This window comes from Atractosteus spatula, chromosome 16, assembly GCF_055471065.1.
Source record: "Atractosteus spatula isolate fAtrSpa1 chromosome 16, fAtrSpa1.hap1, whole genome shotgun sequence".
Lineage (NCBI taxonomy): Eukaryota > Metazoa > Chordata > Actinopteri > Semionotiformes > Lepisosteidae > Atractosteus > Atractosteus spatula.
In genome coordinates, this window is record NC_142721.1 from 4,676,884 (window position 1) to 4,821,062 (window position 144,179).

General features: G+C 39.2%; 6 protein-coding genes across 11 annotated transcripts in view; 1 reads left to right on the plus strand and 5 right to left on the minus strand.

Moving 5' to 3' along the window:
- Positions 1–18,881: 18,881 nt before the first annotated feature.
- On the minus strand, positions 18,882–47,074 carry mrpl23 (mitochondrial ribosomal protein L23). Its single transcript, XM_088934748.1, has 5 exons — positions 46,962–47,074; positions 46,010–46,132; positions 37,194–37,276; positions 34,497–34,570; positions 18,882–21,068 (listed from the first exon to the last, which is right to left on the minus strand). The coding sequence occupies exons 1-5, from the start codon at positions 46,976–46,978 to the stop codon at positions 20,904–20,906; spliced, it is 462 nt and encodes a 153-aa protein (XP_088790874.1). The 5' UTR covers positions 46,979–47,074; the 3' UTR covers positions 18,882–20,903.
- A 2,733-nt stretch (positions 47,075–49,807) lies between these two features.
- On the minus strand, positions 49,808–59,185 carry th (tyrosine hydroxylase). The gene is made up of 13 exons (XM_088934726.1): positions 59,096–59,185; positions 58,130–58,336; positions 56,281–56,455; positions 55,576–55,664; positions 55,298–55,365; positions 54,686–54,736; positions 54,287–54,432; positions 53,125–53,260; positions 52,539–52,608; positions 52,231–52,287; positions 51,641–51,736; positions 50,906–51,039; positions 49,808–50,696 (listed from the first exon to the last, which is right to left on the minus strand). Exons 1-13 carry the CDS (start codon positions 59,183–59,185, stop codon positions 50,537–50,539), a joined length of 1,479 nt encoding a protein of 492 aa, XP_088790852.1. The 3' UTR covers positions 49,808–50,536.
- A 15,092-nt stretch (positions 59,186–74,277) lies between these two features.
- LOC148819400 (uncharacterized) lies at positions 74,278–77,343 on the minus strand. The gene has a single exon (XM_088934685.1). It carries the CDS (start codon positions 77,341–77,343, stop codon positions 74,278–74,280), a length of 3,066 nt encoding a protein of 1,021 aa, XP_088790811.1.
- Positions 77,344–79,935: 2,592 nt separating this feature from the next.
- On the plus strand, positions 79,936–125,979 carry LOC148819401 (uncharacterized). Of its 2 annotated transcripts, XM_088934727.1 has the most exons (15): positions 80,035–80,070; positions 105,318–105,391; positions 106,075–106,138; positions 110,017–110,102; positions 110,887–110,926; positions 111,929–112,009; positions 112,154–112,261; positions 113,713–113,822; positions 116,806–116,854; positions 117,808–117,928; positions 118,169–118,263; positions 118,519–118,584; positions 121,150–121,249; positions 121,421–121,573; positions 121,894–125,979. In XM_088934727.1, exons 2-15 carry the CDS (start codon positions 105,384–105,386, stop codon positions 123,444–123,446), a joined length of 2,634 nt encoding a protein of 877 aa, XP_088790853.1. In that variant the 5' UTR covers positions 80,035–80,070; positions 105,318–105,383; the 3' UTR covers positions 123,447–125,979. The 2 variants fall into 2 exon arrangements, with proteins under 2 accessions (XP_088790854.1, XP_088790853.1); XM_088934728.1 differs by lacking the exon at positions 106,075–106,138 and having other exon boundaries at positions 79,936–80,070.
- uevld (UEV and lactate/malate dehyrogenase domains) lies at positions 122,674–137,823 on the minus strand. 2 transcript variants are annotated; one of them, XM_088934731.1, is made up of 12 exons: positions 137,666–137,823; positions 137,160–137,244; positions 136,838–136,903; positions 135,673–135,836; positions 134,632–134,767; positions 134,262–134,392; positions 133,608–133,713; positions 132,771–132,941; positions 130,765–130,938; positions 130,410–130,497; positions 129,670–129,793; positions 122,674–122,782 (listed from the first exon to the last, which is right to left on the minus strand). In XM_088934731.1, exons 1-12 carry the CDS (start codon positions 137,705–137,707, stop codon positions 122,747–122,749), a joined length of 1,323 nt encoding a protein of 440 aa, XP_088790857.1. In that variant the 5' UTR covers positions 137,708–137,823; the 3' UTR covers positions 122,674–122,746. The 2 variants fall into 2 exon arrangements, with proteins under 2 accessions (XP_088790857.1, XP_088790855.1); XM_088934729.1 differs by lacking the exon at positions 122,674–122,782 and adding an exon at positions 127,116–128,487.
- Positions 137,824–140,422: 2,599 nt separating this feature from the next.
- Positions 140,423–144,179, minus strand: part of spty2d1 (SPT2 chromatin protein domain containing 1) — an 8,178-nt gene continuing 4,421 nt past the window's right edge. For 2 of the 4 annotated variants that reach the window (XM_088934999.1, XM_088934998.1), the window contains exons 3-6: positions 143,547–144,179; positions 142,375–142,543; positions 141,530–141,607; positions 140,423–140,872 (exon numbers count right to left, since the gene is read on the minus strand). The exon at positions 143,547–144,179 is cut by the window's right edge and continues 759 nt beyond it. In XM_088934999.1, coding sequence (XP_088791125.1) covers positions 140,773–140,872; positions 141,530–141,607; positions 142,375–142,543; positions 143,547–144,179 — 980 coding nt within the window. In that variant the 3' untranslated portion in view covers positions 140,423–140,772. Of the gene's footprint in view, positions 141,082–141,529; positions 141,608–142,374; positions 142,544–143,546 lie in introns of all 4 variants that reach the window. The other 2 variants (XM_088935001.1, XM_088935000.1) reach the window with 1 other exon arrangement.

Here is a 144,179-nt window from a genome sequence, read left to right on the forward strand (position 1 = left end):
AGACATTAGTACATAAATGTTAGCATTATTGCTAGTGATTTTTAAAATCAATTAAAATAATTTTTAAAAATTAATTACCAGGCAAGAACTGTATTTAAACAAATAGTTCAGGGAAAAAAATGCAATGTTCTAAGTGTTAATTTTTAAAAAAAAAAAGGAATTTTACATTAAAGCTGTATGCCAGAATGGAAGAAGAAAGGAAGAAGAAAAAACAAGTTTCTGTGAATTTCTAGGAAACCCACATTGTACAGTAACTCAGAAATACAGATTCCAAAAAAGGGAATAATACATAATCTATTAAGTACTTACTATTAAAATGCATAAGTAACATACTGTATGTCTAACAACTACGCCAAAGCCTACATCATGCTCTCTTAGGTAAAAGCTCTGGAATGTTACAGACTGCTACCTCAGGTACTGCACTTTCACAAATAGATTGGATTTCGTGTTTTACAGAGCTTGGCTGACTTTTCCACCATTATATTCTCCCTGCCAAATAATACAACTCCATTCACCTCTGCCCATTGAAATGGCTTCACTTTTTTACTTCAGAATAGGCAGATTATGATAACATTTATTTTTTTTTCCTTTTTCCAACAATTTAACTGACTCTGTTTATTTTCTCTGGGCCCTGTTGACATTCAGCAGGCAACTTCTAAAACATCCTGCCCACTCTTCAGAATGAAGTCAGTTCTTCACATCGTTTTTCCTCGCCCAAGTTCTTGAAGAGAATGAGCTTTGTGAAAGAGAAATGTGAGAATGTCTTACTCTTTCTAGACACACTTCTCAATATTCTGGGTGTGAATAAGGCCACTTTTATAACCCAACAGGAGTGTCTGTTTGTTTCAATATAAAATACATATTAGTTTATAAATATGACTCCATCATTACTCTTATTATGGATATGATAAATATTTTTTTCATGTACAGCAAATAATCATCCACAACAATAAAACTGAGCTTGAAGAAATGTTTAAACACACGCAGAAAGACGGAGACAAGCTAGAGAGAAAATGTATGTTAGAGAGGAAGTTCCAGGTTTGAACTTTTAAAGCAGTACTCAAAACTACATCTGGTACACTGTTTCTGCTGAAGTGACACCTAAACATCTGAAGTTTGACTTAGTGTGTTATAGATTATAACTAAATGACTGTCGGGAAGATGACAATACCTATGACTTGGATCAAAGCACATTGCCAGCTTTAAAAGGTTTATACTGTATAGTCACTCATTACCCAAGGGACACGATTCCTTCATCTTTTTACGTCTGGTGCATGTATATGTAAACTCTTGGGCTGGCCACAACATTGCTCAAAATTAAAGTGTTTGTAACTGTGCTTTTGTTTTGCAATAAATTGTTGGTTCCCATCAAAGGATCGCAGCAAAAAAAGCTTTTCAATAACAAATCTATTTCATAAACACAAAACACCTTCAGCCAGTTGAAGATGACAAGATAATAGCAAAAGGTAGATATGCATGTATGTTTAGTTCATATGGCTGTTATTTCTTATTCTGCTGACAAATGTTCCCTGAGTTTTTAACATCAACATTGTCTGTATGTTTTGTTTAAGCCCAAAGCATTTGCAGGAAATGATCTCTGACATACTCAAAAAACAATACAAGTTAAAAAATGCACCCAAACAGTGGTCAGGAGCAGAGAAAGAACTGCAGTAATAACTGTGTACCTTCTTCTTAATCATGAGTGTATTACTTACTGTTACATTGTTGTGTGGTCTTTTTTAATCTCCCAGATTTGTTTTGAAACTACATAGCACTGCTTTCTTTGTTATGTTTCCAATAAACTGTTGTGTTTTGTTCTGAAACTAGGCTGATGTTTGGATGGAGATATGAGCTATAGACCTGGAATGACCAGAAAGAGACAGTTGGTGACATTGTCTGATTTTCTACACTGATGTTATTTTGCACATGTCTATGAAATTAGTAGATTTTTTTAAATTTTAAAATAATTCTTTACCTATTTAGCCAAAGTTACAATGGCATGTAGTGTTAGAAGGTGGAAGGTGAGAAACAAACCAATTAATGAATTTGAGCTTACGGTCTACATTTCTTCTAATCCATGAAGCAAATTAGCTTATTGTATGTGTCAAGATTCAGTTCCATGTAAAACGCACCTTCAGTTTGAAAATATAACACAAGTCACACAACTACACAACTACAGTTTAGCTAAGCTGGACCATCAATTATAGATGCAGTCAAAGGTGGCTGCATGCATTTCTACTACATTTCTCACAAGTTTTGTGTTTTCTGACAGTTTAGGGATTTAGTGATAATTTTATACACTGATGTTACACAATGAATCAAGCAAATGTTGTGTAATACAAGCTGTTTAGCCAATACATGATCTCTTCACCCTGTATTAACAGACATTACATTATTGTTTCAATGCCAGCCGGTTACAAAAAAAGGAAAAGAAAAAACATTAAAGATATTTGGCAAAAACACAAAAGTGAATTAAATAGCAGCTGAAGTAGTCAACACCTGAAGAACATCCTACAGCCAAAATGTAGTGTTTATTTTCTTTACCTATCAAGTATGGAATGAACCTTCACAGTTCCCTTCCAGTTAAGGTAGGCCTACCAAGAGGTCAAAAGCAGTTTTGCACAGAGAGCAGGCCATTCAATCCATCTAGCTCATCTAGCTCTGATGTAGCATACTTTAAGCATATTAACAGCATGAAGCTGAGGTGTGACTCATGAAACTCCACTAACTCTGGCCAGTTTGCTACACATTCAGATATGCTTCCAGTTCCAGCTGAGGCACGAATGAACTGGCCTCGACTAGTGGACATGAGATACTGTACAACTTGCTCGGGATAGTGCATGGTCAGGGTTTTGACCTTTGCCCTTTTAACAAACCTGGCTCCTGCCTCCTGCACAAAAAAGTGTAAAGGAGTAAAATATCACTTAATAGAAACAGACGAGTGACAAAATATATGTGCATGCCAGACAGGAGTATGTATTAAATCCAAATTAGATAAATAGACGAGAAACATGATAAATAAATTGGCAATATAGTATGACATGACCTGAGCAAAAATGTTCTTCTCAATAAGAAATGTCAGTCACTGACGTTTAAATGGCTCCAACAGACAGAAAAAAGTAAAGGAATGGTGGTCTAGGTCTTTACCACCTAGACATTTTATACAGTATATTTCCCCATTTACTGACAGTGTCCTTGCCTGTGAATGTAACAGCATTTAAGGGGAAAATGGGATGTTGTTTTTTCTAGCCAAAAATATAGGCCCACATTTCATAGGAAAATGATTCTATTTATTTTGTTATATAACATTAATGGAGAGAATTGGTCTACATCGATTTTTCCATGGAAACATGCGGTTCAATCCTTGTTGTAATAATACTGTAGCTCCTGAACTAGCTGCTCACATATACACCTTAAACAAGAATGTTTTCAGATACTGACATTGGCTCCCTGAAGATTTTCCCAAAAGAAACAGAAACCAACAAAGGTGTCTATTACCAGAAATAAAAACATGACTTTTTCAATGCAATCTGTTAATTTTCTCAACAGAAACACTATTTTCCTCAAACTGCACTGTAACCACAGGTTCAGCTTAAGCCATTAGTATTAGCTAGGTTTCCACAATCATTAAAACATAAAGGACATTGAAAATTGAAATAACTATTTTTTTTTCATTTTCAATGGACTTTATGTTCTTTAAATTCTAAAGGAACAGAGAGCAATGCTTTAAAGAATGTCAAAGTGTTGTTAAATAGCATGCTTGTAATACACATTAGAAAAAAAGATTGATAAGCACACTAAAGTGACCCAATAAATCCAAAAGCAAAAATGAATTAAATTCTAGTCTAAAAGATAAAGTGAAACAAAAGGATTTTAAGCAACAGTTGCAGAATCAGTGAAGGATTTGAGCAGTGAGTCCCACAGATGGGGTGCAGTACGAAAGAATGCTCTATTGCCCATAGCAAGGAGCCTGGTATTCAGACTGTGAAGGTGTGAATTGGCAGATCTCAGGTTAAATGTAACCTGGAAATAGAGTATTCAGGCCATTTCTTACATGTACAGTATGAGAAGAAGAATCTTAAAGCACAGAATGGAAGTTATATGCTAATTTAGAGTCATTTTAGTTACAGAATTCTGGACATACTGAAGCCTACTTAGTACCTAACTGGGTACTACAGTAATTAAGGCTTTACAGCAGTACAAGCCTGATTAAATAATACCATTTATCAAAGTCTTTCTACCAGATAGACAGAGCATGGGCCATAACCAAGCAATGTTACACAGATGAAAAAAATGTACTCTCCTGTGACATTCTTAACATGAGCTTCAAAACACAGCACGGTGTCAGAAGTAAATTCCAAGATTGCATCTAGGGTTTAATTTCAACACTGCAAGAAGAACACTTAAGTATCCAACTTTGTTGCTTTAAAAGCAAAGCTAATGTTATGGTAATTTAGCAGCATCTGTAGGACTTGAAGCCACAACCTGTCACTCATGAGTCCAAAGAATTACCCACTATGGTACAGTCCATGCATCCTTCCCCCAAGACATCACAGCTCATGTATTCCAAATTCATATGAGACTATCCTTTGAATTACAAAGCTTTTGGGGAGGTTAAGAAAATAGTTCTGGCTATGAGAAAAGTTCTGGAGATGAGAAACAAGGTTGTTGACAGGTAGTGCCCCTTCAATACAGCGCTGGGCTAGACAATACTACACTTATGATCACAGCCCTGGATCTGCCCCTGAATTATTAATGCATGGTCATCTTTCAGAATGGTGAGTCATGCATTTGGATGCATTCAGATTTGGATTCTACCAACCTAAACTAAATGCAAAACAGCTAAGAGCTTAGTTTTGATTGAAGAAGAGTTCTAGATATACTGGCAGTATACATTTATAATGATGATTGGTTGAGTGTATCTGTAATGTACTGGCTAAAGATGCTATTTTATTGCTTTCTAATGACTTTCAGTTTCCATTTTGTTTTCTCCAAGTGTAAATGAGCAAAAATAATTACAAAGTACAAGGGCTTAATCCTTTTAAATGGCAGTTTAGCAAAGTGGTTTAGATGGCAGCAAGCAACTCAGAAGGCGACCAGTTTGATTCCAAGACAGACCATTGCTTTGTTTTTATGCCAGCAGCTCTATCAATGCACAACTCACAGCTGGCAGCCCACTGAAGTTCAGCAGGTGGGAGCCTGGTCAGTACCTGGATGAGAGACCTAGGAAAAATTAATGTTGGTGCTGGAAGAGGTGTTAGTGGTGCCAGTAGGGGGCGCTCACCCAGCGGTCTGTGTGGGTCCTAATGCTCCAGTATAATGATGGGTACACTATGCTATAAAAAGGCGCCGTCCTTGGGATGAAAAGTAAAACCGAGGCCCTGATTCTCTGTGGTCATTAAAAATCCCAGGGCATTTCTCAAAAAAGAAATCATGGCCTCATAATAATCCCCATCTATGAACTGGTTTCCTCACTCTGTTCTCCTCCCCACCGATAGCTGGTGTGTGGGGAGTGTACTGGTGCACTATGGCTGCTGTTGCATCATCCAGGTGGGTGTTGCACATCGTTCGAGGCGAGTCCCCATTACATGTGTAATGAGTGGAGTGTCCAGAAAAGCACTATATGAGTGTAATCTTGCTTAAGATGGGAGGTTATTTTTTATCTTTTAAGATTGTTTATTTACACAACTAAGGAACCCAGATTCACAGCAATAATCATAGCACTGCAGTAAAATGAATTTAGTTTTTAGGATACATTTCTATTGCATATTAGAAGATTGCACTACCTCACACTTGAAATTGTAAAGAAAGATTATAGAATCTGTCACTTTGTCAGAAAAGTGGTGTCATAAACCACTTTGAGAACAGTGGAAGTGAAACAAAGACTTTAGAAGGAATAATCTGTCAAGATGTGAAGTAAATTTGGGTGATCTCAAGTGTGCAGCTTCTGCCAAAGACTAATTGCTTGAAGGCAAAAAGAAATCATTCTTAAAAAGACCACTTTTCTTCTCTGCCGACATTTCAGTGACTATTGGGTAAGAGGAAATGAAAGCGTGCTCGATTCCCCTCTCTTGAGTATTGCTAACCCCTTAAAGCGCAAATCAAAAACACAAACAACGTCAGAGGAAACCATTTTGAAGCCTAAAACCTCCCAATGGGAGATTCATTAAAGTTCTGTGGTTATGTGGAGCTCTGCTTAGCATAGCTCCTCCTCTCTTGCAAGACTTCACCAAAAACCTAAGCTAAACCATCCTGCTGAAAGGGGTGCACAGCTTTCCTCTCTTTGCGGTAGGTTTATTGAGAGTGCCGACTGTATTTATAACAATGGGTAATTATACGCATGCTTGTGAACTACAAAGTGGAGGAGAGAAGCCTGTGATTAAAGAAACCAATTAAAGGCGAAACTTGTTTATTCACCTACCCCTCCCTCCTGCTTCCCATCCTTTATTAGTGTTTGTAATGACTCATCATGTATCTCATTGTGCCTAATTGAGTAGCCGGACAGTAACCGAAACCCTTGTCAACAATTGCTTGTTTCTTTATTCAACAAAGAAGCTTATGTATCTTTTCCCACCTCAAAGATGACAAATTCTTGTAGTCTATGTGTGCGCTTGTCAGATTCCAGCCCTAGAGATTGTCACATTGTCTCCCTGTGAAACAAAAACCCATTTCAAACCATTTTAGGGGGTGTTGAATGGCATCACATGTGCGGGCAATTCTGTTGCTGCTGAAAAAGTTTCAAGGCTCCCACTAAAGTCATGCAGCATAAGCCTAAGTGTGATATTTACAACATAAATTGTTAGACATTAAAAAAGGTTTTTAACTACATTACCTGGATTTGGAATTTATCTCTTGTACTTTCACTATGTTTCACAAATCACGCTGAATAAAGCAGTCAACATGATAACAGTTGGCTTCCAAAAACCCCTGTAGGCTCCTTTGTGTTTGCAGTTTTGTGGTCGTGTCAGCGAAGGCTGCTTCTCTCCAACAATTGGTGCTGAACGTCCTGTACAGAGGTTTGTGACATGCGAAAGAGATGAGATGCTTGAAATGAGAGGAGTCTTCCTACACTTCCTCATCTCCCTGGTGTGCAGTTGCTTTGTTCATAGCCCTGCACCGCACAAACACACAACTGGAGATTCCGAAATGTTTTGGGTTAGCAAAAAATAATTGGTGAGTCTAAATGTAAAAAACAAATCCTTATAACATTATATCATGGAATTCATGGTTGGATAAAGGACCTAAATGTTTTACACATGAGGAAATGCAACAATCATTTTACTTGTCCTGTGATACATTTAAATCAGTTTTCAGCTGCACGTTGCTGACCAAAATGTCACTGGAGGACATAGAGTCCCTTACAAACATCATCCGTGCTAAGCCAAATTCAACCACAGCATTGCACTCTCACTTCCAAGCCAATTAACTCTTGAACAAAATATCCTTCACATTTCCATAAGAGCCACGCTCTTGCCTGAAGCAGAAAATGTTTACGTGTATTTATTTGGCTAAGGCTTTTCAACAAAGTGACTTACAATGGTTATGCAGATGGATATTTTACTGGAATGACCTGGGTGAAGGGGGCAGCAAGGCAGTGCAGTGTTAGCATGGCTAACACTGAATTGGATAAAGCAGTGAGGAAACAGATGGATCTGGGTGAAGGGACTTGGTCAAGGTTACAATAGTAGTGCCGTAACTGGGATTTGAACCCACAGCCTTTTAGTTACAAGGCCAGAGCCCTAGTCACTGCTGCCCTTATTTGTTTCCCCACTATATTCTCTGCTATCACTTCCAGAGAACTTGGGACCAGTATACCCACATCTGTGTATCCACACGTGATCTTTGGCTTCTGCTTAGATGGCCTGCTGTAAAATTCTGCTTTTTGCCATTTTCCCACATGTAGTGGATATGTTCTGACCTGATTTGGTGATCAGACATTCAGTTTCAGACATCGTCCTGTCATTACGCTGTTCACCATGCCTGATCTGTCGTACTATTTGGCCTTTTTTATCCTGAGCTCCCCTGTGTTGCATCCCATGTCTTTTATCACTGACAAGGACTCTGCAATAGTGAAGAGAGCCGTATATGGAACATGGTTTTCAACTACTATTCCTCCTTGGTAGTGGCACTATTTACACCTTGTGTTTGGTAATATAGTATTTTAATTGAATGTACCATATGTTGTTTATACACATGTAAGCACATAATATTAAATAAGAAACAAGAGCATTCATCAATAATTTCTATTCACATATACAGTAAATAATATTGGCTGTTTCATTTTAAATAGTGGATATTGAAATATTGTTCTTAATGTTCTGAACAGTATTCCAAAATGTACCAATGGTCGTAGACCTTCTTTTGTGCTCATGTAGCCCTGGGTTGTTTTTTATTGGATGGAGATTTAGATCCTTAAATCTCAAGCATGATTTTTCATAGCCCAACATTTCTTTACTACTACAGCAATAATCACCATAATGATAATTGTTACTGTCATGATGATAATCTTTATTTTATATTGTGCGTTCCTTGACACAACATCTCTAGTTTACAACAAAACAAGACAAAGGCAAAAATAATAGAGACTGGAATACATAAATGAATACAGTAAAATTAAACCAAACTAAAAACAAGTACGTAAGAGGGAGCTTTCAGACAGATTGTGAAAGTGCTGACAGAGCTGCAAGACCCAATCTGGGCTGGGAGATCTTTCCACAGTCTTGGAGCGCAAGAAGAGAAAACAGTCTCCCAGGGTTTGGAGTTCATTTGAGAGCTGAAGGATTGCCAGCGTCCAAAAAGCGCAAATGATGTGTAGATGTATAGGGATTTAACATTTCACTAATGCAGTCAGGAGCCAAAACATTCAAGTCCTAAAAGGTGAGCAGTAGTATTTTGAGTCTTATTCTGAAATCCAAAGGAAGCTAGTGCAAGGAAGCTACAACAAGACAGAGAGGGATCCTCATGCATTTTAGCTGTGGCAATGAGTTTTGGATCCCTGTTAAGCTAACACATGAAGTTATTACCTGCTACTTTCTTTCTGGACAATATTGCAGAGTGTTGGAAAACCTATTTATATTGTCTCTCGGCAAGGATAAGTTGCCTTCTTATTCATTTTCCAATACGTTTGAAAGATATGACTCTCCCAACACTTTGAATCCGTCCTGCTTTTAGGCTCTCTTTAAAATAAATTCCACCCATTAAATTAATCCCTCTAGAGAAAAATTAAACCTTGTACATAATGAGTATGATGATTTAGAATTCTTGATCTAAAATTGTGATATAAAGTGGGAGAAGATAATAAAGGGATTAGAATTGGCTTTTCTCTTAAGATGCAGAAATCTAGTCTTAAAGAAAAAATTTAGTTGTAACAAAATATAAACATGAGTGGTAGCATTATAATTAAAAGGCATTTCTTGTGGTCAAGAACATATATTACCAATTTAGGCTTATCCGACTAAAGGAATAAAAAATCCTATTCAGGTGGATTTCAGTGTACAGTATATGTTATATTGCAAATTTGAAATTGCTTTGCCCAATTTGCAGGTCTCAAAATTGGTTAATTTGAAGAAGCCATACACTGCAGTCCAGACTGTTAAGCCTAAAATGAATTGGAACTGTTAATGCTATAAAAGTGTAATTTTTACCTTGAAGAGTTAATGCATCTGCATTATTATTAAATTCAAATACTGTGACTGAGGAACTAAGACAAGCAAATATTTTGTATTTGTGATCATAAGATTAATATGACTGATATGTACAATATGTGTTATATAATATAATGGATAATTCCACATATATATTTGATAATATTAGAAAAAAACTGACTAAATCACTCAAATTCATTTTTAAAAGTATTGGGAATCATTTACTAAATTAATTAAATTTCAGTGTAAATGTCAGGATTTGGTTTCATATCCTTTTGAGGTAATAACTGCATGAAGTCTGAGACACATGTATTAATCATTTGAGTTCATACCTATTATTGAGGTGTTCTGATTTTAATTGTTTCTTCAGTTTGTGAAATGCATGCTTATTTGGATTTAAATCTGGAGATTGACTTGAGCAGTCTAAGGATGGCACTGCCAGGACATTAAAGATGGCTCGCTCGTCTTTAATAATGATATAATGAATGAAGGCTGCAGTTGACAGAATCATTTTACTTGCCTGTATGAAAGAAAATACTTTCATACCTATTGGGAAGCACTTCACCTTGCAGCATGACAATGACCCAAAACTTGTGCTTAATACCACTGAGAAGTGCATTAGGAAACAAAATTTGTTTAAAAACTTAAACTGACCAAGACAATATCAAGATTTAAAGCAGCATTTTACTTGCTGAATAAACAACTGAAGTCGGAACACCCAAAGAATAGGCAAGAACTCAAAGTGGCTGTAGCAAAGGCTTGGCAAAGCAGTTCTGAAGATTATGCACAAAGTTTGGTGAGCTCAATAGGTCCCAGACGTCATGTAGTTATTGCTTGAAAGGAACATGCAACCAAATGCTGACTTTTATACACACATTTAAGTCAGTGTGTTCCAGTACTTATGGTCACTTGAAATCACTGGTTTGAACACAAATTGTCTTTGTTCAAATATGATCAAATGTATGCATGGAATTAACCAAACATAAAATGTATATTATATTGATTGTACTTACTCATTTTAATCTCATTTTCACAAATACAAATTGTCTGACATAAAAGGAAAAATAAGTTTCTACTTTACTGTCTCAATATTTTAGTGTTAAACATTAAGCTGAAATGTACTGAAATCATATATTTTTATTAATGTTGGTGTCACTTTGTTAGTTTATGGTATAATTAGCTGCTGTTTTCAAATATATGAACAATAATTTTTCTATATATAAAAAGGCAATGGATAAATGTGGAGTAGTGTTATTCCATGTCAAACATTTAAACCTTTGATTTAATACAGTATATTAACAGTCCAAATCTTTTATTATTATTTTAAGTAAAAAGTGTGTGTTATAAGTTTTGCCACAGAATTACTATATTATGAAGCAGACAGAGGAGAAAGCATAGCATGATTTTGAATGTATGTCACAAATTAAAATCCCCAGATGAGTCAGCTAAACATTCCTACAGTATCTCTGCACCGTTTTGAACATTACTGAAAAATCCAAAGTTTCTCCTTCAATCATCATGTAAAAAAACTACTCTCAAACCTCACACCCTGACGTAATAGAATTGTTAACCCTTGGAAACAAGCCTGAATAATTCTACACTTATTCACTGCTGCACTTTGAATCTTTCAGATCCAGGACTGCATCCTAACATTAACTTACAAAGCTAACCTTTTTTTACCCTCAACACTAATACCTGAATGTAGAAGCTGAATGTAAGCTGTGTGCAATACCAGAAAGAGTTGGGAGAAACACAGTTTCAGAGCTCTCTCTGGTCTCAGTTTGATTTGGCCAGAGGGGCATCAGATATTCATTAAATTGAAACCACAGCATTCTCAGACGTTTAAAAACCCCTATCGTAATCTTGAAGCATTTTAAAGCACTGTAGGTCCCACTGGACAAATTGTAATCTGGCCTACTTCTTTACAGTCCTGCTATTCAGTTAACCTTTAGATTTCCTGACGCTCAGGGAATTACTGTGATTGTACTGTAGGTACAGTGCATTAGCTTACAAATGCATCATGCAAACCTCACTATCCAAGCTTTGAAATGTGAAACACCTTAAATGTGATACAGATAACAATATTCTGTACGGCTTTATGCATCTTTTCAAACTCTAAAAAGCTTTCTAAAAATAAGAAAATTAGCAACAATGATTACATACAGTAACATGGCTATTAGGTTGGCAAACACAGATAATAATGATAATTTAAGAGTTTTGATTTTGTAGGTCGGTGGGTTTACACATCTTGTCACTGAAACTGTTATGCAGTTAATCAAAGAGATGGAGCAATATTTATCACAACATATGCCATTACTCAAATCATTTCTGCCTGTCCTCAAATATGCAACATGATTTCCAGCGCATACAGTACTTTTAAAGACATCTTTTCACTATTATTCATGTCTCCTTACACATTTCTGTCTTCTGAGCATCTTCTGGATGTGCTCACAGGATCATAAACCAGCTCGAAGTCTGACTCTGCTCCCTTCCTCGTATTCCTCCTGTGAAGATCTATCCATCTACCTTCCTCTTGCCTCCAACAGCGTCTTCTCCTCTCTCCTTCTGTCACGGACCTCATAAGCACTCCTTCCTCACCAACTATTCAACACTCTGGCTAAGGATCTGCGCCTGTGGCTGGAAGGTTGCCGGTTTGTATCCCGCGGCCGGCAAAGTAATCCTATTCCATTGGGCCCCTGAGCAAGGCCCTTAACCCCAACTGCTCCAGGGGTGCTGTACAATGGCTGACCCTGCGCTCTGACCCCCAGCTTCTCTCCCTGTCTGTGTGTCTAATGGAGAGCGACTTGGGGTCTGTGAAAAGTCAAATTCCTAATACAAGAAAGTGTATATTGCCAATAAAGTGATCTTATTTCATCTCTCTCTTATAAATTGATAATTGCACTGTAATCATTTCTTCACTGCTTTGGATTCACGCTATTTATACAGCTTGTGTAAGGTGTATCCATCCATTTTCTAACCTCTTTTTCCAGTAGAGTGTCATGGGGGACAACAGAGCCTAACCTGGCGCAAGATTGGGTACAACCTAGATGGGACACCAGTCTATCGCAGGGCACACACAGACCCCCTCTCACATACTTACAACAGGGTCAATTTGACAGAAACCAATTTACCTACCAGTGTGTCACTGGACTGTGGGAGGAAACCCTCCTGCACCCAAGGTATTGTGCTGGCACGATACCCCCCCTCCCCCAGCCCTTTTCAGAATTGTGTTAATTTATTTTTATACATGTATTTTTCACCTTATTTTACATACTTAAAGTTAATGTAAATGTTCTCACACAGTAAGGGTGTCAAACACATATAATAATAATTATAAGAAGAAGAAGCACAATTCTCCGACTGCACTCTCCTCCTTTCTTTCATTATTATTATTTACATGTTTAATTAGTTCACATTGCACACAAATGAGGCAGGGGCTGAAAGTAATACAGTTAGTACCTTAATTGCACCCAGTCTGTGTATTGAGTGTGTTCACAAATGGAGTATGTGTTTAACTTTCTAACTTCCTCTCCAGATGCTCAGGTTACAAACAGAAACTGCAAGAATTACTCGGAGGCTTAAATAGGCATTCTTTTCCAGGCCAGTCTTTTCAGAAACCCAGTTTCACATTTTTGCTCTCCCTGACATTTAACCCAGTTTTAAATGCTCGTATTTATAATAGATGAAACTGAAGAGCAATGCAGCTCCAAATTCTTTGCATTTTCCCTTACAGTGTTTAATGCAATCTTATCAAACTACAAGAAAGTAAAAACCAAACCTGTGCTTAAGTGGGCAGATGCTGCAGAAATACTGTATATTTTAAGAAGATGTCAAATCACCAGAAGGCAGCCATTCACCTAACATGACAGCAATTGCAGTAGAGTTGTTCTGTTTTAAAATCACCAGGTCTTAAGTTATCATGAATTCCAGCACTACAGTATATCCCAATACCAGGTAGTCTGGTAATTCTTGGTCTTTGTCCAGTTTTACTAGAACTTTGAATGACACATTATCCTGAGGTAGAATATCCTGGGTGGAATAAGATTTAGACCTGGTGCTGGGATGTGGCATGTACTGACAGTACTGTTTTGTTGAAATACATTGGTTCGATGAAAAAAATAAAGGAACTTCAAAGCTTTTGTTTTAAAGGTCATTTGTGATCATATTGGGTGGCCGGACTCAATAACTAATTTGTGTTATGACAATCAGACTCATTTAGAAATTAGGCTTTTGTCCGCACATGAAAACAATTCCTGTCTCTCGTGTTTTCCCCCTCTTTTTTATTATTATTAGCCAGCTTGAAATGCAAATTTGTTTCTTGGAAGGATGCTTGAAACAAAAGACCACCCAGCAGGAGTAAACAAGAGAAATGGTTGTTTGATTGTAGATAAACAATAATAGAGTGTCAAGGGGAATTCCTTCATATCATGGGGGAATAGATGCATTTGTGGGGCACAAGCTTACACAAAGCAAATAACAAGCTGGTGTTTCTGTCTGAAGACCTCGGAAAAGAAGTCAGAGGCTGCATACAAAGTTCTGGGTTCTTGCCACTGACCTATTTTTTTCCCAAAAACAGCTCTCTAGCATTTGTTCTGAACAGCTGGCAAACATTGGCACCAGCACTAAAAAAATGGCACCCCAGGAAAGTCCAGTGAAAGTGCTCAAATATCTGAGGGACACATCATAGCCTCCCACAGTGGTGTAGGCTGTGTGTCGGAGCTGCTGTCAGCTCCCAGGCACAGCAACAGATGCACATGGCCAGCTGAAGGAGTGCTTCCCCCATCTCTCCCTGGGACAAGCCTGCTGACTCTCACATATAACTGTTACTCCCAGCGTGTACACGGAGTGGGGAGGTTGTTGTAGGGGAATGTAGGGTGGAACAGACAAGAGGGGATATTTTGTCTTTGCAAGAGTCGAAGCATTTTATTTTTGTAAGGCGGTGCTCAAAGAACAACACCCCCTAGTTCTGTCAAGAATCTTTCACAGCATGGGCAGACTCTCCCGGGATTGGCTGAAGTCCTTGACTTGATGGGGAATCTGGGAGCGACAGTATGGGCTGTGGACTTTAAAGGTTACAGTTTACATAAGGATGACGAGCTGTCTTTGTGAATCTAGAACACTTCCAACTTTAAGCGCCTGAACTTCTTGATGAATTCACAGCTATTTATAGCATATTCACCCTCTTCCTATTGCTGTGGCCATCTCTGAGACAGGCGGTGTTATGATAGGCAAGGCAACAGCAGCTGAGAGCTTCCTTGCAGCTGTTGGTGCCAAGGCCTTCTTCTCCTCCTCATGTACTGCATGTTGGACATGCTGCTGCGCGATACAGCTGAGCAGTCAGGAGCTGTTTAGTTTCAGTGTGGTACAGAATAATAAAGTGCACCAGGATAGACAGGAGAGCAGTACGTCCTGAAATAAGAGAAATTCAGGTTGGCAGTTTACTTTGACCCTTTCAATACAATTCAAGAAACACCTCAAAGCATAAACACGAGAAGAGGAGTTCAAGTTCACATTAATAATAAGTGCAGATAAAGTCAGATCAATTTGAGCAGATATAGTCTGTTTCACCAAGATCCTCTTTATATTTAACAGGTGGAGAGATTATTCTTCTGGCGATTATGAAAATGCAAGACTCCATGGTGTATAAATTAAGTTAATACATGTTGCATGAAGCTATTGTTTATAGAAAATGGATAGAAAAAATGTATTTTTAATATTGGCAATTGCACCAGCTGCTATTTGAAATAATTATATATATAATTATAAATCATTACTGTATTAGAAAGTTTTAGAATTAAAAAAATTGAAGAGCACTTTTCTTCACATAATTTCTGACACTTGAGGTCTTTCAAGCAGGTTTCCTAAGAACTGGCTTGGCCACCCTTGTCACCTGATTGGAACCAATGTGAGTTTTTAGCTGTGGCAACACCCAAAAAGCAAGTGCTCCTATTTAACTTTCAACCAACCATCATGCTATTCTGAATTTAAAGGCAACAAAAGCAAACTTCGCAGAGAATACCAATTGCATTTTGAAAAAGGCTGGTCAACATATATTATAATCAGGAAGTCGAAAGGGTTTCAGGTCAAAATGAGGGTTTACAGAAGATTGTTAGAAAGCATCTTTACTTTTGGTATAGCAGTGTGGGATGGTATCCTTAGTATTAAGAGTAAGGGCAAATTGGGCAGAATTCTTAATATTGCTAATAATATAATTGGTTTACCACAGAAACAGCTTAAAGAGCTCTATTATATTGCAGTTGAAAGGAAAGCTCAATTTATCATTGATGACCCCTCCCACCATCTTCAATCCCATTGTCAACTGGGAGGCATTCTGGAATGCCTATGACCAAGACAAATGTACAGTATATAAGAAACGATTTGTTCCCCGTGCAATCCGTGAAGTTATTGACTTTGCATAATGATGGTGTAACATGGGCAAAACAAGATGTGTGTGCAGCCTATGTATTGTTGCATGTCTAGGACTATTGTTTGTTTTCGACTTGTGTTTATTTTATGTTGAGTGTTATTTGTTTTTGTAGGTTTTTTTTTATACGGATGCCAAAGTTATGTAAAGAGATCACAGTGCCAAGGAGTGCTAGCCAGAGAACCTGTGTACAAATTCAGCTTTCGCTGACAGCACTACAAGCCCCCCGGCGCCTGGTAAACCGCAGGGGCAGCTGTCACACCCAACCCTGGAGGAACTCGGCCATGTCGGCGCCACTGGGGAATCCCCCTCACCATCGGCTAGTGACACTGGACTCAAACCAGCAATCCCTGAATCGTGGTGCTCGGCCAGTGCTGTGCACAGGTGCCTCTACAAATTGAGAAACAATTTCAAATTAGCCTCCCGCAATCATGATGCCAGAACTCTGCAACTCAGTTTGCTGCCTCCTCTAGCTTTTTGCTTTTATCTGGTCCGGGAGTGCCTGCTGCACTCACCCCTGCCTGGAGCTCACCACTGGCCTGGTTCATCGGCTACTGCCACGCTCGTCTGGCCACAAGCCCCGAACATAAACCTGCAATCACGTTTAGCATTGTAACACTTTGATAAATTGGTATTTTGAACATTTCTGAATAAAAAAATAAAATAAAACTTTTCGTTGGTACAGCAGGCAGTAGGTGGGCAGCTGGGTCAGCATGAACAGGCTGCAAAGGAACAAGTAAAGGCTCATTCCATGCTAGAAAGCAACAAAAAGAAACACTTTTCTTTCCAATATTTAAGTATATTTTATACATTTTAAAATATTATACTGTTTTCGGCCAGAAACACACAACGAAGTATACACTAAGTAAACAACCGTTGCCCAGTGCAGTTTCACTTTACTCTCTGCTGCATCCCTGGCCATTTAACTGGTACACCTTTAATCACTGTCTCTCCCCTCATGCGCCACAGAAAGGTCTAATCTCATCCCTGACAGGCTGGATGGTAAAGGGCTTCTTAAAAATACTAAACACACAAAAGAAGCTTTGAAATGGGACAAAGGATAGAAGGGTTTGTTAAAATATTCAGTCTTCTTCCACTAAAACATCACTTGTACATTTCAAAGAAGGAGTAGCAGGCATGTCAGTCTTATTTTAATCATCTCATCCTCCTCAGTCCTGTGCTCAGAGGCCAGCATGGCCCATTCTTTATAGATGCCATATATCCATGCCATGAGTGCAGCTTTCATGGTGTCTTGATCCTGTCCTGTGGCCTTTGTCTATTAAAGAACTTTAGCTTGTGCCATCTATCTGGCTTCAGGGTAAACATGCACCTCTGAAGGGCTGACATTTTGGACAGGATCTAAGCCACCTTAGCATTCCAGTTGAAAAGGTCGGCATAGTCTCTGATAGGGTGGGAGAACATTCTGTTAACAAACAAGGAAATCTTTGCCAGCTGTTTAGCCAAAGAAGACTGAACACATTGTGCTTAAAGGTTTTTTATTGGTATTGGGGGAGGTTTGTTGCTTGGCAAACACTGCCCAAGATTTCCCAACTTTCATGGGGGGTCCGTGAGGAACAATTTAACTTGGTTTCCTTTCTTTCTCCAGGCTTTCTTATAAGACAGGTTTACATTTTAAATCAAATTGGTTTATAGCAATCCAGGGGTCCAGGGTTCCTGGCAAGGAACAATGAACAGTGATATCAATATTTGCTTACTTCTGTACTGCCCTGTAAAACCAAAAACCAGTTGAGTTGCCAGATGACAAGGACTTAAACCATTATTAGTTTTGAAGTCAGCTTGAACACAAGAATGTTTAATTTTGGCTTCTTTTTTCTCCAAAGGTAATAAAGCTTTTCGCACTCCAGCCCTTATGATCCAGCCTACCCCTGAACGAAAAACAGAAACCTGCAATGCTCCCAGTTCAATTATGCTACATGTTAAGAGTGTTAAGCAACAAGATTGACAGTAAGTGTCCATCATAATGAAAACATTCAACATAATTGAACAGAACTGCCAGCACATTCAAACTACATATATTTCAAATTATTTAGCCTTTCAAAAGGAAATTGTTTTTTGGATCTTTTAAGATTACCTTATCCCTGATGACTTCCAGAGAAACCCAGCATCTCAGTCGGAAAAGCAACGTACTGTTATAAAAAAAAACAAACAGCTGTCCACAATCCACTACACTTGGCACAAGTACAAGATGGAGGATTGAGGCCAGGTTAGAAACCATTTATTACTGATGACGAGGAGACCAGGTTCTTCTCATATGGCTTTGTGTACTATTAGTAACCTTCCATTACAGCTGCCAAGTTTACCCTCTGCTGCTGGGACATCCCAAAATCTTGGATGCTTCCAGAGACTAAATTTGACATCCCTGAGGTCCAGGAGGAAAGACATGTCAGGACATGTGCTCTGGGGTTCACCATCTACAGATCTTGACCCAACGCAATGCTCAATCAGCCTGCCTGCACCCCACCAGTCACGTGTTTAAAGGCTTGTAGACCACAGATTGACTTCATAGTGATGACTACAGATCTTTGGCTACACTGAAGATGGTAATGACATGAGTTAAGTATCAATAACTGTGAGGGGTATCAGCTCATTTCATAACTTAGAAGAATGCCAATTCAAAATTGACTATTTCAGAAGTGCATATTTATATTAAGATGAACATTTCACCACATTATGCTAACATATTGCTGTATTTTCCAAATAGACTTACAGCACTTTCTATAGTCAAGAAATGAACTTTGTAAAGTGTGAATGATATTAAAGTTATGCCATTATATACACAAATACACAGGATAACAACACTCCGCATTTTATTGGTGTGACTTGTAACTTTGAAAGAAATGTCTTATATATGATGTTTTTTTTCTCCCCAAACAAACTAATTTCTGTGTATTACTCTTTTGACACTTTCAGCTGAGAAAAATCTGCACATCCAAATCTTAACAATGAAGCAGAAAATGAGCAATGAGTACTCTGTAATGAGGAGTTAACACGACAATATTTCACAAAGCTGTTTCACAATCTCAAACAAGGGCAGTTTATGGACTACACAAGTGAAAACACACACATTCTCAAAACATTCCAAAATATGAAATGATTCCACAATGATACTTTGAACTGAGGTCACAGCACGAGAGATTACAATCTTTATTATACACTCAACTACAAAAGCAACAAAATACCAGACAGGAACCAGAAGGGAACAAATAAAAATAATGTCTGATAAAATGTGTTTACTTAAAAATCTTTTTAAGCAGTTTATCAAAACAACCAATTTTTATCTGTATCAAGATTATTATAAAATTAATCACACTGACACTGCCATGATTGTGAGACCTTTACAGAAATACCAAGTATCATCAACATTAAGAAGAATATTGAAGGATTTTGCTTTAAGTGACTCACAAAGGTCACTAGATAGCATTAATGTAGTTTCTCATTCACTTTCTAGTTTTGGTTAAATTGGTCTCCTTCACGTCATGTATGCATGTAGAGAAACTGGTTAAGGAGTAAAACATGGCAGTACAAAAAAAAAAGACTAAATGACAAGATATGGTATGGTTATAACGAACGTATTGGTATTGCATTAAATGAGGAAAAATAAGGTCTTTCATGTGGTGTTCTTTTGCAGTTATGCTCTTGGTAGTAAAATCATGTTTTGGTATGATACAGACCAGAACGTCAGTACACAAGTTTCTCTCTTTGTTATTCTAATGGTAGCTATCTTCTAAGCACCTGTAAGAAGTTTAATCTAGAGCATAGATGTGTCAATTTACTAGGAAAGGCCCATCTATGAATACAAATGAATTTATATTTCGAATTAAATTATATAATGGGTTCTATTAAAAAAATATCAATGAAGATATATTCATCTCATGTGTAATAGGCCCCTTTGATTAAATTTGATTAAATTACATATCATTTCTCTCCTGAGCAAAGAAAAACTCGTACTTTCACTTTTTGCAATTTGAAATCTGCGATTACCACAGATAATCCAAGGTCACAAGTAGATTTAATTCTATAATTTTTAAAGTTTTTCACTAACATTCTGTTCACCGTCGCTAACCCAGCTTGGTTTCATAACTCATGTGAACTGTGTATCAGGCCACAGTACATAATACCCCCCTAAACCGTCAGTGCTTCCATTTCAAACCCCAACAACTGCACAACTACCAAACAGGAAGAATTCAGGGTTCATACAGCTGAAGAACCACTGCAGTACAAAAAATATCTCTTAGTGTTGTACCTTAGAGGGCTGGAGTGAACAAAAAAGGAACCTGAGATGGCCTTATTACCGATTTCATAAACATAATGGGCTTTCACAGTCAGAAGGCACAAGCCGTCCTCTGCAGAGATAAAAATGGTACTACTGTATAATGGCATTCAGTGCTCAACATTTCCATTGAACTTTTTAATTGCTGACCTTATTGTGTGAGAAGGTGTCTAATTACCTAAACAGAGCTCAGTGGAAAATAAAAAAGATGACCTTAGATCATCTGTAGCCTGACCTCAGCTTATGTTTCTCACACATGTACACAAATAAAAAGGGAGTGGCTTTATAAACACTCAGGGGCTGTCTGCTGCAAAGATGGAGCTGTTGATATGCTGACTGCGGGTGACAACGCAGAGTCCAGTTCCTATGTGGGGCAGCTGAGGTGAATCAGTGGTTTGTGAAGGTAAATTAACAGGCAGCTGTTTCATGTCGCAGGGGCCTAGACATCAGAAAAGAGCTGTTGAGTTTAACAATAAGAAATGTCCTCCTGACGCGGGTAAGACTCGAGTCACAGTCTGTACTGCAGAAAAGGGGTTACCCATCCTTAAAGGCCAAACCACTCTGTCACCCCCCCTCGCCTGGGGTCTGTCTTCTGTCTCTGCTTCTCGTCCTCCATAAACTTGTCCTGAAAATCCTCCACAGAACCCGGCTCAGCCGTCTTGTCCTTCTCAGGGAAGATATCTGGGAACTGGAATGTCTGCTGCTGAGCCTTAAAATATAAAAAAACGAACTTCAGTAACCACCATCAAATAACAAGTTGGGCCAACGTGAATATCAAGTACAGTGTGACACTGAGAGCCTAGTCACCTGACAGGAGGTCCCTAATGTTATAGTCGGTGTTGTTTAATGCCCTAATCACCACCTGGTACCTGCCCTTCTTGAGATGCACCCCTGCACTCCAGCTGGTAAACCTTCTGAAAGGGCTTCATATGAAGTCCGTAAAAAATAAACTCAAAACCATACATGATATGCTCAATGAAATCAAATCTAAATCCTGAATTTCCCACATAGCTACATTAAATAAAGTTGTAAAAGGGGACTTTCTTAGAATTCTAGCTCAATATGAATGATTCACTCACAATAAACAGAGCATACAAGAAAATGAGCTGAACATGTACTCATAATCAAATATTTTGCTTTTAAAATAGTTTGCAAACTCTGACAAAGCTGATTTTAATGCCCACAGCCATGTTCTGAGAGAGTGTTCAGTGTTACTTAAGACACTACATATATTTTATTTATGCAAACTCAAAATGCAATTTAGACTGCTGAATAGACAAAGCTACACTGGTACGTGGCAGATAGATGTTAGATACAAATTCAGATAGAAACTCTCAAATTACAGGACAAAGGGGCCCTGAATTTTGTTCACTCTGTATCTCCGAACACTGACCAAAAGCCTGTAAGCAGTAGTAAGATTGAGTGGGAACGGCTGCAACAGATGGACTGCAGCCAAACGCTATTAACAACAACATCATGTCCAGACCTGCTGTGTGCTTCAATTTAGAAAGGTCTTGTGTATAAGCCAAGGCACGCAAACAGTCATGATAATGGAGTACTATCCTTGGTTCTAATAGTTTTAAAGGATACTCGTCTGTTTCAGAAGGAGGGATATAAAATTCCTCAATCCTGTGAAGGTTTTGTGATAACTGCTCATTTTTTTAAGAGTGTAGCCAATGGTTAGGCCTTTATTTATTCAAAGGCTGAAGGCGGTACCTATTATTTAGTCCCCAACATCACCAAGCTGCCTCAGCGTAACACTGAGGCAGGTTCAGTAAGTTCAGTATTGACACTGTTCCTTTTGGCTCTGCAGGTACAGTACAGGGCATTTTTTGACCCAGTGGACACAAGAAGAAAAAGAGGGAAGGAAAGACCCCTCCAAGGATCCTTCAAGAATGCCAGTGTTAAATGGAAACACCAATAAACTGCCTCCAATATCTACTAGTCGCACTAAAACACTATGGAAAAACAACACTCTGAGAAATGTCAAGCTCACAAAAGCTCGTTTTTCCTTCTTCTAAGAGAACCTACTTTGATTGGAACCAAAAAACTGTATTCAAGGAAAGCGAAGGAAAACACACAGAACGTTTTGCCAGAAGATATTCCCAAGATTTTGGACACTGCTGTTTCTGTTTTCCATGATATTGCAAACACACTGATACATTAAAAGCAGTGGTAATGCTTCAGTTTAGAGATCGCAGGCAACACTCAAGAAATGCGTAACACTTATAAATGACCAAATTTAACTCACTCTAACGCTCAAAATGGATAAATATGGGAATCTGAATATTGTTAGTAAATATTCAATCATTATTACAGGTCAGTTGCTGACACTGGATTAATTCTCCTTTGTTATGATATAACATAGATGACAAAGCAGCTTCTACAGTTTTCACAATTCACCTGCTAGGAAGTGTACAGGGGGAAGCTGATTAATGTTGCACAAAGTACCAAAGCCAGGGGGTGACAATGGAAATCTGTGTGGCTAGTTTCAACATTGACACGTGAGGAAAAAAATACATTTTAATGTCCGATTTTCTGATTGTGAACTGCTTTCCTTTATACACCCCCCAGCTAGTCAGACCACGATAAACACAGGGCCGAACACTGCCTGGAAATTCTGCCGCTGCACAGGGCGAGCGAGCGAGCACTTGCACTTTTCTTTCTGGGGCCTTTGTTTTCTAGAAACAACAATGAAGATTTCACTCCGAATCTCCATTAATGAAAAGCAGCGTCCCCCCCAGCCACAGAAGATTTCCAGGAATTCCTGTGGCTGGCCTTGCGAATGGCCCCGTCTTGCTGTTCCCTATATGCTGCTGAAAGAAGCGCCTAGAACAACACAAGTACCTCTGAGACCTACAAGTGTTGCTTTAACTCCAGTTCTCGGAACACGAAACCTCACACTTTAAACAAAGAGCCGAGCCAAGTGCGCGGACACAGAGAAGTGACTACTAAAACCGGCGTCTTGATAGTGAAGCTTTACAACAGCGGAGAACAGGGCCTGGCTCTGCCCCGCAATAAACTTGTTCAGTGTTCCCCCCAGCCCCAAGCAAAAAAACAAGCAGAAATCTACAATGAACTGCAGCAAATTCTTTCATGTTAAAATCTGCAATAATATGTTTTTGCGCAGTCTATAAACACAAGAGAGAGATTAGTATATGATGCAGATCATATGGTTCATAGTTAAGATTAAGGCACTGTGTCAACATTAAAAGTCAAAATAACATTTCGATGCATCAACAAATTCTCTTGGCGTTAACAAAAACAAGAGCAGAATTCTAATTCATGTGGAAAGGACTTGTCTTATTATATTTGTGTACTGAATTTGCACAGTTTTACAGAATGCTTATGTGAATATTAACCTGTCATTTTGTGGCATGAGGAAAAAATATTTATTTCTTTCGACGCACAGAACATGATTTCAGCAGTGTGCTCTTAATATCTAGTAATTTCTGTATCGTTGTAGATTTGTAGAAGCTCCCCCCTTTGCTTTAAAGCCAAGCAGAGGGGTTGTATTTCACACAGTCCTGTTCCTTGTTTTTCTGGCATGAGGTTCTGCCGTAACAGTCAGGGTTTCTTCAACAATACTAGTACTTGTGTTAGTCCACCGGTTCCTTACGCATAGGTACGTCTCATTAAATGCGATGATATTTTCTTCTCAGCAAGCGCAAAAGCTAGAAAGAAGAGTAAATATGAAGTGGAAATGTTATTATTGAGTGAATCCCAGCCTCTTTCCCCCTCTCTGCTTTGGAAACCTGGATTCGGACTCAGTTTTATTGCAAGTGCAGTAACTTTGGTGGTCACAGTATATTCCAGTAACATAGTTCTACACGAAATATAGTGTGCAAAAACCAGCAGTCTTACTCGGACCCAGGAATAAAGTGGCAGATGTCTGCCTTTACAGGGCTCATTTGTTCTGAACATTAAGAGAACTGAAAACAATACTATTGAACTAGTAGTAATGAGTACTGAAGGCATTCTTAACAATATGATAAAAAGAGTTTTGTTCGGACAATACTGTATCTCAAATAAAATAAAAGAAGAAACTGTCAGTCTGGTCTGGAGCATTCAGGTTTGTGGTAATACATCATACCTAGGTCTAGAGAGAACCGTTGCTGCACATCAGTCTGGGAAGGGTTATAAACCTTTTTTAAACAATATGAACTCCATCATTCCACAGTGAGAAAGATAATGGAAAAAGTTCAGGATGGTTGCCAATCTACCCCGGAGTGGGCATCCCAGCAAATTCGCCCCAAGATCAGACTACAGTATATGATTCTCCTAGAGTTTGCAAAGAACACCAAAGCTTCATCCAGGGATCTACAGGCCTATGTTAATATGCTAAATGTTAAAGATCATGATTCTACCATTAGGGAGGGTAGAAAGCTTTTGTGGAATGGTAGCCAGGAGGAAACCCTCTCGCTCCAAAACGAACATTGCTTCATGGCTCAGGTTTGCAAAACAGCAGTTGAATGAACCACAAGACTTCTGGAACAATGTTCTCTGGACAGATGAGTCCAAAGTGGAGTTGTCTGTCCGTAATGCAAAAGGACATGTTTAGTGCAGGCCAAACACTGTGTTTTACCACAAGACCTTCATACCAACTGTCAAGCATGATGGTGGAGGGGTGGTGATTTGAGCCTGCTTCGCAGCTGGAGGACCCAACATCTCACAGTCATTGAGCACACCATGAATTCCTCTCTATTCCAGCACATTCTAGAGGAAAACGTGAGAACATCTGTCCAACAGCTAAAGCGCAGCCAAAAGTTGATCATGCAACAGGACAATGATCCAAAACACACCACTAAATCTACGACTGAATGCCTGAAGAAGACAAGGATCAGGATTTTTGAATGGCCAAGATAAATTCCAGGCCTCAACTCAATTGAGATACTGTGGCAGAACCTAAAGAGAGATCTGTATAACAAAAGCCCTCAAACATCACCAAGTTGAAGCAGTTACGTAAGAAGGAATGGGCCAAAATTCCTCCCAGGAGATGTGAGAGACCGATAAACTCTTACAGGAAACATTTACCTCAAGTTATTGCTGTTAAAGAGGGTTCCACACGTTACTGAATCAAAGGTGCACTTACTTTTTCAAACAAGGCTTCTGAATGTTGGCTGATTTTTTTGTTTAATAAATACTGGCGAGAAAAATGTGTTATGTTATTTGTCACACGATTTGTCATATACAGTGAGGATTTGATGAGGACAGGTGATGTCTTAATATGTAAAACCATGGAATCTTAAGAGGGCGTACATACCTTTTCACATCATTGTATATATACAACAAAGTGCTGAACACAAAATGGAGCAGAAACAAACAGCATGTCACACGTGTAATGTATGCAGTGACTGAAGGAGTCTTATCTGCATTACTGGCATGGAAAGACAACAGAAAAGCCCAACGAATCCACTAGTTTCACTAGTTTTGAGGGTGTTTCTTTTCCTACAGCAAAGCTCTTTATTTTTTCATTTTATTCAAAACGAAAGGGAGATGCCAAGCTGCATAAATCTGGAGGAGTTCCATTTAAAAAAAAAACCATGTGACAGTAAGTGAATACTCAAAAGCTGCCATCTGAGAGAAGAAAGTAATTAAATTCTGGTACATCAGCTGTCACTTATGCAGCCATTAGTGATTTCAGGTCTAACCATAACATTACTATGTAACCTTTTTAAAAGCAGCTGTACAGATTACCAAAGGCGTTCTTTCTTCTGTTTATATTCCCTGGCAGTAGCAGATGGATGGCACAGTGGCGATGCTGCCTCACAGCTCCTGGGCCCTGGGCAGACCTCCAGACTGGGGTGCGCTCTGGGTGGAGTTCACGTGGGTTTCCTCCAGCTTCCAGGGACATGCTGGCAAAGGGGGCAGCTTTGGCCCGGACTACTAGGAACGAAACGAAATCTTATTCACCTGAAATGTTTCCTCATTTGAACTGCGGATTTCTGTTCAGAACGTCGCAGGGTGAACGGGTTCAAGAACTGCCAGGAGTGACTTCGGGTCATTTGTTTGATCCCCCACATACGTCGACACGGCTTAACGCACCCAAGTCAGGGAAAAGAATCAATTGCAGAATGGCATCCAATAGGAGGGAGGTGTTTAAACAGCAAAAGAAACAACCTGACAACTTGAGGAGTGGCTGGCACTGGATGAGAAGGAAACTGCTGCTCTGGATTAAAACAATTAGGATCAGGGCAAATTCCACTTTGACAACCAACACCGCCCTAATGCAGCCACAGGATAGTTCAACCTTGGGCTGCTGGCAACACTTTCGATTGACATAGAGATGACTTCTTCAGCTGTATACTGTAGCTATTAAGACGTATACAGCCAAGGCCAAAGGATATGCACGCTGTAACCATCGTTCTACTGCAGCGGCCTAATTGAGAGGTGCAAGATTCCTCTAAAGAACGGCACTGGTATTCGTTTTCTCTTTTAAGCACAAAAAGACAGCTGTTCTTAATACATGATCTGGATTTTTAAACTTGGAACATCAAACTGATACAGTGGATCCTTTAAAAGCTGAGAGCAGGCCCAATAGCAGAAAGTGCTGTTGGAATTTTTTTTTTTGCGTCATGTTTGCACACTATTACCAGTTTAATTACTGAACAAAGAAAGAGGAAATGCAGAAACATGCCTGTGAACAGCAGTCCCTGCCAGCCACACTGGGAGGCCCTTGCCTTTTCTCCTCGAGATCCAAACTTGTGCTGACTATTGATGTACGAAAAACCACAGTTATTTGGCCAGCATCAAATGCTTCATATCTCCCAACCCTACCCACTCCATTCCAGCAATTATACTTAATCAAGTGCGAAGAAATTTATTTTTTTGTAAGCGCCTTCCATTTAAAGGGACAGAGATCACAATTTAATTTCTCCCTTAATGTGAACAAACTGCATTACCCAGAACATAAAAGCATGATCCTCCTTTATAAAGCTATTGAAAGCATACTGATATTTTAACCCTAGATGTTGATTATACTATTACAAATAGGCTCCTCGCAAAACCTTTTAAAATATTTTGTTTGCTATATAACCACATACTTCATTAACAGACTGTTATTACAATGTTCCATTGCTGTTTAGCAGAGGTCTAAATAATACAGTCCACAGAGTACTTGCACCCCTTATTTGACTAAACTGTGACCTCTTTGGTTTCTCTATTAAGTACAGAATTACTTGAGTTGAGTTCTCATTTTATACATCTAAAATTTGCAAATAAAACTGAAGTGCGTGCATGCTACGTGTCTCCATACAGAATGTTTTGAGATTTATTCAGCAACATCTGTGATGTTAAAGTATAAAACAAAATGAGTCATTTTTAAAACGTCCAAAGGACCCGAGGCTCTTTCAAGATCCACTACTTCCTTAAGTGCGTTTTGCAGTGGAAAAAAAGGCCCCTCTGTCACAACAGCACAGTATCTTGCCTGCTTGAACTGATTTGAGCCAATGCCCTTGTCTTTCCGAGCTGGCCAGCTGAGTGCAACAACACATTTCCTTTGTGCTAATATGTGACCCAGCTGTCATAACCAACTGCCCAAGACACGTTAGGACATGATTCACCAGTCACTCTCCCTGGCTGGGCTCTTAAAAATCATATTTTTTGGGAGGAGGGGATTTCTCTTTTATTCCCGGAACCACTCTAATGAATCCCAATGCCAAGGAAAAAGCGGTTTGTTGAGGGGAAAAATGAAATAAAATAAAACAGTTTCACATTACCTCTGTGGGGCCAGCCTCAGGCCAGTCTCTTTGCTCCCAAAAGCAGGAGTCATTTCCATAAGGATAGACAAAGTTTCGGCTTTTCTAAAACACTGGCTGGCACTGAATCACACTTGTTAAAAGAAAAACAGAGGAGTCAATGAACTAGCCAGAAGGAGAGGGGTGTAATGTTACAAACATGTATCAAAATCAGTCATGTAACATTTTAAGAAGCTGACTATAATGCTTTGGGCTTTGCTGGCTCATGACCCATATACTTGCTTTGACTAATCTATCATTTTTAGTTGTTGTGGTTCTGTTTTGTTGGATCACATGGACATATTGGACCTACCACAAATATCACTGTCAAAACAAAAATTGTTTAAAATAAAAAAGCAGGATTCACTGTTCTGTGTTAACCTTGAAGGAAACGGGACACTGAATAGCAGCCTTTGTCGAGGTCCACGAAGCATCGTATCCTGTAGCAGAATGCAGCGCACTGCTGAAATCTTTACAGCACCTTTTATTTTGAGAACCTGGAAGTTTCTCTTATGCAGGCAAAAAAAGAAACACAAGAAAGAACCCAATGGTTACGTTTACAGAAAATGTCAAACCAAACTTGCATATTGCAGTGCAATAAATGCCATGAGTAATTCATCTCTTCTTAATACAGGATTGGCAACACTGCCATAAGTCTCAGCAGCAGTCTAATTGAGTCCCAATGCTGTCTATTGCTTCGTGTATCATGGGAGTGCAAGCAGACTCAACTCCCTACTGCAACTGCAGTCCTCCACACACTGCACTACTGTTGGGTCTCAGCACTACATAATGATACTGTTTCCTAAAACTATGGAACTATGTTTTTGAAATCGTATTGTGAAATTAATATGCCTGCTGTTAAAAAAAAAAGCACATTACTCAAACCTGAAAAATGAAAGCATTATTTAAAACGTGGGTTTAAACACCAGCTGTTCCTCACGTCTGTTGGCATGACCAGGAATTACAGTGTCACAGGGGATGAGTGCCTCTGTTTGTTAAATGTAAACAGGATGCCAGAAGCACAGATCTATTTTATTTTATTTATGTTCTGTTCAGAGCTCTTTCCTTTCTTTCGTGCTTCAGTTGAGCTCTAAAACCAATCCTTGCGTACTGTGAAAAGATCAAACATTAAGGAGGAATTACTTCCTGTTATTGCTGTTAAAATCATACTTCAAGTATGAAACTGTACTACAACGAAATTACAACCTGTCTTTAAAAGGTAATGAACTGCCTGGCCGATCAACAATAGCTGCTGCTTTATGATTGAGATAAACATGTTTTTCAGCCCCTCCTTTCATGAAAGTAGGCCAGCTAAGCATTTCAATCTGTGATGGATGTTAGAAAGGAGCTCCGTGTTTTTGACAGAAGCAAATGTAACTGCTTTAAGGCATCTAAACAGTGATGCCCTGATGCACTGCAGCAACCTGCGGTCCTGGTCTTTCACTGTAACGCTTGCCATGATGGAGCGAAGCCGATTGGCTGATGACTTCCTACAGTACAAATGTAATAACTAGAATGGGCCAGCGAGCAAGACTGTCTCGACGGGCTTTTAGGAGGCTTTTGAGACGTCACATCCTCCTGGAGCTTTCGCACAGCTGGTCACTGGCCTGAGAGATGACAATAGTGTATAAATCAAAATAAGAGAAAACCAGACAGCCTGGAGACTCAGGGGTCACTGTGACTGGCCGACCCTGCTACATCATACTGGTGGGTGAAAACGCTTTGCTGTTTGCCTAATTACCCAGGAAGTGATTCTCATTCAAATCAGAAAGTCAAAAAATTAAAACTTGATTAACAAAACAACGTATACTGTATATATAACAGAGTTAACTGTAAGTGTACAACTGTAGGTACACTAACTCATGGGCCGCTGAACTCTACATTTCAGCTTCAATATTAAAAACCATTTGATTTTTTTTTACTCTTTGACAGCAGTGAAACTGAGTGCACTGACTCAAAGAGATGTTTAATGCAGGAAAAGAAGAACTGTACATTGATATACCTACTATGGAATATGTCCAAAGAAGTGCAACCTGAAATATACCTAGCTTAAGCAAAAAAAAGTCCTACACTGACAGGTTGAAGGAATAGTTTTGGAAAACAAGACTATGAGGGGACCTGATACAAATCATCAAAATCCCCCGAACCACTGACAACGCCACCCCATCCGTTTTCTCCTGAATGTGTGGCGAAACACACACCCGAGGGCAAACCTGGGGACTACACAGAAGCGGAGAACAGGTGGCACCTCTTCACATAAAGGGCTACGGGAGTATGAAACGAGCTTTCCAGCCACGCTGCTGACTGGATGAGATCCTTGGATCAATTAACAGCTAACTACCAAACAGATTACCAGCACCCAAACAAACAGACTCCTCTCGTCTTTTCTGTTCTAGCATAACAATACCCTGTCAAAAGTTAAATTCATTCCAACTTAGACCACAGTAAGAGACCATGACTGAAACTGCAACAAAAGCAGTTACATATCGCCAGTCTATGGCTGTACATAAAACAAAAGAAGGCTTGTACACAGATCAATATCTAACTTTAGTGTATTCTATGAACATGGGGGATGACTGAAAGGTCATTTTGAAAAGGTAAGACCACAAAGTCACAGGAAGGGTATTTTTTTCAAGTTTACTGAATTATGTAAAAAACTACCACTTTCAAAAATAAAAAAATACTTGGGACAGTAGAGATTAACTCCCCTTTTCCATAAAAACAAGAAAGAGCCAGTTAACGTTCTAAAGAATGAGAAGAACACAATTAATTGTTCAATACTGTACAGCTTTGTATGAAAAATGATGAGAGCAATAATAAAATAGAAAACTCCGTATAAATAAGCACGTGTTTACTCAGATGGAAGCTACTGATTTGGCAGGTTTCACTTTAATATGTTTGTTATATGACTTATAGACCAGGATGCACTGTGAAAAGTGCTACTTCTACAGAGGACAGGGACAATATGCTGTCCTTTTGTTTGTTGAGAAGCTCAATTCATGCAAAACAAACCAAAAAGAAGATCCAGAGGCCAAGGTGAAAAGCAAGAAGCCAACAAAGAAAAATGTTGCCATCTAGTGGCAAGCACGTCCGGAACTGAATCGGCACAGTTGCACTCCCCTGAGTGAGGTTACCAAAGTGTTAATTTGCCTAAGGGCACATGGGATAAAGGGAAAGGAAGCAATTAAAGAAAAATAACATTAATTCCAACTAATGATATTTTATTGATCCTTGTTTCCTTCTAATTGAGCACTGTAACACATTCAACTTCAGGCATAACACCTTGCCCTAACCTCAGAAGAGACTTAAATAGGCCTAGTTAGGGAGAACCACATGAGGACACCTATAAGACAACTGACTTCAGAAAGTTAGCAACGACAGTTAACAGAAACCTCTTACAGAATGGTTACACGTCTGCCAAGTCTTAAACACTTGTTTTCCTGGACCTGTTAAGGCACTGTGTTGTGGTCTCGAGCTAAACTAAATGATAAGAAGGCCTCGTTCACTGTTCTACACCACTCTTTAGGAAATGGAGATCTGGCGCAGCGGACACATGACAACCTTTTCATGGCCACAACTCTTCGGAAGCAGCTGAATAATTGGTCTCAGATGATGACGAGACCTCTAGTACCCCCTGCAGAAAAGCCTATCCTGTCCAACGACCAACTGGAAGTGCGGCACTGACTTCAGTTTTCCCACAGATTACGGGGAGAGAGGCAGTAAAATCACTGTGGGTCTCACAGGCCTGTAACACTGTAATCAATGCACACTCAAGTGCTTGTGCGATTTGGCCAGATGCTGAAAGCAGGGGAAATCATTTGCTTTCCTATCACTTAACTTCATCATACACTCTGGCTACCTCTTTGTTGTCAGACTAGATGTCATGATGTTGATATTGTTTTAAACCTTATATCTTCACATCTGAAAGCATTCATCTTGTGTCTGGCATTTTTTTAAATTAAGTAGAGAAACAATTTTCTTTTTCCAATTTACTCAGAAATCCAAATCCATTCTAAAATGAAAATGTTTAGACTTCCGTTTGCCTTTGCAGTCAGTCCTTCCACCAGCTTTATTTGGTGCCTGCTGTGAAACAAATATAAAACAAAATCCAAACTTTCTAAAAGTGTGGAAGATCATTTTTGCAGTTAAAAGTTTATTATATGACATCTTTCATAAACTGAAATATCATTCGGTAGGTACTCAGAGAAAAGAAACTAAAGATATGGACTCCTCTATGAAATATAAACTTTTATTATGGAAACAAAGGGCACCATTCTTCATTTTCTCTCATTTCTCTTCTGCTTCTAGATCCAGCAGAATTATGCAAATAGTGAGGCAGGGACATCCACTCTCTATTGCATTACTGAAATATCTCTATCAGTAAATAACACCAGTTACACCCTACATAATGCATATGGTCAAAAACATAACATAAAAAGACAAAAACATAACTACCTTCTCCAGTTTTTGTCTTTTTCCTCCATATTTGTTTATCTTATCATTCTCCTTTTCAGCATCCATTCTAAATGTGATGTGCATGCATTCAAGTGAGCAAAAGTAAATTAGTAAAAAAAAACACACCAATGAAAACACTGCCCTTTGATAAATAAAACTGGAAGTAGATCTCAGAGATTAGACTGATTATCATTTTTGAGAAAAAAAAAATCAGAGAGAGAATCCAGGTCTCTAAAAGAAAGGTTGGAAATTACAGAAGCACTGAAGAATCACTTCAAAACAAAAAACAGAGGCGGCTGTGGTGGCAAGAAACCTCATCAGTCGGATTAGAGGGGAGGAGGTGGGGGGGCACCTTGAGGGGAACGGTGTTCTCTGCTCCGAGACCGAACCCGAGCAGCAAGCCCCCCACCCATAGCAGCTGAGGACATCCCCAGCAACCTCTCTGTTCAAACATGCTAACCACGGGCACCGCCCCCCCGCCTCACGGCATGCTTCCACACGCTGCATCACATGTGTGGAGCGCTGTCCTTGACGAGCGCGAGTACGTGCAGCCTGCCCCACCGCACTCCTGTAATTTGTAAAAAGCTCTGTGGTGCCGCTGGAATATTAGTTGACAGAGGTACAGAGGGCAGCTGCCATCGCCATCAAACCACAGAACACTCTGCTGCATGTGGTCTCAATTAGGAACAATCTTGTTTTCCCTGCCGTACGAAAGAGAAAAAGAATAAGGAAGGTTTTCAAGAGCTGCGGAGCCCGGAAATTCAATTTTACATCAAGTTTATTGAACCAGGGTTCCAACCAAACCACTTCTCCTGCTGCTCTCTCACACTTAAGTAAGCGTGACATCAAAAGGAAAGACAAGGGGGTTTAAATAAGGAATGCAGATGTTTAGGGCTGATAATTCCTTTATTTGAATGCAGGATTGGTTGGCTCCAAAAGAAATATCTCACTGTGAAGAGCAGAACTATTAAGAGGATAATGATGTTTTAAAGCAGGTATTGAAAGGTATTTAAATCTCTTTAGTTAAAAATGAATATATTTCTGATAGGGAACATATTTTGTCTCATAAGGAAAGACTCACCCTCCAGTTTTGATTTGTGAACGTCTATGAGGTATTTCTCCAAATATCAAGTCAGAAACGGTAGATGGATTTTGTATTCATAACTACATGTAACTGATCAGTTATTTGCTTGCGTTTTTGAAAACCTCAAAAGTATTTATATAAATAAAGAATACCTGAACAAATCTAATAAGATCAAAGGATTTCATTACATTCTCATAAAAAAGGAAAACCTTTCACAGAGACAGCTTCTATTATCAGGGGAAAAGTCTTTACATAGAACCAAGTTGACAACAGGCTGGCAAAAAAACACATTGATCACTAATGTTTTGGTATCCTACAATGTGGAAATTTTTACAGCTGCCCCTGAACACAGCCATACATCTTCAAACAGCACACAATATTTCCTGTAATAAGTCTGGTATGTAATTAGATCTGACCTATTGCCCTTGGTCTCCACTGAAAACCAGACTTCAGTCTCAGTAGGGTAGCAAGAGTGTGTGGGAGAGACAGAAGATAAACAAACACCACGGCGGCATGGGGAATAAATGACAATAAGGTGGGGCCTTACATCAACCATACCTGCCCCTCTGGGGAACAGCTTGACAGTCTTCTGAAAACCAAAAGGAAAGTTCCTCTGCTCAATTGATGATACACTCGTTTTGTTTCATGACCACAGTTCATACAATCCCATTGTGTGGTGTGGAAAATAAGCCATGAGTAGAGGCTATTTAGGCAGTACACTTCTCCCACCTTGCATTGTTTGAGCTTTGTCACTGTGAGAAGTAACTGGGGACTAATTCATATCTCTGAATGCAAAAATGCCTTGTAACCTTCAGAGGTTGAAGGCTAACATGACATGGGACTTGTTCTATTCAACACTTACCAGCTGGACATAGGCCACTTTGTAATCAGGACGTTTCACCCTCTGGTTTAAGTGATTTCTCTTCTTATTCGTACCTGTGAAAGAATTCAAATTCACCGGTCAATATTTATGCCAAAAAAATGTAAGCTAATGTCTGTGCAAATGATAGGAGTTTGACAATCTCTTTTAAAGTCCTTTACAAGAAATATAAACCATTTTCCATCTGGGTGCCAACAACAGTTGAAACCGAACCCTTAGGAAGCTGCGAGCTTCCTGCAATAAAAAACCCATCTGCACCCCCAGTAAGCAACATCAAGCATTGTGTCAGGGATGTGAAGGAATGTTTTTACAACACAAAGAATTCGATTGTGCTGGCAGGTCAGAGTGTTATTAATACAATCTTTATCCTTGCTGGTGTATACGGTTCTGCTGGATATCCTTTCACCCATTCTTGTTTTACCTGCATTTTGTTTCAGTGCTCAGCATGGCATCAAAGAGTAACTTCACAAATGCCTGATCATCAGCTCCTTTTCACTCTTCAGAAAAGGACCTGCATTTGGAACGCTGCTGTGTTCCGCAATCAAAAAAACAAAAGTGTTTTGCCTGAGCAGACCTTTTCAACTGATATCCACCCTGAGGGCTCTCATCCAGAGAATAAATAAAGCAAATTTTCCCCCCGAAACACCTGTGGAGACGTTTGGCCAACTGTGTCACTGGGGTGAGAGAAAACAAGAGCAGCAGAACTGGCACCAAAGAATGACAAACCAAATTGGACACTTCTGTTGTCGGGCAGCCTCTCCCTTCTCTCCACTAAGAAGTAAAAAGGGCCCAACTGGTAAATCTTGTGTGTGTTTGTGAGGGTTAAACAAAAAGTTTTCCGGCCAGCCTGGCATAATTATAGTGTGATGTCTTTTTCATGGTTTGCCTTTGGAAAACAAAACACATTGACAGGTTGACAGAGGATGCAGTCCACAGAATGCAAAGGTAAAAGTGATCATTTTCGCAGCCATGAAGATTATCATTTCACAGAGGACTGCTGGGCAACACAGCCAGGATCTGAAATGTTTTACAACCCATGGAAAAGGAAGTGGGGTCTGCAAGAAATGACCACCAGCCCTTTATGATCTGATGATTCACCTATTTAACAAATTAGACTTACATTTTATTACCTTTTAATATGGGCAAATGTTGAAAAAAAGACTTCAGCTGCCTTTTCAAAGAGCAAGCTTCAGTTGACATATGCAACAATGTACACGATGCATGCAGAAAGAACGTTTAATAATTAAAAGCATTTCACAAGTGCTCACTTATTTTATTTTAGATTTTTGGTTTGCACAAGAGCTTTGTCAATTGTGAACATCTGTACAACTTAGATTTTGAAAGTGTACAAGCTGTAAACTGTAAACATAAAATATAGCTTATATGTTAAGAAACGGCTAGGAAATTATTTAACCGATCAGAAGTTAAAAAAATACAAAGGTAAACTAAAAGTGTCCTATGGGATATTGCAAGCAGCTTTCTCAGCAAAAAAAAGACAGGCAAGCAGGTCAAATACTGGAAAACCATAAGACTGCACAGATGTCCACACAGGGCATATCTTGTTTTTGAAAGCAAGGGTTTGTGTTTTTGTTAAGAAGTTCTACTAACTCTGTTCCTTCAGAACAGTCACTGTTGGGTAACACATTGCAGACCACATGGAAACTTGCTCCAAAAATACAGACATTTGTGAATAATAGGGCTCCTCTGTGCCGGGATGCTGTTTCCACACAGGCGTGCTTCACCCTCACTCCTTTCTTTATACTTTCAATCGAGTGGAACGCGTGACGTAACGGGTACCAACCCAACACACCGATGAATCAGTCCATCCACAGTTTATAACTTGACTTGTAAGCTCTCTGCTCATGCCAATGAGTTTCTTTTAGTATTACTGAAGGCGTGAATCAGACAGCGCAGATACCATTTAACAGCTACCAAAGTGGGCTTCCAGTGGCTCCAACCCAGCTAAACACAGTCATTATGTCTGAGTAAGAACCTCTCTATCCCTTTTCTCCAGAAAGCAACTACCTCCTGTGCAGGAAAAACTGGGAGTTCACCGGTTCCCCTCGTGAAAACAAAAAAAAAAGGTTTTGATGATCATAAACGAAACGATGATAATGTTCTTTCAATGACATGGTGAGTCACCTGAGTCACTGGCTTTCAAACATTGTGGTTCGTGTGGGTGAAACCTGGAAGTGCTGCGAAAACAACAAAAAAAGGGGGCAGAACCTCAAAGGGAATGCACTGGCAGAAGGAAAATATATCCCTATCAGTTCAGCAGTCAAAATAAAGGAGTATTATGTGCAGTACACAATGAAGCTACTGCCTGCTGGGGAACCTTCAGCCATTTTGAATTTGTTCTCATTATGCCAGCAGGAGAGATGCTAGAGGAAAAAAAAACATCTTCTTACAACGTGGGTGGGGGTTGGGGGGTGGGGGGTGGGGTCTTTACTTTGACTAAACATACTTGGACCTCAAATCCTACGCCCAACCCCCTCCTTTTCTGACTTTGATTAATTGATTCAGCAAAGCACAACAGAACCACCACAGAGAGGGCTCACGGTCGGGCCTACATACCCTTCTGAAGGAAAGGGTGGACAAACAAGGAGGAAAAGGTGAACAAGTCAAGTAGCACATCTGTTTACGGCCTGCAGGGAAAGAGAATGATGAAGCTGTACTCACAGTACTGGATCCTCGTTCTCACAGCTCCTACAGGTACACTGTAGATTTTTTCGAGGTAGTTCTTCACATCACACTTGGTCATTCTGGGTAACAAAGAGGGGAAAAAATGAATGAGCCAGTCCAATACAGAATAGACCCTTTGTTTGCTATTAATTAAAATGCAAATTTATCTTAAATTTAGATTTGAAACACAGAAATTTGAAAACTGAAAACAAAATATTGTCCTATACAAAATACCTATACATATTATTCTTGTTCATACATGTTAAGTATTACTTTTACTCAATGAAAACTATGTGCCTCTAATAAATATGCTTTACTTGAAATCTTACTTTAATATCTCTGCGAAAACAAACAGATAGCCTTGAATTTTGAATATTGTCAGCCTGGAAGAATTAAATAGTATACCAAGCACTGTAAAATGGCCACCAAGTGCACTCCTCCTCACCCTGTGTTTATGCCAACTTGAATTGTGCATAGCTCTCTTCCCACAATGAACTAATTTTCATCTATTTTTTTATTTGAACAAAAAGGGACAAAACTGAGCACAGCGCGGCTGTTCAGCTGAGCAACCTTTTCCGATTCTAATCCATAATTACTTGAAGGCCGAAGCTTCCTAATCAAGTAACGGAAACTTCTGAGGAAAAAAGAAAAACCTTCTGGAAGCAAGCGGGAGGAAAAAATCATGGAATCACTTAATCCAGTAAACAGAATCCATCAAAATGTTCTGTGCGCATAAGCTTCTAAAGCACAGTCTCCTTAGAGATGGACAAACAAAACGCAACGCCAAGCTTCCTTCGTCAGAACCCGGAGCGTTTGTGGTGGGCCGAGATCGTGATGGAGCTCGGCAGCAAGCACGCCATTAGATGTCTGTGTTTTTGTTTAGACAGCGAGTCCTAGAAAGCAGAAATTTAGTCTGGCAGTGGGGAGGATGGGTTACACAATGGAATGCTTTCCAAGTCATTAGAAAGGAAGGCCTGAAGGTGATTAAAGACTAGAGCACTTTTTCAGGAGGCCTGCTCACGTTGGCTGTTTGGATTCCTCTCCGTAACCAGTTTGTAAGGGACTGACGCATTTCTGAGGTTTATTTCTGTAACACCTGGCATTATGCAAAGGAAACTGGAGGTGGAAAATGATACAGTATATAGCCAAAAAAAAAAACTCATGCAGGGAACTTAAAAAATGAATGCATATGTATATTTATGTATAATTCACAAACACACAGTACTGTACACACATACACACTTAAATTTCATATAGATTTGTATACCCTATGTGTACACAAACTTGTAGACTGAGAGGCATTAAAAACACCGCAACTGTGACCAGTCCCAATTTGTTTCGTTTCAATGCCTTTTTTGTCTTGTGACACATGGTTTGTAAACCATGAAAAAAAATCTAAAAAACTTCGTTTTTACAATCTTTTATTTTGCTGCAGGAAACCTTGAGACTTTCCCTCAAACCCTATACATATGCACATGGGTTTTCCGTACTCCATTCCTTATGATGCAGTTCCCAAAGCCAGCGTGTTTTATAGATCAGCCTAAATAGTTTCTAAAGATGGGAATATGTGCAAGTTATTGATCAAACAGGCAAGTTGTGGGCACAATCTACTTGGTCTATATTAGCTGACAGTTTCTGTTCCAAATGATTTCTGATAACTTTAACAGATCTACAATTACCTTTAAAGTCTTCAGACACAAGTGATTTAATGGTTACCTATAACTCCTGCAGGAGTAAGGCAGGAAAAGCCCGTGTTACTCCATAATCAAATAATGGTATTTATTTTTAAAAAATGTATGTAAAAACGAGAATGAAAAATAAGATGAAAACAGACAGCCTAATAATATGGCAATGTATTAATTTTCAGGTCATGTTAAGCCATATACTGGTTGACAGGTTTGGGGTCTGTTGGAAAAGCACTTATAAGCTTATACACAAATAATTTAATTGTTTCTGGCACAAAAACCTGTGCAACCTGTGTTTGTAATGGGTGTTTTTTTTATTTCAAAGCTTCATTTTATAGTTTCTGAATGAAAATCTAAATAAAGAGACTTGTTATACACAAAAAGAACAGCAACTGTATTCTGGGGTTAATATTCTGCAGTGTCTTAAGAAATTTTACAGATGCTCTGTGTCTTATGCAGGATAGCAATAAGCTTACAGTACATTTTGGGGACCAGTGCATTGTGTTACACAGGCAGATTGTGTTAGCCTACCATCCTCCATAAAAATACTACCTTCTTTGGTAGTACTACAATAGACAGCTGGGATAAACAGGCAGGTGAAGAATATTTGTATTTAGCAGACAGACATTACACTTAATTTCACAAAACACCAGCTGTGGCTCTAAAGCAGCCCAAATAGCACCGCGCACCAGAGGGACTGATCAACAGGGCTCAGCCATGGCCTGACTGTGCACGACCTCTGATGTGCACATGTAGGCTGTGCTTGACTGTGCCTTGTACAGGTGTCCTAGTAGACTGTTTCCATACACATTACATGTCAAGAAGGAACTAGAAATACAGATCTTCCCCACATAATGTAGAATCAGTACCCATGAAACAAACAACGCAAGCTTCTAATATCTGTCAGAATGTCAGTGTCAATTTCAGGCTTGTCAAGTTTCATTGCATGTTCCAGGATTGTTACCACAGGACATGCAGTGTTTGCAATAAGCTGATTAAAACTCACAGAGAATGGGCAGTCACTTAAAACTTTTATTTTTTAATGGTAATTCCGTAAACCCATTTACTACATGCACAAAAATAACACTTTTATGCAATATAAACTCTGCAGTGACTAATTCTTTTTCCTTTCCCAGTGACAGGATAAATAAGAAATAAATGGCACTTTTCCAGTTTCCATGTATCAGTCTCAGCAATCAAAAATCTGATTTCTAAAACAAAAATGTCAGGCTTTCAAGTCCCCTGTTTAATGCCATATACAGTGAACCCCTGGCCTTTGGCCCAGGCTTTGAATTATCACTGCGATTCATCAACAACTCCTAAGATGGGCAGGGCCTGGTCACGATGGGAGATGGTTTGTTGCTGAAAGTGGTGCTGGTGGACTAGTAGGAGGCACTCTCTCATCTTGAGCAGAATTTCCAAACCAGCACCTTCGTGTGATGATCATGGACACTGTGCAGTAGGATTAGCCATTCTTTGGATGACATTTTAACAGAGGTCCCACCCAAACTTACTTTTGCTAAAAGCAGGGTTGTTAACCCTAATGTCCAGGCTAAAGTCTATTCTGGGCTTGCACAATATGACCTACCTAATTTTCCTCTTTAATTTAACTGATAAAGCAATTCTTCACCACTATACACGATCTTTCGTCTAGTGGGGCTCCTGGTGTGTAACGCCTATGGCACATCACCAAGGTGTGCACATCCAGCATGGTAGATGAAGTTCACACTCTGCCATATGTAAAGCTGGGTTCCTTTGGGATACAAATGTGATATAAAATGCCATTAGTTATTACATACAGTTTATACTCCTGTTGCCTTGGAGGAAATGTTAAATTACTGAAACAAACTCCTCAGGCACACGGTTTCCAGGCAATGGCAAGGGCAGAGTAAGCAGATATACTTAATACGGTTCTAAGGGCTCCAAAAGCCCTGGCAAATTCTTGTACAATTTGGCAAAGAACTTGCCATTATATCACCCCTAAGCAGCAGTGAGCGCACACACACACACAAAACAAAACATTGTGCAACTTAATCGCACCTGTGTTGGCAACGGCTCTCCTGCACAGGATACAGCTCCACAAGAGGCCTGGAACAGCGCATACTTACGGCTTCAGGGAACACGAACAAAAGCCTGAGTGAATGGACAAAGACTCCCAAGCTGAAAATCAACTTTATATTGCAGTCATGTACTATAGGAGGTAACAAGCTCTTCTAGCACAACCCATACACAAGTGGGCTACATCTGCGTTTCCGTTTCTCCGCGGTCGATCCCCTCTCTTAATTCCTCTTCATTTCAAGCTCTACTCCCGCATCACAGCTCTTACTAACGAATCCAAGTACTACACAACTGCAAGTGATTTTAAGAAAGCTGTCGTTATGGAAATTGCCAATTAGGAAAAGAGACCCGTCACCAACCCTATCACCTCCACTGGCAGTAAAACCAATAATAGTGTTCATATACGAACAACAACAACCACGAAATGATAAAAAACTTGTTTTGGGAATGCTTCCATTGAATTTGGCTTTACATAACCTGAGTAATACTGATGTTCTTAAGGGGGCTACATAACACTGTATCACACTGTATAATTCCTGACCATTCTTCTAGAAGACAGACATTCAAGTTTTCATAATAACACAAATTCTAATGCTAACACTAACCATATTATAAGATGCACTTTGACCAATGCTGTGCTCACTCGTGCATCTGTTAATGTCTGTTAGGCCTTTGGAACAATAGTTGGAGGGTTATGAATGTTAGAAAATATTATGAACACCTAAAACCGGATTATGCTGGCCATGTGAATCTCAATTCAAAGAAAGAGAGCAGTGCCTCTGGCCAGCTTTAAAACTAGACATAATACATATCTCTGCACTCTACTTCACTGCATCTTGAAAACTGCCTTCTTAATCAAAGACATCCAATTCCTGCACCGGAGTGATATATCATATAACATTTAGGATATATCCTACAACATGTAGGATTTGTTTGTTGTATCTGATAGAGCACATACATTTTGTTTTCAAAGCTAACTGATGTGTTTGTCGGGAAAACACCTGAAGACTTGAATTTGGAAAGTAACTGTGCAACCAAATGTCTCTTCAAGAACTAAAACATTGGATTGGACTCCACACTGCTCCTCCGAATCAGTGTGCAACAGGAGTCGTGGTAGCCAGAGCCTGACTGCACTGCGGATCACAGTCAGTAACAGGAGAACACACTCTTTTTAAGGTCACTTATATACCGAGTCACAAACTATTTGTTAGCCTGGTATAAGCATCACAACATGTGCTTTATTACATATTCAAAACACCTGACTAATTAAAGAGGCTATGAAGAAAAAAGGAAAGACATACACAATCTGTTTTGAGACACCTCCCACTTGGTCTTAACCAGAAAATGCCACTGAAATTCCATACAGTTAGCAGGAACTGAGGACAGGCTGCAGCTGTCATTAGATGTCTGTGTTTTCGTTTAAGGAAATCCTCCTAGAAAGCACAAATTTAGTCCAGTGATGGCAGGGTTTGGATTCTTGGAAGATAAAAAAGTCATTTTCAAAAACCATTACTTTGGAGAATACCCACACCATGTCTAGCATGATTACAGTGCCTGCAGGAGATCCATCCAGTCAGGAGGTTTGGAAACAAACTCAAAGGGCATGCCGTTTATAAACAGCAGTTCAGTTCTAGGAATTCTGCAGCGGACGGCTTTCGCATTTGCTGTTTCTGGGTTTAACAGAAACGTAAGCCTTGAAAATGTGAGAACACACTCGTTAATAAATACAAGTGTCGTGTCAGTATAAAACAATAAGTTAGCACTACACACGTCATACACAGGGGGATACCAGACTAATGCCTAGCTTAAATCTAAACTTCATCCTACTTGCCACTCATAAATTCTCAGTGCAGACCTTGATTCTACTGGGAAGGTGAATGAAGAGTCTGGTAAACAGAATTAAAACATGAACTGATATTTGGAGCTTGTGAAAAGTTGGTTTTGATTCTATCTGGTCCTAAGATGTGGCACAGTGGTTAGTAGTGCTGCCTCACAGTGCTGGGGTCCTGGGTTCCATTCCTGAGCGCTATCTGGGTGGAGTTTGTATGTTCTACCCACGTTTGCATGAGTTTTCTGCAGGTGCTCTGGTTTCCTCTCAGAGTCGAAGGACATCCTGGTAGGTTATTTGGCTTCAGGGGAAACTGGCCATAGGTGTGAGTGTGTGTAAGTATGTGCGTGTCTGTGCTTGTGCCTGTCGGCCCTCTGATGGACTGGCATCCTGTCCAGGGTATACCACGTTGTTTGCCAGGATAAGTTCCAGCTCCCCGTGAACTGGAAGAACAAGACCGTGAACTGGAAGAAGTTAGAAAATGGATAAATAGATAGCCGTAAGATTCCTATTTTTAACCAAGTTGCAATGGGAGTGCACACAAAAAATTAAAGTAGAGGCCCCATGTTTTAAAACATGTCTCAATGTTGTCCTAAATCAAACGTAATTAATAACTACTGCAATATCCGTGTCTGTGCACACCTTTCTACACAATACAAGACCCTTCAAGATTAAAAGAAATAACAGATACAAAAGATCTAATTAACTTTAACATATTAAAGGACACAGCAAATTATAATGTGGCACTTCACTTAATCTAAACCTGCTCAACAATATCTGTCAATCAGGGTCTGTTTAGGCTAAATGTGAACAAAACAAGGAGGGAGGCTGTTCTACAGGGTAATCCCATCAGTGAGAGGCTTGTCAAGAGGCTGCTATACACATTCTGCACTGTTAAACTTTGGTTTACAAGTGAGGTGCCAACTGAAGATGTTGAACATCCTTGAGAAAAGACAGAAGAGCAATTATTATGGATTGAATGAGGTGCTTCCCTGTATTGGCCTCACATACAGAACTAAAGTCTAAGTCAATCTAAATCAATAGAGTTTACAGGTGTGGCCAATCTTTAGAAACAGGTGACTTATAATTAATTGGATTGGGTCTCTCCCATGCCAAGGCTGGTGAACCCTGCTTTACTAACAAAACTGTCAGACATGAAATATTAACATTATAAAGCAACTTTTGAGTCAGAAGAACAAACAACCGATATGGGAGACCAAACATTAAGAAAGTAAGTTAAAGTACTGATTTAAAAACTGTCTGTTTTTTTTAGCAAAATGATGATGAACAGTATGGAGTGGTGTAAGAATTACAGCTCAAGTGCTGCTTACTTTTCACAACTTATAACAAATATGATACTGAGTTCAACTGTCTATGGTTCTGTTTTATGCCCTGAGGAGTGATTGTAAACAAAGCAAACCTTGTATTCTTCCCATGTGAAAACTTCTATTAAAACGCTCATTAACAGCTGAACTGCCTGTTTCGCATTAAATCGTCACATTACATTACTTTACAATCAAGGCTTTCTTTTTGTGTCGAGTGAAAAGTCATCAATTATGAAAAACAACACAGGGAGGGGAAAATAAAGAGGTGTAAACATTTTTTTTATCAATCACGCCTGCCATACTAGTGCTGTCTGGCCCTGTTTGGCCCTGTCTCTCTCACACCTGAAGAAGGCTCCACGGCCAAAACGTTGTGTTCTCTTTCTTCTTTTTTTCAGCATGGAATAAACCTGTTACTTGTTCCTTTGCATACTAGTGCTATTGTCTCCCAGTGCGCCACAGCCGGTAGGACAGGCACACGCTGCACAATCAGAAAAGACACTTGCCGAGTAAACAAAACACAATGAAGAAACGCAGGCAATCAAACTTACTAAGAACAGCAAAACATGAACATGGATCTGACTTACATTTGTTTTAGGTACTAATGAATGAAAAACAGGGCCATGTGTATGACCGTTACAGCTTCTGAGGCTTAAGAAAAAGTTTAGGTTGCAGGACCCAACATTATTCATTGTCCTTATCTCCGCATGCAATGTACACAGGCACATTCCTGCAAATAGATGTGAAAAGCAAAAGCACAGGAGGAGGGCAGATTCCTGAGCTGCTCAACAAGCAGAGGCATTTGTTCAGAACATCAGCTGAGACCTATATTCTAGACCTACAATATTCACTCCTTGGACTGGAGGTCAGCAATTCTCTAGGTTTTATATGCAATTTAAAATCCCCAATGAATAACAACTTCACAAAAATGGTAACATACACCCCTACATACTGTACATGAGCAAATATTATGTGCCCCTATTTTGGGCTGAAACAAAGGCAGAACAAATAAAAATCATAAAAATGTAGAATTAATCACTCAAATCATCTGGTCTCAGCCATTAGATGGTGTTTGTATTCCGCCTAGTGGTTATGAGATGTAATTACATCTTTAAGCAGTCAAAAAGGGCATCTAATAAACGCCCTCTTCAAATGTTAGAATAAATTTCTAACAAATTAGAAAATTGTAATATCTAAATATATTCTGATATCTTATTTAGTACTGATAAAGTTTTGACATTTAATGTGTTGCTTATACATTCTCAACCTTATTAGCCTTGAACAGAGAAGATTACAAGGGGACCTGATTTAAGTATTTTGGAGAAATACTTCCTCCGAATCAGCAATGAGACATGAACCAAGGGACAGGGAGAAACTGTGTGGAAGTGAAGTTAAAACTGAGAACAGGAGGCACATTGTTTTACGTAAAGTGTTCTGGGAGTTTGGAGCAAGCTACCCAGACATGTTGCTGAAGCAGACTGATCCTTGGATCAGTTAGCTACTAACTCACAAACAGGTTAGATGGCTAAAACAGCCCCCTTTCACTAGTAAGCCGTATGCTCTCGTCACAAAAACCAGTTACCACTATTAACTTCAACCTAAAGCAGGCACAGTGGTTAGCATTGCTGCCTTTCAGCGCTGAGACCCTAGGTTCAATTTGTGTGTTCTCCCCATGTTTGGATGGGTTTCCCTCCACAGTCCAGACATACTGGTAGGTTAGCTGGCTTTGGAGAAAGTTGGCCCTGGTGTGAGTGTGTGTTTCCCTCTTTGCCTGGGTGTGCCCTGCGATGGACTGGCGTCCCATCCGGGATGTACCCTTCCCTGCGCCCGCTGCTGGCCGGGCAAAGCTCCAGGTTCCCCACAACCCTGTACTGGATAAAGCGGACAGCAGATGGATGGATGGATGAAGAGAGCACTTACTCCATGGGGATTCTGAACTGCACGGTATCAGGCGGCTGTTCTTTGCCAGGCCTCACCAGGGTCATGAAGAAATTGGTTCGAAATATCCTCAGCTGAGGGTTCCCGATCTGGTAGAGGGGATAGCTGCAAATAAAGAAAACAACCTCCAGCTCACCCCACACTTAGGACACCACTGTGGGCACACTCCCTGCTCCAGGGCAAAGGAGTGCATGTGGCATGTGAACAGACACCTGGGACACCCTTAAACGCAAACACTGACGGGGAGTGTTTCGTTCATATTTAGCTCAATTTCAATACTGATCATGTCCAAAGTAATGTAACTAAGATGTTTCGGGCCAGGTGCGTCTGCTTGTTTTTGTACCACTTTAAATCTTAAACAACCCAACTCACTTTACAGGCTTAACTGTCAATTTCAACTGTCAGTTAGTCAGCTTTCCCAGCTCCTCAGGTGTCTAATATCAAAAGTTGGGATCCCCGTTCTTTATTTTACAAGCTCTCTATCCTTTGTATTTCAATTCTATCTTCCTAAAGACTAAACTCCACCAGAAAAGTCTTAAATGAGCGATTTTCCATGATAACCCGAAACATCACCCTGCATCTTTCGGCTCGAATCGGTTTCAAGTAAATCAGCTGCACCGTTTTTGAACGTTTAAGTAGCACCATCCCAAGCTGTGACCTTAATAGCCATGATTTAAGAATATCCATATAAAACCGTTTAAAATCTAACTCAATAGTAGCCATTATCTTCCAGTATATTACAGAACGTCTCTGCACTATACTATTATTCGGACGTTTATCATGCCGAAGATTGTGCACTATATATTTTCGCTAAACGCAATGATAAAGTGAAATATCTCAAGGAAGAACATTCAACGCATCACAACACGGAATCAGGGTAACGTCGTCGCCTATTTTTACAAATAGCTTCTACAAAAATTAAACAAAAACTTACATAACTCTCCTCGCCATGTTCAACTTATAAACACTCCAATTCAGAAAGTCCTGTTTATTTCTCCTTCTCACATGGGGGAATGTCACTATTTCCGGTTCCTCCACTTCGCTTGAAGGTCAAGAAGAAGCGAGAGAACAGAGGAAATCAGTGGCGCACAATATCGAAGAGACTATATTACAGCGCCCCCTGGTGCCTAGCAAACATTTAAAAACGAAATGTCGAAGCGAAGATAATGTGTTTAAGACATCGTATCTACAGTATATTTCAATTTTAGAATGTAATTAAGTGTTGTTAAAGAACAGTGCATACAGTCCTAATTAAAATATTCTTTAAGATCATAAAGTCTCTTGATCAAATACCTCACGCGGTTAGGTTTTTCAGTACGGTACAATTAATCAGAATTAAATCAGAAATTATTTGACAATAACAGTTAAGAACATTAGGGAGATTTATGAAAACTAACCAGATTTTACTGCAACAGGTTTAACTTTGAAAGATTCCACAGAGCCAAGCTTCACTTTGTGGCTTGGTTAGTTAATATTAATGATAATTTTCCATGTAATAATCATTTTCTCGGTCCAATGCAAAAGATTTTTGACAAGTTTTCAGGTCCATGCGTTCTGCCTACTTGAACGTAATGTGAAGTTATTATTGAATACCTTTAAATTTTTGAAAGTTTCCTCCGAGTATAGAAATAATAATTTTCTAAAATTTGTCCTAATAACTCATCTGTTTAAGCCCTGGAACAAGTCTTTTCATTTAGGTCAGGGGAGATAAACCCTCTAATCAAATTACTCTTACAATCCACCTTAAATCACCTGCTAGTTAAAGATTAGGAGCACTTGTTTAAGCAATTAAGCATTTAAAGATTTAATGAAGGAAACACTGGTCTTTGAGGGCAGACATACTGTATTTTGATTTATGTTCCAAATGAGTTAAGGTGTTCCAGAAATGATTGACTTCAAGGCTGCTTATAAAACCTTCTAGACTGGGACTCTCAAAGACCAGGATAGGACATCCTGGAAAGCCATTAATTCGCACATTATTACAATCGCACGTTATTAAATTGAGATTGCTGTGCATTGTATATTCTGTCAAAGACTTCCTTAAAACCCATCACAATACATATGGAAGATTAAAACATGACTCAGAAGCACCTGTATCACCCTCTTCTGTGGAAGAAGGCTTGTACTGTATGTCACTGTAACTCATTAGCTTTGAACTCTTGGAAGATGTTTTCAACCTGTCTACTATACTTCCCAGGATCAGAGAAAGAACTTGGTGTTGCTCCATATTTTGCCAAAATGTTGGCAGAATAAAAATAATCGTAAGCATAACAACAGGATTCCAACAACTCTGTTGTACTGTACAGTATGTGTCACGGATGTTAGAAAGGCATGCCGTGGAATGGCCAGGAGAGCAATAAAGACCCTATGCATAGCGGCAAAACGGGGGCTTGCCCAAGCTCAGGAGGTCAGACGATGTTGGGTAGAACCCGATGCCCTCAGGCCGCGGAGGAGACAACCTGGTGCTAGGCAGGTCTCAAGACATCTGAACCCTCAATGCTGAGCGAGCAGGAAAGGGTGACCCGGAAATATACAGGCACACACAAAGACAAACCGGAAGGACAAGCAAAGCACAGTGAAACTAGGAACAGGACAGAGTAGGAGCACCCTCTAGCTTTAGAGGGCGTTACAGTACCCCCCCCCACGTGCAGCTCCTGACGCCCCAAAAAACAAATGAGCTGCACAGCACTGGGGGGGAGGAGAAACCTCATTTAACTGAAAGGAAACCTCCTCCAGGGTAAAAACCTTTATGGAGTAGAGGAAGGGGGAGCCGGGCAGGGCTCCAGGGGAGCGAGACAAAAAAAACAGACAAAACCTGTAAAAAAGCACGCACAACAAAAATAAACCTGGGAGACCAGGGCAACAGACCACACGAAAAAGACTCACAACAGATAGGAACCAAGAGTCCAGGGAAACAGGGGTCACGTAGACCAGGGAAGAGGGAAACCAGAAAGTGAGAAAATCAAACACCAACAGTAAAAAAAGTAACAACAAAAAACCTGGGAACAAAAAAATAGAAAAACACTGCACATGGCAAAAAAAAAAAGTTCAACATTCTGTCACGAATGCCGGGAGCCACTTCCCGTGGAAAGCCAGGTATTCGAACATGGATGTCGGGAAGGCATACCACTGTATGACCTGCTCACAGGCATGGATGTCGGGAGTGGCATCCTGTAATTAGAATAGAATAGGAGCCATGGACTCCCAGAGGTTTCCTTTCAGTTAAATGAGGTTTTTCCTCCCCCCAGTGCTGTGCAGCTCATTTGTTTTTTGGGTGTGAGGAGCCAATCGTGAAGGAGGGGGGGGAGGGGTACTGTCATTAGAATTCATAAGAATCCTAATTTGATTAGAGTAATGAAAAAAGGCCCAAAGCGATGCAGGGGAACAAAAAACGCTGCTCGCAGGGTCAAGGTATGGCTCAGCATTCTGTCACGGATGTAGGAAAGGCATGGCCAGGAGAGCAATAAAGACCCTATGTGTAGCGGCAAAACGAAGGTTTGCCCGGACTCAGGAGGTCAGACGATGTCGGGTAGAAACCTATGCTTTCAGGCAGCGGAGGAGACGACCTGGTGCTAGGCAGGTCTCAAGACATCCAAACCCTCAATGCTGAGCGAGCAGGAAAGGATGACCCAGAAATATACAGGCACACACAAAGACAAACCGGAAGGACAAGCAAAGCACAGGGAAACTAGGAACAGGACAGAGTTGGAGTTCCCCCAAGCTGTAGAGGGCGAGACAGTATGTCCCCCTAATAATAATTTAGTGTTTCACAGCTTTGGCATATGACATTTTTTATTACACATTGTGAGCATTTTACAGAGTGTGCAATGAATTTTTAATTGTCAAAAAAGACATGATCTATAAAAAATAAGATTTAAAATTATTAGAATCTGCACCGTACAGTACCACACAGCAAGTTTTATTTTTTTACAGACGCAGCATTTTTAACTTTCTCCAAAGCGAAGCTTAAATATTATACTGTATAATACATTTTATAAGTCATTATGACACATTAATCTCACTTTTCTGTGATGATAAAATCAAATAAGACATCTTAAGATTTGTTCACTAAAATATATTTCTCAATATGCCAGGTTTGCAATTCAGAAAGTAAACTTGTAGAAAAACTAACTTTTCTAATTGGCAGCTCCTTTTTTAATTCTTTACTTCATCTTACATAATCACAAATTCACCACGATGCGGAACTTTCCCATGGTCTTGAAAACTACAATACATTCATGAGTCACAAAAATTCTGACAGATGATCAATCAAATACTCTTCAGTTGTGGGTTTGTATAAGAGTGCTAATTTGAGTATTTTTTAAGTTTAAACTCAAAAAACAACCTTTGCGGAAGTAACAGGATATTGCAACATGGGCCTGGAAATAATTGAAAGAGTGAGGTGTTTCACTGCCATTTTGAGCACAGTAGCATCAGTACACAGAGAAGCACACACATCAAACACATCAAAATGCAAATGGAGGAAAAGCCAGTGTGTTGCGCAATGCACTATCCCAGGATGTTGAGTGCATCCGTGAGAACACGCAGTTCATCCCTCGCAGATTCCAGCCCGCTCTTGATTTTCAGGGGATTGTCCAAAACCTCTATGCAGTAGGTGTATGGGTCAAACCTCACAGAAAATGGTCTCTTAATGCCTGCCACGTAAGCCCTGTAAGAGAGTGGTAAATTTACTGGTAATGTCAAAACAGTGGCTTAAGAAGCTGGAGATTAAGAACAGTTAAATCAATAACTGATGAGACTGCTCAATAACTGATCAGTATCTTATTAAAATCATCAGGAGGGTTGGATAGACCAAGAACCTGAGGAGCCTGCCTGCAGACAGAGACGTAGCGAGTGGTGATAACTCGGCGCCATTACCTGAGCTTCTCCTTGGCATCTGCAAAGCTCTCTGACACAAAGTACACTGGCTGGTACATCTGGTCCTGGTAGGGTTGGATGGCGGCAGCTTCTGGATCAAACTCTCTGAGCTCAGGCTCACTGGACAGAGAGTGCTGGCCACGAGAGATGAGCAGAAAAATCGTCACCTCAACCAAAAAGGCCACCACCTCACGTGGGCACATTGCTCCCGCCAGAAGACTGTTTGACGAACCTCAGAAAGTCACATCCAGCTTTTGTTTTATTAATTAATTTGGTACAGTATGCACCATGGTAAAGTCATCAAGGGACCGAGATGGGGCTTCATGGGGTGGCAATCTCAACTACAGTAGCACAAGTTGAGTGCTGTGGTCAGCCTGGGGAACTAGCCAACTGTGACTGAATTCCCCAAGCAATGGCATACAATTTCCTGAGAGCTGCTGAGGGTGGGGTGGGACGAGTCAGCCAGGCTGTCAGCAGGGTCTCCTGCTGCCTGTGATATCCGAAAAGACGAGTGGCCCAAAGGTGGAAGGATGGGGGGAGTCAAGATGTAAAAAACTCACAACCAGTTTTACCAGTTGGCTGTTATAAAATCAGGATTGGAAATTTCATATTTGTTAAAAAATAATTGTAATACTCTATAAAATCTGTTAATGCCAGGTGGGGGTAGAGATACATAAAGACTTTTGAAGTGTCAGACATGCTCTTTCGTCACAGTTTTCAATCCCTGGCACTCACCACAAGCTCTCCATATGATGACAGCAGTCCCGCTCCGTAGGCCTTGATGACCCCCCCCTGTTTGCAGAGTCCAAACTCCACAGTGAACCAGTACAGCTGGAAATGGAGATTTCAGACACACTAGGAACTCAAACTATACACAGTATAACAAAATATGATATGATATATCAAGTCCTTTTAAATATTTTTGATTGTGTTGCTAGATTAAATTGTAGTTTCAAAACCACAGGCATGTCTCTGTTAAAATTAATAGTTGAAGTCTTATGCCTGATAAAATGGTCTATTCTTGTTATCTGTACTAATTACTGTACATGTATAAATAACATGGTTAACACTGAGAAGGCACGCATCACTATTACTATGAAATGCGTTTTCTAAAAATCTGAACTATACGGCACTATTAATTTTAAGTTGTTTAAATAGTAATAAATTCTACTTGGTATCAAGCAGAGTCTTGTCTATGGTCTTCTCACTTTACTGTATAAAATACAGTTTCAATCCTTCAGTTCATAGCATGTTTGTAACATGGCTAATATATTGGAGAACTACGCCCTACACAGAGCAGAAACATGCATGCACAGTATACCTACTGTAGAAAGCTTTTCTATGTCTTCCTCTGAAGCTCCCAAAGACGCAAGGCCAATGTTCTGAAAAACAGAAGATCCAGTTTAGCTCCTCAACTGAGGTATTGCCATTTTTTTGGAGGGGTGCATCCATCAAACAGAGTAATGCAACTATTCAGATATTTCACATTCTTATGAGAAAGTGCCATTAAATAAGTAATCTCCTCCTAAAGATGAATTGCATCTAAAATGTAATGCATACTCAGGTAAATGTGATCCAGAGAGAGAGAAGTCTGATGTCACATATGTGACCAATCACACAGGGAAAACATTACCTGAGAGAACTGGGCGAATGTCTTGTCAGCTAGCATGGGGACATGGCCAAGGAGCTCATGTACGCAGTCTCTGCAAGGACATGAGATACATTCTGACCACCTGACATCTGACTTGTACAAACTAGGAACAGCAAATCAGCTCCACACACTGCTAGTAACTGTGTGTGATGGGACCAGGATCTCAGAAATGCAACATTATATAAAATAGCTCTGTCAAATTAAATACATACAAAATAGCGCACTGGTCAAACTCCAGTAAGTGTTGGGTGTGGGATTAATTGTTTCCCATTCTACTTCAAGTTCCAGGCTACTGAATTTAATTAATTACTCAGCCAATTGGAAATAGATGAAAAAAATAATGTGGATGAATTCTAGGATTCACCTGACAGACTCGAGGTGCACCAAACACAAAAGTACAGTAGTTACAGGAGCTGTCAAACAATTGGACAGAATAAGGAACCAGGTATGGAGGAACTGAAATCCCAACACTGAGGCCCTCTGGGACCCCAGTTTGATACCCTTGCATGGCATGATGCCTTCATGCTGAGTAAAGGCAGAAGCTCAAGTAGACTTCCAGGAAACTCACGGCTCTGGGGAATGCATGGGGGAGGAGGCATGGCGGATATACTGTGTGCACTGGAACACTCTGAATGCCAGGCTGGCCAGGAAGTCCCGGGCTGAGAGGAGACCTGCCACTGGACGAAGCTGGAACCCAGTCCTCTCTACAAAGAAGCAGGAAACAATCCTTTAAAACCCCCCCATGTGGCTTTCTCATCAACCACCGCAGTGGAGGGGCAATGAAGGGCTCACAGTGGTGGGGTAAACCACGATGTAGTGGATTGAGCATTTACAGCTGTCAGGAGCAGAGGGCTCTTTTGCAAAATGGACAAGGGAAGCAGAAAAGCTCATGACTCACTCCTGTCAACACAACCTCACTGAAATCAAGGCAATGAACCAGAAAATGTCCACTGCTCTATATTGGCTTACATACAGAAATTGGAAGTGTATAAAAGGACTGTCCAATGGAACTCTTGTTTGCTTTTCCCATAGAACATATACTGGCTGGGTTCTGTCTCTTTCATGTTATTCTACACCTGCAAGAAACACCTCTGCATAGAGTTTAGAAGGTCAGGAGAGCAGGAGAATAATAGAGCTGACAGAAAAACAGAGGGATTTTTTCCAGAGCTTTCCTGAAATCCCACAATCTAAATTTGAAAATCTTGTCAGGGAAATTTAAAAAGATGGAGTGGCAGAACATAATGCCAAAATTGAAATAATTTAAAATTAAGAGAAGATATATCAAATAAGACAGATCCAAACCACTGCTGCATATTCAGAAGAGTATTTGTCATAAATGGGAAGACATTGATCCCTGATTTTTCTCTTATCTTTTTGACTCTTTTTGCTGTGAAGACATGTTTAGAGTGCACCTTCAGAAATCTTGACACTTACTTATCAAACTTACTCAACACTTAAGCCATCTGACACTTACAGTATATGAATCAGCAGATGATTTAGTATGTCGGGACATTGCTTACTGTAGATTCAGAATCTTAATAAGTATTTTGTCCAAAAAGAAATCAATAGTGGATTGTTTGTTGTAGAAAATAATTTTTGAACAGACCACAGAGACACTCCAAAACTCTTGCTACACTTTCCACTATCTTCACTGTAACAGAACCCTGAACGGCACATCATAGTAAAGTTTATTGTTGAAGCCAAGAGGTATGGAAAGTGGGGTACTGCACCTTTGAGGAAACGCGACACATCCTCCAGCTGTGGAATGTTGTTCTCATTGTAGCCACAGTGTCTCTCCAGCAGCCTGAAGGCCTCCAGGTGTTCACTGCAGGCATGTGTGGAGTAAAGGTTCCGGAGAGTGGAGTACACTTCCTTCCTACAGAAACCAAGAGACGGAAAACTTCATCCCTTAACCGTTTTCCGTAAGAATTATTGGGAATATCTAAAAATGTTCAAGTACAATATTTTGGTAACTGAATTCTGCCAAAACAAAATCTCTGCTAATAATCTTAGGAAAGCAATAGGCTACACACCCTACACTGGAGGAAAAACAGTCATTTCTAAAGTCAAAGTTACTTTTTCCATGGTTTTTATTAAAGAAGAATTTTAAGAGAATGAGATGTACTGACCATGTGCCAATTTCTTCCTCTGTGTACTCTATCCTGGGTATGAGGTCACCGCTGTAAAAGACGAAAAAACCTGAAGCTTAATTTTATTTATAATGATGTACAGCAGATGCCAATATGATCTCAATTGATGAGCTCTTGATTTCTTATTAATAAAAAATTAAAGTAACCCCAGCCCACCACATTTGTTATTACAAGTTTTATTAACTTTACTCTCATACCTCTTCGCTGTGCCACTTTCTACTGTATATAAGATTAATTCAAAAGAACAGCAAAGGATATGTATGACTATAAATAACATGTTACATGTTAATAATAAGTAATACTACGCTCTGTGTTTTGTTTTGTTCTTGTGAAAATGAAATGTTGAACTTTTTCAAAGGGTGTACATGCAATTGTATTGTCCACCAAGACATTTGCAATTTCCCTGCCCACCAAGAAGATGACACAGTGCCTTTTGTTCTTTATAGGACAGAAGGAAATGTGTAGTGGAAATGCTGTTTCTCTGTACAGCCCATACAGTTCCCAGTTCAGCAAAGACATTAAAATAGCTTGCTCGGCCCACCCTCACTGTGCAGAAATATTTATGTTTTAAAGCATGCAACAGTTCCTTACTGCTTGTAATTGAAGGCAATTTCTCCAATCGTTTTTCTGCGCTGCCTGTATACAGGATCTGAGTATCCCTAAATAAAAGACCAAGAGTAGTGGTTCAAAGTCATTATGATCAGGATATTAATAAGGTTGGCATAAACAAAACAGCAGCATCATCTTCTTTTAGTTACAGTATGTTCAGATTTTTATTCAAGTATTGAGTTCATATTAATTTGTATTAGAACCACAAACACACAGTATTTCTTTACAACTAGCAAACAGTCCACTATCATTTTACTCACCGGGTGGTCTTGATCAAGATCAGGATCAAATTTTGTTACCAAATGATGGCATTTGTCCAGTTCTGCGATTTTCTTCGGGAACCAGTGAACTGAACAGGAGGAAAAAGTCAAAATACATAGCTTATATGCATACTACACGTACTGTATATATACATTGCGAAGACAGCAGGGACAGGGAAGTTGATAGCTTTGATGGCCTGAACCACATTCCCCAGAAAGTTTTTGGGGAAGAGTCTGGGGAAGAAGACCTCAGAAAAGGAGGTTCCTGAATGGAGCTGGGGGTCTAGGTGATGTCAGATCCTCTCTGGGAAGCTGAAGCATCCTGAGTAGACCTGGAGATTCTTTATGATGTTGAGTTCTTAAGTCAGGGAAAAGATTTGAGTTGAAGCTGGGAAGCAGCTTAGCTTCCCAGTGATATTGGTAGAGAGGGACCCGAAGTGAGTTATCAAGAAGCTCAAAGAGAAGCTACTGTAGGCTTTGTTTTGGATTTGTTTTGATTCGAGGAGGATTAGTAGAGTAAATATTGTAAATAAAAGAGGTCTTGTTTTGTATGTTACGTCAACTGTCTGTTTGTCTGTTTTCCTGGGACTCTTCCTGTAAAAAGATTGGTTTTTACTATGTTCCAAGTCCCTGGGGTTGGTAACACACTGTATACAGTACTGTATTCATAGCTTTCAGTGTCACGGAAGAGAAAAGGCTTCTCACATTTCTCCTCTTTGGTTGTTCTGACCTCTTCCGATATCCTTTTTACAGAGCTGATGAGCGTGCTGAGATCTGAAAGGTGCACCTCGCAGCGGACAAAGTATTCCAGTTCTCCCAGAGCGTCTTTGGGTTTTCTGCTGGGTCTGGTCTCGAGGTGATGAATTTTTGCTTCGAACGTCTGTCACACAAAAAAAGGAGACTAGATAATAACTGCTGAGCAATACAGAAGCAGCGAGGGAGAGATCCCAGAGTGATTTATTTGTTTAGATGCATCTTAACCCTCATTGTTTATATGTTTTCTTTTGTATATTTTATGTTATATATTACATATTCTTACGAGAAAAACAATGCTCGCGTATACATCGTTTTAAATAACGCGCACAGTCGAGACTGAAAGGGATTTTCTCAGATTAAAACCTGAATGAAGTATTTGCTGTGACAGTTAATAACAGGTATTTTTCCAAAGTCAAAGAAACATGTGCGTTTGTTGTTTTTGATCAATACCAAATGTCAATGGCAACGTCTTGCCCTCTGCGCTCTCCGTGGTGCTGAAACTTCATTTAAAAGTGAAGATACGCCCCTGGTTCAGATAAATTCACACACATATAAAAAATAATAATAACATCGCATTGATTTCTTATGTGAGTTTGCAATTGACAGTTCAAAGTACTTTATATATTGAAAAGGTTAAATACATTATCTGATTTGCCGCACATACAGGACAAACAATGCATTTCGCTATAAAACGCATCCTAAACAAATATTTCTGCAGTTTATAATAATATTTAATGAGCACACATTTAATCCAGAAGCTAATAAACAGCCGAACAATGCTTTCAAGCAAACGTGAAAGTACAAATGTTTTGTTTCACTTCCCTTAATAAGCGGAAGTAAAACACAGTTTCAAGTTTTAATTCAATTTAGCCCATGTTCTAATTTATTCCAACACCACTTCTTGCTCTCTGGGCCAGGAAAATTGATTTATTCGCAATAATTTGACAGTATAGATTGAATTAACTGAATGGTAACAGCATCTGATCCATGGCTGTCTGCAAAAGATTCCCCGAAGCAACGGTTTTAACATAGCAATGCTATTATTCCATTGTCTACTTTTATACCCTGTACACCTGGAGAGGATAAAATTGGATAAAGAAAAGAGCAGCATTAGTCTTTCCATCTCTGTAAGAGGAATATTTTTTTATCCCCCATTCTTATTATTTACCTCCTCGGTGCATTGAAGTTGGATCAGTTCCGTCAAATGTTTCTTGGCGTTTCCAACATTTAAATCTTAGTTGCAATAATTTTGACCAACACCATCGAGTTAACACGATTTCGGCTTGTATAAGCAAGTGTAACAATTATGTCCATAACATTCTAACTTCCATTCTAACAACCGTCCTTCGAGATATAGCAAAAGGGTCAGTCTAAATGTAACTGCGAAATGATTTGTAACGAAACACAAAGCGACAGATAACAGCCGTTTACGTTTTATTCAATTAAAATTAAAACAAGCGTAACACAGCTGTACAGGTGCCTTTGCATTTTTTTCATAGATCTATACTTCGTCGGGTTTCACAATGTACCCGGAAAGTTCCTTAGGTTTTCAGAATGTTATTGATTTGCACACTTAACGAGGTGTTGCCGAAACAAAAAGACTTGCAGTGCATCCGATCTGTTGAATTTTCATCTTAACCTCACACAAAAAAAGGGCACAACTGCATGGTCATGTTTCTGTGTAAGACATGCGCACATACTGCATACTGTATTCAGAATAAACGCACATACACTGGAGATATTCGCGAGAAAGATAGCCGCAACTGTATTTAGATTACGGGTGACTTCTTGTGCTTACCTCAAAAACCTTCAATGCGCGGGACAAGGCTGGAATTTTGGAATTCCTGAGAGTGAAGAACAAGTTCAGCATGGCTTTCCCATCCTCTTCCTCGAACACGATTTGGTCGCCGGAGTCCGACGACTCCGCGGCGGCGGTTGCGGCCGCTTCTCTCTCTTTCCTCGCATCTTCTATCAGGCTCTGCCGCCTGCCCACGAACTTGGGAGACTTTGAGACAAACACCGAAATAATCACGCACGCTGAGAGTTAGGAACCAAACGCGAGGAGCGAGGGGAGACAGGACATAAAGTACAGTACACTGCACATCAAAGCTGAGCGACAGCACTCACCTGCGAGGCTTAAGCGGAACCGCACTCTCCTACCGCGAACTGTGCGAATTGGACACATTTCACAAATCTCAAAGCCGTTTCTAAGAAGCTAGGATGGACTGCACGGAGCTACCTGCTTTACACGCTGAGCTTTGGCCATATCACATAGTTGCGCACACAGTAGTCACATTGAACCAACACATATAGTAGGTTAGAAATTCATGACCAGAGTTCCTTACATTAAATGTGGTGGGCTGGAAAGTTAAACATGCCAAATTAACCGTTGAACGAATCTGTTCTACAAGCCAAATGTACTATAATCTGTGAAATATCACTTTCCAAAATGCAATTAATAATTAAAAGCTTTGATAATACCTATCATATATAGCGCACATATTAACATTCCAGACGTCCCCTTTGCCCCAATATTGAGTACTTTAGTATAGAGCATTAATATAGTACAGAGTACTATATAGAAAGCCTAAACTTGAAGAAAACTGCCTAAACTCACAGCGAGATTAACAAACCAGCTACTTTCTTAGAAACACTAAGTCAATATTGCCCCCAGAATAATGAGTTATTTAATTCCGTTTTGGCGTGGAAAAGAATATAGGTCCAATCATTTGCTTTTGGGTCGGCGAAGGTGTCAAATTCTTACCGTCACGGATTCCACTTGTTTCGAGTCGAGTTCAGAGGCTGCCCTGCGGAAGCTTTTCGTTGAAGAAGTGGAGCTGTTGGAAATGGGCATCGCTAGTCTTTATGCTGGCTGTTCCCGGGCAGCAGTGCTTCCACACTAACTCCTCTTGCATGCGCTCCGACCCTCTCCCATATTTATAGAGGTCGTTTCTTTTTCCTGACGTCAATCCCCTCGATTTCCTTATCAACCAGCACAGCCTCTGTCACTCCTATTCCATTTAATTTAATTCATTCAATAGTTCGGGGACAAATATTATTTCCATCTTTTTTTTTTTCTCCAGTTACATCAGGAGCTGTACTTAACCAGGTCCAAATTTCAACATCTGCCCGCAGCAGAGTACCTGTGTGTGCTTCTCAAACGCGACCACGTTCACGAAAGGTCTTTAAGGGAGGCATGAAGCATGTGTGAGCTGAAGAAGAAGGAATCCTTTTTCTAAAATTAGGTTTTACACGATTTACATTAAACATTTAACACTATGAGAGGGATGATGACTGAAAGTAAATGTACGTGTGAACAATGGATCTGAATGTAAGAAGTGTACAAGGTATACTGTTAACAAACATAACAAGCGTATTCATGGTTATCTAATTAGAATGGTTCTACTGGACCTCATAAGGGGTCCAAAGGAAGCTGCTTGAAACACATCCCTTCAAGGGCAGGAGGGGAGGGGGTCATTGTTTTGAAAGCTGTTAATGACCAGAGTATCTCTGGCTATGACAAAATGAGTACCCAATGCCTGCTAAAAAGCACTGCTTTTTATACCTGTTCTTGGGTGTATTAGAAGTGTTTGTTGCAGGTCTCATAGGTTCAGTTGAAATTGCTAATGCCTTGGCTGCAGACTATTCCATCCCAAAGTGTTAGAAAACATGCCAGGGTAATATTGGTAGCAGGGAGGGAGTTTTGCAGCAAAATAAACCACAGTGCTCTCTGTTTTTACACAGTTGAAGCTTTGATTCCTTCCAGATAATAAAAAAGTGAACTTCCCAACCCTGAAGTACACAAATGAAGTACACAGTCCACAAGGTAAATGACACTGATTACAATGCAAGATGCAGTTTATCTGTTGCTTTCTGTTTATTTATGTACCTGCTCATTGCTGACATGTTAAGAGCTGAAAACAAAGGCTCAATTTTCTCAAATTAAGCCTTAATTAGCCCAATTCAATATTTTTGGAACCCTCTGCAAAATCCGATTTTTAAACCTGCATCTTGGTTTCCATTTCTGCAGTGACATCAAGTGGCATTTTACCCTGTGCAGAAAACACTCTGATAGTTAATATGAGGAAAACTTGATGCATGTGGCCCAAGGCATTAAGGCTAAAAGGATTAGAGACAGTCTTTGCTTTGAATGCTGCAACAGCTGGAATCCCTGCTTGAGCACCAAGGGTTATGTCTTTAGTGTACACAAGGAAAATGTTAAAGAGCACTGATGTTGCTGGAGGCTGGGAAACAAAAGAGTTGCATTTATTAGAAAGGACAGAGAAGCAGAAGGAGATAAAAGACTGGCATTAAGAAATACACCAAAAATATTCCACATGTCATTTCGATGTTCTGCATGAAATTCAGTTGAATCAACATCTTTCTTTTTTTAAATTTCACGAAATAAAAATGGAAAACACTGACTTTGACATTTATGCTATACTACGCAGCCAGGACCAGGGCTGAGTGAAATCCTGGCTGGCCGCAGTCTTCTGGTTTTTGATTCTATCTAGACTCTCAGTTACCTAATCAAATTCTTCTGTTTTTATGTCTAATTGGATAGGCATTCATTGTTTTTGTCTTTCTGAAAGATAGTTCAAAGATACTGTTGTGTCATATAAATGACAGAGTCCTTCTGTCTGTGAAAGAAGAGTCTTTAAATTTCGTATGCGTACAGGAGAGCAGCCTGCACTGGCCTGTCTCTCTGAACGGTTATAAAGTTAGTCCTTTTATATAGTGTAACAAACAAAGTTTGGTGTAGACAACACATAACGCAATATCCTAAACAAATTTTAACACACAATTTTCTTGAGCTGGGTTAACAGAAGAACAATTCTATACATGGTAAGTTTTCAGAAAAGAGCATACAGTATGTGGTCGTTTCATAAGCCGTTGTGCTCATGTTATTCATAGTCATCCTGAAACAACACAAATCCTGTGATGCTTGAAGGGGCTCAAAAATGAACAGTTTAATTATTTGCCGAGAAGCAGGAAAGATTAAAGAAGAGTAGTTTAACATTTCTTAATTCCCTCAATACTAAGGACAGTGATTCCTGAAAACAAGAGCTCGTAAAGATAAATTAAATTCAGGGCTTGTTCTGCATTTACTTCAGAAATTAATTCATATTGTATATTCTATATACAGGCAGATATTATATATAATATGAAGGAAACTGTATTTAAACCCATTTCCTTGACAGTTTTCTCAGTATAACTATATGAGTGTATATTTGTGTAACATGTCACATGAGTGTCAGATTCATAAGACTTGTGCCAATATCCGATATGCTGAAAATTATCCAGAAAATGAGAATAGTGCACTTCTTACCATAGGCTATTCAAAAATCCACTTGACAAGTTAATACAGTATGTATCAATGGCAGTATACTAAACTGGTTTAAAAGATAAAGCATTGAAAATTGAGTTCCTGTAAAGATCTGCATGTAAATAATTGGCATCTATTTAATGAGAGCAAGGATTGACCATCCGATTTTGGGATGATGGAATAAACTCAAGACTAAATTATAATTATTTATTTGATTTATTTTATTTTATTTACTTTCTTAGCATACATGCTTAAACAGACAACATACAACACAGGGCAAGGTTAATAACAATCTGAAATACAGAAAGAAAGAAAAGACACTATGTCTTGGCTGTTAAGCCTTCTTCAGGTGTCAGACACTTTTACTTTCATTATACATTTCAGCCAGAAATGAATCTTTAATTGTTCCTTTGCAGCTCACACACAGATGCAGTTCTCCACTCAAACTTACATACAAGCATGAAATTTCCATTAACATCATGTGCATATACAGGAAGAAGGTTAAAAATGAAAAAAAATATAAAGTAGTAGAGCAATGGAAAGCAGACTGCAAGAGTATGATCCAAAACTGCATACAACTGCATTGGAGAACCTCAAGCAAGAATTAAGGCAGCCTCCATGTCAGTATCTGCCATGGCTCCTCATCTTACAAACATTAAATCGAATATCTATGCCATATGGAAATAGAAAAGAATAATTTAAAAAGTGCTTTGATTACACCAATGAAATTATTATCTTCTTTTCTGGCTGTTTTTTATATTACATTCCAAAGTCTTGACATCCCCATTCCATCCAACACAAAACCCACTCCACCTGCTGATAGGCAATACACCTTTTCATTCTAACTCAGCTTACTGTCTACAAACACTGCTGTCAGCTTCATTCTAACCAACTTCTGGCACAGATTGATAAGCCTGATGATTAAACCTCCCATGCTGTCTGCTCCTTGTTTTAAATGCCGTGTCTGATGAGGTGATGCAGTTCTCTGTCTTAACATAGAGCCATTAAATGATTTTTTAAAGTTACAGAGAAACACAAACTGGCATTAGAACAACAATTATCCCAATCATGTATTGATTTCTATACTGCCCCCATGTACAGTGCTCTGTAGCTTTCCCACATAATTAGCAGATTTCAGACAAAATAATTACAATGTGCCCAGCTGGGCAATTATTTATGATCTTCCACCTTCTTTTTGCTATTGAAGGTTGCCTTTGTAGCTTTGATAAGACTTACCGGAAGCATAAAAAAAGTGTAATAACACATAATAATACCTGAATATAAATATCAACAATACGCACATAAAAAACTAGACAAGTATCCTTTTCCCTAAACTCTCATTGAAGTTCAGTGAAAATGGATTTTGTGTTAAAATCTAAATTGCAACAATCTGTAGTTGCAGGGAGAGCATTAGCAGAAGGAAGCTGTTAGTTACAGGTGCACATTCAGCAGAGAGGCTTGGTAGACTGCTTTCTCTGCAAGACTCTGAGAGACTGCTACTGCTAACAAACAGGGGGCTGAGGACAATCTTCAACACAGGGCCAGTGTTTGGTAACGCGTTGCTCTAAAGAAATCGTATATAAAATCCAAAACATCCAAGATCAATAAAAACAAACAAACAGGTTGCTCCACATAAAATGCTTTTTGTTCTTGAATGATACATATCTTTTTCTTAAGAAATCCTTGTACAAGCTTTTCAGAAATGGTCACAAAAGCAATGTGAATGGTACAACCAGGCAGGTGACTAGTTATGATTTCAATATTGCAAAACCAAAGCCAAACCTGAGAACACAAGAATGTAAGAAAAGTTACTACTGACAAGAAGCCGTTTGGCCCATTGGTCCATTTGGTAGTTAGCAGATAAGTGCTCTAAGGTTCTCCTAATTTAACAACTCTCAACATCAGTAACCCTGTTAATTCTCAAATGTGCTATGAGTCATGACTGAAGATGTCATGTTTTAGTTTTTAAGGCTGGTTTTCAATCTCTCCACTATGTATTTCAGAAGTTTTTATTGATCACTAAATACTGTTGGTGTTCATGAAAAACTCCCACCTCAAAATCCACAAAGCATAATCAAAGACTTTTTATAAGTATTGCAAAGGGCTTCAGTTTTAATGTGAACTACACTTCTGTATGGAGTAGGCATTCAACAGACATGTCTGGATTTATAAAGGCTCTAAGTCCAAGAACGTTAGATACAATGACAAAAACTAATAGCACCCTTGTAGAGTACCTGCATTTTCACTTTTCCAAGAGTAAATATGAAGCTACTCTTTGTAAGTTGAGTGGTTTTATTTAACTCAGAGGTAGTCTGTTACAGAGGCACTGAAACGTTAAGGACAAAAAAGAGAAATTCAATGTACACACCAGTTTCCAGGAAATCATTAGAAACCTAATCCCTTTTTGTGACACATACACGTTTATCCTACAGTGTACATTAGTTGCTGGGTCTGTGACAATTTATCAGATTGCACATAAACTGTATATGAACCCATGCACCCAATTTATAATCCTGTCAGATGACTATATATTGAATGTGAATATTAATTTCATGCAAACTGAAAGAAATCCTGCTACCACAGCTTGTAAGAACTCCCTCAAAGTACATGATGAGGTCTGAGGTCTATAAAGTAATTGGGGTAACAGTGTCAGGTTATTCATTGGCTTAGTGTTTTCATACTGCAAAATGATGTCCTTCACCTTTCAGAGTTGACTGCTTCCTCTTAGCAGTCACCACACGGTAAAGGAATCTCACCAAGTTTCCACTTCATTATGACAAGCAGGTTCAACGCTGCAAGAATGATGTTGGGACTAACAACATCATTTTATTTATTAATGTATCTATAAACTTGTGAGGCTGAGAAACCAGTCTAGCCCTCCAGTGAAATGTATTCAGCAGAGAATTCAAAAATTCACTTCAATGTTTGACTCTCCATTGTATTTCTAGGTGAAAGCTCAGACTTTATTATTAAAGACGTGCACTGTATTTACTGAACTGAATGTGCTTAGTTTTCCTCTTTTGCTTTTTGCATACCAAACACTGGCTTTGTACTTTATCCCAGCTGGCATGTGAATAACTTTGTGTCACTCTGAGAGTTAGAAAACGAGCATAGTATTTCACTATGAAAATAATAATCACTCATGATAAATAAAGGCACTCAAGATAATAAAGACACTCATGAAATCCATACTTTTATGCAAGTACACAGTAATAAAGATCATCTTTAAAAATTCCCTACTCCGACCACAAACTCCCTTTTTTATACACCACTCTGGTGAGGTAAAACATGACGATTGTCTTCTGAAGGGACCTAACAAGTAGTAAGACAAAATGTAGACCTAAGAAGACCCCCCAGTGCCATCCTGTACTGTACATGCTAATGACCATAGAGTCTGTCCAGTCATAGATTCTTAGTGTCCCAGACTTGCAGGATGTGTCACGTGGTCTTCAGCCAATGCAACATATTCTACAGAACAGGGATCTGCAGCATTAGGGATACGCAGAGTTACCATTTTCATTCCTGTTGGCCTCAGAAGGAGCTGTATAAAAAATTTACAAGACAAGTATAAGTTTATATATTCTCTAGCTCTCTGCTCATTGGCTGTTCCTTGTTGACTATGTACCTGTGTATGTACCTGATTTACAAAGGTCCACTTTGTACCTATGTACCTCTATGAATTGGCTACATTACTTTGCTCTCCTCCCCACTGATAGCTGATGTGTAGGGAGCGTTCTGGCGCACTATGGCTGCCGTCACATCATCCAGGTGGGGCTGCACATTGGTGGTGATGGAGGGGATCCCCATTACCTGTAAAGCGCTTTGAGTGGAGTGTCCAGAAAAGCACTATATAAGTGTAAGCAATTATTATTATTAATTATTACCTGCAGGACTGCCCAAAACCAAAGTCTCTGACACCAGCCAGGGAGATTTGAAGGGCTACATATACTGTATCATGAAATTCCTATTGGACTGGGCATCCTGCAAGGTCCGGAATAAAAAGGGCTGTTTCTAAAGGTAATTAGAAATGAAATCAACGGCAGACAGTTGTCGACAAGGAAGTCATGTAGCTGTGATTTAATGGAGTGAATAGCAGTACATATTTAATCTAGTCCACTCTAAATCTTAAGAGCCACATTTGGTATTATTCTGCACTTTCCACCTCTTTTAAAGTTTTTTGCTTCTAGTATGTCCTGAATGTGTTCCTTAAAAATGGAACCAATATTGTGTCATTTTACCTAATACTCTGGCTATACGAACCTTTGCTATGGTGAGATGAAATGCCATTGTTAGAGCATAATTGGACCCCATCCAAGGAGGTGTATACTCTCATTTATACCACACATATTGCAGATCAAAGAAGAGGTGTTTGTGGATACATCAGAAGACTTGAGCATTTTTTTCTGTACTTTTCTTGTCATTTTTACAGGAATTCGGGTTCACAATTACCAGTACCAATGATTGCTTTAGCATATGTCAAAATACAGCTGCCGGCTGGAATGAGTAATTGTCTAGAGTGGTGTTTTATTGCTTTTACACATGTAATTTGTCAAAAGTGGCAGATTTCAGAGGGCGCTGAGGGCGATCACTTCACTGAGATGTGTTATCTGCTGCAAATAAGTGACATCTCCAGAGAAGGTTGGTAAGCAGCAGCAATAGCGATGCCTACTTTGGGTAGTGTTGCTGATCCCTCTTCCACCACACTTCTTTGGTGGACAAAGGAACACATGTGACCTTCGCTGCAGTTCTGAAACTAGAGTGTATCGGGCTTACTGTTATAATCAACGGATCTCAAACCTTAATCTCTCAATAAGCTTTGCCTTATCTTTCTGTGATTTATATCAGTACTGACAAACTACGCACACCACTGCATATTGAATCTGGATGATGTGCACGTCTTGCTTAAAAAAGTGACATCAATTTTTAGTCCTTAATGTCTCAGTTTGGACTGAGCAATATTTGATTGTATTTTATATACTTTAAATTACCAGAAGGACTATAAAAGGTAGTACAGAATAAAGTAAAAGAAATGCTATTTCTGGTGGCATTTTCAGCATGTATCTAGAAAGGGAGGTTTGCCAACAAATATAGGTGAGACTTTTAATTAATTTGTAAGAATTTTTATAATGGTCTATTTGAGACTGAAACTACAATGATTATGAATGCCCTGTTATTCTGTTATGTTATTATGAATTACTGTGAATACATACTATATAATATATCATATTTATATATAGTATTATATAATATATTTAAATACAATTGTATATATTTAAAATAGATACATTTTTTTGTAAAAAAAAATCTCTTCCATGTGAGTAACCTTTCATAGTTCTAGGAAAAAGGAACCAACTTCTTTTAACTTTCATCATACTCTATGTAGCATAACATTAAGTTTCTTAAGCAAAAATATTATTTATGTACATTGCCTGAATCTCTTGTCGTGTAATTGGTGTGAGGTAAGAACTCAGACTACATTCGACAATTTCTGATTGTTAGAAACTGGACCCACAACGCTGGCAGTAGTGAGAGCACGAAAGCCATCATCCTACAACACATACAAAAAGTGTGGCAGTTATGAAATAGACACTGACAGCAAAGGGCAGGTAGTAAAATGTGGGACAAAGCAACATCGATTTTTTGTCCAAAAATAAATTTCCTCCTAAATGACAGCGTGTGTTCCATTAAGTAAAATTCCCATTTGCTTGCGATGAGATGCTTCCATTTCTATTTACAATAGAAATTGCACAATTTTTTGGGTTGTTCCAGACAACAGGTGCGCAGACAAGGACAATAATAAATTACAGCAGCCAGGCATATAATTCGAAAAGCCAAGACTGCACTTTAAATGCTGGATGATTGCTGCTGAATAAGAGAGCTTAAAATCCATTATTGTGTTGCACATCCCTCTCTCAAAATCACAGCTGAGTGTCAAGAACATTCGAAGGACAAGTTGTCCATTGAAGAAGGTAAGTAGTCATCACAAAAAAATCAGTGGAGTTAAGACCTGGACATCTCTGCTCAGGTAACAATTCATAGGAACAAAGTGTATTTTTGCCAACATCTATCAACAGGCAGGGAATACTATAACACTTAGAACTGAGTCATGTAATCTAATTCCTTCAATCTTACACATTCAAAGTAAAGAAAAAAAGTATTTACTCAAATACAAATGCACCAGAATCCTTGTGTTCATCTTATCTTTTTGTCTACATGTCCCATTTGGCCACTGCATGTACACAGGAAAACCACAAATATGTAAAGAGGTCTGTTCTTAAATGTCCTTAGCAACAAGTTGAGTAGCCCAGTGAGAACTTGGGCATTGTCCATATGTGAAGTACTGTAAGTAAGACATACAGCAATGTGCCAAATAATTTGTTTTCTGTGCTCTTTTAGACACATTTTAGGAGGTGGTTGGAGAGACTTATTGGCATGGACGGTGTATAAGGCAGTCAAGGTGGCAAACATAAAAATGGAAACATCTATATTCATAAATTCACTCAACTCATCTTATTGTGCACAAGAGCAAAGTTCAATTTACCCATTTCTCTTTGGAGAGAATGTTGCTCATTCAAGGCTCATATGGTATTTCATATTGCAATTCATATCTGCAATTTTCCTCACGGGATTAATAAAGTATCTATCTATATTTACCATGGCAGTATGAGGTTGCTTAATAGTGCAAAGGAAAAACATGGTCGAGATTCACTTTTCTATTAATCACCTTTGATTTGTACTGTATGCTCTCAAATGCTCTTCCTTGGCAGTTCGATTCCACTGTATGATACTGCTTTTGGCACTTGGAGAGTCATCCGCATGAAGAGGGTAATTAAGACTTCCTTAATATGGCTTGATAGGCTGTAATTTTCAGAGGTCACCCTTCGAAGAAAGCTGGTATTTCTTCCAGAAATGTAATTAACACGTTAGGACTGACCCTGTCCTCTCAGTGGTTCATTATTAGCCATGGAAGAGCTCCAGTAGCATCACTTTGGCCACTTTGTATTCACAAAATAATTTGCTAAGAGCAAGCTTACTCATCTATGAGGTGAATTATATTCTCTTCATTAATATGGATATGTGCAAGTTGTGTGTTTGTCTGTATACAGTAATTGATGTGCACACTTAAAAAATTAAACCATAGCAAAATATCAATAATGAGGATTATTATGTCTCATGTATCAGAAGCAGGGATGACAGAGAGAGCCTAATACATCTCTATGTACTGTACAGCTGTACAGTATTTCAATTTCCATAATGGGGGAGAGGGTAGAGGAACCCTTGAAATGCCAGTCCATCTACTGCTCTGTGGCTTTGGTCTTGGAATTTGAAAAGCTTAGAATGCTCAATGAGAGTGGGAGAAACTGGGGGTGAGTTTAAGATTTACATGCTTGCAAATACCTGTAACTAGCCGGTGGGTGTGTGAATCACACCTGCGTGAAGCTACACTGTCAGGCTCAAAGCACACTGCAGTATGTGTTCAAATGACTCGTATCCTTACAGGAAAGCCCAAATGAAACAAATCTTGCTGTATTATTACACCAGCCTGCTTTTACCTGAGGCTCACTGAAGCTAATGATAGTGCTTCTTTCACATTAATAAGGATCCTTTTTAGTAGGATGATGGCTTATTGGATTTACCATTCATAATGGAGCCATGTGCTGCCTCTGTGGCTCACAAGCCAATCTGCCCTGAGGGCAACTGCAGCCACATTGTGATAATTACGGGCCTGTCGTTGATGAGTATCAAAATTAAACTCTGACATTTCCACTTCACAGTACGTACCAGCGTCAGTGCTGCTTGTGATATTTAGATAGGAGTGTTGAAGCCTTAAAAAAGTTTAACCCTTCAGGACAAAAGTGACATTTTGCTGGCAAACCTGTGAAGTCCTCTTGTTTACTTTGGACATGGTAGAATGCTTGTATCCCTGAATGTCTCATGTTGTTAATCTTTCCTTATGTTCCCCAAGCACTGAATTCCACAAATCCCAGGACTAACCACATATCTATATATGTATCTGTATTTGTAGTATGTAAGATTAGGGTGTGAGAGCATGCTAAAATTATATTGAAAAAGGACTTTTCAATCCAATATCATTAAAATGAATTTATGAATCACTTATTCCCCAATAACAGGGGAATTAAGAAGTGTTTTTCTTAGGACTGCAATAGAAAAAGGAAGCCTACATCATGCTTCGGGATGGAGTTTAAAGAAGGACAGGAACAATAACATCAGATTCTAAAGTACTGTAATTCCATACATTGGTGGGTCAAAGGATTGGAATCTTCTGAGAATTTAACAGCCACAAAAAAATAACGTCACCGATCTGGCACTTGCTTTGCAGAATGGACATATGTGTCTATCGTCTTTGTGAAACATCTCTGCCAATATATACCGTACTGTAATTTGCAAATATCTGTGTTTAAATTAATGGCAGACACATCCATTGCATTTGATACAATGTGTGGGTTTGTCTGTAGTAGTATCCCCAAAACATTAGGATTTATAAATGTATTACTACTGGAAATGGATCTGCAGGAGTTTTTTACTGCCATTATCCTAACATATTAGGAAAAATGTGAAAAATTAGAAAGTTTTGCCTAATAGTATATAAAAGCAATGTTTATGTGAGTGCGAGAAGTGAAAGCCTACCTTTCATATATCCGTGTCAAACTACGTGTAAAATTATCTAAAAATGAAGTTTTCAAAATTGCTTATGGGTAAGTAAATTGCTTTTACTATGCAATATGTCGATGAAAAAGCTCTTTGACTGAAACGCATAATCAATGCACAACAAGTGCGACACAATTCCAAAAGACGTTTTTATTTTTCGAATTGTGCAGCTCATCAATAGCCAGTGCAGCTGCTGCAGACAAATCCTCATATAAGTCGACCCTCCAGCTCTTCACAAGTGTCTCCATTTCTCATAAAGCTGCACAGGCAAACTATTACAAACCTGTTGATAAAGACGAGTCCTAATGAACAACGGAGGATGCTTGGACAGGTTCTGTAGGGAAGTGGCCCTGCCAGGCTCTGGCCATGTCAATACACCAATCTTGGAGTGTGCGATTTAATTTAAAAGCCAATGGAGGAATCATCTGTCAGTGTAGCGCTGGAGAGCAGGTAAAAAAGGCTGGCCCCATAATTACGCTACAGTCAATAAGAAAGACAGTCGCCACATGGACGATGTATAGATCAGCAATCTGGGAGGAAATAGGATTTGAAAAATGTAATGTTGGATTCCAAGTCAACTTTCAGTGCTCTCCATGCAGCTCTTCTTCCAGAGTGCCTGAGTATCCCTGGGTTTTTTTTTATTTCTGTCTGTTTGACCAATTCAGGTGAAGGTCACTTCACGGATAGATTGCCCACGGGCACATTCTGTTTAACGTCATTGAATTTAGAAAGTCAAGCTTAATTAGGAGCCAAATGGTACAGCTGATGTCTCTCTGTGACTTCCTAGACCAGAAGAGATCCAGCTGAGTAATGCTGTCTATAATACAGGTGCATTGGATTAGTCCCGAAGCTGGGAAATGCAGCAGACGCCTCAGAATTTGATGTTCCAACACAAGGCGCCATGCTTATTTGTGACAAGGTACTGTATTATACAAAAATGTATATCTACAAATCTGTGGCAAAAGTGTGTGATGTTTAGAGAATTACTGAAAAAACTGACAAGCTTTCTTAAGGTGTATTATTTGTTACCATCTAATTTTGCCAAGAATTTCAAAGGTGCTATTAATAATTGGTAGGTTGTTTTGATTTTCTGCAGGAATTGTGTTCTCTGCCATAAAATTAGTATGGCTTTAGCTGGCACCTATTCAAGACCTGGACCAATACTGACATAAACATTGGTGTTGATGTACTTGCTAACGTCTGCAGAAAGCATCCCATACTTGTACAAAAGCATGCATCGTAAACTATGCCCAGAGAAAAGGGAAATACAGTTTAAGGCAATGTAGTAGAAAAAAAAACAAATACAAAATACTTAATCTGTACTACAATTAGCCCAAAATTCAAACAGTACTCTTTGTTAAATTACTGCTCAGTCAAAGACCTCCCCAAATGAAAGAAAATGAAGAGAAGCTTTATCTCTCATCTGCACATGTGAGAACAAACAGATATTAACCTACAGATTGAAGTGCTAAGGGCAGATGCGCCCTTTTAACAGTAGATACTGCTGGAGAAATGCTAAGCTCCCTTTTTGCCAGGTCCTGGTGATGCATTCAGCTAATATTTAAACAGAATCTGTTCATTTTGCTGCATTTGTTCATTCTAAAAAAGGTTGCTCTGACATCTCCTCCTATACTGTTAGGCTGTAAACTGCTCTTTGCTGACTGCAGGTGCCTTACATTGTCTCTGAGCTGTTTCACAGTCACATAAATTAAACCAGCACATATGTTATGTAAATCCCCTTGGTTACACATTTTAGTACAAACATCTTTCGCTTTTTGTGCGTGCTCCAGAACTGTTATTAGATATGAATATGCATCGCTCTGCTGAGCTATAATCACTCTAACATTTTGCTCTTTGATCACCATTTGTAAAAAAGAAAACTGAGAATTCAAACCTCAAATATGTATAAATAAAATTATGGCACATAAAAATATTAAAAGACAAAACCATTTGCCTTAAGCATAACAAAAAACATAAAGAAAATGCTTTGTGTAAGAGAACAGGTCAAAATAAGTGGATTGTACGTCAGAGCACAAAAGAATTATTTTAAGGATGTTTTACAGCACACTAACCTGTCTTAAAGCTTCTGTACACTCAACAAGGATCAGTATCACCTTCATTATCACATTAACATAATTTTGTAGAAGAATATAGTGTATAGACTAGTATGTTTAATCTTTGACTATGTTTACCATACATCCAAACAAACATTTTTAGTCCTTTGATTGAGGTGTGGACTCCATAACGCAAAGCACTGTGGTTTCCTGCCATTTCTTTTCACAGAGTACCATTCCTCACAAGATGTAATTATGGATACATGATTAACACATTTTATTTCTGCCCCAGGAGTCATGGTAACTAAATTGAGTTATCCTCCAGGAGAGCACCTAGAGCACAGCAGGGACATGATAACCTGTAGGTTTAAGGTCATTTTGCCAGTGCACAAAATGGAGGGTAGTTAAAAACAGAAGGACTTTTTAAAACATAAGAAAATGTCCTGAAATGCACCTCCAAAATAAATGCAAACACCTTAAGTTAGAAGGCTTTTGGTTTTGAAACATGGAAAAGCTGTGGTATGAGCTCAACAGGACAGTAAGAAAGACATGTGAAAACAGCAGGTATTCTCCTCAAGATGAGTGGGATGCTATCAATAACAAGGCAGCGATATGGGACTAAGACTGACTTCCAGAGCGACAAATATAAACTCAATCGAGGTTTGCAGCAAGCTCATAAAATATCCCTAAATACAAAGTCATCCATCAGAGCACAATATTTTAAACCTGCAAACTGATTTCAGATGCTACCCTTTGCAGCAAAAGCATTTACCAAGTAGCCTGAAAGCTCAAACCTAAATCCCACTTTGAATTCAGAAGAGGGGCTGTCCTTAGGCTGAGGCTGTGACTACTTGGGCACTTTGTGAAAGTTGCGATTTTAACTTTGGAGTTGTACAACACAGCCTTAAATCAGCTAGTGAAGAAGTTTCTCATTCCATTTACATTTAGTTCCCTCCTCCGTCTAAAGCACAGGATGGAATGTGGCATACAGTACAAAAGCAAGCAATTGCTACTGCTGCTGGTAGTAGAGCACCCAGGTTTCAGCTTTGTTCCTAAAGCCAAATTGTGAACTGAAAGAAGTACCGTACATAGATCTATAGTGACCTCTTGTGGACATTGATTCTGTAGTCCCAAACTGAAAGTACAAGAGAATACTTCTCTCTATGGTGCTTGCACTATCACGGCTATAATCTATAGCACTGGCCTTACGCCTATGATGAACCAAACTGAAAAGCTCTCAATAATCCTCATAAAAAGATCATTAAATCAAATACCATCATCAAGTAACAGATATGTATGCCACATCCTTCTCACGCTGCTCACAGATGAGCAGCAATACTCCATACTGTTTTCCTAAAATTATGACTGGCAAGAACAGCTTGAGAAGCAAAAACTGTGGCAAGCCACAAGTACTGTGGCTGTTAGAAGTCAGTCCAATTCAGATATTGCCATTGGCCTCAGTTCTGGCTAAGAAATGAAAGAACAGAGACACTGTTGAGGATTTCCCCAGTTTTATTATTGCTCTACAATCTTACAAGATGATCAAAGGTTGACCCAACTGGATGAATCATCCGTTGCAATACCATCAGCAGGGCTCTGGAAGACAGCAGGGTCTGGAAAAATAAAGATCCATGTAACCACACGCCCTTCATTATAAATGATTGTTCCTTTCCATGTTAAACAAAGCTAATTCAGGAAACTAAAATATCAAAATATACATACAAAGAACTGAAATAATGCTTCATGAAAAAGGAACCTGAGAAGTTACAGGAGGTTTTTTTTTTTTTAAATCGGGGGAAAAAAAAAAAAAGACAAGCCCTAGAATTTAAATCAAATTAAGAAATTAAAAAGCAACCCCTACCTGATCTGTGATCTGTGAAGAAGCCTGGAAAGTATTCAGTCTGAATGGCTTTGTACATTGGCCAAACCAGCATCTTGGGATAGAGGGAACTTGACACCTCGGTCAGGGTTCTTTTCCCCACTTGGGTGAAATGTCCTGGCATTAACCCCCAAGTTAAAAATAGTGCCGAGGACACCTTTTTTGTCATCATCAGTGGTTCTATTGTCTTCTAAGGCATGTTCAGAAACAGTGGGATTCTCATCCTCCAAGAAAGGGGCCTCATCATCCTCCCTACCAGATCTGTAGCCACTGCTCTCTACAGCACTTTCCTTGTTCTTATTGACAAATACATCTTTCAAGTCAGGATTAGGGTCAGTGGCCAACTTGAGGTCTTGATTCACATGGGAGGTAGACTCTTCTTGTCCCCCATGCGTTTCTTCATTGTGCTGGAGCTGCATGGATTCATAATCCAATCTCTGATCGGACATAGTGGGCATGAAATACTGGTCTGGGGCGCTGTTGGCTACAGTGCTACTGGCTTCAAGATCAGACTCTAGCAGTACTGGTTCTGGAATGACCAAAGACATGTGGTCTTCATCCCAACCAGATTCCTCACCAACAAGAGTTGCGGAAACTGGACCTTCAAACTTCTCGTGAGTCTTAAAGCTATGGATGGGCTTCTTCACATTTGTCCAAGTGGAAACATTTTGATTAATCTCAAACTTATGGGTATCAGCAGTGAAACCCATCCTTTCAGTTTCTTGACCATCAAAGGATGCTGACACTACAGTGGTAGCCTCATTGCCATTATAACCCTCTTCTTGCCTAGAAGAGTTCTTGGAAGACTCCTCCTCAAGGTTTGAATTTGAGCCTCTAGGCTGAGGAGGAGGATTTTCAGCAAACGCATCATTCATTATGTCTCTATCAAATTCCATACTGGTGTCACGAACATCACTGGGTCTTTCATTTTGTAAATCTTGACGGTCTTTATTTATACCACGACCTTGAGAATACTGGTCTGGCACACTTGTCTCATGATCAAAAGATGCACCAGATCCTGAATCTTCCTCACATTCATAATCATCTCCATCTGAAGTCCTCACAGAACTGTCCTCATTTTCTGTAGAGCTTAGTCCTTCCTTCTTACCAATAGCTTCAGAGATGTCTAGATTCAATGTCTTGCTTTGACTCTCTGAATCAAAACCCCATTGGTTCAATCCATCATCTGCACTTGAACGGAAGTTAATTTCAGCATCAACATTTTCCATTTCATCCGACGTGGGAAACTGAAAAGGAAATACATCAGAATCATTAGGGGTTTTATCCATTACATTGGTAAGACTAGTGGTCAAAGGGAAACTCCTGTGACCAATGTGGTCCTCAAGATCTGAATTCTGTGGCAAAGAGTCAAAGTAACCATCTTCAGAGTCATATTCCTGATCAGAGCTGGTGTACACATTGGTTCCCGGGTCATGCTCTCCAACAGTGATATCACTGAACCTGGGTGAAGCCTTGTAGTCAATGTTACTGCGTGCAGTCAAGCCTAGGTCTCCATAATCTTCAGGAACATTCATTCCTAATTTCACAGCAAGTATGCGACGAGGGTCATTTAAGTCAACCTCAGTTGCAGTGTTTAATGCAGAACTTCCATGTTTCAGTCCATATTCCTGCATTACTTCCATTTCATTAAACACCGAATCCGATTCCCTCATGCTTGCATACTTCCAGTCATTCCAAGCTTGGCCTCGTGCATGTTCATTCCCCTCTTTAGTTCCAGGACCCTCAAAAAGCTGCTCGCCCATTGAAATAGGGTCTGAACTGGAATTATAAACATCAGCAAAACCTGCATCTTCTGAAGATTCTATTTTAAACCTCCTGCTTGGAGAGAGAGAATCTTGTCTTTTAACTCCTGGCATATTGAAATCTTCCAGATCTTCATTTTGGCTTAACGTGCCAGTAGGTGAGAGATGGTCATACTTTGAGATGTCATCACCTAGACTAGACTTTGTTTCAGGCTTAACTGTGTTCACAGTGGTGGTGGGTTTTGCGGTACTGCTTTGAGCGCCCTGGCCAGCAAGACTTGAAGAGGTCTTAATCAACCTTGGAGGCAGCTTTCTTATACCCAGCTCCAACTCCTTTTTGATCAAGCGATACTTGTTGAAGTCCGCATCTTTATCACATTTGGAATAAGGTATAACCACTTCAGCTCCACCCATGTCATATGGGCCAAACAGATAGCTGTACTCTTCAGCAGAAAGTTCAAGAGGTTTTGTTTTGGAAGAAGCCATCATAGCAGCTGATTCTTTGGAGGTGGCTTTGGCAGAACTCTTAGAGCTCTTTTGCGTAGACCCAAAAGCAGTGTTCTCACCTCTGGCCTCCAAAACCCTGGGAGCAGAAGTAGTGGCGAAGGTATGCAGGTCATCATGGTCTTCAGAGTGCATGACGTCAGGGGCGTTCTTGGTTTTCTCAGACAATCCCCTTGCACTAGAATCCCTGTTGGCTACAATAGAAGTAGTGTCCTGAGGACTAAAATCCATATTATGATCAACAAGCACAGGACTTGATGCGACATTGTCATCAGTATCAGAGAAACCCATGTTCTCTTTCTCCTTGAAATCCTCAGCTACTGTGGTTTGGTCAATCAAGTCCAAAGAGGATCTAGGAGGCCAGACATCTGAATAGAATTCATTGGGAACAAAGTTATTACTTCTCTCTTGTAAGCCCATAGATCTTGGATAGGTGTTATACTTGTAATGTGCATCTGAACTATCAAATGCACTGAAATAACCATCTTCACCATCTTCCTCTTTAGGACTGTCAATGTGGTCGCCAAAACCTCTCTGGTCAACAAGATCTGTTGAAGTGTATTGCATGTCTGCAAATACTGGCATATCGTTAACAAACTGGGGATCCCGAGAATCCCAAGAAGCAGTCTCAACTCTTTGAGGAACAAGCACGTTAACGGACGTCAGTCTAGCGTTTAAGTTATTTTGGCTATCCACCGATTCTTGAACTTCCAAGGGAGTGTTATCGGTTTGAGTCCGAAAGGGGAAAGCTTCCAATACGCCGAAGAAACACCATGCCAGTAGGAACCGAGAGACCATTTCTTGGGCTTGCAGCATTGTTTTAGCAACTGATTAACAAAACACGCTGAGGATCCGAAATAAGAACACTCTGCTGAAGACCTCTATAAATCGCTGAAGAAATGTGCATGTGAGATGGAAAAAAAAACAAGTGAGCGCTGCTTAATTCTATACATTTTCACGAGGGCAGGAGAGTTCACGCAGCTGTGGAAACCTAATAATTCCGACGTGGCCTTAGTATAATAGGAGAGTAATTATCACTCCACTTCGCTAGCGCTTTTTCGTGTGTGTGTGTGTGAGACGTCTCAATCAGACTTAGACACCAGAAAATTATTATTCAATGTGTAATTAAAAAATCCCTATACTCAATTCAATTTTATTTTAAAAAATACGCGATATGTTTATATTTACAAAACTAATAAAACATGAAGATACAACGAATGTTGGCAATGATCTTGATGTACAGTATAATCATTAAAATTGATTTTTTACATAGTCATGCCCACGAGGTCGATATTTACTGTACATCTCAATAGACGTTTTGAAAAATTGTTTTTTGTAAAAGTCTGCTCATTTTTATACAGTAGATGCACATAGTCCTGTGGCATCAAATTATTTTGGTGAGATATCTGTCATCATGTTTGATTCTTTAAGTAAGATGGCACAGACTTTTCATAGACTGAGAGAACTTGGGAGTGAAACTGTTTCTTAACCGTGTTTGAAACCCGAACCGTATTTGCCCAGAAAACTTTACGGAGCAAATATTAAATGTCTATTATGTGATTTTAATGGACCTGCCTTATTAAAAAGATAAAATTAATATTTTATGTTCAGATAACAGATAACAATTAATGGATTGTATTTTTGTAAATGAAATAAAAGACCACCAGATGGCGCCTGAGACCATTTTGTGAAATGCTACGGTTATGAAATATTGTTATTACAAAACTACTCAGTTTTAAGCATGGTCTTTGGGGGGTTGTAGGCGCTTTGCTACGCAGTTCGTCCGATTTAAGAAAAATACAGTATACAATACATGAATACACTGATTAAACGCCACCGAAACAAAGTTTCCAAAGTGACAATAATTCCAAGGTTTGTGGTGTTCTCCTGTAAATCAAATGATTTTACGTTTAAAGTAATATTTACACTAAATATAATAGGAATGTAACGTAGTTAAATGATAAAAAATAACAGTTTTTTGGACCCTATTATTTAAACCTTTTATGTTTTTTTTTTCTGTTGAGCGCTTTACCGTTTTTGAACAGTGCATTCCCAAATAATATCCTAAAATCACACTATAGATTTTTTACCAATGGCAAAAGTGCTTCTGGTGTGAAATGGTTTATTATTAACGATTTATTATGATAAATTTAGACAAAATTGCATGTCTCCTTATATCTGACAAGCTTGTCAACTGGAAGGATTCGCGCATCGCTCAATTTCTTCACCTTCCGCCCGTTACACGAGGCCTTAATCATTTGAGCCAGTTTGCTATTCGGAGCACAAAGTGGCAAAAAAGGGGAAATTTAATTTCCAAAAAGGCATTAAAAGACGTTTTTATTTTTAAAAAAAAGAACTCGTTTGTTTATTTGAGTAAATAAAATAATACTATTGACTATAATTTCTAGTAAGTGAAAATGTGTTATTTGATAAAAAAAAACACACATAAACGGATGGACATTTTATTTGGTTTCAACAGAAATCAGCAGCTGGTTTTGTGATGGTTCAAAGTTGTCTAACGGTTTGAACTGACGTAAACCGTTCACTGATAACTTCTACTTACTGTAGATCACCAGTGAAAGTAATTACTAGCGTATCGTCACCAATAATTACCAAAGGCATGTAAACTGTATGTAAGAACTGGTCTCAATTGGTTTTTGGAGACGCTCTGAACTTGGCGGTACTGGGTCATCGCTGCCAAACTACACTGCCAAGTGGAAGTCAGTATTTTGACTCTGTTCACCAAAAACGGAGGGAAAAGGGTGACATCCTTAGATTAATCAGCTACTAAATACCAAATGATCCAGGTGGGGCGAATGGCCTACTCTTTTTTTTAACCTTTATTATATTCTTACCAGTAGATACCATTTGACTCATCCTCAACCGAACTCACTCTTGAGGATCTCTTTTTAACAAAGACGGATATCTGCCATTATTTGCCGTTATAATTCTAATGTTACACTCTAATAAACTTCAAATGCCCGCGGTGGGGAGCGGTTTAACTCAGAACCAAGCAGGGGCAAAAAAAAAGGGGGGGGGGGGCTTCAGAAACAAAATTATTTTTCTTTTTGGAAGAGGAAGCAAGAAACGACAGCATTTTCAGATTACTCGTGAAACGCTGGTATTTACAAAATAGGCGAGAACCGAATAACAGGTTCTAGCTTTTATCGCTAGGTTTATGTACTTTACTGTGCGAATCAGTGCTGCTGCTCGCTTCGCATCCCCTGGCGATGCAATATCTACTCTTCGTTTTGGGAGTACGAGAGTAAAATGCCGACCGCCCCTAAGTGCTGTCTCGCTGCCCAGCGCTGTTCCCCCTGCGCCTGCTCTGTTAGCACCAGCATCTTGACAGCGGCTCTTAGCATGTCCGTGGGTGCCATTGATTGAGTGCGTCTGTGTTTGACTGGGGCAGCACATTGTCATCGCTACATTGTTTTCTGGGTGACAGCTCCTCTGGATCCATCTGTCTATGAGCGAGGAAAGAATGAGAAGAGGGCGATCACTGACTGTCCGGGCAGCTCAAAACGGTCACCGTAACAAACGGTAATCTTGCTTTCCGATTTTTAAAGCCGTGTTGTGCAGATGTTAACGTTACCAGACTGGATGTCCTGTGAGCTGTGTAAATTGCTTGCAGACTTGAGGTATCACAAAGGACGCGGTCTATTGCCAAATGCATGCAAGAGAGCTTCGGACGTTGAGCTATTTTTTTCTGTAGTATTCACGCAATTCAATGTATCGTAACAAAGGTTCTGCTTTTTGGGACGCCGACACGTTTTTCTCATTTGAAACAAAAGCCAAAAAAAAAAGAGAGAGTGTAAGCTCACTTCAAATGAATCTGAGAATCTTACACACGCAGAGCACATAAAACGATGTTTAGTTTCGTTGCTTCCCCATTGTTTAAGTACTGTAGTTCCCCTAAATATCTGAAAATGTGATAGGGGCTCAGAATGTGCTCATTGAGCCTCTTCATGAATTAATCCAAATCTAACTGAAGTTATTCAAAACCGTACAGTATCAGAAATTAATTTTACACTGTCAACTGTAAATCTACAAAATAACGACATTAAGTCTTGTAGTTGCAACTTATTATCTCTGTAATATTACTTAGTAAATAAAAAAAAAACCCGTATAAAATCACAGTTTCAATAAATGCGATCTAATACACCCTGCTCTTAAAAGACTATCCGTTTATGGATCAGTGTGTTTCCGTATTGCTGTAATTTTAGGGAAAAAAACATTTAGGCCTTACAGAAATGTGTAGCAATTTTAGTCATCTGTGGTCCTTGTAGTTACTAATGCTATTACAAGACGGATTGTTGATAGTTTCTTTTCATTTTGGATGGTGTCTGGCACTTGTTTACAAGAATATTGTATTTTGTATCCTAAAATGTAATGTTGAAAGTATGAGAAGTCAGGATATTATTGTAGAAAGGAATAACAACCACAGTGAAGATACATTGCAGGGTAAAACTGGAGTTGATCACTTTTACTTTTTTCCCAGGTTCGGTCGAGCTAAAATGCTTCACTTTAGTAATGCAGTACGGTATGCAATTTTAATCTGCTGTGATACCAAATTGTGACTGAGCACCACAGCTAGAGGTTTTGATGTGATATCTTAATCCCACAGTTGTTGTACACTGCGTCCTCGCTTGCACCGGTGATGGAAAACGTAGTCTGTGTGAATGGTTATGGTTACGGAGTTATATTGTATTAGTCATGTAACTAAATAGGTTTAGGGCGCAATCGGGCTGGAAGTGAACGAGAGTTGTGTTGCACTGCACTGGGGAAATATTTGTTATTGGTGTGATTTCGTTATGCTGACTAAGCAGCCAGAATTCCATGCTGTTGAAGGAGGCATAGGGAATTTAACACGTGTGTTAGGAGATACTGTAGGTATTAACTCTGTAGTCTTTCTGTGAACAACGATATAAAAAAGAAATGTAGTTCCTTATGTATATTGTGTATATATACAGCAGATTGTTTTTATTTTAATTTCCTTTGGTGATTGGTAACAGGACTGAAAGCCTTGCGTTATACTGTATTAATCTACAGTAAACACCACTGTGCTGGTGAGAACAGTTCAGTTGTCAACAGGCCTTTTAGTGAGTAGGAGGCCACTAGGAATTTCTGTGACTCACAAGATAACTGCCTGCATCAGTATAACTTTTCTTACTTCTTTGTTCAGAAACATACCATTTGCATTAACATTCTTTTTAAGTGAGCCCCAAAACAACAGATTAAACATGGAGGATGGAGACTTTATCATTGATAACACACACATTTATAACCCCAGTCCTCAGATTGGTTGTTTCTGGGTTTGTAGATCCTTTTTTATCCCTCTTTTTCATAATCCACAATATTAATTACACTTTGGTAGACAATACATGTAAGTTTTTCCCCACTCAGTTACTGAATATACAGAGGTGTTATGCTACTGTAAGTGCTAACTTTTATTGGTCTGAAAAGTAGCCTGGGAAACAACTAATTCTGAAAACACTTTGTAAGACTGCACCTTGTGCTGGAGCATGTAATACATCATATTAAGTTTGTGTAGGCCTCTGTATGTAGCCGATGGTAGGCATGTGGTTTGACGTTTGAACAAATTTGAGAAGGCAGGAAATGAGATCATGATTTAGCTTTATTTCATTTGACTAGTTGAGTGTTTTTTTGCCATGGTGACAAGCCAAAGAAAAACCTCAGTTCAGAAAACAAAGGGACAAGTAAGCTAGAACAGCTCAGTCAGATATCCTTTCGGCTTTCCGTTTATTTTACTGTAATGGGTTCATTGAGTCCTCTGTTGAATTTCTTGTTAGGTTAAGAGCTAGTGAAAATGCCCAAAATAAAATGTTTTTATTTTTTCTGTAAGAGTAGTAGGAGAACTCTGCTGCTGAGTTAGCTGTACAGATTTCTTGTTTGATACGTAAAGTATTGTTGTCGAACTGTTCCTTTGGTCCAGCTTCTGTTTAGTGTACCAATGCTATGTGGCTCTTCCACAAAACAGTTGCCCTCTTTTGTCAGTTTTGTTGGATTCCCATAAAGCACACTGGGGCACGTCTCTGTGATGAAATGAGCCATCATAACTTAAGAAGTGTAGTGCACTGTTGGGAACACCAAAATCCTAAATCAGATGCTATTCTTGCCTTTGTGACAGATAGACACATCAGGAAAATTAGGGTGCTCTGCATATTGTGCAATAAGGCCTTTCCGTATAGGTGTGCTTCATTATGCAATTTAGATTTCTGCATCTGAATTTATTAACAGAATGCAAAATTATACTGAGAGGACAAGTTCGAGAAAAGTGATTGATCAGGGTGTCTCGCCTTTCCTTTTCATTCAGGCATTGACTTGTTCAGTAAAGTAGGTATATTTACAGTATGTCCACCTGGTAGCAGAACTGGTCTCGGAGATCCTGAAGGGAGGGAGAGGTCTGGTGTGCAGTGAACGAAAACACAGGCCGCATCAGGGTAAAAAGTCTCAGTGGTTTGACTGCTGGTTACTACTTCCTGTTGCATTTGACACTCGGACAACACACTAAAATTTCGGTTCATCTCCAAAATTAATTTCGGCCTCAGACTTGTCATTTGCATTCTCACAAGCAGAAGGGAGAAGATGGGTAACAAGACCACCCTCTTGAACAGATTGTAAGGAAACCCACACGAACACAGAAGAACATACAAACTCCAGGGCCCCAGTGCCCTTGAATGCCACCCCTTGATTCTAACATACTTCCCATATACTGGTCTATACAGTAGGTGACTATGTTTTGCCTCCTAACAACAAAGTCAAACTACTGTACTGTACATTTCACACACATTGCCTTGTGTGATGTCCACTTCTAACTAATCCATCTGAAAATTTATGTCTTTATGGTTTCTACAAAGAGGGTAACATTTGTCTGAATTAATCAAACAGAAACAATTTGCAAAACATCCTTACCACACATTTAATAATGACCACTTACTTTTCATGGGTTTTGATTTTTATGTGCCTACAATCTGTGAGGGATGAAACCTTCTGAAATCAAACACATTTGCAAATTTGAAAAATGACAGAACACATTAACCCAGCATTGAAGCTGGGGAAAAAAAAAGGCAGTGAACTGCAGGTCAGGTTCAGGTATCAGTGAGGATACAATATATTAGAAAAAACAAATCCTCCCTCGTGGTGCTGAAATGAACTTTCTTTGTAGAAATACTAGACCAAAGTAAGTCTAGACCCAAATCATCTTATTGCAGCATTACCATCAGAATGCAAAACATTGATCATTTAGTGCTGTTGCTGGTTAATTATGCAAAGCATTCCATTTATAGATCTACAGTATGCTGTGTATCCATTAAATCCTACTATCATGTAGATGATTACATTATATGTAATAGTTGTAAGAGTGGTGTATTTATACTAACACAATTGAGTTTTATCCCCTTCGTATAGACAACTGCTAAATTAACAGATGTTCAAGCATAATAATAATAATAATAATTCAGGTTCATTTTACAACTATTACTTGCCAGGATAAGATTAATCTCCCTCACACCCTAAATTGGATGAAACTGATGAAACTGATAGAAAATAGATGGATAGAAGTACAATCGTTATTTAGATGCCAGTATTTTAATCACATAAGAATAATAATAAGAATTGACTCTGGAGTCTCATGACAGTAATGTCTAAGTAATCTCAGGTCTAAATTGGTGGTTTTCATTCAGGGTACAGCCAAGGATCGTTCAGAGTGGGAGTAATGGTGAAAAAGAGTCAGCATGATTATTACATGACCCCACTATCTCTTCATCTGTCACCTGACTGCCCCTTCATTTTGACACGATATATTTTGAGTCTGAAACAAACACTGTCTCGCCAGGAAGATACGGGACAGATGATCTGTACTGAAGGGCAAACATGTTGGGGGTACAACTAGGAACATGAGTCTCGCCTAGACTTAAAAGTAATAGTATGCTGAGTTTGCTTAGCAAGCCCAGTCCTTTTTCACAGAAGCAGCTGACCATTTCAGTGCGATAAATGCCACAGGCTTCTAGACCACATCCTGTACCTCTGAAGCTTAGCAATAATTGACAAAGAAGTGGACTTTTTGAACCTCAAATGCTTTGTAATGGACAAATGTTAAATGAACATTAGAGCTTTTCTTCCCACTTGTAATTTGTCAGCAAACTGCCTTGTCCTTTAAACCTCAGTTTTGAGAGGGAAATCTGATGCACCACTCAGAAATGCATTGTGTTACGACTTAGACTGAAACACGAAGTTAGCCGCACAAAGGAAAGCCAGCAGTGACAGCAGAGTCTTTCCTCTTTATCAGAAAAGATTCTACCTGTTTAAAAGAGAACTCCTACCGCATAGTCCCCTGTGGTAAGTTATTTATAGGGCTAGCATGATTAATAACAGCCAATGAGCTTGTGGGTTTTATTTTTAAAGGCTTGGTTTATATCATCGTCTTTCCTGGCGTGCTGTTGGCTGTGTTTTGTTTGAAAACCCAACAGATTATTCCCCTCGCTAATTCATCATTACCTCCACCTTGTGCCCCTCTAATATAATCCTTGAGGAATCTTTCACATAGGCATCCCTCTGCATTCAACAGTACAGTGTGAGCTGGGCTGGATCCCTTTAGTGAGACAAGGAGCGGTTTCATTTGCAGGGGGAAAAAAAAAGGAATTCACATTAGTTTTACTGTAGGTATTACCTCCCCTTTCTGCACCCCTCTGATACCAGGTTTGTTTAAACTGCGTTAAGATGCCCACCTCCATGTGAGGAGTGTGAAGCAGTCATTTCGTTAACTAGTAAGAGCTTCCAGCAATGCCGATCCACTGATCATCACCAGTTCAGAGGTCTGGAGTCTTTTAGTTCCCGAGAGTTTTTGCTCTAGGTGGCTAAATGGCTTTCTGATGTGGTTGATTCATGTCCTTTTATCCCCACCCTGACATAACACAAATCCATTTATTTCTAAAGGGGGGGGGGGGGCAGCCTTTATTTGATGTGGACTCTGGGTGTAATTTATGTTTTCTCTCTTTTCTCTCTATGATTACTATGGTTAAGTGGGTGATGTATTGTACTTAATTAAACTGATGAGGAGGAGGGGTGTCTGCTGAGGGGATAATAGCCAGCAGTCGCAAGTGGCAACCATGTTGCTGAGCCCGAACAGCAGTTTTTAATTTATCTGGTTCACGGCCACAGCCTATATACTGTACTAGAACGGGAGAGTCAAACAATTGCATGCATGTGTCTTACCACATACAGTAGTGTAAATGAGCACTGCCCGGCTCCTCTTTTGTACCTGCAATCCCAAAGAATCCCACAGCTCTACCGGCAGATGAGATGGAGTATTGATGCAGCTCTCGCTGAGAAATGTTTTAGTTCACTGAAGGATGGCAGCTTCTGACCCAGTCAGCCCTGTAGTAGTGCAATAATGTACATATTATAGCAAATGGGCTGAAGCTGATTTCTTGTGCAGTAGATGCTTATCTGCTAGACTAGCTAAATATGAAAGAAACTTAGAATTCTTAGATTTTGCCATAATGTTTTTGGAAAATGTGTTTTCACTGGGGGAACAGAAGATTTGGTAATTAAGGACTATACTTCAATATTGTTTAGAAATGTTCATGAAATTGTTTTTCTTTTATGTCAACATATGTATTGTTCAATTTAGAAAAAATGGCATCTTTTTGGGAAAATAAGTCATTGTGAATTAAACTCTTTAAATATGGCCATAAGAAGTACACTTTCATCTGCAGAAAGGACTCTACTTTTTACTTGTGCCCATGATTTAAAAGGTAAAAAAAATGTTTTCCTATTGCCACTGCAATCTATTATACACTTAGTGTCAGTATAATTAAAAGTAACTGGAATGTTGGTAACATTTTTCGGTGAGGTGGTCTTAACTATAATTAAGCTACCATTGCCTCCTTCCTGTGCCTGCCTCTCTGTCTCTGAGCCTACTGTGCACACAGTGCAATCGTGCATCTCGTCAATGGCAAATTGGCCTCTTTCAAGGCAATTTATATGACTCAAGGGTGAAGCTGATGGTTATTTGGGTCTATTTGCACATTTAATGGAGACCTGACTCAGGCACTGTTTCCCTACAGATTTTTCATGCATAGCTTTTGCATAAAGAGGATATGATTTCCCTTTTTCTTTCCAAATTTACTTACTCTGAGGCCCTCTCTGTTTCTCCTGAATGATCTTATCATGAAATGCTTATTCCAACAGTCAAATTCCAATTTCTGGTAGCTGAGTGTCCCACCGTTATATTCTCAATAAAAATATAACAGTTTAGTCCATTAGTACTGTACTGACAGTTTAGTCCATTAGTACTGTACTATGTCTCTTCATTCTGAGAAAAAGTCCACCCCCTTTAAATTTTTCAACTGCAAAAATGATTTATTGTGTTGCAGAGAAAACTCTAGCCTGGAATACTGAATGCCATAGTCATTGCAGACCAATTTGGATATGCAAGGAAAATAACTCTTTGTTATGTTCTAAGTTGTGTGAAGCTTGCATTGTGGAACATGATTGCATCGTAGCTTTGGTTGTTTCATTGTTAAATAAGGGGCAGTCTTTTCACTTTTCACAAGAAAGTGAAAGTAAATTCATTCTTTTTGGGATAGCATGAATCCTCAGGTTTTTAAAACATTGTCCTGAAATACAGTACCTAGGGCTGTGGGCTCATAGCTGAGAAGAAGTGGGATTAAATCCTGGATTGGTTCACTGCTGTTGTACATTTCTGTAACTCAGATTGGTCCAGTAAAATACCCAGCTGCAGAAATGCATACAAAAAAGTCACTTTGGGGGGAAAAAAAAATCAACCAAATAAATTAGACAATAATAATTAATAAAGGGCTAGTTATGCTCTCAGGTTTAGATGAGAAATTTTACTTTCTTGTTTCCTGGCTTGGTATTGTACAGAAGTATATATACCAGAGTAAATGAATAGCAAACAAGAACCCTCAGTTTTCTGAAGCCTTGTTCTTTGGCAATTGTGTTGAGGCTGGTACAAGGCAGTGATAGCACTCACAGATGTCCCTAGACTCTCTGCTAGTGGGATCAGTGGGCTGAGTGTTATGGTATTAAATTTCATCCCCTCCCCTCTGCCAGCACTTCAGGGCCATGTCTGGTAAAATCAGTAGGTGAAAGTGAAATTGCAGGACGGTGGATCTCTCTGTCAAGTCAGGTAACAGCAGTTATATTTGATCAGGGAAACAATGTGCAATTTGAGATTCTTGTTAATCCACATTGCACAGATAATACATACAGTGTGGCCTGCATTCCACGAACTCTTGACTTTGCTGTTGTGTTTACAAGATACACCTAAACTCAGACTGTTCTTTGTGTTTCCTGAGAGGTTCATTGGTGCACTATACTAGCTTGTTCAAATGCACAGCACTTCAAAAACAATGGGCTCTCCATAGAGTTCAACAGTTCATATTTGTATGTGATTAATGTATTAAAATCTGTTCACGGTCAACTAATTACATAAGAATTCATTAGAAACAGACTCTGGTTTATAGTACCCAGAGGTACTATAGTCATTTTTCAAAGCATTATGTGAAATGAAGCAAAGAATGTCTTTCATGCAGCACATACAGTATACTGTACATAAATTGTAAGTTGTGTCTGCACCATGTTTGAGGTTAGAGAAGGTAATCTGGCAGCTTTTGATCATAAATGTAAGGCTTCAGAAATTACTCACTTTGTAGTGTACAGTAAGTCTTTGACCACATCATCGGTGTCACTAATCTTCGAAATTGCCTTTACCCTCTTGTAGGCAAATCGTCTGCATAACTCAGGCTTCTTTGTGACACGCTAGATCTACTGTAAATGGGACTTGGAGATAGCAAAGTGTTTTGCGTTTAAACACAAAACTATAACCTAGTGAAAATAATAAGTTTTTTAAAAAATTCTATTTAGTTTTCTTTCATCTTTGTTATTAAATCCAGTTACCCACCATAAATATTATACTGTACTTTCGTTACTGTAAGCTACCATAATGATACAGTTGTGTATACAATGCTTTGTAATTTTAGTTTTTTATCTTTTCCTGTAAAAAAATGATGAAAATGCAAGCGGAGGTCATCAGCGTCCTCTGCAGAAAAATCAGTAGCACATTCAACAGAAGAGATTTGTTTGAAAGAACAGCTTTCTATTGCAGGCTTTTTAGGCTCTGGAGTGGAAATTCAAGAACTGCCTTATAGCTTGCCATTTGTCAGTGTACAGTATATATTTTTTTCATTCTCATTGAGAGCTGTGTTTTGTTATAAGCCAAAGACGATCTATGATTGCAAATTGCTGCAGTTAGTAAGACCTAATTACACTTTAAAATATGGAAATGAAGGGGTTTGATTCGGGCTTGCTGTTGGGGAAATGAATAACCTGCAGTGCTGAGTCAAGTCCTTGCTTACAGCAGTTTGAGAGACGTAAACAAGTAAAAAATAGCATAGGGTATGCACTGGCAAGGAGTGTACGAAATGGAATAAACATAGAAAGGAGGAATTATGTATGGAGAGGAAGAAGAATGAAAATGTCCCTTTGCTTGAGACAAATGATCATATGTTGCATCATTGATGCACCATAAACAATACTGTGGAGGCATATTAATAACACATTTGATTATAAGAAAACAAAAACACAAGGTTTGTGATTATTGCATTGAAGTGTCATTTACTGTAGTGTAGAATTTACTCTAGTCTGTAGTAGTGTAGAATGGATTTGGCTGTTTCTCTCGATCAGTAAAGATGATGTATAAGAACCAGAATACCTTGCTCTAATAGCAAATTAATATAAAATATAAATAAATATAAATAATACATTAATATATAATAGATATACAGATATGAAATAAATTGGAAGTGTTCGTACCCTTTAATTGTATATGTGATAGTGAGAAATATACAATAGCAGTGTTTGGCTTACTAAGAAAACCCTTTGTGATGTTCACTATGCTTTCTGCAAAAAGATGAAACTTCTAATGAGCTTGTTGAGATGACAAGATTTTTTCCTTTAATTCTAATTACTAATCAGGATTACTCATTATAGTTATAGATTGTCAGATCTGTATTGCCGGTGTGTTGCAGTCTATTTCATTTTTAGAACACGTTTTCCTGACTTGTTTGATGTGCAGTGCGGAGTCATTGTAACTTGGTAGCTCTAAACTGGTAGACTGAAATGTAACAAGAAACCTGATTGCAAATGTCCATATCTATCATACAGCTGTCTATCAGGCTTGAATTTAGTTTATTTTTTATTGATGTGCGTGATTAAAATGCTTTGTGACCGAGGCAACATATTACATGTTTTCACTGAAGCAGTGATTTTACATATGAAGCATTTGAGCATAAGACCACATCTGGCTTGGCAGTGGCCATACTGTGAACATGCAGACGCAAACACAGAGTGTTGATGGTAAGAAGGATAATGGACAAGGTCGGGATCATACTGCTGCAGTATTAGCTGTTAGTAAAACCTGAATTGAGTCACTTTGTACATACTTCCTTCTGAGCTTTGTTTTCTTTTTCTTTTTTGCTTTTTTTATACCATTTGGTGCCTGAATGAGCTTGAGATTTGACATATTTCCTTTGGTACTGTGTCACACACATTAGTGAACAGCTAATCAGGATTTATTTCATTTAATGTTGAGGAAATGTCATATCTACACTTTTAAGTTCTTTAAGGGGAGTTCTGCAACAGATCAGATATACTTAGTACAGTACGTGTTTGTTTGGAACAGGTTACCATAATTGACACATGGTGTCATTTCTCACAGTTGGGCAATTGATTTTTGAGATTTTTATCTATAAAGACAGTACTCAAATCTACACTGTCTGAGCTGTAAGAGAGCCCCACAGACACTTCAGGTGGCATCAGGTGGACACCCTTAGTGGCATGTTCAGGATTTTTGGTATGTATTGCATTCAAATTGGTAAAAAAAACAGCCTGATTCTCTTGATTTATTTTTCCCCATTGCACCAAATCAGAAAATTCTCAATCCTGGTCATAATAGAGCCTCCCATGCATCTTTATTTTTCATTCTAGGTGAGCTAAAAATATTTAACTTAATACAAACAATTATTGAACAACTAGTAACTTATTAGTCATTTATGTTTAGGGGGTCAATTAAGTAAACATGAGCTCAGCTGAAATGAAAGCCAGGAAACTCAGTGGGTCTGTAAGATCAGTCTAGAGAAGGCCTGCTAGAATTTAGGCTCTGTGTGGGCCCTTACTGACTAAACGTAGGCCTGCTAGTTTGAGGTGAGGTGTTTTGTTCTCTCTGTTGAAGATGTTTGATGAGAAGAAGTCGTTATCTGAATGATTTAGCATTCATTTGTCTTCAGTCTTTCTTGCAGGCAAAATTGTACAAGGAACAGGAAACATTAAATAGACAGAAAATTGTTATGTTCACAATTTGCTCAATTTCTTGCCACCAGTGTGATATTTGTTCTATCTAGGCAGCCTCTCCATATTTCCCTGTTTAGTTAGTCATGCTTTCATTTTGTTGCCTTTTAACTTAGGATTTTTTAGCTTCTAGTAAATTGCATGCTTGGGCATAAATGACGGAACTTGAAAATGGTATGAATTCAGTCTGGCGTCTGTGGTTTGCAAGCTCCTTGACTGTATTTTTACTCTGGCGTTTTTTTTTTTAATCTCGGGTCATTGTGAAGCTCTTTGAGAGGGTGCTTGGAATGAGAAGACAAAAAAAATATTGATTGACCAAATGACAGGAACAGACCTTGTAGTAAGTGTAGGAACACATGTGGATGGCTTTTGAAAGAAGAAAAATGCACTTTTAAGCTCTGCTTTGCTAAGACTACATGCATATATTTGAATTGAAAAGACAGGAGAAAAAATGCAGATACTGATGCTCATGCATTGACATAAAAAAGGTTGAGTTGCTGAATGCTGTATCTTGGAGGAGTGTGAAGCTACTATCCATAAGCATTGGCACGATGAGGTATCCTACTTGCAAAGGCCATAGGTGTCTTTCTGCAGTGCTGAAGCTTGCTTTCCAGCGTATGTTGTAGATTTTTGCCAGGATGATGTGTTATTCACCTACCGTGTTTAAAAACTCGAGCCGTTTTGCCTGGGAAACATTCTCACGAGATCAACACTTGTTATTGTTTTGTTAGCAGGTAAAAAAAAAATAGAAACACAGAAGGGAATATGTTTCCATCTGCTACAAAGAGATTCTTTTTTTTAAGAAGGATGCCAATAGGCAAACAGCTGTGCCAGGGGAAAGGAGGTCCTTTAACACACCAGTAGATTCACATCTCTCTTTATAGCCCAGTAAAGATGTGGTCTTCTGTTTCCACCAAAATAGGTGCTGCTTCCTTGGGAAAAATGTAACCCACAAAGTGGTCATTTTATTCCTGTATACTCCTGAGTACTTTCAGAGAATGGCGGGAGCTATTCTCAGGCTGAATATTGCCCTCAGGGCCAGGGATAAAAATTCTGTTCGTGCTGACGACGGTGAATGGAGCTCGTGAGCTCGTAGCGCAGCGTTGAGTATTTTGCGAGTGCTGGACTGGAGCAGGAACAAGAACTGAAGTGACAGTCCCTCGCTGCCCCTGGGTCGCAGGCTATTTCTGTCCTTCTGTGTTCCAGATTCCCAGCAGCTGATTTTTTTTTTTTGGGGTCTAAACATGAAAACCATCCTTGGAGTGGAAAACAAGAATGCTATTGTACGGACGTCTCCAGCCCCCTTTGGGTTTTTAGCATCTGATGTGACGAGCACTTATGAATAGTAGAAGCAATAATAATAATTGCACATAGACGAAACACTGAGACAGAAAGGCCTTTCATGTCAATGGCTAGTACTGTATTTGAGGTTTTCTGGAATATTTATGTATTTATTGTTGTTGTTATTATTATGTATTTATGTATGCTCCTTTCTAGAGGCAATAATTACCTCCCTTTCATTGATCAGGAGGTCTGAAGAGAATCGGTATAAAAGTCCTGTAGACAGCAGACAGTCCTAAAGAAACTATGAATACTGTTTATGTCTGCAAGATGTTGAACTACCTTTGCCTGGTCTGTCCACCACCTGTTCTTCATGGCTAAATCTTTAAACCTCTGTATCTGCTTGATGGTGGGTTAGCTTCTTCTCTCTGGGGTTTGGGGTATTTCTCATGCTCAGAAAACCTATTTATTTTTATATAACCTATATTTATTTATTAACCTATTTATTAATTTGTGCATTAAAGAGAAATTCAATTTACACAAGACTTACAGTAGTTATTCCAAAATATGTAGCATTAAGTTGATACATGAAGATCTGTTTGGGCTAAAGTGGATTCTGTACCACCTATAAATATATTGGTTTATTTGGCAAACGTTCCAGAATAAGGTGAAACTAGATTTTGGCAAGATCTGAATGGTCAGAATTTGCTTTATGTATTGGATGTCTGTTCATGTTTTCTGTTTCCTTTTTCTGGTTCCTGGGCATCTGTGACTCGATATTAATAATTATTTTTAAAGGGAGAGAAGAGAATTGCCCACACATTATTCTCAGTTTATTGACTTCATGTATTCAGTGACATATGTTTTTTATAGCACTAAAACATAAAACGTTCAGCTATACTGAACTGAAAAGTCTTTGGTAAAGAGAATGTTGATACTCTAGTAAATAGAATACTGCTGGAATATTCTCCAGAAAACTGGAAACAAAACACTATAAATTACGTTCTAAGTAAATCTGTTTTACAAAAATAAAGAACTAAAAGGCATTGTTAGTTGAGAGCCTAGATATCTCTTGCCTGTTTCTTAATGTGAAAGGCGTTCCTGTAATACACAGAAAGACCCTGTAAGAGAAATCCCCAACTTATTTCGGCTATTATTAAAGGAATTTTTTTCCTCTCACCACTGCCCATTCCAAAAGTTACCTTATCTCAAACAGTCAAATGCACACACTCCTCTCAATGTGCCCCAGCTTCCTCCCACTCCCACTTAACAAAGCAGTTTACAATAAGTCTCTAAAAAAAGGACCTTTTTATCACCAGAAAGGCCAAATGACTACTCTGCATTTGTAATTGAACCCGTGTGATTGGTAAAGTTCTGGGTAGCAAATTATGCAGACAGGTTTTTAACGGGAACAAAATGTAGGTTCTTATGTTCTTCAGTAGATACATTGTTAGACATATGGTCTATTTTTTTTACTAGAACCAACCTTTTTTGTACCTTTCAGCATTTTACTAATACTGAACATAGAAGTCCTTATTCAGTGAAGAACATCATGTTATATAATGTATTATATCATGTTATATTAATGTATTAAGATGTAGTACATGAAAGTCTGCTTATTCTTGCATAACCTAATCACTAATTACAGAGTAATGAAAAAAATGTTATTACCATATTTGTGTGGAAATGTGAAGCTTCCTTTTTGTTTTGCAGTTTAATGAAACGCCATTAAATCATGTTTGATAAAACACTATCCTTTACTGCTATCAGTCGTAAGACTATGTTTCATGTGGTATGAGGATTTGCAGATGAAGACAGCACAGAAATGTCATAGTTTTCTTTAACTAGCATCATGTGAGATTAGAAAAGCATAAAAATTGGACTCATAGAGGTTGTGTTTCTTAATATTGCACTCTAATACAAATTATCTTTAGTCAAAAGTTGGGGAAATGAGTCACAGGTTATTATTTATGGTGTAATAGACTGGCATTTTGTTGACCTGCTACTCACTCCAAGCTAATCATACATATTATGTCATTCTTAATATTACTTTAATACAGACCTAATACAGAATTTATGTTTGGAGTATTCTTGTGAACCACAGATCTTAATATATTTCTTCAAATTTTAAGATTGTTATGCCTTGAATACTGCATTAGTACAGAGCATCAGTCCGTAGCAAAACATTGGTTTTATTCAAAATGATGAATTTTTGGGGAAAAGTTAAGTTTTGCACATATCAAGATTGCTGTTAAGACAGTGTGAAGAACAAGAACTAGTATGTGGTTTCAGGGGTTTTATTATTTTGTTATGGACATTTAGATTTAGAACTTTTAGTCAAACCAAACTCAAAATCAAACATGATATAAGTATATACTAGACCCAGTAGTCTGACCGTTATAAATACAGAAATAAACCATTTAGACTGGACGTATTGATGTGAAACATGGACCATGTAAATTTAGTGATGACTTGCATGTGCTTTCTGTCTGATTTCCAACGATAAACACTGCTGTACAAGTGGAGTATGAATGGTGTAGTCTTGGCATTTGTAGTACTTACAGCAGTAGCACCTGTAATAGTAATAATAACAGTAGCCATAGTAGTTGTAGTAGTAATAGCTTTAGCAGCTACAGTAGCTGCAGCTGCTGTAGTAGTGATGCTTGTAGCTGTTCTAGCAGTAGTAGGAATAGGAGAAGCAGTACATTGAGCGGATATACAGTATCTGTGCCAGTGGTAAAAGAGGCCCGTTTTAGAGAAACTTGAGACCGTGTTGTGCTGTAACCAACTTTTCATCTTTCAACATCTGTTTTTGTTTTGCTGCTTTTGGATGGATTTGCAGTGCTAGAGCTCGCTCATCCATAGCTTGAAGCACTGCGTCTTCTAACTGAGGGTGGTAAGGCATGCTTCAGTGCTTGGTTCCTGTTTGTAAAATGGTTTATATCTGCCACAGACGTCACCTGCTCTCTGAACTAACTGATCCAGAAAGCAGACATCTTGTAAGACATCTTACTTAGCAGATGAATATTATAGTTCCTCTCGATATTCCTATTATTTTCATGTAATTAATAATCTATAGTAGATAGTAGTACTAGTTGACACTGTAGCAGCCTATTGGTTTATACAGTAGCTATATGGATTTTGTTTATAAAAATACATCCTTTACCAAGGACAGTGAGTGAGTAAGTGAAAATCAAGTTGTGGGGCTGCTTACTGTGTATTGAGAACCTTCATCATTGTAATGAGAAGTGTCTGAGCTTCTCATTTGTTGTTGTGCTGTCTTGTTTTAATTTTGGAGGGCCTCTCCTTTTCCAAATCTCACAAACTATGTGTCTTTTTAGGATTTTGTTTTAAAAATGAAGGTGGTTCTGCTTTTTCATGTCATAAAATATTGCCCTTGTTTGTATTCCATGTGTTTTTCGTTACGTGTTTATTTCATTAAGTGTTCGGTTTGTCCCTTTTGTGCACATTCCTCAATGCACTGGGATTTTTCCAAAAATCAAGATAAAAAAACCTAGATTAATCTTAAAACATGGAACACAAGAATAGCAACGACACGGTTTTCTAGCATATTCAAATGCCATCATATAACAGAAATCATACAGTGAAAAATGTTAACCTTCTGTTTATTTTTCTGTAGTGCAGAATTAAAAGTAAATATCTGCATCGGCAGTATTTTGAGTTCTAATACAGTACACACACCAAGAAAAAAGCCCACAAAATCTTTTTAGTTTACCCTTGCTGTATTTTCTGTTTCAGCAAATGATGCTGCCAGAGCTTTCTGTTTGAAACCAGATCGTTTCCATATGTAACCACAGGGCTTTGGATTGATCTTATGCAATCGAAGCAAAAAGAAATCATGAGAACGTTATTCTGGGTTGTGCAGCAACGTGTCACATTGCTGTTATTGGAGCTGTCATCTATAATCAATCAGTTGCCCTCATCCTGATAGTCATTACTGGCTGCTATTAATATGCTCAAGTGCATTTAAAGGATATTTTTTGAGGGGCATTAGACTGGTCTTGGAGATTGAGCTAATCTGCCTTTGAACATCTTAAACTGTAGGTTCAGTGGCATTAGTTTGCCAGATGATTTGTCTGTAGAGCCAGTGGTTGTAAAAGTCAATTAACCAATTTGCCTAGCACAAAGAAAGGTGACATCTGTTCACTGTGCTCTCTGTGCAGAAAGAAATGGTGTGCAAAGACTCTCAGCAGGGCTGCAGTGCTATTTATACCTATTCTTTAATGAAAAAGCTATACTGGTGCACACAAAGCACAGGCTCGATGGATTTCATGAAACATTTGAAACCTAGATATTAAACTGTATTCCAGAAAATCTCTATCTTTAATAAACATAACAAACTGTCAGATTGAAAACATCACAGTTACTTTTAAGAATGAACTCACTGATCCTCGCTGAGTGGAGACGGACTGCTGGGGGATATACCACCACCATTCATGTGTAAATGCTGCCAGTTGGCATAAATTGGCCATCTGTGGTGGATGACATTGGCAAACTGGTGCCATAGACTTTCTGTTGGATTCGGGAGAGTCAGGAGAGGAATCTTTGCATGGCAATATGTCCACAATGTTTTCCTGAAGTCAGGCCATTGTAATCCTAGCACTCCCTCAGTGCTCAGATAATCTTGCATTGTCCTGTGGGAAAATGGACTCTTCTGGATTGGTTTACAGGAATGAAGGACTGTTGACTCAAGAGATTTGTCAACTGTAACAATGAGCAGAAAGGTCACCCTTGATCTTGTGTTAAAGCAGATGCTTCCTTGCACCCTCACACTTCCACTGCCCTGCACCTGGGTCTGAACAGTACGGTTCACTACACCTCCATTTCTAAAGACTTACAATTTTTCATATACTGTATTTTGAAGTAAATTCAGTAAATTCTTTACATAAGACTGGGAATAACAGCTCTTGCTCTGAATGTTTGTTGTATGCTCATACCTCATTCCAAAATTGCCTCATTTAACTAATTATTGTATTGATCAGATGTTTCATGCCTTTTCGAATTGATGATTTAAAGGTGACTGACATAATGGACTGTGCTGTGGCTCTACAGGATCAGACCTCCTACAGATATTTTGAACTATAATGAAGACATTATTACACTTGTACAGTGTGTAGTAAGTAAAAATTACCATATAAATCTCTTGATCCCATTGGTAACCATGAGACTGGTGTTTTATCATTGAGATTTGCATTACTGACTGCAGAGCTTACAAGATATAACTCAAGATACCAGTAAACAAAAGGCTTTTGAAAACACAGAACCAATCTCATGATAAATATAGACATTTACTTTGAGAGTCTGTATTCTTTAAAGAGGACTACATATGCGCAGTATACTCTTACAGGAATGTTTCCATTTCCTGCTTGAGTTTCAGGAGTGACCCCAGAGAAATGAATCTGCCCCAGGCTTCATTAAAGATGCACTAATCCATTAAGGCAGTGCTCAGTGGTTCTGCAGCAGCTGACACCCCTAAGTAATTTAGGAAAGTGACTGTGGTGCTGATCTCCAAAAAGGTGCAGTAAAGGCTGTTCAGCAGCTAGTGTGAGCAGAGGAAACCAGCAGGGCAGGGTTAACAGGCGGGTAGGGTTTGACTTGTGGCTGAGGAGCACGTTAATAGACAGTGAGACCTAATATTATCTGAGGTAACCGGGTCTTTCTTTCTGCATCTGGTGTTGGAGTTTATATGTTCTGTTTTTTTCAGTTGAAATGTACAAAGAAAAACAATTTTATCATAAAAAATACTTTATTATAACGGGGTTTGATGCTTGGGTTTTGTAAATGACACATTCTGAAGTCTCTTCCTGTCATAAAAGAGATGTTCTGCATGCAATCAGGACATCATGGGCTGTTTGTGTTTTCTGCAGCTAAGAAAATGAAAGAAAAAAAAATGAAAGAAGCTAAGATAACAGAAGGAATTGCTTTGTGATTCATTTCAATGGCCCCATTGACATTATAACCATGGAAAGACCCATGGTTTGAACCTGGCTATTGCAAATACATCCATCATTGCGTTGCTGGTTGCATTTTCAATGATACTATTACTGTAAACCTTTTAAAATTGATCATGATCTACTGTCTATTTGTTATGGACCCATTGAGTTTACAGGCTGCTTACATTTGTGGAAAAGTACACCCTTATTCTCCAGAGCTACTAACAAGAGATTGGAACCTAACCTTGCAGACTTAAAGCCGAACTGCATATTTTCATTTAGAAAAAAAATGGTTTTGTAATCTCTGTATAATCACGGTATGGCCCTTTGGGGGTATGTATATTGCCCTGGGGTATTGCCATTCTCTTGGCTTTGGCTTGTGTCTCTTTCTGCACCCCAAGTGGGGCAACAGCCCAAAGCAGCAAACGCAGCATTGCCACTCCACTTAAAGAGCAATCAGGGTGCTTTTACAACACAACTAAAAGAGCCATCACTGACTGCTGGAAGGCTGTGATGAGTGACAAATATTTTCTTTCAATCTAATAATGGCCTTTTCGGTTTGACCTCTGTGAGGGGGTCAGTCTGGTGTCACTCAGCTGGCATCCCCATAATTGTTTATTAGTATTCGGTCAAGGAAAATTATACAATGCAATCTACTGAATTACCGTTAAGAATAAACCCCACTAAGACAGCAGAAGTATTGCCATGTGATCCACTAGATTTGTTCATGGAGATAAAGCCTAAGTAGTGTCAGGAGCTGTTTTTTTAATTATTATTTCTAAGATTTTCTGAAATATCTAAAAGAGCGGTAAAACATACAGTATGGTTCTTTTTTTTTATCTGAAGGTTCACTTGCATTTAATGAAGACCTGTCTGAAATGGCGAAGTCTGCCTGCCGCTAGGTTTGTTATTTAAAGTTTCAGGCCGTGTATCAGCAGGCCTGGTAATTACAGACACAAACAGGAAGTGCAGTTATTAGCCCCGAGAGGAATGTGGAGCGCATGGAGGTTTAGTGGGACTGACTCGGTCTCAAATAACACACACACACACAATGGGCGAGGGCAGGATTAATGACCTGTTTCCTTTTTTCAGGCGAGTGGAAGGTGTTAAATATTCTCGTCATGGTATCCCAGACGGTGAATAGCCTTCAGTTGATTTTAACTTGTTTTATATTGTGATCTCATTCTAATGAGTCAAAGTGCTCTCATTGAAATCCCACTTTGGATAGTCTGCTGGGAATAGTTTTGACTGCATCATTGTGGCAAAGACCTATTATAAAGAAAGGATGTCTGCATTTTCAACTCAGAAGAATGAGTTGTTGTGGTCTCTCAGTTTCTCCTCCCTGCTGCAGAAAACAAGCAAACTTAAGAATGTTTTTTCTTTTCTGTTTTAATGTGTGGCCATATGGAAATTTCCATACTTCAGGACTACTGCTTCTCATTTAGGGTTTTTGTAAGGTGTGTATGTTTTTGTCAGATTTTTTTATAAGTAATGTTAACATTCTGGGAATTTACTGTGGCGTTGTTATTGATTTTAAAATTAATATTTTCATCATACACCTCGCTGTAATATAGAAACAAAATCTCATACACACACTTCCAAAGAAATGTAGACACGGTACTTTTACAAACTTGAGTGAAAGCACTTGAAAGTAATCCTTTTAATAATCCCCCACTGTTGGTCTTCTGAATTTGTTCTAGAGTAAAAGAGTCTTAAATGAGTGACAGGCGCACTTGTTGCACTTTTTGTTTCACAAGTTTGGACAACCCCAGTGAAAATGAAACAAAACATGAAACTGGTTTTGATATTGGTTAAATGCACTTGGCTGAGGGCACGACAGCCTGGCTGTTGGAAGATGGCCATTGGAACCCCAAAAAGACCAAGTGGTACCCCAAAAAGCCAGTGTAAAAGAATTGCTAAATTTTAGATGACCCTTTAAGTCTGATTAAAGTATGCTTTAATTTCTATATAGTAGGTTTTCATCCTGACAGCACATGAATGTGGACTGGCCCCCAAAAGAATGTACTTGAGGATTAAAGGTTGTCCAGAGCAGAAATGAAGAAGTGAGAAAGCTTTAGGATGCCAAAGAGCAGGAAAACACGTTTCCTTAATAAAAGCTCAATAGGAGGGCAACATCAGTAAAATAATTGCAGATCTTCTGAAAACTGGAAGCAAAAAGGGCTTGTGCATGCAAGAAGCCAATAAGAATGAGAAACTAACAATACTAAGTTGGAGGAAATAATAAGAATACAGGTTGCAGCAGCTAAATATAGAAATGTGTATGTAAAAGTTTTTTTAGAAATGTTCAGCAATGCAGTCGATTAGTGTTTACTGATTAACATGTGAATTATGGGTGTACTTTCTTCTCTGAAGGCCAAAAAACAGGAACATATGCCTGCTAGAAAGGGAAAACCAGAAAGATTTCCTCTCGACCCTGTTAAGATGCGCAGAATTGAGATTAGGAGCAACAGCTTAGTTTCAGAAACTGTTGAATGAAATAAACCGAACAAGACATTGAGAGCACTGTAAGGAAAGATGAAGAGTATGAAGGGGAAGTCAGCATATATATTGCTGAATATTTGGTACAATTTGGTATAGTGACTGGTGTTGCTGGAGCCACTGATAAGATTTAATGTCAAGGAGCAAAGAGTGTGCTGCCTTTGATGTCAAGGGCCCAGGTGAACCTGGGACCCACAGGAAGGCAGAAGCGAGCAACAGAGAAGAAAAGGTCAGACATGCGACAGGAATTGGGGTGTTGAGAGAGGCGAAGGCAGAAGAATGACTGGGGCTGTATAATCTCTGCCGATCCAACAAGGGGGGAGTGGCACACGCTAGATGATGCCAGGAAGGGAGGAAGCTGGAGGTCAGCCGATGTGGCTGCCAGGCCAGGGAGTGAGATGTGACCGAGGCAACGAGTGCCAGTACTCTGGCTGAGGCTGACAGCAGAGCAGAAGCCGGAGAGGGGGTCAGGTTCGCCAGACCATGTGGGAAGCCAGCAAAAAGCGAGAAAGGGGGTCAGGAATGGGCATCTTCTGCTCTGGCCCTGGCAGTCACCCCCAGTGACAGGGTGGCAGGGTCTCTAGAGTTTGGAGCAAATCTGTGGTGTGTATTTAAGACACTGGTCATCAAGCCTTGTAGATGCTGCACAGTTAACTGATTAAGCAGGATTTTAACCACTCAACACATGCAGGTTTGCCACTTGACAGTCTGTGACAGGTGTATCTGGACTTTCAGTCCAAAGGCGAGCAGCTGAAACAACTAGATACCACCGCACGTAATGGACTTAACAGTATAAAACCTGGCAGTCACATGACACCCATACAAGTCATTTATTTTAAGCAACAATCTTTTTGAACTAGGTTGGTTTATGGTTGTTTTTTTCTTTAGTACTTGGAAGTGTATGAGGGCAGAATCTATTAAATAACCATATATCATTTTTTGGCGTGGGAAGAGAAATACAAGCTTATTTTGACTCTTATCAGGCAGAGATCACAAGCTTCTCTGTCAAAATTAGTGCATTTCTGCAGATGCGAAACAGATGTCTGCTGACCAGTGACAGTGAGGACACAGCTGAAGCTCAGCTTGGCAAGGGGGCCTGTTTCTCAGAGATGTCTATTAAAAGTAAGATAATGTTTCTGTTCACATGGGAGACACCTTCAATGCAAAACACATGGCACTGGCAATCAGTGTGACCTCACAGGTGTTGGCGTTTTGAAATATTTGCTCAACAGAAAGTACATTTCCCCACTGGCACTTCAAATCAGTTTTGTATGGTACAACATTAAGTAAACCATGCGTTGTTTTAGGGCTGTTGAGGGGACATTACACAAAGCTGAGAAAGGGAATGAATGCAGAAGCAGATGCCATTAAACTCTTCTGGTAACTTTTTAGAAAAAAGCTACAGAGCCAGATGTGGGCAATTAAACCACTGAAATGAAGAAATCAGAATTGAGGTGTTTCTTTTCCACAGAAGTGCGAGGCATCCTTTGATCTTTGATCTAGCAAGAAATTAGGCTGAGAGCCTTGTAGGAAAGAGAGTGAACCTGTGATGTCATGTCCTGCTGGGGTTTACTGGGCCGATGGACCAAAGGAGTGGAACAGCTATACATGTCGGGGTGCACCTGCACGGCAGTCCTGTTCCACGGCTTCTTTTGTTTTGGCCTTGGAGAAGGTGCCGCTGTTGAAGTTTCTTTTTTTCCTCTCAGCATTGTGGTTCCATGAGTCCGGGTTGTGAAGTGAAGTGCAGCAGGGGTCTGAAAAACACAGCATTGCATAGCATCTCCACCACTTCATAGTACAACTGCCTACTCACCAGAATCTATTTTTTTACATTTTTCACATCCTGACCCATCTTAAACTGTGAAGACGCAAGGGCCAGTGCTTTCACTTTAACGGTGTTGTATCCTCCTCAGTGCGGCTCGGGTGGGGTCTTTTGGCTGCTGTCTTTCTCACGTAGCTCCCAGCAGCTGGCGAACAGACAGCTGGGGGCACTTCAGTCGCACCGGGGGTCCGGGGAAGGCATGCCTCCAGCAGCTGCAAGAAGAGTCGTACACTCTGCCACATGGGGCCAACACCATGAGAGTCAGAACACCGCACTTGGAACGAATTGACAAACGTGGCCTGCATAAAGGAGTCAAAGTCCGACTCCTTGCTTTTTGAAGAATTAGTTAGCTGCCACGTTTTGAGGAGGCAACAGGCTTGCCTCCTGTTTTGAGTGTGTGCAGGCTTTTGTCCCTTTGGATATTAGTGCATCAGTGGACTCTAAACTAAACCTTTGTGTTGAGTCTGGAAGGGCAATTTTATTTGTGCAGCTCGCTGCTCTGCACTAACACCCACAACCCACCAGTCCCCTGAGGCCAAGGTGAAGTGTCTCAGGCCAAGCTCGTGTCAGCTTCTGTTCGCTTCCTAATGCAATTTGACTACGTTCCTTTCATGAACAGGTAACAACAGTCAAAGACAGTCAAACTAGATTTATGCTTAGGATAAAGAGGTAAGTATTTATCGCGTGAAAAACAGAAATAACATGTAACCAACCCATTTACAAAACACAGATGATTAAACCATATCTGTTTCTTCAGTCAGTGGTCTTTTCAAATACAGCTCTCGCTAGCTACACAGATAAACTTAACCACCAAGCTTATAATAGGCTAATGCAGGTTACTGAAATAGAAAGATTAGAGCAAGTTTCCTCTGCTATAATGTTCATTCAATATACATAAATGGTTTCACTTGGTAGTTCCATTTTGTTTGATTTAATTTGAAGCTGTAGAAAAAAAATTCACACCATTCAAGCTGTCAAGCAGCTGAATATGCTAATATACCTTTATTTGTTCATTTAATTATCATTTTCTATTGAACACATTATTACTTTTAACAGATATCAAAACAGTTTTTTTGATCAAGAGCTGCATCAAAGGTTTGACTATTGTTTAAAATAGAACATGTCTGAAAAAAATACATGTTAAGATACAGTATGTTAGGGGTTGTGGACAGATGCAAAATAAAAAAGCAATATCCTCTTACATTTCTGATATAGATCTTAAAGGCTGCAAAGGTTTATCTCTGTCACATTTAAACTTAGTTTTAGAGCTAGTCTGTTCCACTGCTTCATTGAAAGTCCATTGAGGACTGCTGCAGAGCTGACAGACTTGCAGCACCTCACAGCTTCACAGCAAACACAGCAATCCAGTCCCTTCTGCAAATCCACTTCCGCAGACCCTTATAAAGGACACCTGTGCACCATATCATGAAGTTTTATATCACATTAGGCATTAAACAGTAGCATCCCCATTGAGGTATGGATATGTCAGAGCTTCATCATGTTTTGGTGCACAGATACTAATGATTCCGAGCTCTAAAATTGTCAAAAGCCACTCAGCTTGCATTTATGATGCCCTGCACATCATTTTGTCTGTCAGCTTGTTGAAAACAAAAATCAGGGCTGTTATTCCAAGAAACTCTTAATTCTCATCAAGTTTCAATTAATGTAGCAAAATGACATTTACCAACAAAAGTGTACAGTATGCTTATTAAAAGCTGTTTTGCACAAAGGATTTGTTTTTCTATAAAAAACATATATTGTCTCTCCCTGTGTTCTGCATTTGGGGTTTTTGCTGGTAATTTCTGTCACTGACCGTAAATGACAGGAAGTGGGGCTGGATTTTAAAACCTGAACTAAGTGCAAAGTTACTGCTTATTCTGAAACTAAAGCAAACCCACACTAGTGATGCTCAGTGGTAATTTCGTATAATAGTGAAAGTTGCATTACCTATTTCAATGTCCCCTTGAAATGCACCCCTTAAAATGTGTTTGCTTCCTCTGAAGATCCCCAGTGCTTTTTGAATCGCACATTAAGCCAGGGGAAACAAAAAAAAAACACTGAATTGACTGTAATCTGAAAATGAATTTCCAATGTTTCTGGGAGTCCTGCCCAAAAAAGGTACCAGGATAATGTGTGTTTTTGCTTTCCTCTTTTGGTTTCGGACGTGTGGAGAACACTTCTTGTTTTCTGTGATTCCGAACTAGGTGCATCCACTTTTGCATAAGCATTTTGTTAGAGGTGGCACTCTCTCCACGTTGAATCGACTGTTGCTGTGCTACTCACTTCCCCTGGGGCTACAGTCCAGTTCTCCATGACTGTGGTGTTCCAGGTCACCTTGCCAAGTGCATCTTCACAGTCCAATTAAACTGATGGGGAATTTACAAAGGGTGAAAACCTTTCTCTGTACAGTACCTCAGGTCTGTTCTGTTAATGAACAGCTATTCCAGTTGACTTCACATTGAATGGAATGAGGTGGAGCATTCAAATGGCAAAATGCAATGTTACTCAAAAATGTAAAAAATAAGAAAAAGCTGGAAAGTTAGAGATGCTTCAAACAAACGTTGTAGTGTCTGTCATAGATTAAAGGCCATTACATGCCAAATAAATTATACAGTTGTCAACATTATATTGTAATGTGTTTTTCAAAGAAAAGTGCATTATTTTATAGGCAGCATTAAGAAAAAAAAGATGGTTTAAATTGTCATGTATGTCTATAATGATTGAAATGTCATTCAATACATTAAACTATCCATTGCACTGGTGCTACTTTTATTATAACTATTGTTATGGAACTGAGGGTTTTTTTAACTCATCAAATTTCTATCTCATTTGTTTTGCAGATTTTGACATGAAGAAAGATATTGAGACATTAATAGCAGAGGAACGGGCTGAAATCATCTCAAAATATGACAAGGTACTGCTGATTAAATTAATTTACTTTTTTTTACTTTCAGCTGAGAAACATGTTAAGCTTTTTCGTCTAAATTGGTTTTGAAAATAGGATTCTGTTCCCCATCAGGGTTTTACTTGTCATGGTTGAAATAATTCAGCAGAAAGACACAAGAATATGATAGTTCTATTGATTTTCTTGAGTTAGATTACGTCTGTCATCAGTGGAGTGCAAGTAGTAATTTTAATGTCATTGCATTACAAAATGACTGGTAAAAACAAGAAGATATTGAGGTAACAGAACCCTTATATTAAAGGGAAAGTCAATATTGCTTTCATAACCTCTTTAAACATAAAGAGTGTTTTGCTACCCCTAGATTTCAGTGTTCACTGCTTGTGTTGCCATTGTACCTCACTTCGAAAAAAGGACACTGCAGTTATGATTTTTTTAACTCTAACAGAATGTTAATTGTTTGATAGTTTTGTATTTTTATTAGTGTACTTTAAATATATAACATTATATATTTAACATTTTTAACTATGTACACTGCATGGTTTATATGGTAGTTTGAACTTTGGTATGTGTGCACAGTGCTTTAAATATTCTGGCAAAACATTTAGTAATTATGTAAAATGTACTACATTAAGAATGCTGAAGTGTTCTGTATTTTCACATGTTTGGTGTATGTTTCTGTTTTGTTTATACAGGAGGCGCAGGTCAATTTTTTATCCCCTTTTAAAGCACCATCAAGGCCTGCAGGAAGAATCTAATGTAAAATAAGATATGTTACATGGCATTTAGTGGGCATCATGCCAGTCAGCATCTAAGCATGACAATGGTGACGTGGGAAGTGTATCTGTCTAGTGCTTGACTGTTTAACAATAGGTTTGCTATACATATGCAAGTACTAAATGGCATCTAACACTATGACATGAAACATAGAGACAGGAAAGTAATTTTTGTGAATGACTGTTCTTTGCACCTGATTTGAAAATCTTGGAAACTCTTCTTCACTCTGTTGCTCATCATTTGTACTAGATCACTCCTTAGTGGAAGGCTGCTAAGACCGCCTATAGACCTGGGCTCATTCAAAATTGTGGTCTAGAAAGCCCTTTTGTGTCTTCCTTGTTTTTAGACAGAATTGCGAAAGACATTTTGGGAGAAGAATTCCCTGCTTCCATTTAGCTGAATTTCCAGTTGTACCCCTATGCTTTCTTCAGTTATGTTTGAGAGGGTGAAAACAAGAAATTGTTAGAAGATTGAGAACTGTAATTGCATAATCACAAGGTCGAGAAATTAAACTCTCAGAAGGACGTTTTTCATTTAGTAAAAGTGTGGAGTTATTCTTTTTTAATGCAAAGAGTGATTTTTTAAAAAAGAAAAGGAAAATTTTCCCCACTAAAAACACCGTATTGTCTCTTTCATACTAGACATGCAAGAGAACTAAAACTTATCTGAAAGCTTTTTATTTCTTTTGTGTCATTTTTTCCCTTAAAACTGAGTGAAAAGCACTAGGTATTTTGAGTCCATTGATTTGCTGATGTGGGGCTGTTGTTTTTGAGAACTGACTCCTCCTACGTCATTCTTTTGAGACAGTACAGCCACATTTAGTGGAATTGGTCCCCACTTCTATTAACACTCCTAAGGGTCAGAAAAGTGTTTCACCTGTATTTTCTGACCCATAGGAGAGCAAGAAGCTCTCTCACTGTTGTGATAAACCAGGAGCCTGTAAACCAGTGAGATATCTCGACTCTGTAAATTCTACAGTACTCCATTGTGCATGTAGTAATGGAAAACATTCTACATTTACTTGTTTTTAAGAAAAATGCTTAGAAGCGCTATCTGTAAGTGTGTAGTACAATGACCCTTTAATGATGAGACTGCACACTCAAGACCCACCAAACCAGGCTGGTCTGAGCAAGTAACAATGTTCCATTCAATCTTAGTGGCTGCTTTATGAATAAAAGACTTTCAAGGTGTCAAAGACTTTTCAAGGTAATTTGAAAAATCAAATAGAAAATGGAACTCAAAGAAAATAATTGCCTTTGTTCCTTATCCACGAATCCTTATAAGGATTATGAATAGGAAAGCATCTTCTCTATACCCTACTCTAACAACATCACTTTGCTCTTAACTCACAGCATGGGTTGAAAGCTGTTTTGCCAGTCACTGGTTATCGAGTTGTGATTCACTAATCACTTTATATCTTTTCCACTACACACACAATAAAAGGTGAGGAATGGCCTGAAAAAAAACCAGAAATGCATGGAGTCAAGAAATGACCTGGTGTTTTAGGTTTCTGGTATGGATACATTTAAGGGCTTTTTAACACCCAATGATATATACTGTATCATTAACTTCTGCCTACAAAAATCCATTTAAAATCATGGCAGTTATACTAATTTCCAAATAAAATATAAACAGCATATATGGTATACTAATCATTTTTAACATGATTCATGGTAAGACAGTTGAGAAGCTATGTATATTGGAGCAGGTTTGGAAATGTTAACAGAAAAAGATGCACACTGACATGTGACCTGACTATGAGAGGAGTCCATGTAGATTTCAGGGTAATCTGTAAAGATGCTCAGAGTCCACGCTTAGTGCTGAGATCCTGCTACGATCTCCTGTCATGCTCAAGTGCAGCACTGGCAGCATGCTACAGAGGCAGGACTAGGATTTGTCAGTGGCAGTAGAGCTTGGGCAGGTCAGAAGAGATGTCCAGCATCTTGTCCTCTCCTGATCGGGTGCAGGAGTTGTTACTGGAGAGTCAAGTGTTAAAAAGCAGTTGGATATATTTCGAACTGGGTCCCATCCTCATGTACATGTTGTTAAATTTGGTCTTGTTTCTCACTGTTAAAGTTTACCCAGCAACTTCCCGGAACTTTGTACTTTTAGCTCCTTTTCCCCAGCTTAGCTAAAGGCTTTTCATCACAATCCAATGGCTTTTTAAAGCTTGAATTCATATCAGATACATTTAGTGGACATATTAAGTCACAACAGTAGATTTACAGCCTCATGACATTGCCTTTACTTTTTGCATGTAGCGTTTCTTATTTTTTAGATTGATCTTAGAATAGGATCTGCTGCTCACTACTACTATTAATCCTCTCAGTCACTGACAAATGTACTGTATGTGCTGTATGATTTCTAAGAACATTTTCTCTGATTTAGTGACATTATGGCAGAATCTATTTAAATCAATTCAGTTTCAGTGTCTTTTGTGATCTGATCATTGTCTTTAATTTAGGTCCGCAGGGGAGGTGTTTTAAGAAATCATTTTTACTGATATGTTCAAGAACTTATTAGTTGCATATGCTTTTTTTTCCTATTAGACATTTTATTTCCATATTATAGGTTTTAGTGTTTTTCTTTCTGTTAGTCTAATGCTTTCTGGGGTTCGTTAAATATTTTGATCAAAGATACCTCAAATGTTATTGTCAACATGGACGCTGAGGAGACAGATTAATGTCACAATGTTGCTGCCTGTCTGCCTGTTGACCAACCATTATGGTGCAACCAGCATGTCCTGTTTGTTCAGGGAAAGTTCTCTACCATTTCCAGTAAACAATGGTCAAACAAAAAAAACAGTAAAGAAACAAATAGAATCACACAGAATGCAATGCAATTTATGTAGTTCTTCTTTCAAATAATTATAAATAAACTAATACAGAAATCATTATTATATTTTCGAGCAATTCAATTATTTTAATAATATTAGGTTACAAGGTAACGAAGGGAGAAAACTTTGGCCCATCTCACTCGTTTGGCTTGTTTGGGGGGGTTTAATCAGCCAGAGCATACGACATGTTAAAAGATGGCTCAGAGTTAGACGGGTTGGAAGAGTCTGCCTATACGTTCTGTGTATTTCCCCCTGTGTGTGGATGTGGGGTTTTTACTGTGAGCTGAGACATGAGAAACTCAATAGGCAATTCCTTAGTGGGTGGGTGTTGCATAGTACACCTCCATCGTAACACAGAACTGATCAAATCTATCGGGAAGGCCTTTTGCACTCGATGTTCTTCTTTGGTAAAATTGATTTTTCTTTTGACAAAACCTGGACACTTGAATACATTCATAAATTAAACTGGTTAAATCCAGAGGCCTTCTCCTTTACCAGGCAACACCCTGAATAATTATTCCAAGCAAATAAAACATAGTTGGCTCAACTACTGATTCACAGAGGCACATTTGCCTGAAGGTTCAGAAGTTTCAGGGCCACTGTGTGACAGACAGTGAGACTCAATGTGATCAGATCTGTCCTGGGTCATGTTTGTTGTTTTTGTCCTCTGGCTGTTATGTAAAAGGGGAGGAAAGGACAGCACCCCGCCATGACTAAAGCTGATGGCTTCATTTGCTTCAAATGGCCACAGAAATACAGCCAAAAAATCAGGATAGTTCAAACAAATGGCTGAGATTTTCCAAAGAATATTCTTTTAATCTTTTTTTCCCCCACATTCTTTAATGTGTTGAGGTAAAACAAGAGTTATCTGTGAGATAAAAGTCAGAAGTCAGTGACTGTGTTCTTTGGGAGTGCCGTGGGTGTTGCATTTCCAATGCCTGCTAGCTGATGTGCCCTTTTTTTTCCTTCACGTGTTTTACTCAATCCTGTTTCCCCAACCCTTTGTTGCTCTCTCTGATTGCAGGGCAGGCATGAGGGTATAGAGATTGACCCGTGGGAGGATGCCGATTTCAACATCTACAAAGTCACCGATCGCTTCGGTTTCCTGCAGTGAGTGGCCATAAGTTATTAGTGCTCTTATTTAGCCTTGATCTTTTTCCATTTTACCTCAGCGTTGGCCATCATATTTTGGAGGTTGAGTAACACAGGGCTTCATTGGCGCTCTTTATGAATGATTATGATTCCATTATGTCTTGCCTACCTGGCTGGGTGCTCCTGAGATCGATGCAGCAGACAGTGAACACATAACTCCTCACCTGGCCTCATTACACTGTCCAGTCACCATGTTTGCATTCACATTCAAGACCCTATCCTGCTGAGCCCACTACAACACCAGTCATGATTACCCGTTTGGACTGTACACACCAATTATGCTTGTAAATGTAAACTCATTTCATTTCACTGTGGCCTGTCTGCTTCTCCTGCTTAGAATGGAGCTACACTGTGTGTTGCAGCTTGATCTGGAACTCACTGCCTAGTACTGTTAGAGAGATTCCTACCTTCACTCGATCCATGTATAAACTTAGGTCTTTTCTGTGGCAATTTTATACTATCTTAGATGGTGTTTGACAGAGAAAGTTACATATGAAAATGTGTCAAAAGTTCGAGCGTCTCTTCACTCAGTACAAAATATGTGTAATGGAAAGAGTGGTTAACAACACCCATAATCTGGCCCCCGCCACCACACCTGCAAAATTCCTTGTCCACTTTTAGAAAAACATTGCTATCTTCTACATTTCCTGGATTTTCCAGGTTCTTCTGGGAGCACTGCCGCTCCTGACTTTTTTTTTCCTAACACAGAGCTAACAGTTTCCCTGTTTTATTTTTATTTTAGTGAGGAGGAGCTTCCAACACCGAGTGCACTTGAGGAGAAGGTAATGGGATGCTTGGGGATTCTGGCCTTTGAGTATCACCCAGACAGCTGGAGCCAAACAGTCCATAGCACAGAGAAAACCATTACAGCTCAGGGGCATTGTCCAAAAAGGACAACATTAATCACTGACCACTTACCAGAAGTGCAGCAGGGTAATTCTGCATATGGTTGTAATTTTCCCAAATTGTACACCTTCTGTGACAGCAACTTTATGCTACATTAAACCACACATAATCAAGCTAATCTTGAAATACCGGAACATACTTAAGACTATATGGCAGCCACAGTTATTCATAGAGCTGGCTGGGCTCTCATAGAAGGGCCGTCTGAGAAGGTGCCAGGCTTTCGCTCAGTGTTCTAGAGTTCAGCAGCTGAGCAACATGCGCTAGTTAGAATCTGGTGTAAAAAATAAGACCGAGTCACGAAGGAAACATATGTACAGTAGAAACAACAAAGATCTTCGAATACTATATTGTATATTACAGCATAATGTTGTTCACAGACTCAGAATTCAGAGTGTGGACAAGCTGTTGTCTTGTCTTTGTTACACAGCTGCTCTCAAAAAGCCTTCAGAGCAATTTAGTAGCCTTAAGTAACTTAACTCTTCAAAAATACCTCTCTGTGATCTTCAGGTTAGATTTGTAACCAAAGAATCAAACTGCCTTCACAATCTGTAAGCAGCTGTTTTACAGCTGAAGCTAAAAGCAAAACTTCAGCTGACACAGAGGATATTAAATCTCCATCTAAACGTCCCCTAAAGTAACTTTATGCTATACCACTATGTTTTTTTGTATAAAGAGTGTAAATCGAGGTATGGGACTTTTAGTAACCTCCTTCTAATGTTTAATAACTCTTTTAAAGATACAGTGAAATGTTAACAGAGAGATACATTTCTTTTTATTGTTACCATATTTATATTTTCAAACTACATTTGATGTGTACCACGTGCTGTAGACTTTTATGCATATTTTTATCTTCTCGTTCCTTTTTTCTCTAATGTTAGCAAAAACAACAAGAGATTGAGAGAGTGGACAAATGGCTAAAAATGCTGAAGAAATGGGACAAGTACCGAAACAGCGAAAAGGTGAGAACAGTGAAGAGCCACTGTGTGGCTTTCATTCCTTCCTGGTTATGCAAGTCGAGTTGTACCAGTGAAGTCCAGACCTCCAGCGTTGAGATGTTTGCTTTTATTCCTCTCCTTATCCACAATCTTCTTTCTACATCCCAGATGTTGCGGAGAGTCTATAAAGGAATTCCTTTACACCTTCGGGGTCAGGTGTGGTCCATCCTTCTGGAAGTCGAGAAGTTAAAGAATGAAAATGTTGGAAAGTATGAGGTAGGCACACCTGCTCAAAGCTTGGCAAGCTCGTCCCTTCACTTTAAGTGTGATAGCTGGTTTTTAGCAACCTTGAAGTTGATTCAGATGTTATTAACAAAAGTGCACTTTGTAGTGGAGATAGTCATGTCTGTCGATGTTCAGTACTAACGAAGACACTCAGCTTGCAGATGGTGGCAGATCTGCAGTTGTACCAGGACAATATGCTGGACTGACAAAGAAAGGGATGTTGGTAATTGAATTGACTGGGGTTAGCATCTTTGCACAGATGATAGGATTACCTAGGATGGAATTTAGGATGAGATAGCTTATACACTGAGATAATTTGCCCTGCATTAGGGAGCAGCACAGACTCTGGGCTCTGAAATGGAAAGCCAGTGGCAGAATAAACAGAACAGGGTTATGAACATGCTGTACCTGTCAGTTATGATCCAACTTAACCCTCTATAAACCAGCGAAATAGTCCTGTTCACAGCTGGTTTCTGTATAGACCTTCAGATGGAGAGCACGGCTGCAACACTGTCTCAAGGTTTTGCTGCACTTTTCAGACCACTCCATTGTACTAGTACTACAGCACAAAAAATTCAGTCTTGGTCATATTATATTGTTATTAATCAGCAAAACTGTTTTACTGGAAAGTGTATTATAAATAGCACACTAACTCTGTGCATTGTGGTAAGATGGAGGTAATTTTGCAGCATATTGTAGTTCTTTTGCCTGACATCTGTCTTACTTTCAGAGTAATTCAAAAAGTTGTATTACAGTATACTCTGCCATTATATTACCATGGATTTCTCTCTGGAGTTGCACTGTGCCCCACTAAAGGCTGTGATAGTATAGTCACTTTAGAAGTGTTAACATGTTATAAGTGTCACGTGAGCTATGAGTAATGAGATAGGAATTGACATTGGAGGTCTGAGCTCACAGTCTTTTGGAAATTTTCTTCTGTTTTTGTATTACACTACCTTAAGTGTCTCCAGCCCTGCTCCTGGAGAGTCACAGTCCAGAAGGATTCATAGGTAGCATTTAAAACAGAAATTTTAAAGTTCTGGAATAGATTAACTTTGATCAGTGGTGTGTTCAATAAACTCATTTAAATTAAGTTTAGAACAATTTAACAAAATATCTTGCTCCTCAAGCATCAATGTTCTCATGATGGACACATTACTTGCATACTTAATAAATTGTTTAAATAAGCAATTCTGATTTTTACATACAGTAGCAGGGATTTTGGGTGACCTATGAGAATAACTGCATTGGAGTTCTCTAAGACCAGGGTGTTAAAGAAAACAAAGAGGACACCATAAATCTGACCATCTAGTCATGACACCAGGGAAGACAAAGTCAAAACCTTGGAGAGAGATGGATTTTACTTTTTAGAAGTCACAGATAAATTGCTAAGTATTTTTGGTAATTGTTATTAATATCTCTCGTTATTTTTGACTCCACAGAAAATGAAAGCACAGGCCAGGAGCTACTCCACAGAAATTAAGCAAATAGATCTTGATGTTAACAGGACCTTCCGGAATCACATAATGTTCAGAGATCGATTTGGCGTGAAGTAAGTTAATACCAGTGCCAGCTATCTCGAAGAGTTCTGTTAAAGTTTGATTTGATTCACATATTATATCACATCTCTTATCTCTTTTTTCCCTTTGCATCCTTTCCTATTTGTCCAACTATTTCTGTGTATTTTGTGTTGTTTCTCCTTATATAATTCTGTATGTTAACGGACTTCTCTATAGAAATCAAATTTAACCATTTACTGTGCAAGGAAGTTCTTTGGGGAAGAAATGTTCCTAAGATTTAAAACAGATTAACTTCTAAAGCACAAAGTTAGAAAGCATAAGAGGATGTTTTCTCTAATATATTCTCTAATATATGTACACACAATCTATACCAGTTTTTAAAAATGTCAAGGCAATTAATGAGCAAAGTCAGTGACCTAGTATCATGAATTGGACAGCACACCTTCAGGGCCTGAGGTGAAAGCTGAGCGGGAAACGATCAGACCTGAAGTGCAGACTGTTCAAGAAGCTGGTGGTGGTCCTGTATTCTCATGCTGCAGCAGAACAGTCGTGTTGCCACCATCATGATTTTGTACCTCTTTGAGCCCACAAAAGGCAGGCTCTGAGAAGGAAGATTCCCTAGCCACCACAAGGTCCAACAACCTGTGTTGGTATGATGGTATCGAGAAACGTCCGAGTCACATACCGGGGAATAACACTGTACTTGGCTGTTTACTTATATTATTTATGAATTGACTACAGTTTTTTGCTTCCTTTTTAAACCACCAGATGTATAAGGTTTCTATTTTAAGCACATCCTTATTTCATTTCTTTTTAAAAGCAGCATGTTTCCTGCCTTTTAATCACACAAAGACCGGTGCCAAGCAATTCAAGGCAAATGAACTCACTGCAACACTCTGGTACCATTCACCATTCTTCTGTGTAGCCTAGAAACTACTTGGCTGTTTGTGTAGATCAGGAAATTCCGTCCAACTGCATAAATTCTTGATGCACACTGAGTGTGATAATCTGTGAAAACTGCCACCCGCTACAGGTGTCAAAACTACACAATAGCACTGATTCCTGTATTGTTACTATTGCACAGACTTGCCCAACGCAGGATACTTATCCATCCACATGAGTGATTTATTGACAGTGGTGCACAGCTCTAGTCCTGGGGGCCCATGATGTCTGTAGGATTTTGTTCCACTATTGCCTGCTGTTCTCCTGCTCTTAACCACCTAATTGAGCCAATGATAAACTGAACTGGACCAAATTGACACATCAAAGGTCTTAAGCTGTTAATGATTTAATGAGACCTAGAAAACCAGCTGGATTCTAAGTTTTCAAAACTGAAAACAAACTCTAATTAATTATATCAGTGAAATAAACAAACAGAATTAAATAATAGATAACGTTAAAGATAACTAAGCATTTTGAGATACTGCATCTGTTCAGTCTACAAATTCAAAGTTATTTTCTTTTCATGTCACTCTTTCTGTGTGTGGATACTATCCTTCTGAACATTTCTGTGCAGTACTGAAGAGGTTAAACCTTTACACCTTAGTGTAACTGTGCTTGACTGTAACCTTGCAACTCGCAAGCCAAAACAAAGCCATTTCCTTTCTGTCAGCGTGTTTAATTAGCCTTCCTGTGACAGTGAAGCCTTACAGGAAACACCCATGTACCGGCCTTCAGTTCCCTTACCTCTCAGGGGTGAAGTACACAGATCTAGCTAAAATTAGCTTACCTGGCAATCTGTATTGGTTTTAAAGTTTTATTAATTTCTCGAAATCCACAACCCAGATTCTTGGTACAAATGTTCATTGTAATAATGTTCTTGGGATCACATGTACCTTCAAGAGAAGTCTACAAGCCCAACTAGAAAATTACAAAACACTAATTAGCATCTGGAAGCACATTTTAGGATTTCAGAGCTTGTGTGATACATAAGTAAATGCAAAACCCCCTATTAGACCTTTGAAATTGCAATACACCAGCCAAGTATCACAATGGTAAGCTCTTTTTAGCCTTTAAACTAAGATTGAAATTGTCTTAGTTTAGCTTTCTTTTTAAGATGGTCATTAGCACGAACACAAAAGGAAATAACTGTCATTTACTCTTTTCCCCTCTAGTTTTTCTTTCTTCTTCAGTACAGTAATAGCAGTCCTTGAAAGCACTCCAGCAGCTTTGTTAAGAGGCGCTTGTGTGGAATACAGGCCAGAAATGTTCTGTCGTCACTCACAAGCAAATACATTCCAGGCTGTGGAGGCTCAGTGGAAATATTTACAAAGCCACAATGGTTCCTTAATATTTTAAAAGGCAAATGTTTTTGCAGACTACTTTTTAAATTCTGAAGTCTAATGTTTCTTAACAGTATTTGGGTGTGAATGTTAATAGGCAAAAATCCTATTGCAGACTTTGCACTATTGTTCTTTCTCCAGCACATACTTTTGAGCCAGTATTTTAAAGAAATATAGAAAGCAGATATATTGGTGTCAGACTAACTACACAATTGCAATATTGTTTCATTACTGTGAGAATAGATGGATATATTTATATGGTTATGGTTAAGAAAGCATATTTCATGGGTGAAATTGCTAAATGAGTGTACCTACCATTGAGAATAATAAAGAAAAAAGAAACAAAATTAGGTTTCTGGGTAATATTTAAGATTAGGAGTTGAAAATGTAATTTCTAAGTGGAATATATATATATATAAAGTATTCATTTACTAACAACAATATGATTAGAACCAACATTACATTAGTAACTAAGACAAATCTCAAATGATACCCCTAATCCTAATTCTATAGTTATTTAAAGAAGGTCACTTGTTCCAGCTATAATACATTAGAAGAGTATTAACTACTGGCTTATGCATTTATAAACTGTTACTTTGCAATCCCTTAACTAATGTATGATTCTGAGGGATAAACCCTGGTTGTATTTCCCTGGGCCAAGATGAATCAGAAGCAGGGAATGTTCCTTGTTCATTGGAGTGAGACAGAGATGTACTGTATGTTCTTTTCACAGGCAGCAGGCCCTGTTCCACGTGTTGGCAGCCTACTCCGTTTATAACACGGTGAGTTTAAAACACACCATCGCAGTTTTGTCATGGAATAACTTCAACTGTAAAAACATGAGTCCCTCGGTTACCTCAGTGTGTTGTGTCGACTCAGGTCGTGAACACCCATTTCACATGCAGATCAAACGCTTTCTGCCAGGGACCTGGGGTGATGAGGCACTCTGACATAAACAGGAGGAATTGACTGGGTTGGCTAAATTCACCACTGGCCCCCTGTTGAGCTGGTGGCGATAGAGGTCAAACCAGAGATGTTTGCGACGGTTTGCGAAGGTGCTTCTGCAAAGGCATGGCTCATCTGCGTGGCTCGACAGGCAGAGGATTCTTTTTTATTTGTCCATTTTTATCCACTTTGCAGGTTGCAGTTTGTTTTTTCATTGCTCTCCCTTGTGAGCACCTTACTAACACTGTCCACCTGCAGTCTTTTCCTCTGTCATTCAGAGGGGCTAAGGCAGCCCAGGGAAAGGCAGTGTGGAGAAAATGTACTAAGTGAGAAAAAAAAACACTTTTGCTTCTGTGAATATAAGTGTCTATTTGAGACTGTGCTCACTGAGATAATGAGACGGTGTACTTCTCTCTCTTGCACTGTGGGCAATGGTTTTATTTGGTTATTTAGTTTTATCTTAGAATGTGGTGAAGAATGACAGCATTGCTTAATCGAAGAACTGTTTTTTTCTTTGTCAGTTTTTCTTTGTGAAAAAAATTAAGTACAATAATAAACTGTGGCACTTGACAATGTCTTGGTTATATTGAGATGAAACGAGGTTAGGTTTGATTTTTTTGTCTGATATATGTTTTTAATATAGTAGACTCTTTAAGTTGTTTTTTTAGGTTTTATTCTTATAAATAATGCTGCTACCAACCGATAGCCCAGCAGTTGGAAAGCATGTTTTTGTTCAGGTGTAGTTCAGAGCACTGATGGGCTCTCTGATGGGAGCTGTGTCTGTTTGCAGGAGGTGAGCTACTGTCAAGGCATGAGTCAGATAGCAGCCATCTTACTGATGTATATGAATGAGGAGGACGCCTTCTGGGCCCTGTCACAGCTGCTGACAAACCAGAAGCATGCAATGCATGGTAAGAGTTTGAAATGGTGAACTTCTAAAGTGTACGTATACTGTACTGTATGTCTTCATTCTTAAGTAACAAGGACACCAAGACTGTTTTGTTGCCCCTAAATATCTTCATATTGCTTTATATTATAGGGATTACAATTGAATTTGCATGTTCCTAAATCACATTTTTTACTTTTAGAAGGATAATAATTTTCTAAATCTTTTTTTTTAATCCTCATTACTTGGTTTTCTACCTTCAAAGGGTTCTTTATCCCAGGATTTCCCAAACTTCAGAGGTTTCAGGTGCACCATGATCAGATATTATCTAAGCTGATTCCAAAGCTGAAGAAACACTTGGTGAGTTTATTTTTCTATTGTTCGACTGAACAGTGATTATACATCATGAAAATACATCAGGTTTCAGGCCGATAACGCTGAAGAAAAAAAATGTCCCTGCTTAAAATGACTGATCGATTTACAGATAAGATTCTGACAGTGTGACAGAAGATTAAGTTTTTCAGTAGTTCTGAGACTGTTTGTAATTGTGCTACTTCTAGAATTTTACAGTGCTGTTGGCGTCACATTTCACCACACCTCTATGTCTTAATTCAGGACAAGGAGCAGATGTCAACAGGGATTTACACAACCAAGTGGTTTCTTCAGTGCTTCATTGACAGGGTAAGATTCACATCGAATTTGATTACAGAGACCCAATCCATGCAATATGAGTTTGTATTATTACAGTTTTGTGTCTTAATAGTTTTGTTGTCTATGCTACCATGCATTTCACATATATAAGGATTATATACAGTAACATAAGCATGGGTTTAAACTGGTAAAATAATAAAATGGACTGCGGTATCTGTGTAAGTTTACCTGAAGAAGTAAAAGAGGGAAATGCTGGACAAGACAGAATTCTTTTTTCATTAGCTCATTGCTAATTGGAATTACCCTGTGTAGGAAAATGAATCTGTGTTTTCTAAGGAAAGCCATGCGTCTTAAGCCTACAGTATGTGCTGCCAGACGGGTCGGTGCTCTGTGCAGAAGTTCAGTACTGATAGGTGTGAAACTCTCAGCAAAACGTTGCTGGTCTTTCAATACAGACTTCACGTGAGATCAAAGAAAATACCTGTCTCAAAAATGTAATCAACAGCAGTGCACAGGAAGCTCAAAACTGCCATCGGTGCCCTCCATGTGCTGTGAAGACAATGCCAATGCGTCTCACCTAACCACAGCAGCCCCTGTGTAACAGATGAGAGGTGATGTTTGGTAGAGAAAGCTCATGTAGCGCTCACTCACACATGGCATTCTAAAGCAGCAACATGTTCTCATGATGTCAGGGTGGGAACAGGGCTCTGGAGAGGCAGGAATTTCCCAGGAGCCCTAGTCTGTACAAAAACCACAATGGTGATATCGTACTTGGCAGCAACGAACAACATAGGCTGTTAAAACATAATAAACATTTTTTGTCATTGAGATGCTGTCTCTACCTTCAACAATGCTTTATTAGGAGATACATTTCTTTTAAGCAATAGATTCCTTTAATGTGACGCATACTTCTTTGGGGAATTCCTTAAGATTCTCTGAAGAATTTCCCAAGCTGCATCCTCACTGATGCCCTCAGGCTTTCCAGCCTCTTTGATAAACATATTAAACACTCCAGAAACACCCTGAAGTGCAAAATAGGAGCTGTAATTAAGTTATTGTTGTAGGGATTCTTTTTATTGATAAAGAATGTGAACAAAAGTGAACTCTTTAACTGAAATATTTTCTTTCCTCAGAAATCAAGAGCAGAAAATTCTGTGAACTTATATTGTTTGTTCCTGTCTTTTTTGGCTGATGTAGATGCTGAACCATTGTATCATGTGTTGACCACAGGCTAAAATAATTAATGTGTCAGATGTTTGTGGTGTTTTACACCAGTAAAAAAAATAGCAAAGTTAATTTAAAGAGAAATGCATACAATGATTATTTTGCCCATCCTGTGCTCTGACTTTAGAATTATATGCTTACAATACTGCCATTACATAAAATGTGAGTGAACAGAATTCAGAGCTGGTAAGGTCTAATGTTCTTGTACTTCAGTACATAGTACTAGACTCAGGAGTGGAGTGCATGTCATAGGATCTGTTGTACAGCAGAAATCTCCAGCCCTTGGCCTGAAGAACCACAATCCAAGAGATTTTGTAGTTCACCATTAAATCACCAATGTCTATATGGTGATTTAATGGTGAAATATGTATAATTCTATAATGGTAAGCTTAACAGATGTTTTATTAAATTAAGTAATTAAGAGATCATTGTGGACTAAACTCTCTCTCTTCTGCCCTCAGTGACTAGAGTTCTTTTATTTGAACACATTACTTGTTTTATTTAATCGAAATCTTACAGGTGCTGCCCACCTTTAAAAACTGGTGGTCTATAAGTTGGTACTGGTGGACTAGGGCTCTGCAGGACCAGGGTTGAACACCCCTGATGTACAGGATGCCCTGTTTAGGTCCCCATACTCAGGGGGACTGCAGTCTTCTGGTGTTTGAATGAACTGCTGGATGATTAGAGAGGCCATGGTTGCTTCCTGGTTTTCTAGCATAGTTACATTAAATCCAGTGGTTTTGGTGGTGGAGGCAAAGAAGAGCTGTTGTCAGCATCAAGAAACCTTTCCAGTTTTCTGGGCTTGAAGTGCAGAGGGCTTTGCGTGACCACATGGTGGCTCTTTCCAATATTAAGTAGAGGGGTATAGATAAGGCACAGGAGTCGAATCTTTATTCCTGTAAACAACCTTTTCTCTACAGGAAATTTTAAATGCCTAATAGAGTTTTAAGAGAAGCAATTGCACTACAATGCGTTAGGCAATACACAGAAAAAAATTCAGTGACTTCAGTTACAAAGTTGCAATCTAGGGGTTACAGTTGGCAGTGGTACTGAACCTTGAATAAAAAGTATCCCAAACATTTTTCTCTTTCTTGTTTTTTTTTCTGTATAACTGTGTTTGTGAGCATGTGGGATATCCAGCCACTGTGCTCAAGCATCAAGTGAATTGCAGTCAATATATTTGCCGACTGAAGTTCAAACAAATAGAAAGTTTGAGTTTACAGCACCACTTTGCCTAAGACACAGACCATGCTGTCATTTTGCAGAAAGACTGCTCATTGCATGTTGTTAGTTTTCTTCTCAACACATACCACATTTTCCATCTACTGGAAGCTTAATCCTTAACCAAGTATTATTTTTCTTTGACAACAGACACCATTCACCCTGACTCTGCGCTTATGGGATATCTATATCCTGGAAGGGGAGAGAATCCTGACTGCCATGGCCTACACCATTCTCAAACTGCACAAGAGTGAGTACCACACCAGCCCCTTGTCCTCACTTCAGCAAGTTCTCAAAGTACCTTGAAGCAAAACTCAATATCCGACCTTTAAAAAACTGCAGTTTTAAAAGTAGAGAACACTTTTGTAAATAAATGGGAAAAAGACTTCAATTTGGTATATTTTCTTTGGTTATTTTTCAGAACGTTTACTTAAAATGTCGCTAGAAGATCTTCGGGAGTTCCTACAGGAGAAGATCGCAGGATCTTTCAGCTTAAATGACGACTCGGTCATTGAGCAGCTCCAAGCGTCCATGTTAGAACTACGCAAAATGAAGCTTGATCTTCCTCCTCCAGGTTCTACCACAGTTATTGAGTTTAATTATTACTGTTTCTAAATAGATGTAAGACAGTAGCATTTTTAAGTTGGTTTGAATGTCTAATGGTGTCTACGTTCTAAGAAAGTTTGTAATAGGCTGTTCGGAGACAACTCACCCCTGTATATGCAGAAGCATTATCTCAGGGGGAGATTTGACATTAAATAATGGATTTAAAACATGAAAATGCAACAACTATAAGAATATAGCTGCAAAATTATTTTAGAAATGCGACCTGCAGTTACAATTAGAAAAAGGTTTGAGGTGCTCTGTATTTACCAATGTGTCTTTTGTTTCTAGCTAAACCTGAAGAGTTTCCAAAATATCCCCTTGGCCAGGAACTGCCAGTTTTGCTTGTACCAGTAAAACCCTGCCAAGCTGCCAATGACAAAAGCACAACTGTACCAGGGACAGTGGACCTTAGAACTAACAGAGAGCAGGAGACAGTTCTGCCGGATAAAAGCCCTTCTCCACTCCATGAACGGGACCCAAAAACACCTAATGGAGAAAATGTGACATTGCCCTCTCCCAGTCCTGTCATGGTGCACAGTCATGAAATAAAATCCCCAGTCAGGAGCTGGCCCCACACCCCAGAAGACAGAGGTCCTCCGGGAATCCAAATATCAGTCAACACCATACCTCAGACTGCAGATAGAATTCCAGGGGGAAAGAACACAAGTTCGGATAATAGAGCAGATCTCCCTGGCCCGCACGGAGGTGTTGTTTCCAGACAGCTGCTGGAGACGAAAGGAGCTCTTCCAGCGGCAGCCGCAGGTGGCTCGGTCGGAGACGAGAAGAAGGAGGACCAGGCAGCTGACGGTGAACCACAAGGGGAGCCCAGTGAGTGGCCGCCGCCGTATGAACCCCCCAAAACGGCTGGAGACCCCGTCGAGTTGCCTGTGCAGACCCTGGAAGAACAGCTGCTGCTTCCTCCCCCTCCTCCTCCCCCGCCTCAGTTTTGCAAAGACCCCCCAGAAGTGCAGCCTGGACGACGCTCTTGTACGACCCCCTCCGTGGAGGCAGATGTACCTCAAGCTGAGATGCCTTGCCCAGACGTCCCGCCGAAGCCTTCAGACCTCGCTCCCCTCCGTGAGGACCCCTCATGTGCCAACGTGGACGCCGCAGGATTCCCGGTCAACCTCGGAGTGCCTGGTCACTCCGGGGACAGAAGGTCGTCGAACACATCGCACTACGATAACATGGAAGGGGGAGCAGAGGATCAGTATGCGCATGTGTTGCAGGACTCTGTGCTGCCACCGCCTGAGCCTCCAGAGGGGAGTCCAAGCCTTCCAATACCTCCCGAGTCCAACGATCCCATGATGTTTCCTCCCCCACCCCCACCGGTGGCCTTCTTCCCTCCAATGCAAGCTGCCCTGCCTCCTTCCGCCAACTCAGACTCTCCTTCCCTGCCGGTTCCCGGGCCGGATGATCCAAACCGGCAGGGCGCTGGCGAACCTCTGGATCTGCCCGCCCCGCCGTTCCGTGAGAGACTACGCCCATTTCAGCTGTCCCAGGGCACTCATCCAGGATGGGGAGATCATGGCACGGGCCACAGTTTGGCAAAACAAATGGGAACCTCCAGGCCCATCCAGGATAACCGCCCCGATAACCCCGAGAGCTGCAGGGAAGCTGGAACTCTCTTTATTGTGGAAGAAGGAGAGGCAAAGGACTTCCAGTGCGCTTCTTCTAATGTGCTCCCGAGACCGACACCTTCTGCAGTAACAGCTCCAAAACGTTCTCCACACGCTGTGGCAAAGAGAGGACCTCCGAGCATCCCTGTGACACATTCCGACTCTGATTTTTACCGGACACATGCTCCTGGTCACCAAGTTCCAAAATCAGTGACGTTTTAAATCTGTATTTCGGTTACTTTGGACTGGATGGGGATCCTTTTCTTGTTGTTTCTTGTTTCAACAAGTATCTTAACAATTAATGTAAATTCTTGGAGTTCATTGAGAGTGAAAAACAATTTCTTTTAATTTAACTATTTTCAAGCAAGAACCTTTCTTAATGCCTTTTCAATTTTTTAAAACATTGATTTTAATTTTTATAGTGGTTAGTTTAAGCATCTTTCACAATTGAGACATACAAAGACCATGCATTTTCAAAAAAGCATTAGTTTTGAAAAGGAATGAGTTCAGTACACTCGGATCTTAAAGATATTTCTATTTGAAATATGGTTGAGTGCAGGGCAGATATTTAAAGTTAATTCCATTCATATTTGAAGGATTATATTATTATTATTATTATAACATCCAAAGTAGAATTTGGTATTTTATTTAGCCATCTATGTATCTTAAATTCTAATTCTTCTAAGCAGTACTATACAAAGAACAGAAAATTCCTTCTAGTTAGAAATATATTCTTAGTTTTAAATTATGGTACGAAAGAATGTCAGGAAAATTGGTGCTTTTTTGTAAGTATTTTTCTTTTTTCAAACAGTTTTAAATTCTTGAAAAAATCCAAGTTGGTCATTGAAATACACTGTCCCAACTGTATCAGTTGGAGGTGAAGCAGTAATCCTAATACTACACGTGATTTTTCAATGTTGTGATGCGTGTTATTTCTATATTCAGTTTTTTCTGAGCACACCAAGCTGGCCTAAGCCTAACAGGCACAATTCTTCTGAGTAATAATGGTGAGCAGGCTCCCAGTATTTTCAAAGAGCAATATGAGTGACCAATACCCATTTTGCTGCATAACATTTTGGAACTACTTACAAATGCTGATAGGTTAGAAAACTCCCACTGTGGTACTGTGCTTTGTATTGGTCCTGTAAATACGTATTAAAGCATTTACTATTCATGTTTTTAGGGGCCATGGCTTGAGAAGTTTAAACAGGAAACCTATTACATGGAGAGTGTGCTTTGACTAAGACTCCATTAATTTAATGTATTGAGAAGCATTTTTTTTCCAGTTACATTGACAATTTTTAAGGTGAATTCTCTTTAAATATCGAAACACAAATAACTTTGCAGTATTAAATGCCAGTTCATTTCATATTTGTTATAGAAATGAAACGGATGTTTTGTAGGAATAATGTAGATATTTTCTTTGTATAAAGTGAGAATATAATTTGTATAAAAGAATCCGCAACAATGATAAAGAAATACATATTTGATTAGCAAGACATGAAATATTGTTAGGAACTTTAGACTAGAAACAAGTGTTCATGTTCCACTAGGTGCTTTATAAGGACTTGCAAGCGTGTGGGATGAATTCCAAGCTCTGACATCAAGTTACAGAAATACCACCTCCTCCAGGCCAGCTCACTGGGCAGCAATCTGTGATGGGCTGTGTGGGTCACAACAGGTCCCCTCTTTTAGCAGGACAGTGAAACGCCCTTACTTCAGTGTTTATCATTGCAGTTACGATTAACATCTTTTACGGGTGGACCTGGAAATGCACAAATACCATTGTTTAAACCCAGATGTTCTTTTTTGTCATTTTAACATTTTTGCAAATTGCCTTTTTGTGCGTGATAGAGTAAAGAAACTTTACACATTTGAAGACTTGGCCTCCGGTTGCAGAGTGAAAAAGACTTTAAGAGTGTTCGCCCAAGTACTGTTAGGATGCAGAAGTAGCACAGTTTGCATTTGTAAAAAAACCAATATTCATGATCATTTATAAAAGTGGTTCTGTACATGAGTAATGTAAAAAAAGATAATTGCTTTAGCCTTGCAAATAGAGCCCGCATAGAAATTCTGTTGCCTTTTACTTCTAATATTTATAACTCAATATTACCACCTAGTGGAACAAAATTGTTTTGCACATAGGTTTGCTTTAAACGATGGTATTATTTTTTTAAACAAGATAGTATGTGTGAAACGTTTTGTACAAATGGTCAACTCAGATGTGGCCTTTCACGAAATTATTGCCAGTGTGTTCTGTTTTCAGTTGGACGGTGTCTTATGTGAAAACTGCCTAGTATCTGTCCGTCTGAAGCACACATCTCCCATCTCCCTCTTCTCACCCCAGAAGAAAAAAATGCAGTTACACTGCACAGCAGCTCAGGAATAATAACAGCTTTTTAACGGTTATTTACCAAGTCTACAAAAGCGCTCTAGAGATTTTCAAGGAATCAGTTTTGGGGGAGGGGTTACTTCCAGTCACGAAAGGACAGTAATGGCTTTCAGAAATTATTTTTCTTTCAAAAGTTTGCACTTTTGTTTGTATTATAAGCAAAAACAAAAACTGAAAAGAGCTTCCTTCATGTCCATTTTTTGTCCGTTTTTTTAATAGTGTTTGTACATTCCTTTTTTAAGGAGTTGAAAGGGCTCCAACCAAAAGGTTTTGGTTTTATTGCATTCTGTAACATGTACATATTGTCAAGATGGTGTGGCTGTTAACATTTGAGAACCAGAAAATATATTTAAAAAAAATGTCTCATGTCTGGCTGGACTGTTTTTCTTGAGTGGGTAGAATTAACAGTGAGTCAATGAGTCTGACAATACTATACATGCACAGATGTCCAGACAATAGTGGCACTAACATTAGGAAAAAAATCTTATCTAAAATCATAGATATTCCTAGCAAAGTGCAAATGGGGACAATGCTTTCTGGTGACATTCAAGGCGGCAGCCCCCCCTGCATAGTTCTGATCATGTCTATCTGCTGCAGGATTGCAGTCAATTCTTGAGACAGTCTGTTGTATGACAGGGTCTTGGCAAAAGGTATACTGGAACCATCTACTGCACAGATTCTCTGCTTGCATGTACATTTTACACCCCCTAAAAGTCAACTTCCCTCTGACATGTAGCTGGCCAATTGTCAGAGCTCATATCGAAGCCATTAAAATATTTGATGTGAAGATATATTGCATTTATATTAGTTTACAAGTGGTTTCTGATGCCCGTGTTTTGAAATTGCATTGTATTGGTATACTATATCAAACATAAAGAGTGCTTATGACATAGAGAGGTGCCTTTGTGAGAGAGCTGCCTGCTAATGGAGAACATCTGTGGACTGAGGCACACCTGGTGTGATTGAGCAATTAGCACTCAGAGGGAATGTAATTCCACATGAGGGAAAGGAGCTGGTGTGAGGTGCCCTGTGTGGAATTAGTCATGTCTTTGGGCTAATTAAGTGGCTTCTAAGAATAGCTAGGAAGAAATCGGAGTTTGTGTCTAAGCTCCAGGCTGTTAGAAGAGGGAGAATGAGAGTTGTACTCCAGTGTGGTCTTATTAGTAACGGCTGGAGCCGGATGGCAAACCCGTGAGACTTTGTAAGTTAGGAATACTTGAGAAAATACAGTTTATGTCTATATTGTGGGTATTACTGGGTGTGGACAGGTAGCTGAGGTAGCTGTGACGGAAGTCAAATTCAAATATACCCTGTATCTTTACATGATGTCACATTAGTGCTTACTGTATGTTTTAAAATGGGTATAGTCTGGATTACAAACATGTAAATGTGAAATATCAGTGCTCAATTCAAGCAAGCAGAGATTTCTGATATTCCCATTATTTTACACCCTGCTTACTTCTTCCCTTCATATGTAAGATCTACACATGGTCACAAACTTTTTCCAGCATATATTTTTAATAGCTGTGCAAAGGGTTATTGTAAAGAAACTGAAAAACCACAAAAATGCACAGATAAAGGACAAAAAATGGTACTGTGTTACTTGTGTGGTTGAATTGATAGCAATCCATAAAGTTCTTCCTAAAAGAAATCTTAGTTCTTCTATGTATACAAAATCAAGTTTAAGACATGTCGCATGATGGTGTGTATTAAACAAAAATTAAACATTACAGAGGTCATTTAGTCACAAAAAAATCATCATAATCAAAATAATCTGAAGAACAGGAATGTAGTCTACTGTCATAATTAAACGAACCATGATGGTATATTGCACTAGTAAGTAAACATTGATGGAAACAATATTTGACCAATACAGTATTTGAAAAAGCTACACCTGACACTCAAAACTACTTTTAAACAGACTACAAAAACAACATGTGGAGAGCCCTGTATGCAGAGGCATACTGAAATAGACAACAGTGCAGCTGGTAAAACTTCAATCTACAACAAAAATTTCTTCCATGTTCAATATCCTCTGTAAAATGTAACACATACTCTACATAGATTATCCCAGCTTGTGATTCATGACATCTTGAGGCATCATGTCCCTATGATTTCAAGAGTTTTCAAGAATATCAACTGGATTTGAGGGGGAATTTATTCTTGCAATTATATACAAATCTGTGTTTATATACTTTTAATGTGTACTGGCATAAAATGTTTAGTGTACCTATATCTTAAAGTACAGGAGATAAATAACAAAATTGGTGTCAAAAAGAGTCACTCTTTTTTTTACAGTGACTGCTAATCCTTAGCCATAACAAATCATAACAAGCTATGACCCTAAGCAGACATTTTTCTGTTGGTTACACTGATCATCTTCTAAACAACACACTTAAGTACAGGTCATCAAAGAGGCCTATTTCTTTTCTGAGCTACTGATTAGTAAAGTATGGTAACCACATCCGTACTGCAAGAACTCTCTAGTCTACATCCATTAGAAATTAAATTCTAAGAGACTTTTTCAGTACCACCAAAGTTCTTGTGTGTTGTAAACTAAAACATGCTGTTTTGGTTATTCTCGGTTACAATGGACACGCACAAGGCAAAGATTCAGATTAAAGTGCCAGAAGCTCAACACCGACATATCAGGTCATGTCACCTTCACGACAGGTGGTGTGGAAGCATGCAGTACACCTGCGCTCTTTATATCCGGAGCTGCTGAATGAAGTTCTTTAGCGATGTTGCGCTGTTCCTCAACTTCAAGTCCTCCTCCTGCCCCAGAGTCAGTTTTAAAATCCGTGCCACTCCCCCTGTGCCCAGCTCACAGGGCAGGCTGAGGAACACCTCTCCGCAGACACCTCCCCATCCCTGCAACACAGTCCCAGCATGAGAGAGGACACTGGATTCTGCTCGAGTCAAGAGCACCCATTTCTTCACTGCCTAGGAGTGGTCATTTCCTAGAACTCATCTGTAAAGGAAGCTTGTTGATTGGAGTGACTTGCATCTCTGTATCAATACCACGAGGACAGAGCTGAAGTGAACTAATGAGTCACAGCTGTACAGAACTCACACATGCTCCTGTTCATCTGATTTCACAACAGGCTGAGTTCCCTGGACACTCAGTGAGAAGGACCCATGAGGAAGATCTGTTTCTACTCCTTTCAAACATTCATTTCCTCAGCTGTTGCCTTTTTGAGGGGGTGATTTGCAATACATCTCTTGGCGTCCTGGCACCAGACTTGGATGACAAAATCCCAAACTAGCTTTTCAGCACCACCTTTTACAGATGGTCTGGGAGCTTATGTGCACCTTCCCTAAACTCACTGTGTTAAATGTAGCTATTGTATCCTACCATGTACAGTCATGTCAGACTCGCAGCCAAACACTTTCCAAATGGGTGCAGCTGTGCTTGTCTGTGGGGGTCCAGAACCAGAGTTCTGTCGGCCTCTTACACATTCAGCTCACTCTCAGTGCTGGCTAAAACACTAAGTTCACTTTACATTGAACTTAGTGTCAAGTGTCAGATTTCCTACGACTTGTTCCACAAAATCTCACAGGAACACGGGCCTGTGTTCTACGTGTGGGTGATGTGCCATAGCTACAGTTATCTAATCAATTTTTCTTACTGTATATACAAATCAAATTCATGTTAAACCACCATAAACTGAAACCAATACAGTGATAAACACTGATTACAATGATCCTGATAAAATTGATGTTTTTCTAAGATATTGTAACTGCAACTTTGAGTTTGTCTTAACTTTTTTCAATCTTTTTTGCCTCAATTTTACAGCTGTCACCAGTGCTCCTCCCTGATACAGAAAGTATTGTTATGTGCTATTATGAACAGGGACAAGAGAAGAGTAACAGCTGATTTCAAGAATAACAACAATTTGGACATCTAAGTCAAAGGAAAAACCAAGATCGGTACCATACAAACAGAAAAACATATAGAGAATAACAATAATTGGTGTTGGCCACAAACAACAAACATCTGTACCATTCTTCTCTGCTCTTTCTAAATGTCTAATGACTTTTACTGAGATTTACCTGTGCCAGCGTAGAGACAGAGTGCATCTTCCTCTGATCAGCCAGGATGCTGTGGACAATGTCAGCCACTGAGAGTCCAACGGACAACGACCGCTGACCCCTCCCCTTGAGAATCTCGAATGCTCTGAAAACAAAAACCTGCATCTTCAGATCTGTCCCTTACATTCAGTCACGGCATACTTTCACAAAGCAACTTATGTTTCTAAAACTACTTGTCATTGTAACTGTAAAAAACAAAATAAAATCAGACTTGTCATCTTTTGTCCTTATTTACTGACTTAGATACTGTTGTACATGTAATTTTTTACTACAGTTTAAGCCGTCAACAAGCATTTACATACAAGCCAAAATACACTATATTTTTAGGAACACTGCTCTTATATCTGAATTTCACAAAATGTTTCTGGATGTATAATGAAGACTGTTGTTTAAATGCAACCTCAATGTATCATTTATCTGTGTTACCTGTGATATTTTACATCCCTTATGTCTAGATTGGGGTACAGTGGGTACTAACACAATTACAGTCATATATGACCTTTCCTATTTACAAGTATCAACAGAAATACAGTACCTGCATGAGCAAAGACAGTGGAAAAGCCACCTCATCCTTATCTCTGATTAAATTAGAAAATGAATGCATTATTTCATTCACTTATTTGGTGTAATTAAAAGATAACTCACTACTGTTTGGTTTAACAATACGGTACAGTGCATTATATAACCGGTTGTATGATTACCTGTCTGTAAGTGGTTTTGTAGAGGTGGGTCCTGGTGTTATTTCTGGCTGGCTGTCTGTTGCTGGCGCTGAAGAACTCCAGGCCGGCACTAAAAAATATATCAAATTGCTGTTAACACAATGGTCACAAATTGCCATGATTTAAACTCGACTCGAGTAGCTTCCCCAGAAATCTGGAGAAATTTCACAAAGAAAGTATCAAACAAACTGGCTTCTTATTCCAGCTGTGGTAACAGTCATTTTTATGCCACAGGGAAGAACAACAGACCAAGTATTTTTCCCAAAGAAAAAACAACTGGATGAGATCCCAAGCATTTTTTGTTTTATTTGGGGTGTACAATGCACGCCCGCTGTACCTTTGTTGTCGGAGAGCTCTCCAACGACCCAGGGCTGGGATCCAGCAGCCCGTGACAAGAGGACCGTGGAGACGATGTAGTTGAGGCGCTCCGAGTCCAGGTTGCAGCCTGTGCCGATGACGCGAGACGGGGGCAGCCCGCTCTGCTTCCAGGCCACATGGGTCATGATGTCCACTGCAAGGAAGCACAAGGCCCGCAGGCCAGACCCAGCAATGGAAGGAAGAGCCACTGCAGGAAACGGTGGCACTGTGATTGTGCCAAAAAGTTGCAATTTGCCATCTCCTCTCATTATGTGCTTTTTTTTCTTACTGTAAAGCACTTTGCGAAGCCACTTTTAAAGGTGCTGTATAAAATAGAAGTTAATTCTTATAATGTGAATAACTGACTAACGTGTTGAAATGATTCCAGACCTCAGACCCCAGAACCGTTTCATTTCGGGTCAAACAGAATGAACCAACACGTGCTGGAAAATGAGAAAATTCTCAAAGCAAGCAGGTATGAAGATGTTTTCTGTTGGTTTGATTCGAAGACAGAGGTTTCCAACTGGAAAAGACTGTTTCATATGGACACACGAGTGGAACTGGAAAATTTTGCACTGAGTGATTAATACAAATTGAAGGAGCCTGTGCTTTGTTACATGTACAGTAACCTGTTTCTAATCAAGCTTTTTAAACAACACGTAGAAGGCAGAATAAACATTCGTCTCTCAGATTAAGATATTGTGACAACTGGGAAAATGATGGCACATTTACCAGTGCTCGGCTGGTAGCTACAATAAGTGGCAAGGCTTGACAATTTCCTGTCCCAGAATAGAATATTTTTATTAACAATAAACAGAACCGAAAACTGGTCAACTCTTCTCAAACACAATGTATTCTTTATTCTTTGTTCCTTGTGGAGAGCCTGCAGTGAAATGGCCCATATTAAGACCTGTGTTTCTTAGCTGCTGAAGTTTCATAGAATCAGTAAATGCAAAATATATCCTGCATAACACATTATCTAGCTAAATACTCAAATACAATTAATCATACATCAGATTTTTCATGCAGTTTTCAAATCAATAGTTAGCAGAGGAAGGCTAGTTGGGTGACAAGATAGCCTATGCACAGATAGATTACTAGGATTGTCTGCCACTATTACAGCATGTAGCCTTGGAATATACATCAATTTAAGAGTTTCACATGCCTTTAAAAATTAGAAGACAGAAGAATTATTTTCTCAATTTTGAGAGAATTTTTCAGAAAAAAAACATGCAGCTGAGAATTTACTTTGGATTTTTTAGAAACATGTAGAAACACATTAACGTTAACTACTTTTTGAAGCATACAGCAGAGCCTGAGAGCGAATTTTTTGGTAATGTATAAAAGGATAATGTCCACCTCTGCAATTTAAAATCCTGGACAATATTCAATGTCAGATGTCACACAAACTGTAGGAACCTCAACCACCACTTTTACACATATTTGGTAAAACTGAGTAACATTCTAAGTGACTGATGTTTTTTTTTCTTCAGATAACATCCATGCAAGTTTTAAATATGATGTAATGAGTCATTCTGGTATGAAAGGGCACAGATCTTTTCAAACAATTATGAATTAAAGTTTAAAACAGCTACATTTTTTCTTAGTTTATTGATCTGGACGATGCCTTTGGGTACTGCCCTTGTTCACAAAGACCAAGACAATTAGTCTATGAAAGCGTCTTTGTTTCTTGGATCTTCTAACCCAATAATATGTATTTGCCGCGTACAGCTGTCCAAGATAACACCTTTAAAAAATCCCTAAAAAGTGCTCTACGCTGCAGTACTTTGGAATAAACACAGCATATAGATTTCCATCAGCACAAACGAACTGGGTATGCAAAAAAAACAGAACATCCTTAATCCCATGATACTGGAAACTTTTCTGATCATGTGTTTCAAACATAACCTCCACTGACCAGCTACAATTAAGCAAGCGCTAGTCTAGTCTGACCTCTCCACGTCAATGTGCTGAATAAGGGTGTACCTGGCTGTGATGCGATGAGCAGCACCCCGCTGGGACTGCAGCGAGCCAGGCCCGGGATGATCCCCTGGTAGAGATCCACATTGGTCTGGACGACACTCACGAAGGACTCGTCATCACTCCAGGCGTTGGACGTCACCACAACAACCTTAGAGTCTGCCGAGGCTGAGAGATCTAGGAAAGGAGAAATGTAGGGGGGATTCAGCATTTCACTTTCACAGAGAGTATTTTAAACATTTTAATACATCTAGAGGATAGTATGGTGTGGATTTCTGTAGTGTTACAGTAATCCATAGCTTTACAAGGGCCTGTAAATGGTTTAATGAGGAGCAGAGCTGCCAGATGATCGTCTTTGAAATTATCTGTAATGACTGATCTCTGCCGTCTGCCAAAGTTCAAAACTGCCTCACGGGGGTGTTTAACTGCATCACTGCAGCAAACGTCCATATCCATTACAATGCAGCAAAACTCACAATACAGGCTCAGGTTGAGTCAAGCAAAGCCATATGTCAGTACAACCATATGCCATTATAAAAGTGACTCGTACAGTAGGTCGATGCATTCCATCGGAGTAAAGAGTACAACACAGAAACCTGCAGAGACTTACTCTGAACTCTCAATACCTTTGTTCACACTGTAGATAATAATAATCAGGTAGCCAATACAATATATTAAAGCAATAAGTGATTTTTCATAGCAGACCGATAGCACTGAAGCAAGAAAAACTGGGGAGGAATGCATACAAAATGTCTTCCACCACACTCCTATTGTAGTTTTTAGTGATGTGGTAAGAGACTGAGAAACTGAATGCAGGCCACAGTCAAGAAAAAGAAAGTATACCTCTGGCAATCTCCACCTTGGGCAGGCTGAAAATCTCTAGATCCATGGTCCCTCCTTTCGACAAGTGCTCTGAGAAGTCAATGAGGACTATCTTATCCACACTGCCCTGTGAGATCACCAAGGAAAGAAACACCAGTCACTCAGGCACAGAGAGATCCGCTTCAGCAAGTCACTGATGTTTGACTTCTCAATCATCCTCCTGACTCACTTTGGTGTTTATTATTTCATGCTTATTACTTGATCAAGGACAAGCAACTCTAACTTATATAATAATAACTCTAGACATGTATACATATTTAAACCAGCCTAAAGTAAATATTTATCTATGAGTGTAGGTAACTTAGCACGTGCAGTTCTCATTAAGTTTAGTGCCACACGACTGAATTCTAGGTATTCTGACCTTTAAAAGAACAGCATCTGCAGAGAAAAGGTAAACTTATTAAGAAAACTAGCTACAGTAATTTAACTACACAAAAGCAGGCTGATATAAAGAAAGGTTCTGGAGTTTGGAACTGTAGTTTCAGGAAGACCTAGGCTAAATTTGTGACGATTCATTCGTTGCGAAAGAAATTTGAATGAGCATTCGGCCTTGATGACAAGCTTGATGACGAGACGATATTTTGTGCAGCCTTGCTAGAAGGAAAAAAGAAACACCTTGGCCAAAATACTCATCAAGCAAGCCACTCCTAAGTCTCCACCGCCAACCACAGTGACTTTGTTCAGTGGCCGCTCAGGATAGACTCTTCCCACGTTGGCAGGAGGGCCGATGTTCATGGTGGACATTCCTGCCATGAAAAAGCAAGTTTGTCGTTTCTCTGTGTATAACACATGTACAGTATAAAGGACCTGTAGTACAACACTGGAAATGCTACAGAATCTGATCACTCAAAATTAGAATGTAAAAACATAAGACAAAAAAACTATCAGCATAATAAGCAAAAGGTCTAAATCTTGTCTGAAAGTTTTTATAACGAAACATCTTTACAATTACAGTCAGAGCAAAGAAAGGCAAGAAGACACACACCCCCTGAGATTTTCTCCACGTAGGCCAGGAGCTCAGCAGGGTCTTTCTCGTCTGCAGATGGTTTAGTGCAAAGAGGAGGCTCTTCTTCAAACTTAGCAATCATCTCACTGAGGAGACCATTCACAGAAGATGCTGGCTGAAAAGATTAAAAATTAAAGAATCGACTTTTCACAAACCCGCCTCATGTCAAATGCACACATTTTGTCAGGGGAAAATCTGTTTTTCTGTGCACTTGCTGTTTTCTCTACATCAGCATTTTCAGTCACTGTATATGAAAAACGTTTTGTTGGCAAGGATTCCTGTGTGTAGCTGTGTGTACTTGAATTCTGTGTATAGCCCCTTCTGTGTTGCCCTGACACACCAAAAAAGTGCTGAAAAAAGAAAAGTGGAATACGTTTTTTCTCATTTTGTTATCTGTGACTTTTACAGTAGGCAACACTGCACAGTGCTGATGAAACACACTCCTGTTTGTTTGAGGACATTGGAATACATAAGAAATACAATTACTTTGTTAGAAAATTTCTGAATAAAACTACTGCCATCGTCCCCAAATTCAAATCTTTTTATAACCACAATCCTATTATTTCACCACTTACCAACAAGACTGAGTTACTAATCCCACCCTGCCTGATGACCCACTGAACAATACAGAGAGAAGGCAAGCAGGAGTCGAGGCCACACTATGAGCGATAAATCAACCACAGCCCATTTGCTCTCCAAAGCCAAAGGAAGAAGAAACACAAATGCTTATTCTACCTTTGAAATGCCACATAATAGGAACAAAGGCCATATTCAGAATGTATTTCTTACTGCTCTACATTTAGGACATAGCTTTGTACAAGGAAAACCAAACTCTCCACATTTTTAAAAAGAAAACGTTCAAAAGGTTGCTGACATTAGTAGCGCAGCACTGCCAAAGATGTCTTCAGTGGTTTGTCAGCTTAGAAACACTTGTGTGCACCGTGTGCATATCAGCAAACTATCTTTAGATTGTAACAGTATTTCACTTTTAGTGAACAGACCACTGTTTCGGCTGCTTACATGGTCCCAGTTATGCAGGTAGGGCAGGTATATCCTGCCCCGGGCATCCACGTGTTTCCCGACTCGGATCATCATGCTGGGAGTCGGCCGAAGGAGGCATATGGGAGGAGTAAATGGGAAGGAGTCCAGCAGCCACAGCAGGATGGGAAGGTTGTATGACCGACCTGCAGAACCGAGCATGACGCACAAAAAAAACATAATAGACCTCTGACTACATTATATAAAAGCGCCCCAAATCACCTCCTGTTTAACCAGTTTTTACCTCTTTACCAAGGCAACTGAACTTGAGCCCCCAATATTCCACTCTATTACAGTTGATGCTTATTTGTAACAGCAAATTATGTTATTAAACTGAACAATGGTTCAAAAGGTTATTTCAAAACCAACAGTTGAGTTTGAGAATTTGATTAGCCTAAGTGGTTTGGAACTTTTGTAACTCAACAAGCAAATATCACAGTGGTCACTTAGGACCAGGATTAAAAAATACTGCGCTAAATAATCAGTATTCTAAACGAAAAGAGATTTAGTCAGAGGACATATGATGTTCAAACTGTAGTCTAGTTAGAAATTAAATATGGACCAGTGAATAAGTAGGTTTTTACAATAACTTACGTAGGTCTGGACAACAACAACAACAGAGACCTCAAAACCCTGCTGACATGCCTGCTTCATTTGGGCTTACTCTCCGGAAGATGACAAAGAATGTCAGGTCATATTACAAGCTTTCTGAAGTGAAGAGTACGCTAAGACCACTGTAGAGCTACAGCTACACAGTAATTGAATTAACTTCATTACTCTGCTCTCCTCCCCACTGAGAGCTGATGTGTGGTGAGCTTTCTGGCGCACTATGGCTGCCGTCGCATCATCAAGGTGGGGCTGCACATTGGTGGTGGAGGGGAATCCTCATTACGTGAAAGCGCTTTGAGTGTAGTGTCCAGAAAAGCACTATATAAGTGTAAGCAATTATTATTAGTAGTAGTAGTAGTAGTAGTAGTACATTAATTCTCTACCTTCTGGCACTGTGAGCTAATGCTAACCAATCAGCCAGTTCATGTGTACAATTAAACCCTTTTCAAGGACCTCAGCTGGGTAATATAATCCTCCCATTGAACATACAGATATGCTTTCCTGGTACTTGATATGAATATATGAAGTCCAACCATACCTTGATAGCTGACTGGAATATTCCCCACCAGCTTCAAAAGGTCCTTCTGGGAACTATCGCTAAAAGCTGAAGATTCAAAAGAGGATTTTAGCTCTATAAGTACAAAAACAATATATTCCATCAAGCTGTCCCCACTTTAATCAGAAAATGTAAACCATCGGTCTTATTCCTTCTATAATTCTATACCATCAAAGATATAACAAACATATGGTAAGCACCATCTTAGGTCATACTGTAATTTGCTATAGTTGCTTGACGTAAAAACTAGGACTTGTCTCGATGAAGTAAACACAAAATGAACAAGAAAGTTTGTCTCACTCACTGTACGTGTCTACCAATGGCTTAAATCCAGGGTTCACACGATGAACTTTCTGTAGTTCTTCAATGGCAACGTCTCTGAACTTGTACTAGTGGGAAGTAAGTTACATATATAAAATCATTTACCAGTTTAAGAAGTTTAGCTTTGGAAAATAAAGTCTAGATTTATCCTTTCAAGCATTCGATGTAATAAATACGATTACACAAGAAGAACCTAGATATTGCAAATATAAAATATGTTTACAAATACATTATCTCCTTACTAAGTTTAGTAAGTGAAAAAACTGAGCTAAAAATTGAAATTATTTTAACTCTATATACAAATCACTCTTATGTTTCATTTGGATAGGGTTAAAAGAAAACACGTGCTTTTTCAAGCATGTCATTTTCAGTAACTGAAGAACAACAAATCTTGTTATACCAGTAGCTAAACCATATATTTAACCATCTTCAGTTACTGTGCTTAAAACAGAAACAAAATACATCACATCAACGTGTGAAAGTACAAACCTTTCCTAATGTCTTTCTTATTGACTCTTGACTTAAATCCATTGTTTAACATCCGCTGGAAGTGTGTTTTTAAATAAATTATAAACGACAATAATGCAAGTTTACTACCTGCACCCTCTCTAGGAAGCTATTAAACTTAACACAAACTTCCGTGAATGGGTTTTCCCAAACGTCAGCTATGGAAAGCCGGAGAGGGCTGGCAGTTCTCACTACGGACAACGCGAATTCACGTTCATCTCAGAAATCCCAACGCATAGTTGAAGTATCGCAGAACATGTAATGCTGTTATAACAGGAAGAAATTATCTCGCCAGTTTATACTGTATCTTGATCAAGGTATCAGGAATGTTTAATATAGCACAACATGGGAAAAACTTTAACATTAAATTACTCCTACTGCTGTTTCTCCACCATGAAAATAAACGCCGAAGTTAAATTCTGATAACCTCTTGTTTGATTAAATCATGGTGCAGACTCCAGACTTGAAGTAATCTAACAGTCTGCTGCACTTTCTTGGAGTAATCTAACAGTCTGCTGCACTTTCTTGGAAGGATGCCATCTATACTCTGCACCGTCAGAAATCCATCACAATCTGGAACTTTCAACTTTCAACTTTTTTTATTCATTACTTACAAACATACTTGTAAAGATAATTTAAAAATGAAACACGTTTCTTAAAACGCCTACGGACAACAAAACTGTATACAAGAAATACCTTGTTCCCTGTGCAGTCGGGATATTTAACACAGCTAAGTGACTGTTTCCTGTATGAAACTACAGGATTAATGTAATAATAATGAAATATGGGCAGAGCGAGATGTGTGTATACAATATGCATTCCACACTGCATAGTGCTCACACCTGAAGAAGGCTCCACGGCCGAAACGTTGTTTTCTTTCTTCTCTTTTCAGCACGAAATAAACCCGCTACCTGTTCCTTTGCAGCCTACCCACCTGATCTACCGTATGCATTGTTGCCTGTCTGGTACTATAGTTTTAAATGCGTCTTTATTTATCTTGTTTGTGTAGTTTTTTTATAGTGATGCCAACGGCACATTTCCTCCCTTTTGGATGGACAATAATGTCATGTCTTTTAAAACAATATGACCTCTACTGTGCAGGTCATATACTGTATATACTGCATATTCCAGAATTGGAAAATGCTCCTGCTCTCTTACTCTAACCAAAATGAGAAAGGACTAGGAACAGCACATGTAAATTTTAACCCTTACCAGGACATCTGCAATTGAAATGTATGGATCTTAATATTTAGATGCAGATGCAGATTTACCTGTATAACAGGCAGTGGGAGATTCTCATGTCGAGATAAGTCAGTGCTATCCATGGTCCACGATGGCAGCTCAGGACCAATGAGCTATTGTGGTTCTTTCCTTGTAGACTCAAGGCCACCCAGACCTCAGCAGATACTGTACTCCCACTGGGAGAACCCCAATCACATTGTCCAGGCTCAGTCTCATTTGACTTAGTGTAGCTGGCATAGATCATTTGAAATTGTGGACCAAGTGCTTTCAATTAGGGTTAATTCAGTGTTTTACTGGGTCAGTCTCCTGTGCTTTTTTCACTTGTTATGTGTATTGCAGGTATTATTATACAACCTTGGCATTTCTTGGGAAAGAAAGCTACTACTACATTGAAAAGGAATACAAACACCTTGTGCTTATAGTCAATCAAATACTGACCCACCCTCATACCTTAGATGTAATTACTGTAAAACTGTTTAATCACAGATCATGATTGTCAAATATCAGTATAAACGTCCCCTCTATATTGGGGAAAAACAATTGAGAAAAACAGAAAAGCACAGGCCTCCTGCCCATTCAGATCAAGACGTTACAGCATTTACCATGACAACAGGCTGCTAAATCTGGGTGATCCAATCAAATCTATTTTAGGAAGCCTACACATTTTTAAGAGAGAACATCTCGTCTACTCAACAAAAACCAAGTGGGGGGGAGGGTAGCTTTGTAACCATTAACAGTAAATTTAGAGTTGACAAATGCACAATTCTAAAGTATCAGTGAACTGTGTGTTTTTGTACACTTAAGAGCGAAAGCCCCATAAAACAAACTTTTGATTTGACAGTGCAGAAATATTTTAATATTGGTACCACAGGATTCCCATATTCCTGCCACTGTGTGGCACATTTGCAAGAGAGAATACAACAGTCCTAACAGCAGTAGCACTCACAGTGCAATCAATACCTCTAAATGGAGCCATGGTGTTGCCTGGGAATGAAACTCTCCTTCTAAATATGTCTTTCAAGAATTGGTATTCCACGTCAAGGGACTTAAGTATAAGAAATAATTTAGTAAAATTAATGTTCTAACAATTTCCCTAAGTAATGCTTACATATTCCCATTAAATGGAAATCTTGAAGGTAGTATTGCGGTAGAATTGTAATAGTTAAACTCAAATTATAGAGTTTAAAACTAAAACAATTACAGAATTTTTCTTGTCCTTATTTCACACCAAATAGAGATTTATGAAAATTTGGATAAAAATAAGTTTTCTCTGCTTTTGTCCAGTGCAATGACAGTGGGATACACAAAGAGCAAAATTTTAAACCTTTTACAAAGGGTTAATTTGGCATCTAAATCTAAAAATAGTTTTGCAGATTTAGTCTACTCAGTTGTTTAGAAAATATGCTTTTATACCAGAGAATTTAGTCCATAAAACAAAAAAAAATGCAGACTGTGAGTCACTTTTAAAACATGAAAGAAATACACTTTAACAACAAATGGTAATATAATGTATTTTTTTCTAATTCAACAATTATATTAACATTTTTCATAATTAAAACTTGAACACTACAAAGTTTCATGAACACAGTTTTCTCTTCATTAGGGAAAAAAAAATTAGATGTAGCTGTTAACGATAAAAGAATAAAGCGGTACTACCAGCACAGGTCCCAGATTTGTAAAAAAAAAAAGGAAATCCTGATAAATAGATTTTTTATGTTCAACAGTTCAAAATTGAAATAATGACTCTGTAGTGCAAATCTGCTCAGCTTAAAAAGTGTGTCCTTGGAAACCATGTAACAAAGAAGGCAGCGATGCTGAGCTATGACTGCCTCTCTATGTTCAGCTCGTTAATGTTTCCTTCGTTTTGAGTTCATCGCCATTTTCCTTTTCATCTCCTCTTGCTCCTTCAGCATATCCTCCTCATCCTCCTTGATACCCAAACGTAAACTAGAAAAGAGACACAAGGCTGGTTAGGGTGAACAAGTGGCTGAGCACTCAGGAATGATGGGGGGCGGGGGAGGGAAGGAGGCGAACACAAGATGCGCGGGTCCGATTAACGACGTTATCTCGTTTTTTGCCTCTTGGCCATTTTCCTCTTAAGCTCTTCTTCTTCTCGACGCATCTCTTCCTGATCCTCTATTACAGCCAATTTCAGGCTAGTGGGGGGGAGAAAAAGGCAGAAAAAAATCTGAGTGGCATGGTAGTTTGAAAACCCTATGCGGCAAACACCTAAACTTCAGTGTTAAAAAAAAAAATTCAGCATACCAGCGGAGCATGCGTTTCTTTTCTCTGCAACTGACACACGGCGCTCAAAACTGTTTTGACTTAGAACTACAGATCGAAAATCATCCACTTTTTACTCTGCCATTATGCACTTTGTATAGGCCAAAGCTCACACTGCCATAACAACAGAGTTAGTCCCGATCAGAGGAGTGAAGTGCCTCTCACTTAATGACACTGCCAGCTCACAGAAGCCTCGCAAGCCCTAGCGGTCACAGAAGGCATCAACAAAAGAGAAGCCACAGGATTCAAAAACTCAAGGTATGGAAAAGGAAGTCCGCGACCTCTGGCCCTTTCGATGTGGACAGAGGTGCGCACTCTTACCTCCTAGCCTCCTCCTTCTGCTGGTCCTTCCAACTGCTCTCCATGTAACGCAGTGCATAGTCGCTCTCATCTCTGTATCTGTCGACAGAGGACCACAGGTTAACCAAGGTCTGCATCATACTGGAACAATTACTTCTGTAAATGTGCACTTGGTCTCTCTTCTTACGTCAACTGCTCATTAAGGTCATACCATGTAGGGCTGGGCGATATGGCCAAAAACATTATCACGATAAAAATGTTGATATCAGTCGATATCGATAATTATCACGATAAATGTCAAATCATTATTTCTTTCAAGTTTAAAGGCAGATTTGTTCTCCTGAGTGAAAGTTGAAGAAACCAGACAGTTAATTGGTAAATTAAACAACTCTTTATTTTAAGTACACAACAACCACTTGCCAAACAGCAGAAACATTAAACAAATCTGTTAGCTGCCTAGTCTGCAACACCCACGCACACACGCGCACTCGCGCAGTATTTTGTGCGCAAAGCATAAACATATATATTGAACATTTATCGAACTTTTTTTAAAATTATATCGCGATAATTATCGTTATCGAATTATCGCCCAGCTCTAATACCATGTGGGGCAAACTCACCTCTCAGATCGAAAGTGCAATTCAAAGTTACTTTCGTGGCAGTTCCACCTGCCATCTAAGTAATAAGGCCCATTTTTAACCCAAGCAGTATAAGCTCTTTGCTCGATTTAAAATGTGGTGTAATATTCACTGGTAGGTAAATTTGTAAATAGGAGCCCATGTGATATGGGAAAGAGTCATTCTGAACCCGGTCTTTTAAAGGCTGCCATCACCTACTTCTAAAAAAAAAAAGCACTTTTTACTTACTTGGACTTGTCATATCCAAAGATTTCCCTGATATGTTTTGAAATATCATCTTGATCCTCCCCTTCATCCTCAATAAAGTCTTCCATTTCAGAATCATACTCTTCCTCCTCCTCGTTGACATCATCAAACCTGCGCTTGTAGCTGGAAGTGATCGGCGGCAAAGGAGGACCTGAAGGGAAATTAAAACAACCCCATCACCTTCTATTCATTGAAACGTGACATAGGCTCTTACAAAACTGATGAATCGGTAATTCCTTAAATTTGCAAATATTATGTTAAATTAGTATTATGTTATAAACATAAACTGCATTCTGGAGACCTATTTAAATATGTTTTTTAATATCACATTTTCTAGAATGGAAAAAATCCACTACTGAAAATGGGTAAAAAGCTGCTTATTCAAATGAATCGCTGTCTCTGAGATTTAGCACCAGTGAGGCCTTACTAATGAAAGAAAGAAAAGCAAATTGACAAGATGAAACCAGCAGTAAATTCACTCAATCAGCATTTGAGTGCCTGTTTTGCCTCTCAAGTGCTGTCATTCTATGGATTCTTACCCTTGGGACAATTTTGGACTGTTTCATGGCATGCTTTATTTAGCAAACCTAGAAGTATACAAGCTATTCAGGCAGTTAAAATAATATAGAATTTTTGTCTTATACTTAAGCTCAAAATGAATCTTATTCACTCAAGGAAAGATAAGTAGAAATTAAGGGTTTTGAAAGATTTAATTGGTTAACTGGATAAACAGGGCCTCTTTTACGTTGATGTTCTCTGTACCAGCTTACAAAGCTATAATCACAACAATTAAAGCACTTTTTATATCAGCCGATTATAAATTAAGACTGTGACTCGTGGATTTTCAGCTGTTATAGAGGTAACAGAAAGAAACAAAGAAATAAATTATATTCTGTACCACTTGATTCAATATGATGATCGGGATCTAACTAGGGTGACCCAACATCTTAATCTTTCTTGTTATATGTTCCCGACACAAGTGGTTGATGAAAAGACAAGTTACGAACCTTCCATAGGGAAGACTCTGGACTTTACATGGTTTAGAGATTTATGCACAAGTAACAAAGATTAGATATTAAAATTCTACAAAGAAAAGAGTTTTACAGACAGACTGTGGCCAATTATTATTTTGTAGGGTATAAAAGCAAACTTACCCGGCGGTCTTATCATGGGCCTATGACCTGGAGGAAATCTAGGGGCGGTCCCGGGTCGAGGGACCAAGTTTTTGGATGAAATGGTTTCCGACACCACTGTGCACTTGGGCCTACCAGGACCAGAACCTACGCTGTTTCCAGGTCGCCCAGGCATGCTGCCACCAGGTCGCCCAGGCCCAGCGGCAGCAGGACGGACCTGTGGGCTGTTTCCTGGTCGTGACTGCAGATTGCTCCCCATTTTGGGTACTCCAGCGCCAACGGGCCGCATTTGTCCATTGCTACCTGGACGGGGCGGCACACTACCGCCAGGTTGCCCCGTCGAACCCTTTCCAGGTCGGGAAAGCCCCGCACTTGCCGTTTTAACAGAGCTGTTCGTGCCAGTGCCAGCTCTGGCCTGAGCGCTGCTTCCCGGCCTACTCTGCCCGGCACTAGAAGGCCGTGCAGCAGCGGAGCTGGAACTGAGCCCAGGGCGCGCCAGTGAACCGCCCATCTTCCCAGGAGATGAGAAAGGGCTCCCTCTCATCTGGTTAAGGTCACTGGTGGCAGTAGGTTTCTGACCAGAGGAAGGCCTAGGTACAGATGTTTTGGCAGAGGGTTGAGAACTGGGTTTCACAGACATTTTCATACTAGAGG

Excerpts from the sequence above, each read along its gene's own strand:
- mrpl23 (XM_088934748.1), bottom strand. Across the intron at positions 34,571-37,193 it reads GAGAACGAGGATCCAGTACT|GTACGAATAAGAAGAGAAAT; the intron begins GTGAGTACAGCT and ends ATTCTTTCACAG. Across the intron at positions 21,069-34,496 it reads AAGTGGCCTATGTCCAGCTG|GCTCAGCAGCAGACATTCCA; the intron begins GTAAGTGTTGAA and ends TTATATTTTAAG.
- th (XM_088934726.1), bottom strand. The coding sequence starts at position 59,185 with ATGCCCATTTCCAACAGCTCCACTTCTTCAACGAAAAGCTTCCGCAGG. Across the intron at positions 54,737-55,297 it reads ATTGCCTTCAATTACAAGCA|CGGTGACCTCATACCCAGGA; the intron begins GTAAGGAACTGT and ends CGTCTTTTACAG. Across the intron at positions 53,261-54,286 it reads TGTGTCGCGTTTCCTCAAAG|AGAGGACTGGGTTCCAGCTT; the intron begins GTGCAGTACCCC and ends GCTTCTTTGTAG.
- LOC148819400 (XM_088934685.1), bottom strand. The coding sequence starts at position 77,343 with ATGCTGCAAGCCCAAGAAATGGTCTCTCGGTTCCTACTGGCATGGTGT.
- LOC148819401 (XM_088934727.1), top strand. Across the intron at positions 113,823-116,805 it reads AGAGATCGATTTGGCGTGAA|GCAGCAGGCCCTGTTCCACG; the intron begins GTAAGTTAATAC and ends TTCTTTTCACAG. Across the intron at positions 118,585-121,149 it reads TTCAGTGCTTCATTGACAGG|ACACCATTCACCCTGACTCT; the intron begins GTAAGATTCACA and ends CTTTGACAACAG.
- uevld (XM_088934729.1), bottom strand. The coding sequence starts at position 137,707 with ATGGATTTAAGTCAAGAGTCAATAAGAAAGACATTAGGAAAG. Across the intron at positions 134,768-135,672 it reads ACCTGCATAACTGGGACCAT|CCAGCATCTTCTGTGAATGG; the intron begins GTAAGCAGCCGA and ends TAATCTTTTCAG. Across the intron at positions 133,714-134,261 it reads TGATGAGTATTTTGGCCAAG|GGCAGTGTGGATAAGATAGT; the intron begins GTGTTTCTTTTT and ends GTGATCTCACAG.